The sequence below is a fragment of the Varanus komodoensis genome, unplaced genomic scaffold, assembly GCF_004798865.1.
Source record: "Varanus komodoensis strain SLA01 unplaced genomic scaffold, ASM479886v1 scaffold7_1, whole genome shotgun sequence".
Classification (NCBI taxonomy): Eukaryota; Metazoa; Chordata; class Lepidosauria; order Squamata; family Varanidae; genus Varanus; species Varanus komodoensis.
The window spans coordinates 7,281,783-7,425,961 of record NW_025336479.1 but is presented as its reverse complement, the minus strand read 5'-3'; the positions used below and the strand labels follow the sequence as shown (position 1 = coordinate 7,425,961).

General features: G+C 45.9%; 1 protein-coding gene across 1 annotated transcript; it reads left to right on the top strand.

Annotated features, from left to right (window-relative positions):
• The first annotated feature begins 30,157 nt into the window (after window positions 1-30,157).
• On the top strand, window positions 30,158-103,540 carry LOC123035657 (heparan sulfate glucosamine 3-O-sulfotransferase 3A1-like). Its single transcript, XM_044454080.1, has 2 exons — window positions 30,158-30,555; window positions 102,922-103,540. The coding sequence occupies exons 1-2, from the start codon at window positions 30,158-30,160 to the stop codon at window positions 103,538-103,540; spliced, it is 1,017 nt and encodes a 338-aa protein (XP_044310015.1).
• Window positions 103,541-144,179: the final 40,639 nt, after the last annotated feature.

The following is a 144,179-nucleotide window of genomic DNA, read 5'->3' as shown; positions in this document are numbered from 1 at the left end:
TGCAGATGGGCAGGCTGAGACCCCAGACAAGAAATGTGAATATCTGGATTGTGGAATGAGTCAGTAGCAGAGCTGGAGGAAAGGAGTAAGATGGGGGGCGGGTGGGGAGTGAGTCTTTCTCCCTCCCCTCCAATTGGTGGATACATTTAAACATTTTCAATTATTCAATATTGCATGCTGATAATTATAGTTAAATATGGTACATTGCTATGTGTTTTCAGGCTGTCTCTCAGGATCTTTTGGAAGCTTGTTAGGGATTCCGTAGAGGCAGAATCTGTAATGTCTGTCAAACTCCCCTAAGAGGATGTTTTCCCGCTTCTTCTGGAGTGTCTCCTGTTTCCTGCAGTGATGTGATACGGAGCAATACCGGGTGTTGAAGGGCACTGTCACCGTGCAACACTGCGCAATATTGAGGCCCAGCACTGCCCTGTGTGAACCGAATGCCCAGATCCTCTTCAATGGGCAGGGCTGCCATGGTCCAGGTGCTGAGGCTTCCTTGGGCAAGGAAGTCACTGTGGAAAGCTTTTCATGGTAGTGGAAAGCTCAGAAACCGAAGTGATGGACATACGCGTAGTAAGGTTTGCAGTAGCTTTCTACTGAGGCAGAGCGTTCTTCCATCGGTATAGTCTTCTTGGACTGGGAACATCTCTCCTGGGTCTTGGCCAGGGCTTTTTCCTACCAACAGCTACCTGATCCTCTTAGCTGGAAGTCCTGGGATTGAAGAGGGACCTTCTGCAGCCAAACCACATCCTCCATCTCTGAATCACGGCTGTTTCTTTTACCAGCAGCTCATCTGCCAGCACTCTTTGGTCTGAAGCCGCACAGCATGTCAGCTGCAAACTGCAAGATATTGCATATCGCGGTCGCGTATCATCATGTTTCAGATAGCAGGCATTGGGAGAGAAATTCAAGCAATATTCAAATGTTTCCAGAATATCCGCAGAAAGGAATAGCTGATGTTTCTTTTTAGAAAAATTGGAAGAGAATCTTCAGTTCTATCTCATTTGCTTCATCTTTTCTTGTACTTTTATCAATAAAAGACCTATCTCTCTGTACCCAGTAGGGATGGGTTGATTTGTCACAGTTCGCATTGATTACTGAGGTTCCCATTTTTCCACTGCCGGTTTTGTTCTGAGTCTGGGGTCTCAGCTGGCCCATTTTTCCATATGGGAGTGTTGTCTTTGCCATACAGAAATTGGTACTTATTTTTGTGCAGATTTCCCTGCAAAACATGCATTTTTATATGCCTGCAATCATTACCTAAAGTACATTTATGCACATTTAAGAAATGTACGTAATTTTCTTTGTCCTTTTTTTTCAAATATAAGCCTGTTATTGGATCCTTTTTCTTTTCTTGGCTTCATGGAATGCAGCACAAGCTCCGGAAAATATGGATTAATTGCTTCCTGCTGAAGTTACTGCGGTTCCTTGACAGTTCTAAAACAAAATACCCTGAGAGGGCAGTTGAATGGGATGGAGTGAATGGAGCCCCAAGGGGGCAGGTGTAAGTACCATTCATGTGGAATCCCATTTGCTCCATCCTGTTCTGCCACCTGTAGCTGTTTGGAATAACTGTGCAGTTATTTGGAATTGGAAATTTACTGCAATGCTGGATCATTTACTGCAGGTCTGCAACAGTTCCCTTCATTTACTTCCCAGTCATCAAGTCTGCTTATATTTCTAAACATTATTAAAACTGTCAGGATCTGCAGTAGTTACAGAGGTAATTACTCCAAAAAGGAGCTAGGGAGTGGTGAGGGGAGCTACTCTCTCCCTTTTCTGGAGTGGCTCCAAACTTAGGGAAGTCTCAAAAAGAGGGAGGGTACAGAGAACTGTCACTTCAGGACTTAAAAGTGAGGTGATTCCGTTGCTAAGGGGGTGAAGCTGTCCTTCGCCTTTGGCTGCACTTACAGTGCTTTGCCCCATTTATTTATTTCATTTTTATACCATCCAATCGCTGAGGCTGCCTGGATGGTTAACTAAAGTTTAAAAAGCACAAACAAAAATTAACTTAAAACCACGAAACTGCAATAACAATTGCAATTGAGTCAGTATAGAAACATCGCAGTGATACAGAATAAAATGAAATTTAAAAACAAGGTTAAAAAGGCGAATGGTTAAGATGCTGGGAGAATAGAAAGGTCTTCACCTGGATACAAACATGCAAAGTTGGCACGAGCTTTGGGAACTCCATCCACAACTGGGGTGCCACAACCAAAAAGGTCCTCTTCCTGGTAGCCCCCTACCTCACTTCGTTTGCAAGTTGCTCCCAGAGAAGGACTCATGAGGATGGCCTCAGGACAGCTTGCGCTTGGTACTGGGTGCACTTACAAGTGCTTTCCTTTTCTACAGCTGAGCATTTGGTCCTTGGCAAATTTACCTATATGCAATCTCACCTTGTGTACCTATTCTTTTTTGTTATTGGTTTTGTCAGCTGAAGCAGACAATTGACTTGACTAGGCAAGACTATGCATATTAGACAGCTGGGAAGGGGCATTTGTACACTTCCAAAATCAAAAACGAACTTCCAAAAGGGCACATTTTCTCACCCACACCGCTTGAGTAAGTAGTTATATGAGATTACCGAGCTTAAGAATGTAAGAAAAGCAATAAGATGGAGGAGGAGAATGATGTAAGCTGCCTTGAGCCCTTTGTAGGAAAAAGGCAGGATATAAATTGGGGAAAAATGCTGAAATGACCAGTAGTCCATCTAGTCCAGCACTCCATACAATGCTGGCAAACTAGCTGCCCTCAGGATCCCTCAAACAGGATGGGTGTAAGACAACCTCTTCCCAAGCTCCTCAGCAACTAGGGCACGTCGCCTCTGGTGAAGGAGATAGCCCACACACAGCAAGGCTAGTAGCCACGGAGAGTCTCCTCCCTCTTGAATCTGCCCAATCCCCTTTTAAAGCCATCCAGGCTGGTAGCCAGCACCACTTCCTGCGGCAGTGAATTCCATAGTTCACTACGCGCTGTGTGAAGAAGTACTTCCTTTTATCTGTCCTAAACTTCCCACCTCCCGCCAATCAGCTTCATGGGATCAGCCATCTGAACAAGATTTTAATTGTGGGAGCACTGGGTGGACTGCTGGAGATGAGGGATAGTCTAAGATGGGAAAGGAAATTCCTCAGAATTCTCAGGAATAGGGCTGAGAACCATTTATTGGCTGGAAGGAATTTCCCACTGTTACTTGTAAAAGGAAGAAGTTTAGGAGGGGAAGCTTTTTCCATAGCAGAAAAATGTTTGGCATGTGCAGTTCATCTTTCACAAAGTTGTTAAAGATACCAACAAAATTGTAAACCATTCTAATTAGGCAACCCCTTTAAAAATGTTAAGCCAAAGACACCCAACCACTGGGCACGCCATTTTAAAAATATGAATTGGATTTAACTCATGTAAATGAATCTGAGTGCAGTTCTTTATGATTCAGACTGGGGGTTGACCAGGTCATAAAGATATATAACCTTGAACGTTTCATCAATCCATCCTGACATTCAAGTTTGGGTAGTGGCTGGAAGCATTATCGATCCACCCTCTGGTGAAAAGGCTGAGACCTTTGCTGTCCAGTGTGGGCCTGGCAACCACCAATCATGCTGCAGTTGTCAGGTCACAACCTGGACATGCATCAATCTTTAAAAAAGACCTTCCCTGCTGCAGGCAAGAAGTCAGCTGGGGCAGGTACTCTGTGCCACAACTGAAGGGTAGGTGACAGGACTGTGCTTGGGGGAACACGTTGCCTCTTCTCCCATGACCCTGGAATAGTTAAGATATATGCATGTTCCCTAGGTCCTGTCTGGGCAACCCTAAGGCATGCCTTCATAATCCCAATTCTTGGCTATGTAGCAGCTCACCTCTAGAGGGTAAGAGATTCATGGGGGCACAATATACCAGTGGCCTGGATGGATGGATGGATGGATGGATGGATGGATGGATGGATGGATGGATAGATAGACAGACAGACAGACAGACAGATAGACAGATAGACAGATAGACAGATAGACAGATAGACAGATATACACACAGGCTTCCAATGCCTGTTAGGCACAGAAAAACTCCGGTCTTGACATTTCTTATGGTCTTAGATGGATCAGCCAGTGCTTCCTTATGCTGCTGCGCTTGGCAGTTCTGCCACACAGTCTAGGCCTCACTTAGCCAAGCTCCAAAGCTCAGCCTTGTCTATAGGATGCCCTTTCTCATGTACAAGAGCAGTGCATTCTGGTTATGCTTCTGCCGTCTGGCACCAGGAATGCATTTGGTGACCAGGACGTGATGTTCATAGAAGGAATATACACAACCCTCCAAGAGGATCCCAAGGGAGTCCAGGCAGCATTATTATAGAGTTCTTCCAGCTGTGGCTTTGATGGCATCCTCATCCTGCTTCATTTACTCTGGTCCAAATCTTCTGCTCATGACCTTGCCATGTTTCCTTCCTAATTTATTTTTCCTTTATGCAGAAAGTCCGGTTAGGAGAAAAAGATCCTCTTTCTAGAAACCCTCCATCTGGAAGCACCCTTGGATCACACTTGTGAGGAAGCTGAAATGAGCATATTATGGCCTGTAAGCAGGCCATGTATCTCAATTCTGGAGCACCCATCCTGCCCTTCTTCCTCTTCCTTCCCGAAAACAAGCCCCTTTCCCTTAGGGCATGGAGGAGCAGTGGGGGGGGGGGTGTTTCGTCCCATAAACATGGGCACTGCTATCTTTTCCTTCCAGGTATCCTTCCTTTCACTGGCAAATGATGTGTGGCGTGACTGCTCCCAGCTGGGGATCCTGGGACTTGTATTCAGGATGCAGATCCCAGTGTGAAACGATCCACATCTTGATGAGCATGTCCATGCTGCCGGTGCCACATCTCTAGACATTTGTTTTCTCTTTCTGAAAGTGGAGCTGGTGCCAGAATGAGTGGCAAACGCTCCACTGAGCTTTTGGCGTGTTCAGGTGGAACACTCAACAGCTCTGAATACTTTTTTGGAGAAATATTCTGGAAGCAGGATGAGAGGGACTTGGGTGAAATCCCACTTCGTTTGGGGACTGTTTCATGGATAGTCTTGTTAAACAGTTTGTGGCTGAGCTGGACTATTGGCCGTGTTGTCCGGGGCTCATGCATCTTGTTGGGGAAGACTGGTCTATGCACCCTGCCCAGCTGCCCCTTTGTCAAGGGAAGAGGAGAGGACCGTGCCGTTGCTCAGAGAGGCTTGCGAGAGCCCTCCGGCTGTCACCGAGTTTTGTCCAAACACCTAGCTCCCGTCCTCAGGCAGCAAGGAGCACTCCGGAACCCATCTCCATGGCAGCTGCGTCCTCCAGGTACCTTTCAGCTGCGAGGATTTGTTTGCCTCCTCTCCTCACCGTAAGCGTGATGGTGTGAGCTGATGAGAGCATTGAAAGGGACAGTGTGCACTCTGCAGAGCATGTCGCTATTGCAAATATCACAAGCAAAACAGCAAACAGATGTCATCCAAGGGAGTTCATAAATTTTTGATGGTGAGCCATGAGCCATGCAGTGAAAGAAAGGCACCACAGTTGCCCACCAGAGCTACTCACTGTAGCTAATTGACTTGCTAGAAAACGTAATAGCATTACTGACAGTGGGACAGACTGCAGCCCCTAAAGCTGCAGTTGGTTTGCTTTGCTGCAACCTAATCTCTCCCTCCCTCCCTCTCTCTCTCTCTCTCTCCCCACACACATACCTCTGTGTGTGTGTGTTATATTACGATGGGCAGAGGAAAATGGATGGGCAATTTTCCTGCTTTCTCTTATTTGTTCAGAGCATTTATTTTAAAAATATTGATACTTTTTTCACATAGGCACTGGGGACTGGGGATTCTAGCAAACTGCATTTGCCAGCAACATATGAAAAGCCAGAATGTTTGATGGGAGTGCATTGTGTAGAATTGCCTTAGGTTGCTAATGATAGTGCAAGAAAGGGAGGTAGTCTATTTGTTTCATACTGAAATGTGATTGAGAAAAAGAGAAAGCCAAAACAGCTCATTTTTAGATTGCTGCTAAGAATTCTGTTCCAAAACAGGTCCATCAATAAATTGGTGTGGCATTTTGAGAACAGTTTTTCTCCTGCCTATTCATACTGTAATACCTCATGATGGTAACCCTTACCACCAGTTGTAGGAGTAAGCCATTCTGTAACCATCTAGGGATCTTCTCCAGAAGTGTTTGCCATTGGAGAACTGGTACATGGTGAACAGGAGAAGACTTCCTATTAATGGTGTTCTTTTCCTCGAAAGATCTCCCCAGAAACTTTGCCTAACAGCAAATCTCGTTGCTTTTATTGACCGAATGAATATTTATTATTATTATTATTATTATTATTATTATTATTATTAGCCCAGGTTTTTTTCATTCTGATGTTCATTTATATGTTGCTGTTGTTGCTTTTACATTTTTTTCTTTTTCTATAAATTGCTTGGGACTTTCATTGAACTGAAGAGCAAGATAACATTTTTAAAATCTATAAATACTGTGGAAATGGTTCGAGCCTCATAGGAGCTTTCTTAAAAGAGAAAACAAAGTAAAAACAGGACAATCAGAACACCTATGTGAGCTGCTGTCCTTTGTGCTCGTAACCACAGAAAGGAAAGCACCTATATTGCTCCTTTGGTAACTCCAGCTGGCCATGCAAATGAGAGGATGGGAGTGAATTGTACACACACACACACACACACACACACACACACACACACACACACACAGGGAAGAGCCTTAAAAGTTGTCACAGATCCAGTGAAAAATGTAAAATAATACATAGCAGTATGAAAGGATGAAGGTAAGTGAACATGTATGTATAAAAACAGGAGGTGGGAGGGCCCTGCTAGATCAGGCTAAGGAGCTCTGTAGTCCAGTGTTTGCACAGTGGCCAACCAGCTGCCTGTGCGAAATGGTTGCACAGGGCATGAGATCGACAGCACCGTTCCACCTGTGTTCCTTAGCAACTGGCATCCACAGTCACAGGGCCTCTGATCCTGAAGAGAGCCAGTAATCCTCAGAACACATAAACACCGACAGCCTCCTCCCCCATGAATTGGTCTAATCCCCATCCAGACTGGTGGTCCTCACTCCCATGGATGATCCCAGGTCTAGTATTATGCGAGCAGGAGCAAAATGTCCCCCTATCCTTTCTCCACATCAGGCATAATTTGGTAAACTTCTATCATGTCTCCCCCACTCGCCCTTTTTGCTGATTGAACCAGTTCCTAGCATTGTAACTTATACAGGAATTGCTCCAGCTGCTTGATCACTTTAGGGCACAAGTCCCTGCCACCCTTGCCCTCAGTTTATGTGAGCTCCACACTCAGAGGTGTATGTGCATCCAATGTACATAGCAAAGCATGTTGCCAGCTACTCCTTCCGCTCCACTGAATCGCAGAATCATAGAATAGTATTGTTGGAAGGGGCCATGAAGGCCATCAAGTCCAACCTGCGGCTGTTGCAGGACACCATGTTACCCCATCCCACTCAGGTGGCTGTCCAGTTTCTTTTTGAATGTCTCTAGTATGGGAGAACTGCTCCTCTCCAGGCTGCTGGTTCCACTGCTCTGACAGTGAGGAAGCTTTTCCTGATATCTCGCCTGAATCTGGGTTCTTGCAACTTGAACTGATTATTCCGTGTCCTACACTCTGGCATCAGCAAGAAGAGATCTTGACCTTCCTCTTTGTGACAGCCTTTGTGGTGCTTATAGAGGCTCCTTCATGACCTCTATAAGACACATTGGTGTCCCCCTCAGCCTTCTCTTCTCAAGGCTGAACATGCCCAGTTCTCTCAGTCTCTCCTCATAGGGTTTCCAAACCCTGGATCATTTTTGTTGCCCTCCCCTGGACCCTTTCTAATTGACCTGCATCTTTCTTAAATCTTGGTGCCCAAAACTGGACACAGTATTCCAGGTGAGGTCTGACTAGTGAGGAGTATAGGGGAACTACCACTTCTCATGATATGGAAGTAATACTTCTGTTAATGCATCCCAAAATAGCATTTTGGTGGCTTTTGGTGGCCAATTGTCCACAATTACTTCAAGATCTTTTTCTTTTTCAGTTCTGTCGAGCCACCTCGCGCCCTGTGATTCACGTAGATGGCAGGTTTGGGCCATCTAGAGGAGACGATGCAGATCACGGGGGAAGGAGTCTAGGTTGACATCCAGATATGGCAGAAGCAATCCCCAGCTTTCTCCCGTGCTTGCCCTCTTGGTGTACCCCTTCCCCTCCTCTCCGAGGTTGATTTGCAACCTTGGAGAGGCACAGTATTCCAAGTGTGTTCACATGATAGATTTGTATGAACGGGGTATGATCTTGGAAGATTTATTTTCAGTTCCTCCCCTAATGATTCCTAATATGCAATTATGTATATGGCTATTATTTCTGAAAGAGCTAGCTGATTGTTTGCCAGTAGATTCTGTTTCTAATCTGCTCTAGATTTCCTGCAACGCTCAGCTCTTGAAAAGCACAGAACCCTTTGACAAAGTTATGCACCGAAGTGGATGTGCCGTTTAATTTGTCACTGTTTGCTCAGTGCTTGGCTTAAAGGGAGCTTTCATCCATTAGCATATACCCCGGAAGAATGGTATCACTAATAATCCAGCTCTATTAGCACTGGATCATGTAGCATATGATGGTCTGTTTGCAGAGATCCCAAGAGGCCCCTGCTCCTTGTAAAGACGAGGGAGTGGTGCCCTTCCATCCATTCGGTAACTGAGCAGTGCTGTATTTAAATGTTTGTTTTTGAAAAGCACTTTCTTTTGTGCCAATTTAATAAGCTACATTTCTTTCCACAGCCCCCGCCCCTTTCTTTCTGCAGCTTGATTTTTGTCAGACAATCATTATCCTTCTGGTGGAGCCGATTAGCGGATTGCTATTGGGCTGCAATTTGAGTGTAATTAATTCTGCTTTGGGTCCCCGTTCAACAGTTCTAAATAGCAATCAGGCCCCTGCTTCAGAATTCTGCAGAGCCTGGTGGAAATGCAGCCTACAGCAAATTTTTTTTAGGCAGCAGATGTCAGTATAAGAGGGCCTGTCTCTCCCCAGTCTTTTGCTGAGGGTCCATACTGTGCCTATATAAATGTTCAGAAAAAAGGAAGGAGCTGAATTTTCTGTGGGATATTTCTGCTTCCCTCTATACTGTTTCTTCTAAGCAGGGCTGTGCTGGATTTCTATGACATTTGGCTTTTGCAGTAAAAATTCATTTGTTGCCCCCTCCAATAGCAAACTCAGCTGCTGAGAGCAAATGGAAGCCAACATTGGGCCATTCAGAAATAAGAGATGAAAACCATGAAGACAAGATCTGGACTATTGATCCCAGCGGCCCTGAAGAAAGGTTTAATGTCCCCTCCCTCTTCTTCCCTCTCCACTCCTTTTTCCTTGAGTGCTGTGTATTTTTCCATTTTTTCCTTTTCTTTTAGTTTGCTTTATGATAAGCCTGTGAATTTGGGCTGTCTTCTTGTATTGATTATTTGCAGTCCAAGCTGGGGGGCTTTTGGGTTGAGGATCTATGCCCAAATTGTAGGCCTCTTTCTAAGCTTGCATAAGATTGTGCCCTGAATAAATACATGAGAACCCACTGAAGGAAGAAGAGCATCAACTCCAAACTAGCCCAGGAGGTTTGGGAACCTTCCTGCCGGGATCCTCTTTCCAAATTAGGTTCTTGGCACATTAAACTGGGTAGGGTTCCTCACAGTTATAGCTGCTAGAGACATGTGGTGTATAATGTAATGTCAATTAGATTTGGTTCTGCTTTCTCAAGCTCAGTTGACTCTACGGGGATATCTGGATTTAAAAAATTGGTAAGAAATATTTTTGTGGAAGACTTGGATGGATAAGTTGATAATTTACCTTGGATAAATTACTGGGTGTGAATGATGACTTTTTGCATTTTTTGGCTTTATTTGACAAATACAATTTCAGCTGAAGGGCAAAACTCGCGATTGCAGTATTTGTTACAATCGAGGTTCGGCCCTGCCAGCTCAGCAGTTTCAAACTTTCTCTTTCTGTTGCAAGCAATTGTGAAGGCAGGTCAGCTATATTGACCCATGACCCATGTTTATAGAATGTCATTGTAAATAAAGAAATAGGGTATAAGGAGTCTTAAGCAGGATTGGAATCTGGTAATGGACAGCTCCATTTTGACTAATCTGTATATCTGTATCTGAAGCATCTATAAATCTCAGGTTATAGCTTATTCAACAAAAGTCCTTGTCTCTTGATAGGATTTTTCCCTATGTTAGCTAATTTCCAGAGGTGTGCCACAGCTGATGTTTATTTTAAGCATGTGTTCTGGCCCAGTAATGGCCTCTTTGCAAAAAAAAAAAAAAAAAAAAAGATAAACTTTGTACTGGAATACTTGCTAATATTTACCAATGTACAAGTCCTCTTGATTGTCTACCTGCTTTCCGGAAACTAATGTAAAGTCAGCACAAATGGATTTTCTGAGCCCTTTTGACAAGTAAAAGTTTAATATTATCACATTACAACCTCTTATACTGCAATAGATTGAGGAACTAAAGGCGTTTTCAAAATTTCAAGGGGCATATGTAGGCACCACTTACAAATGAATAAATATATACATATATGGATAATTGGTCCGTCTCTATTGATGTTTATGCATAATCCTTAGAAAGTTTTATACACATGCACACACTTCAGATGTATATATTCAAATCGACATAGTCACATTTTCCCCTTTATGGTTTTGCTGGAATTTTATAATAAAAATAATTTCTAAAAACCCAGCCCAGTAAGGACTGAGCATGCTCAGTCACCATGAGTCTGTTGAGGGGGGACTGAGAACTGGATAGGAGTGGGAGGAATGGAGCAGAACAGTTTTTTTTAAAACAAAAATAGTGGCATTCTAGGCTTCTTCCATGCTTTTGGACTACTTGAAAGAAGAAGTGGAAGAGTGGGATTTCTGGTTTGCAAGCAGGCCATCCTATGTATATCTGAAGTGTGTTCTTAGAGGATGCCATGTTTGGGTGGTAAAAAGCAAAGTGAAATGGAGATGTAAACAGAAGATTATGACCTCAGATGATTGTTTCTTCCAGCAAAAAGACTAAAAGGGAGTTTAGTAGCTCTTGCCAGTATCAACCCTTTGATCAGTTACTGTGCCAATCAACGAACACTCATAAGGACTAGACACACTGGGTGGAAATTGCAGGGAAGGAGGGGGAAGCTAAAATTCTTTAAATTTCAGAAGTAACCCTTTTTGTGCACTTCTGCTCTCAAAGGCCTGAATCAGTGGCAGCTATTTGGGAAAGATTAAAGAACAGAAAGACTGACTTTTGGGAGCAGGCACCTTGGCACACAGCTGGGCAGAGCATAAAGCCTGATGAAAGCTTGCTGTTGGTTTGTTTGTTTGTTTGTTTGTTTGATCAAAATTTCTTGCTTGCTTGATTGATTGAGGCTATATGTATTTGACAGGAGGATAAATAAAGGATGTAAAAAGAAGAAGAGAATAAACTTGGCAAATGATTCATAGGCTCAGCTTGTATCATGGTATCAGAATTGCAACTTCTATAAATCAATGGGAATGTGATAATGCTAAACGTAGAGAACATTATTACAATCAAGACTGATTCTATATTTCTCATTCCAGTGAGCTATAAAGGAAGTTCCTTTCATTTTGAGCCCATCTGCTACCAATTGTCTGCTTATTCTGGCAAAGTTCATCAGTGTTAGGGCTCTTGCTGTATGTGCCCTAACGATCTTTTGACTGATGGAACACCAGATATCTTCCAGTCTTGAATAATTTGGAGGGTTTTTCTTTCACTCCCCCCGCAAAGGAATAGATCCATAACTAGTGTGCATAAATATTACCACCAACAATGCCATTAAGGTAATATTATACAGGATAGGCGCAGGATCCATCAGCAATGTGATATATCCTGGTAATTATTGTGATAAGATGGGGCACAATCCAGCTAAAGTCTATCCATTTTACAGTCTATTTTCATGTCACCGTTTTTAAATCAAATATTTATTTTTCAACCATTCCTTTCCTTCCCATTTTTCTTCCAAAGCTTAACTTGGTCATTACAAACAGAGAAATAATTAGGGCTGAGAAAAATGCTCTGTGATGAACATTTTTCACAACAAACCTGGATGGGAAGGAATTGTGACATTTCTCAGGGACTCTCAAAATTTCTTCTTCCATGATGGGTTGCTGCCATTCACAGACTTGAGGTCCAAGCATTGGTAGAACACTGGTGCTGAAATCAACAAAATAGTAAGAATTCAAAAACCCTGCTTAAGACTACAGTCTTCTCATTACAAAACAAGAAAGACACAGTGCACTAGGTGAGACTTGCTTTGGAGTAAATAAACCTCAAAGACCCGAGCTGCATCTTTTGTTACAGGATGCTCCTAGACTGCTTTTATTGCCAAATTCTTAACCAGAAATCCTCACTTGTAAAGGACGAGCAGAACACACAGGGGTAGCACGGTGGCTACAAACCCCAAAGGCAGGAGTAGCTGGAGATCTGAGGGGGCACTGAGCAAAGTGCCACCCATTCCCTGGCTGGCACTCTGTCCTGGACCACGTTGGCACCCCAGCGATAGGCCTGCATGGCTATCTGGCATCTTTCTGGCATCACCATTTTCAACCCTCCACCATGCAGTGCCATGCCTATAGTGCAGCATGTGAAAGATGTAGAGTGAAGGCACTGAAGAATCAGGCTGTGCCGAAACAGAAGTGGGGGTGGACCGGGCTGCCTCTTCCGCTTGGCAAGATGAAACAACTGCCTCAGGGAGCAGGCACTGGCGGCCAGCAAAGAACTGGGAGGACAGGGCTGTGTGTAAATCTCAGTGTGTGTGTGTGTGTGTGTGCGCGTGTGCGCGTGCGTGTTGGGGTGGTGTGTCTGGATGTAGAATGCAAGGCTACTCTCCTGCCTTTGCCTCAGGCAGGAAAACTTCTTGGGCCAGCCCTGCAGTAGGCCGGGGGTTCTGCTACCAGGACCAGGACCCGGACCCAGGGGACCCTGGTGCCAGGTCAGAAGAAAGTCTCCTCCAGGACTCACAAGGGGACTTGGGCAAGCCCCTATTTTAATCTCCTTTTGCCATATGGGGCTATTAATGCCCACCTAAGGAATGTAGGAAAATATCCCCACCCTCTTTTCCCCAACTGCCAGTGGTTTTTGGCTTTTGTGCAGTTTTCCTTCCCATTCTGAAACATTCTCTGAAATGCATCTCCTAAGACTTTGTTACTGGCATTTTGGCTTCGTTCCCTTTGCCTTCAATCCTGCTCACCACTGGAATGTGGCCCTAGAGCACCCCTGGCATTAAAGTTGGCCCTCCAACTGCAGAAGGTATCCTGCTCTGTGAATCCTAACTATGATACTTTTTTGGAGTTATTATTATTATTATTGCTATCAAATTTTAAAGACAGATGATGGTTGAGGTCTGCATTCACCAAGCCTCCTTTTGTGTCTTGCACCTTTTCTTTCCTCTATTCTAGCTGTGATTTTCTTTAATCTTCTTTTTAATTTCATGTGACTGTTATTTTCAAAGCACCCTTCTTCCTCCGCAGTACCAAACTCACCACTGTTTTGATCTAAACTCAAAGGCACCGGGAATTGAAATGACCTCTGATGATTCATTAAGCAGGAGTTGTCTTCCTGTTAGCCCTTAAATGCATCATTGGATTGAATGCTAGAAGCAAGAGAGCCTGGATGCCTCTAGTGAAGGAAAGCCTTGATCTGGGAATTGGGGAGGGCAGCTGAAGAGAGCCCCCAAAATTTGATGGAAAAAGCTGGTTTGTATTAAACACACAAAAAGCAATTTGTTAAAGTTCTGGGTGCAGAGAGAGAGAGGGAGGGGGGAGAGAGAAAGCGCACTAAGAAAGCGCTACATCTGGCACAGGGAAGGGAAGCCTCTCCGAATTGGCTGCGATCTCCCATTCTCAGCCAGTGAGCTGTGGCTCATTGAAACACTGGCCATTGATTCTCATGCAAATGGAGGTGAGGATGTGAGCAGATGTGAAGCATTTGGTTCTGTTCTTGTTGGCTTGTAAAGAAATAATGCGGCGGGGGAGGGGGAGGTTGGCGCATCGCAACAATGATGGGCTCCCTTGGTGGCCCACAACAAGGAAGCCGCGGTGCCAGGCCGGGCCGCGCTCCTCGCGGGGCCGGTAGCGGCGGGATGGAGGTACTGCACGCGCGCCAGAGCTCTAAGCACGGAGAGGAGCGGGAGCCCCGCCGGGCCCAGAGGGGAATCATCCATCATTCCCTTCCTGTCCTAAGTTTACAAAGCACTTAAATAGTTTACTTCAGCGGCAGAGGAAAGGGCTTACCGCATGCTGCAAGTATGCTCGCCTTTGCGATGGTGCTCTGAAGGAGATTATGTCCCTCCCGCTTGTGCTCCCCAAAACCCCTGGAGGGTCCGTGCACAAATTAAAATCACACTTTACCCTTTGGTCCTCTTCCAAAAAGCAAGGGCAGCATTTAACTCTAGATAAATTTTTGTGGTGCTCTAGGCACTAATCTATTGCATGAATGAATGGAAGCATAATGTGTACTACTCCTATACTACTGCTAGGAGTACTAGTATTCCTAGTAGCGTTTATAAGAATGATCAACTCCATAAGTACAATTAATGCTGGTAGCACAGTTTGTGCTGAAGACCTCAAAGGAAATCTCCAAATACTTGAAATTCCAGAAATCCTCCAGAGTCTGCCAATACGGCTCTTTTGCTTTGCAGGGCAGATCAAAGTGAATAGCAATGAAACCCAGCATGGATGATATGATGGTACTGATGTGCATTAATGATATTTGGCCATGCTTTTCCTCTAGGGAGTAGCACAGATTTGGTGTTAACTGAGACCAGGAAGCACTAGAAACAATGTTCTGAGTTTAGAAAAACCCTTAGCCTACTTGGCCACTTTTGCAACCTTTGTATGCAGACAACAAGGTTAAGTAATACACCACTTGTTTTCTGTCCTTGTGTCCCTTTAGCATGAGAGCCCAAGTTTAATTCTCAGTATCTAAAAATGAAATAATTCAGGAAATTGGCTCAGATCCAGATAGACTTTTCCATGAAAGAAAGGGCTTCACTCCAATAGAGATCTATCAGAGTTCCCACTGGTAGAAAGAAGGTGGGGCAGATGAATTTTGCCAATTCGCCCTCCACTTTTCACCTCCCTGTGACCTCCCTGCGATGTTCAGCAGGGTCCCCAGAGGAGATTTTGAGAGGACACAAAGGAATATCAGCCAAGATCACCTCCTCATTCTTCCACCAGGGGAGGCATCTCGTGAGTGGAATTTCAGTGGAAGCATCTTAGAATCCAACCCACTCTGTCTCAGGACTGGGAAAGACCTGGAGTGGATGCTGGTCAGAGCAGACAAATCTAAGCAAGATGGACTAATGCTCTGGTCCAAGTAAGAGAGCTTTATACATAATCAGTTCCATGCATCTGTATGAGAAAATTCACAAAGGTTTAAGCAGCCCTTGCTTCCATCTCATTAAAAACTATATTGTCCAGAATGCTCATTCGCATGACAAATGTCTCCTCTTCCAAGCACCCTAGTCCATCATTTCCACAAATCAGAGCAGACTCGACTTTTTCAAGGGCCACACTTCCTTATGAGTAAGGGCCTGGGAGCAGCATGCCCAAAGTGTGCAGGGTCACACACACTGATTCCCCCAGGTGTCCCACCCCTAACTTCTACCTTCAGAAAATCCAATAGGTCATTTAAGAGTCACTATATGAAAGCAAAATAGTTGCTTTCATAAAATGAAATATTCCTTGCAACTCAGCCATCTTGCACGAGGTCATTTCCTCCTGGCTTTGAAACTCATGATCCCAAACTCCAGTGGAAAATCTGCACCCACTCCTAACAACATTTAAAACCAACTGAGAAAGGGAATCAAGTTGAATGATTCCCAAGTCTGGTGCCCTCCAGATGCATAGGATGGTGGTGATGATTATATTTCTTTATTACACTGCATGCTTGCTGGAGGATACTGGGAGCTGCAGGCCAACACATCTGGGCTGGCTTAGAGGAACATCTTTTAATAAGATTAACCTTAGCCATAGTTCAATGTGAATTTGGTGATCTTCCACATAATACTACTGCTTGAGAAGTAATGCTGTTGGCGTGCAAACATATACATCTCTACCAAGAAAAACACCTGATTGAATTCAGTGGGGATTAATTTTTGGGCAGCACATGTTTTTGATGGAAAGCAATCCTGGCTGGAGTTGGGCAGGGACAAAGTGATGGATTGATGCCCTGCCCTGTCCTGGCCAGAACAAAACATGAGGGGAAGATCTTTTAAGGGGTGGGGAGTAACGGTGGCTGGTTACTCCAAAGTCAATGGAGTATCCACTCCAGATTTCAGCCTGAACTTTAAGGGCACTATCCATGGTGCTAGGACTATTTGGGCTTGGGTTCAGCACCACGGTCAGTTCCTTAAGCATTCAGACTGAAGCCTGGAGTGGATACAGTGCCCCACTGACACTGGGGACACCAGCCTCCCCTGGTGAGAAGACAAATTAGCTAGAATACCTGGAGGTCATTGTAGGAGAAATGGAGCACCACTGGATGCAGCTGTTCAAAGCCAGCTCTGCCTCTCCCCAGGGAGGACCCATGTGGAGGCCTGTGCCACCTCCCCCTGGAGACATTCTGGACGGAAGTTGATTTTACCGATGGAGCTCTCTGCTGATGTATTGGTGGCCCCCACAGCAGTGGAGAAGCCATTTCAAGTATCTCCTCTGCACCCTCAGGAGCTGGTAGAGGGGCACTTCTCCTGAAGGCTAAACCCTCCCAGCTGTCAACATCAAGGTGACTGGTTTGCTCCGTGCATCTTCTTTAAGCGCCTTCGCATAGGTCGAAAAATGCTAGTAATGACCCTCTTCTGAAAGCCCAACATCTGAGAATGAGTTTTCAGAAGGAAAATAAAATGAGAGAAAAGGCGAGTAGAGAGAAGAGGAAAAGGTAGAAAAGCACATAAAGAAACTGGAAGCAGCTGGGAAAATCATTTGCCACCCATTCATTCAGATAAGCACTTGTCCATCCGTACAGACATATTACGATTATTGTGATTTTATTTTGCGAAACGTTAAGGGCCAGATTTTCAAAACATTCCAATGTGCAATTGACTGCACAAATCGACCAACTGAACACAAAGTCATGGGTGCTGCATATGCAAATCAGGCATGAAATTGCATCGACGTCTTGTTGCCCTAAACTGTTGAACCACCGGTCCCAGCTTTTTCACCAGGAGACACCCAGTCCCTGGAGAAGGCCACTTAGTCTCAGTTTCTCCTGCTCTCTGTAAAAGTGCATCCCTCTGTATGTGTGTGTTTGTGTTCTGCACTTGCAATCACAGAGCAATCTCACTGTATTCAGTAAAAAGACTCACAAATTAACAAGCAGAGAAAGGGAATGATATATATTGCATTTATCGTGTTATCGATGTGGTACTGTTTATGGTGTACGTCTTTTGCCAGTAAAACATCTGTATTTATAAAAATCGGTTCTTAATTCAAAAATATGGAGCAAGCAAACAAAAAAATACAAACCAGGATATCTGCAGTGCTGAATGCTTGCTGAACCCATGCTAGTTGGTAAGTAGAATAGCATAGCTCTGTACAGAGGCCCTTTTCTGCCACTGGGTGGATGAACAAAAACAAAAGCGAAAAATAAAAAAGCTTGTGTGGCTAATTTGCTTATTTTATTTTTAAACTCCTTATTCCACTCCATATTTCAAAATGGCAGCTTAGAAAAATAAAGCATGCACACACACACACCACATAAAAAAAAAACAATTCTGGTTGAACAGCATTATTATAACAAGTCAAGAACTCATGTAAATGGGAAGAAAAGCTATTTTTAAAAGCAATAAAAAAGGGGATTGTATTAACGAAAGAGCTAAAAGGAAAATATTCAGTCAAGGCTTCCTTGATCAGCCTTGTTTTGAACCAACAACAAGAAGCTTACAGTGCCAGGGCTCAACAGTCCTAACCTAGAGCAGCATTTCACCAGGTGAATGATGCTTCTGGAAAGGTTCCGCTCCCCGTAGCTCCTGCTGCACTTCGAATGCCCGAGGAATCCGGAGCAAGGCCACAGACACCATGCAGAACATGTGGAAGGAAGGTGGTCCCTGAAATACCCAGATCCCAAGCCTCGGAGCTTTAAAGGTTAAGGTACCCACAGCATCATTTGACAAACAGGTTTAATTAGCTGCTGGACAGGACAAGTACATGGGCTGCTACAGGCATTTGCAATCACTCAACCATAAACAAAAATAAATTGTTTGAGGGGGTATTCATCCACTTTTGGTGGGATCAATGATGATGGTGAGCATCGAAAATGTGATGGATGTCCGCTTCGCATGGCTGAGTATGGGGGGTATCACCTCTGCAATCGGTTTAGGGTAGGGAGAGCCTTGGAATATGTACGGACAAAAGACACCTGGAGATGTATGCACAGCTGAGCTGGCATTGCCACTCCACGCTATTGCGGGAGCGAAGGAGTTACCACATGACCTCTAGGGAGTGTCAGCTCTGGACTCTCGCTCCTTCATTAAAGTTTATTTCTTCCCTGTGAAACATGAAGGAGTGGATAAGGTGTCTAAAGCCCGAAGGGTCTATTTCTTGTCAAGGAGCAGTTTTGTACGAATCACGCTGTGAAGCTGCATCACCCATGAGAGATGCCCATGCCCTGCTTTTGTGAAGTACTTTCTCCCCTGAATATTTGATGACATGGAAGAACTTTGGCTCCCTCAGTACTTTCCAGAAAAGCACCCCCCCCACACACACACACACCCCTTGGGTACACTTCTGGTAACCAATGTTCTGTCACCGGCTGCTTAAGTGAAAAGGGGTCACAAAACTGAGTAACACAATCTGAGCATAAAACCATTAAAATGGCTATCATATTTAAAGGGTGCATTTGGATCTTTCTAGATATGCATTTTATTCTCTTTTCTCCCTGCTTAACATCCTAAGACTTCTAAGTAATTCACACACACACACACACACACACACACTTATGCACACAAATAATCTAGTATAAAACCAATATAGACACAATGAAAGAACAACAGCAGTGATACATGCTTAAAAACAACAGGACAATAATTGGTTATACTGATAGCCTGACTTTTTCTCCAAGGAACCCAAGGCAGCCCATATGATCTCGTCTTCTCTGTTTGTTCTTCATAACTTGGGGAGGTAGCTAGTGAATGACCCCAAAATACCCTCTGAGCTTCATAGCTGAGCAGGGACCCGGTGAAAAGGCACTCTTAAAAATTATTCAAAGGCAATGTGTCCCCTTCTCCAGCAATACAGTGCAGCGTGCCCTGATTCTTGTCCCTGCTATTTCCTTTCCTTTCAATATATGTGGCTGTATATCATAATATTGTTAGTCTCGGAATTAGGGGCACTGTGAGCTCTGGACTATGGGGACAGCCCTACTCAAACGTTTGTGGACAAAACTGAGGTCGATACGGTGTGGCTTATAAGCAGCCCCATACCTCAATTCTGATCGCATCCCTGGAGCACCCATCTGCCCCCTCTTCTCCCACTTCCTATGACAAAAAAACTGTCCCCTAGGGAAAGAAAGGAGGCGCTTTTGCCCCAAGACTCCGTCACTGCCACCTTCCTGCACCTGGTTCCCCTTTCAGAAGGGCAAGCTGGCGTTAGGCAGCACTCCACAGATTTCAACCAGAAGCGCTTCTTTTAAAAAGATAGAAGCAAGGAGGGCAAGAGAAACTTGTGGAAATTTGTGGAAAAGCTCATCTAATTCTGGGGAACGTTCACTGGTGCTCTTGCTAAACAAATCTGTCAATTACGCTTTCCATCTCTGCAACTATCGTTTAAAGCAGCCTTCCCCAGTTTGGCTTCTTCTTGATGATTTGGACTTCCACTGTCCTGACCATTAGTCATGCTGGCCAGTGCTTAAAGAAGCTGAAGTTCCAGTCGTCAGGATGGGCAAGGATTTTGTGTATGGCGTATCACAAAACTGGCTTAGAAATGGCTGGCCATTGCCATTCTCTCACTGCCACTCACCATGGACACAGGTCCCTGCAAGCCCTCCAGTGGGTCCCCAGTGAAGTGGGTGGACCTCACAAAGACCCGCTAGCTTTAAATACAAAATGCCTTGAGGGTAGACTTTTCAGCTGGACTGTGCCCGCTAATAAGATGTGTTGTAATGTATGTATGATGTAACAAGCATAAGCTGCAAGATTTTCTTTTCTTTTCCTTCCGATTGATATGCCGATTCTTGGACTTATATTGCCTTCATTAGAATTAGGGTTGGGTATTTCCCAACAAGGCTGCTGGCCTGGGAAAAAGGTAAGTTCGTATGTAAAGGAAACATGGTCTTCTGATGACTTCAGAAACATACAGGATATTGGCCTATAAATCTCCCTAGTTTATGTGTCAGAGGGAGTGATTTTCTTGTTGGGTGCAGTAGTTATTAGCACCATAAATTCTTGGTGCTGACTTGTTATGAGAAATTGGACAGGAAGATAGAAAAGTAATTGGTCAAAGTGTCCAAATGTTGCTGCTTAACACCGAGTGAAGTGCAAGATAAACAAATGCCAAAGAGCAGCCAGAACCGTCTCAGGACAGATGTTTCGAAAGAGAGGAGGTTCATTCCTGCCACTAATTCCAGCACCCTTCGGAGATCACCTTCCACAAATTCTAGCCCACACAGAGGCTGCGCACACTAGCCCTGCTGCCAGTCAGTGCCCCGCGTCTCTGAGCAAGAAGCTGGTGGTAATGCCGCAAAAAGCTATTAACCCAGGGAAGGCCCAGAGGAGAATAAGAACCTTACATGCTCATTGCTCCTCTTGCTAATCTCATCTGGCTCATAGTATGAGGTAGGATATTCTCTCTGCTCCCAAGCAGACCCTCTCCTGGCGATCACATACGCCTGTTGGCAGGGGCTGTGGCACTGTGGTGGAACACCTTGTTTGCTTGCAGAAGGTTCCTGTTTCAATCTCCAGCATCTCCAGGGAGGGCTGGAAACCCTGGAGAGCTGCTACCAGCCAATGGCTTGGTTTGCATGATCACCAGGGCCCACTGTGGCTCAAATAAACCATGGAGGGTTGCAGCATGTCCTAGCCAGCATTGCAGGCATTCCAGGCAGAGCAGGCAAGCCCCACAGTTTATCAGAGAGAGCCAGGGCACTGTGGTGGTGAGAGCACTGGACTGGAGAGTTAGGAGATCTGGGTTGTAACAGCAGAATGGAGGATCCATGAAGTGCTCAGAATAGGGCCAGAAGAATGAACACAGGCCCATGGTGAGGCATCACTGTGTTGAGGAGATGCCGCAATGTTTTTCTGCAGCTCCCATTTCTAGTGCAACAGGAATAGTAACCATTAGAATAAAACCCTTCCAAACCAACCAGAGGGCGCTAGGCTGCCAACCACAAAGAGAAGAAAAATCTGGAACTCTAACACCAGCAATGGCTTACAACTCCCCAGAATCAAATTCCGAATTAAAGTAATCTTCTTTTGGTTCTCATATTTATACTCTACATGACATTTAAATGCATTCATTTTCCAGACTGGGTAGACCCATTATACAACTATCTTTTGTGATGATTATAATTACCATACAAGAGCTTGGCTGTATGAAATGGTGATCGCTAGGGCTGTCATCTTCTGGTTAAAGATATCCTAGTTAATGAATGGTATGATTTTTAATAAATTACATCTCCATACATTTCTGGGGGAGGATCAGTCACTGTTCTTGATATTATGAGGAGGTGTCTCCTTCAGACATTTGCACATTTTAAAGGAGGTGTTCAGCCCTTGCAGGATGGAACCTACGCAAGAAGAGGCTGGGTTGAGCTTGACCAGAAGGAAACCAGGAGGTGAAGGTCCATTGCAGGCTGGAAGCACAATGCACCAAATAGAGAATTCTGCAAAAGCAGAAGCAAATTCTATAGCACCAAGGACAGCTCCTAACTAGCAGACAACTTGCACCATCAAGTTTCAGGGACAGAGGGTCAAAGCAAACATTACCCTGAATGTGTGTCTTGCAGTCATGTTTGTGATTGTTTTTCCATGCTGGAAGAGAAAAGCCCCTCTGCTTCCTTTCTCAGTGGAATAGATTACCTCTGTCCCTTCCCTGCTTGCCTGGGTGGAGAGTTCAAAGGACTCTCTTGTCTTTTGTCTGCTGAATGTCCAGTAATTGCTGATCCTCAGCTCTGAGATGGATGCTGGAAGGCTCTTAGTGTTCAGACACCTATGCACATCAGTCGATCAACATACATCAGTCATTAAGCATGCTCATTCCTTAAGGGACTAGTTCCCCACCACACACACACACACATTTAAGTTTATATATAAACAAGATATATATATACATATCTTGTATTTCTACAAATGTTGGCATGTCAAAACACCTGAAAATACTTCATTCTTATGCACCGTTGCTGCCATTTTGGCTACATAAAGAACGACATCTTGAACTATGGAAAAGGAGGCCTCTGTGCTGGCGGTTTGGGAGAGCAAGAGCTCTGTGCGACTGGTAAGGACCCTGTAGGCTTCCAGAAATACTTTGGTGGCAACCAACTGCCCAGTCACTGTTCAAGTGCCTTCTCTCGACGGCATGTTCATTAACCTCAGTCAATAAAAATGGTCCTAATACGAACTGTCCCTTGCTTAGTACAGAATCTGGTATCTGGTTTGTGGCCAGACAAGAAAGCACCTGTTCACGGAGCAGCGTATGCTGATTTATACAGTGGGGAGATAATCGAGCCTTCTCCTGGCTGCCATGGAAAAGGAAACTGTGAACAGTTGTTCCCTGTACTTATGGCAAACAATCCCGTTACGCATCTGAGAGCCCCCCTGGGATGAGGGGAGGGCAGCACGTCCCAACTGGCTAGTCCCAGTCCAGGAGCCACCTGGGAGGCGTCCACTGGCACAGCAGCAGCACCTGGGCATGAATCAATAAGAGAAGATGAGACGAGAAGGCAGAATGGGATGCACAGTCCTTTGCAGTTACGGACAACCGCTTTCCTGTCCCAGGAGACTTGACATAATGCACATGGAGTTTTATCCTGAACAGGCGCAACAACTGGGCAGCAGAAAGAACTGGGAACCGAAGAACCCCTAAACTGATTGGACTACCAGGAGTGCGGGGGGGGGGGGAAGCAGGGTGGGAGCAGTGTAGGAAGTCCCACCCCCTGAGGCAGAAGGCCTGTGCTGCCACTCTCCCAGGCCCCCCATTCTGCCCCCAGCCTCCCCTGCCTCTGTCTGAGGAAGGTAGCAGCTTCTGGTGGCTGCAGCGGGAGAGCAGGACTCGCAAAGTGGTGGCGGGCCTTCCTGGAAGGATCCCTCACTTCTCCCCTTCTGTGACCTGAAGGGTGTTCTTCACTCTGCGTAATGGGAGGGCTGCCCGTCAGCAGAGATCTGGCCCACAACTCTCTGCCATAAGAGGAACTACGTAGTCAAGTGACAAATGCAGCTAATGGTTAAGTATGTTTTTGAACTATAGGTGGTCGATTTCCTTTACACACAAGAGCTGATGCTGTGCAAAGGATTTGTCATTACAAAATGGAGACCTACTGGACCATTAAATTTTTATTATTTATTAAGGAAGGAATAGTGCTCAGATTGCAGGAAGGGAGCCTAGGGGCCCCAGCATCTTTTGTTTTTTCATAACGATTTTTATTAAGATTTTAAACTAAAAACTAAAAACATCAATCATCAAATACATCGGACGTGCTGGGTCAGCCCCCTACAACATATCTTTTTAACATTCTGTAATCATATTCAAATCGATTTATGAAAATTTGAAAACATCTTTAAATCTAAGCCAAGTCCTGTTTCTCCAGCCAGTCATAAAAAAGGTCCCAAGTTTGATAGAAGTGGGGCCCCAGCATCTTTTGGACGGGCCCCCTTAGTGACTTAGTGGCCAGACAAGTGGCTGTTTGCGGAAGGCTATGGCGGACATTATTTGCCCCCAAATTTGAGGGAGCGAGGGAGTGAGTTTGTGATGCTTATCAAGCACCAGCACTTATTCTCCTACAACTTAGGTAGTAAGAAGGAGGACAAGGAACCAAGAGACAAAAGGAACTGCTGAATTGGGCCTGAAAATGCCATATCAAGGCCTTGCCTAGAGTCCTTTAAGTCCAAACACCAGACAGCTCTGCAGCATGTTTATTTTATTTCTTTCATCACTGCATCCTAAACATATATTAAGAAGGTATTTATTTATTTAGAATTTTTGCATGCTGTCCCATCGCATGAGCCTCGGGACGGCTTACATACAATAAATAAACATAATACAATAAATAGTGCAAATAAAATCCAGATTCATCATTCATTTCTCCAGGTATGAGAGATATGTAGCCCATAAGAAAGCTCTGTACTATTAAATAAAGCTTTCTTTCTCAATTATTGCTGCTTTAACTAAAGGTGAAGAAATAGGTCTTTCAGGATTGCTTAATCGCCTGTACCGAAACAGTGAGTGAGACATATTATCTCAAACAAGGAGAGATATTCATAGCTTCAGAGACAGCATTGCCAAGCTCTTACCTCCTGTACTCACCAGCCTGACAAATCCTACCAGGAGCAACACCTTCAGGATCTTTGAACTGCTAGTAGAAGCATCACTCCTTGATGAACTTGTTGTGCATCTGATAATTGTAAAGAAGAAATATTTACATACATTTCAACTCTTGTGTGAGCAGTGGTAATACTCGCTGTGCTCTGATGGCAGGTCCCATCCTGACATTACTCCACTGAGGGTTCTGGTTTCCACATTGTGTTCTTGCACTGTTGCTAATTTTTTTTTAAAGACATAAAATGATATTTTTCCATGCATACACTGTGCATGCAAAAGAATGACAACCGTCTTTCCTAGCCACCATCAGCCCCTCTTGCTGCTTGGGCACTTTGAAGGGGCCGTCAGTGGCTGTCGAAACAGAGATCACAAAAGCTGGCTGTCAAGCTAGACTTGGCGATCTCAGGGGGGCAAAGTAGGGAGGGGAGTGGGGAAAAAACCCACAGTAAACTGAAAAAAGCTTATGATGTGTGGCAGGGAGGGGAAGTCGCCTCAGTCCTGCTGCAGTGTCCACCAGGATACTTGTGTGAGGAATGAGGAACAAGGAGGAGGCAGACAACCATGGGAGGTGCTTGAAGCCCCGTCGGTGAAGGTGTCCAAGGATAGGCTGGACATGCACATGGTGGGCACTTCATGAGTGGAGCTGACTGGAGCCGGGGGTCAGACTCGATGACCCAGGAGACCCCTTCTGACTTGCTCTGTTTCTATGTTTCTAACACATGGCAAAACCTATCATCTGTCCAGTGCCATTGGTTGTTCACAGGGAATCCCCCCCCTCCCCACAACACACACACACTGTGCCTTATTGCCAGGGTAAGTTAGCATTGTATCCAAATGAGCTCTTACTGTGAGTAAAACAATCTTCGTTAGGTATCTTCTGGGCAAAGGGCCCCTTATGCCTATTGGATCGAAAGGGCTGAATGGAAGAAGTCTCTCAAACCAAAAGAGGGAGAGTTTTGCAGGCGGCTCTTTCACACTGCCACTCTCAGCTCCTGAGTCTACACTTCTTGATCTGCTGCTGCTTCATCGCCCATGCCAACAGTTAGACTGGGACTAAGCAACCTGGTGTCCTCCAGGCGTTTTGACAACTCCCATGCCTGGCAGGGATTTATGGGAGTTGTAGTCCAAAACATCCGGAGGGCACCAAGTTCATCTTGGCAGTTTCCAGTCAAGCCAACACATTTGCCCACACACAGAAATAAGCCCAAAAGAGGCGGAGAACCTTGAACTTTCTGGTTGATTTAAGGGAGGAAATGCCCGGGAGATTACCCGGTCCAGTAGTGGATTTGGCTAAAACAGGAGCTCCTATTGACACTTGTCCTCAGGGCTCCCTGATATGGATGTTGTGCCTGGCTCCTCCTCCTCTGCTTCTATTGTCCCCATTCATGCTAAATGATGAAGGAGCTTTTGTTGCACAAACCCATTTGGGGTCAGATAGCCCCTTGCTTATCAATCTGCCTCTCTTTTCTCTCTGTAACCTCAGCTCTCCACCCCACCCCCTGCAAACAATGCGACGTTTTCTTCTGGTGCCGTTCTCAGAACAGGGGCGATTGCCTTTGGCTTTTGACCTTGTAATCAGTTGTAAGGATGTGTTAGCCTCAGCGCCCTCTCTCCCAAACTCCCCATTTAACCTCTAGACCTGTGGACGGGATGGGAGGCTCCACATGTAAAGCCCACAGAGCCTGCCAGTTTCCTGGGGAATGTGGAAGGGACTGGTCCATTTTCAGCAGCCTTCACTCCCCACTTGCCCAGATACTGGCCTAAAGAAAGCATGGCAGGACCCAAGCAGATAGTGGAGAAAGAAGTCAGGATCCTAGCTGACAACGATGCGGTCCTCAGTCTGGGACTGAATTATGACTAATGGCTTCCATGCCTCTGTTCTGCCTCTGTTAAAATCCCTGTTTTGGGGGAAGCAGGCGATGTCATCATTTATAAATATCATGTTGAATGACTAAAACTGCCTTCTTCCTAAAAAAGAAACCAAAATCAGAAAATGAGAAACTACTTTCGACTGAAGCTGATTTAGTACAGTGCTTTTAATAAACTGGACCCAGTGCAAGCAGTTCAGTCCGTACAGCAGACGGTAAATCATCTGGTAGTCATCATACATTCTGCCTTGTTGATACTGGATCCGTCAAGAGGTGTGCATTCAGAAGGCATATAGATCTTATGTGGGGAAATCAAAAATCCTCAAAATACACCCTCTCCCTGAGTCCACAATGAGAACACACTGCACATATTCCACGGTGTAGTGGTTTAGAGTGAGGCCTGGGACTCAGGAGACCTGGATTCTAGGCCCTGCTCAGCCATGGAGCCCACTGGGTAAATAGGACCAGTCACTGCCTCTCAGCTGAACCTACCTCACAGGGTTGTTGTTGTGAGGATAACATGAAGAGGACAACAACCTTGTAGGCTGCCTTGAGTAATTCATGAGGGAAGGAAAAGAGGAATATAAATGCAATGCAATAATCCTAACACTAATAATAATTAGAAATATGCACCTCAAGGTGCAGCACCTGCTATGTTCATCTGGGTTTGTCTTTCAGTTTTGATTTGCATTTTCAACTGGATGGCTGGGAACAAGCCAACCACACAAGCTTGATTCTTCTTCTTTCTGGTCAAGAATCAAGTGCAAACTGTCAGAGGTGGGCTAAGTGGGGGACGGGTGTGAGGATCTGTTGCCGTTCCAGACATGGCTCAAAGGAGGCGATGATCAGACCTCTCTACAAACCATACCATGTTGGGTGCCTTCCAGACAGTTTCTAATATCCTGTTCATAGGCAAGATGCTAAAGCTGTTGGTGGCATCCCAGCCCAATTCCTCCCCGAATTCCACAACTTCACTTGCCTGATAGCAGCAGCAGCAGAAGAGTTCTTCTGTGCCGGTGATGTTCAGCAGAACTAAATTTAAATGCTAAATAAACATGAGGAGATTGGAGTAAAATGTTTCATGAGCACCATTTGTCAACAATCGTAAAATCTATGAAAACCATTCCAAGTGAAAAGGACTTCCCTGCAGGCTATGAAATAATGAGGTCCTTACTATTGGGCATTCAAGGCTGAAATGCAGAGAAATTATCATGTATTATTTGTTCCCCAAAAAGAATAAGAAAGATGATAGAAATTAAAACATTGCATGCTTATATACAGATAAAGATAGGCTTCCCTCTCTAGGCATGGTGATCAGTATTTGGAAATAGGCCTTGTTAAATATACAATTCTTCTGAATCTGCATTAATTCATGCAAAAGATTGCAGGGGAAGAGATTCACCGTGGCCTCAACCCTGGTAAGTGCTGATCAACTGCGGCAGAAGTTAAGAGGCAGATCCCTGTGTGCACAATCAGTGTATGATATACCACTGTGAGAGAACATCTTTTTAACTAGGGCACATGGGTAATGTGCTGGAAATGGGCCCTGGAACCAGAAGCAAGGGTGGCAACTACAACTAGGTACAACTTCATTTAAGGGTTTCCCTCCCACTCTCTTGCGGTCTCTCTCTTTAACTACGCTGTGATTCTTTGCACTTATTCTACTTGTCAGATTAGAGTTTTCCCACACAGAGATTAATACTGCTACTGGCGAAATATGTAGTGGAAACTCACCCAGGTGCCTTTCTGCTAAAGGCACATGTCCAAAACAGAAAAAGAAAAGAAAAAAAAATAGCCTGATTTAAAGGATCAGAAAGTTCCTGTACCTTTAACCACAGGTTGAAAGAGGGGATTTGAGCAAGTTACAGTTTTCCTCCAACCTGAAAGGCAAGCTGGGGCTGCTGGTATTCCATCTTCCAAACAATGTCTGAAGGTAAAGAATTTGTGCTCACCTTTGCATTTGGTTGTCCTGTCCCACTCACCCAAGAAAGCACAGATGTTTAAATACTGCATCTGTCTTCCACACTGATGCTCGCACACTTGCCCTAACTTCTTCCAAACTTGGCAGAAGGCATTGCCAAGTGGACAGAGCATCAGGTGGCGTCTTGCATGGACTTTCTTTTGCTTTTTCCAGGCAAGCAAAGCAGAACACCAGACAGAGAACGAACTGAAATGCCTGTTTCCCATCTATAAAAGTGGGATCATTGATAACCTGCTCCATAGGGATGGCAAAATGATCTGAGTGAGGGTGTGTAGCAGGGTATACCTTCTGGATATCTTGGACTACAACTCCCGTCAACCTCAACCAGCATGGCCAGTGTGGTCCAGGATTTCGCGAACGGTTGTCCAAAACACCTGGGCAATTCAACCTTGCGAGCCCTCGGTGAAGGCTCTGTATGTGGGGGTATAAAATCCATAGCCCGCTAAGTGTTGTGCGGTTGTACAGAAAGACTCGGTGAATTGAGCAGGACCTGTATCTGATTGACTGTGAATAGGATCGGAGACTTTCTATGCGCGTCTGACATTAATTCGCAATCCTTATACCTTCGCGGTTTACATGGGGTGTAACAAAAGCGGCTCCCCGATCTAGGAGGCAGGGGGCGTGCCTCTCTCCGTTGTTTCCCCGCCTCCTTTCCTATTCCTCTCTGAAAAGACGTCCGCCCCCTTTCCCTTTCTCAGCCTCCCATTGGCTGCCGGGCACGCCGATCGAGCGCCGAGGTGCCTTTCGCCGAAGTTTTTGCTACAATCAAGAGCTCCACGTGTGGCAGCCGCTGGAGCAGCCGGGAAAAGAGAACCCCAGCGCAGGAAAGGTGAGAGGCGACTGGGATTGGGAAGGGCTTTCGCCTCCCTCCCCGCCACGCCACGGCGCGCCACGGCCAGCCATCCGTTCGTGCAAAGTGGGCGCAGAGCGACGGACCCGGTCCAGCAGGCAAAATCCGAGCAAGACCCAGAGAAACGCCGTCGCCGCCCGGGCCGCTTTCAAGCAAAGGCCGGTTCAAGGGGTCGCGACCGGTCGCTCTTTTTCTGTTGCGGGCCAGAAAGCCCCGCTGGCCCAGAGGCGGTCCCCGAGGTCTCCGATCTGCTCGGCAGGACAGAGGGCACACGGGCTGGGCTCCGGATCTCCGCCTCATCGGCACGGAGCCGGGCAAGCGGAGGAGGGCGAGCCATCGGAAGGGCTGCAGCGGCGGGCGCTTGCCTCGGCGAAGCGCGCCCATCCCACGCCCGCGCGGTCCTCACCGCTCACCCCTGGGATGCCCCTGAACTTCGCAGGATGCGCCCTCGCTCGTCCCCGTAGCACGAGCGCTTCGTTTGCCCGGAGGCGGCGGCGGGGCTGCACCGCTCGCTCGGGCGCGTGGCTCGCCGCTGCTGTGGCCGCGCTCGGATGCGCCAGCCGCTCGCCCCTGCCCGCCGGCCTCGGTGTTCGCACAGCGCGGCCGGCAGCCCTGCTGAAGTTGGAAGCCCACCCCCGCCCCGCGGCCGGTCTGCGCCGCTCCCCTCGCCTCCCCCAGGGCCTCGCTGAACCCGCGGCGGCCCGATGCCACCCATCCCCTTTCCGGTGAAGTAAGGGCGCTCCTTCAGTTTCGTGCGCCGGGATGACGCGCCGCTGAAGACCCGCGCGCCAGGAGCCGAGGTGCGGGAGAAGGGGGCAGCAAGCCGGTCTCTCCCCCGCAGCCTTTCGGACCCCCTCCGGCCGCCTCTGCATGGGGCTGCCCGCTCCCCGCCGGTGCTGAGCGGCTGCGCTCGGGGGGCGATGGCCCCGGCGCGGGGGGCCGCTTAGCATGGCCCGGGGAGGGGCGCCCCCCGCCTCGTCGCCAGGCCCGGAGCCCCTGCCCCGCCGCGCCTTGCGGAAGCTGCTGCTGCTGCTCGGCTCGCTCGTCATGTCCCTCTACGCCAGCTACTGCCTGGCCGGGGCGGCGCGCGTCCTCACCCGGGAGCCGGCCCCGATCCCGGCCGCACAAGGCGAGGAAGCGCCCGGCACGCCCCGGGATCCCTTACTGCAAGCTCAGCTGGGGAGCGAGGGCACCAAGCGGCTGCCCCAGGCGGTGATCATCGGCGTGAAGAAGGGCGGCACCCGGGCGCTGCTCGAGTTTCTGCGCGTGCATCCGGACGTGCGGGCGGCGGGCGCCGAGCCCCACTTCTTCGATCGCAACTACGGCAGGGGACTCTCCTGGTACAGGTATGTAGATGGCTCCGGTGCCCTTGGACCCTGACCTAGCTCCATCAGTGTGCCGGGCGTTGCGTGGGACTGTGAGGGGCCGTCTTCCCTTTCCCCTCCCCTCCGTGATGGGATGTGAAGGCGAGCTGACTAGGTGCTCTCTTCATGGAGCTAAAAGGATGGGTTCACTTACAGCCTGGCTCCCACACCCTCTACATACATAGCAAGCATACATCTGGGGGGGAAAGGCCCATTCAACACCGTTAGACGTGTACAAGGCAGCACCATTTCTTTTTTGTTCTTATTTAAAAGATGTTGGAGCACTCAGACTATAAACCATGAATGGAAACGGCCGTGGTTGTTGTCTAGTAGCAAGAAAAATACTTTGGGCATGTTCAGAGGCACTAATTTCTTTATTCACATATTCCAGGACTGAGTCAGGTAGCATTGGGGAAATGCTTCTGGTCCTTTGAGCAATGTACAGCATGGTTCTGTTGATGTTGACTGGGAATAAACAAACATTTGGGCATACTCTCAAGTAAGTGTGTATAAGATTGCCCATTAAAACTGTGCCCAGGAAGGGTCCTGAGACCCCAGCATGCTTTGCAAGCCCCTCACCTTGCTACTTTTCCAGGCTGTGAACCATTCTTTCCCACAGCTACCTCTCAGCCACAACTTCCCATCAGTCTTTGTTCTAGGATGCTCATTGACTGCATTCCCATTTCAGTCCCATCTCATCACTATGAAGTCTCCTTCCAACAAACCAAACCATGATGCCCAAGTCTTGCCAGGCCCCTTCTTAAACCCAAAGTGCTTGGCACAAACCAGCCACAAGCTTTTCCTCACTCACATCCACAGTTTCCCCTCCTAGTTATCTCACCTCTGGTGGTAGCTCAACCTCACTCTGACTTCCTGATCAGAATTGTTGTGTAGCCATCATTATTTTTAGCCCCAGTACTCATCAGTTTGAAGCCAGAGGTGGGCAACCTGTGGTCCCCCAGATGTCATTGGATTCCTATTCCCATCAGCCTGAGCCAGCATGGCCAAGGGACTTGGGCAATGGGAGCTGGTGCTGAAGAACATCTGCCCCCTTCCAAGCTTCTGCCCAGCATTCACTCTGCCTTTCTGTTCAGTCCTTTACAAGATGGGGAGGGGATTCCATACAGCTTCCTTTCCACAAGCCCGTTTCCACACAGAGGTAGCCACAATGTTCCAGTGAGGGGGAAAGAGGGAAGCTTATTTGCTTCAGTTAATTAGCAGTGCACATACATAAAGCACTCTCCCCACCTTTTAAAGTTCACAGTTTCCCAATGAGCTCTCCTTAATCAACGTAATCCTCTGTGCCTCTGGTGTACACAATATGACAAGGCTTTCTGCATAAGCCAAGACTGAGCCACAGAGATCTCTCAGAGCCATCCCTAAAAGTGCCTCTAGTACTCAGTGTTCCTGTATAAAAACAGCACCAGCCCCTTCTCGGGTTACCATACTGGCTGCTTCCTTTGCAAGCTGTCTTTACACCTAGATCTGAAGTCCATATTTCTGGAAGTGAAGCAAACCCTATGGATTCCAGCAGAATGGACCGAGAAAGTATTGCAGGATTGTAGCATTAAAAGGTTCAAATGCCTCTTCCAGACTTTGTCTTAGTCTCGAGCACTTTCATGGGCTCTCATCCTCCCCTAGAAAAATTGCAAAGAAACCTGATTGAATTCCAGTCTTGCCCTCTCCCTGTGAATACATCCTTAATTAAGCTCACACCTTCCATGAACCCGTGTCTCCCTCCCCTCCCCTCCGCTCTGCGCTCACCCTATTCTTCATATCTGACCTCAGCCTTGGAAGTGACCTCGCTCAGTATCTAGCCTGAACCCCTTCACCCCTCGCTTCAGGGTCAAAAATGAGATATGTGAGAGAGCATGATTGGCAAAACCCGGTTAATCAAGATTCCCACTGGTTGTGGGGAGGCATGGGTAGAAGCGGGGAGAGGCACTGCGCCAATGCCAGTTTGGGTCAATTGCATGAGTGATTTGTTGATGAAATTCATGTGTGATCGAGTAAAAGGAGGTTTTGCATTGAATGTGTGTTCAAGACAATGGAGGGTTTATAAATATATGCATTTCAGATATCAGAAAAGCTGAAAGTCAATTTGTCCTATGTTAAAGCAGTGTAAAAGGTGATCTTGGCTGTAAGAGAACAGGAAGTCAGCTCCAGAAGTAGCCTCGAAGGAAAGTTTCTGCTCCTAGTAACTTATTTGTTCCTCCTTCCCTCCCTCCCTCTTCGCCTTCCCTTGGATGGCCATTACTACTAGCTGTTAAATTAAGGCAAACGGCAAGAGTAATAATTTGCCTTCTTTTGTTAAAGGGACATGCACAGCAAACATGTGTAGGCTGTAATTTTTACTGATGCATTTAGAAATCTAAAGTAGGTATCAGTATGTTCTGAGGAGGCAGAGTTAAGAAATTAGTCAGTCGATCTTTTTGTGTACATGTGCTCCGATCTTCTTTCTTGAAGTGCTTGACAACTTTCTTGTACTGCATTAATTGTGGGAAATTAGTGCAATTAACCGCCTCTCTGTTCCTGTAAATACGTTCTTGCACTTCATTTATTTGGTCATGACCACGTCGTATGCACTTAGAAACATTTGTGGAGCTGGAGCCTTGGACAGAGACATTTTGATGCTGCTTGAATGTCCCTTCTTCAGACTAGGGCATGGATGGCTTCAGGACCTGACATCCTGGAGAGGATGTTTTCCGTATGGAAGCTCCCTCTGCTCTGCCCATCTTCCGTCCCCTCTATACCACAGCTCACCTCATCTAGCAAGATCTTCTGACTCTTTGTGTAGCATTTTTGGGGATCAGAGGGGCTGCCGTGGGAAGGAGAGGACAGTGAAGTCCACTTATCAACTGCCAGTGTAATTGATCCAACCTATAACTTGGTCCAAATTCATAGGCCCAATTCAGCAGAAGTCAGTTGTGTTTAGGTCTCAGCTGTATCAGTGGGAATTAAGTTTGTGATCTCAGTGGGATTTAAATATCATTAACATTTCTTGAACTGGGGCATATGGCTTAAATCAATAAATAGGGAGTTATTGTTTGGGGTTTTGTGGGGGGAAAGACAGATGTCTTAGGGACATAGCAAGGCAGACCATCGGTCTCTTTTCTGACTGACAACAGCTCTCCAGGGCTTCCGATGAGCATGTTTTCTCGCCTTACCTGGAGAAGGATTGAATCTGTCCTTTTTGGCATGTGAAACCAGGGAGCAGCAGTCCAGTCAGGCACTATGTGGTCCCTGATAGGCTGTTCTGGGAAGGGTTATTAAATGAACCAGAGGAGATGCAATAATTTGAATAGTAACAATGGAGCAAGAGCAGCAGCAGGTGGGAAAATGGCAGTGAGCAAGATTTGAAAGTGTCCCCCTTCCCCAAGAAATAGTTATACACACAAATGAAAAATAGCACAACTTTCAACACGGAAATGGATCAACATTTGGCTCAGCATAGATTCATATAGGCGTCGGGGCATGTTGCATGGGTATGTATGCACCTACTGCGTTTCATCACATGCCCATAATCCCCATAAATTATGGTGAGTGTGTAAAGTGGTATTGTATTGGCATGCATTTTGAAATAACCTCCTCAGATTTCTATTAGGAGGTTATTACTATAGCAATATGCACCAGCATAGGCTGGGGAGAGTGACCATGACTCACTGAACTTACATGCTCGTCACCAGGTAACCGCTGTGCCTTGGAGCCAGCTTTGAGCGGATTCTTCTGCCTCCACAGAGGCAGGCTGGGCATGCTGCTGGTATACTGGCCACCCTGCTGCCTGACATCCCCCCTGATGAATGTGGCAGAGGTGGGCTCAGTGTGGTACTGGAGGAGCCCAGGATGACATCTCTGGATGACTCCAGTTTCTATGCTGAGGCTGCCTCTGGAGCCCCAGCTTGGGACTTCATGGTCTCCATGACATCTATGGGGTTGTCTTAGTTTGTCATCAGCCTAAGACATGAAGTGGGGCATACTCTTGATTTGGTCTTTGCTTCAGGTCATGAAATGAGCATTCTGTGAGTGCGGGGAGGGGTCCAAACAACCCATTGTCATGGTCAGACAATTCCCATTGAGGCTTGGGATCACAATATGACTCCCTTCTTGCAGGGCTGAGGAGCCCATTCCTGGGTCCACCCAGGAGACTGATGGAATCCAATGGATTTCTGGACGTTCCTGGGGATTTTCCAGTGGCCATCTGAGGCCCTACTTGCACTGTAGAGTGGTGAGCTGTAGAGGACCATGGGTTAGATAGTGCCTAAGTGCCTTTGCCTGTGCTGTATAGACTGGACTGATCCTTTGCGTACTAGGGAGTTGATGAATCAGGCTGAACACTGGCTAGGGCATAAATGGACGGAGGCTTGAAGTGAAGATGACCAAACATGCTCTAGAGCGTGGCAATGCGGGTATCAAAGGAGGTTGTTTTGTTGGTTCCATTGTCCCCTCAAGTAGTTGTCCAGCAGCTCTCCTCTGGTGGCCTGCCTGTTAACTGCCTCTCCAGTGAATGGGGCCCCAGCCCCCTCAAAGACCCAAAGTGACCTTTTTACATCACACTTTGAGGACAGAATTGCTGGTCTCTGCAGTGAACTTGACACTGCTACTAATGCAGCTCCAGGCTAAGTGTCCAGCACCACCATCTGCCCACACCTGTGGGATCAGATTCAGTTATTTTGACTTGATGACATGTCCAAATAACAGCAGGGCCCCCAACTGTGTGCTCTCTTGATCCCTGCCCTTCCTGGCTGGTGCAAGCTAGCCAAGGGGGTGTAACTGGGTGAGTCCAGGGAGTGGTAAACACATCTTTGCATGAAGGGCTGGTTCTTGCTGTCTTGCTTTTCAGGGAGGTATTTGAGAAGGTGGTAGCACAGCCATGGCAGAGACGCTTGGGGAACAATGATTATTTAGACCCATTTCATTCTGGGGTTTGACCTGGTAATGATGCTGAATCAGACTGAGTCGCCCTGATGAATGAGAAAGACGCGTGGCCCTCCTACCTGTATCTGCTCTCTCATCTGCTTTTGACACCATCGACCATGAAATACCCCCGGATGAACTCGGAGGGCTACGCAGAGCAGCTGCATCGCAGTGGTCCCGGTCTTACCTGCAGGCTTGATCCCTGAAAGTAACATTGGGTGAGTGTTCCTCAAACCCCCAGCAACGGAGCTATGGGGCTCACAGAGTACCATCCTGTCCCCAGTGTTGCTTAACGACTATAGGAAGCTTGTGGAAGGGGTCATTAGGGGTTTGGCGCCAAGTGGCATCAGTATGCGGGTGAGACACAGCTCCATCTCCTGGGGGCAAGTGAATCAAGAGAGGCTGTGCAAGTCCTAGGTCAGTGCCTGGACTCAGTGATGGCTGGGCAAGACCAATCGCCTGACAAGACCACACTCCCAAGTCCAGGAGGTCGGGTTATTACCTGACCTGTGTGGTGATGCCCTCCCCTGAAAGAGCAGGTCCGCCATCGGGTGCTACTCCTAGATCCATCACCGCCACAGCAGTCCCAAGTGGCTGCAGTGGCTCAGGCACCTTTCACCATCTCAGATTGCTTTGCAGCTATAGCCTCTCCTGGACAGGAGGAGTTTGGCCACCGTGAGACAGCAGCATTTCCGTAGAATTCTCCATTGCAGGAGATCAGGCAGGCACCAACACTGTTCTGCTTTTGGCACCTGGTAAAGACAACTTCTGCCCAAGGACTGATTTCCATTCCTCTGTGTAGGGTCTGTTCATTCTAAGTCCATTTGTATTTGTATTCCATGGACCCAATAGCCCAAGTTTTCTGGATCATTCACAAAATTCAGAACCTTTTAGGTAACTATGTGTCCTTTTACAGAGGCTGGTCTGCTGTTTGAAGGCTTGTCAGAGGACCGTCTCTGTTCTGAAACCATCCTTATTATGGTGGCCTGAGTTTGTAAGGATGCTCAGACTGCCTAACTTTAAAATATCCTGGGTCCATTTTGAAGATAGGGCACCATAGAAGGGAGAGCACAGTGGCTTTGAATCTGTCCCCCAACCACACCTGGACAGCAGAATGAGCAAAGCACATAGCAGTTCACCTGGTGGCCTTTTCAGACTATGTATTACTGTTCGAACTAAAAGAATGAGATTTGCATCCAGTCTCCACCAGATCACTGCAGGTCACTGAGAGGTCTTGGACCAGTTGCTGAGAGTCAGCCTGACCTACCTTAAAGGGTTGTTATGAGAGCAAGATGATGAGAAGGTGAAGGATCATTTAGACTGCTTTGGGATCCTTGGAGGAGAGGCATAGTAGTAGTAGTAGTAGTAGTAGTAGTAGTAGTAGTAGTAATAGTAATGATAATAAACTGTAAGGCAATTCCAGTGTCATTCTAATATAAGCAGGGGGAGCAATTGCTGGGTGTCCCTTTCAGCCCTTGTAAAACAGGAAAGGGGTTTTCCTTTCCCGTGCAGGGAGACTTCAGTAGCAGTGGCTCCCGCTAGGGTGACGAGAGGCTGCTCCTCCCCGTGCCTTTGGAGTTAGGCAAGGCAAACACGTTCAGAAGCACGTGGCCAGCCATGACAGTGGTTTGGGTGAAACGCTCGGCCTTTCCTAACAGTGCAGTATGGGAACAAGAACCTTTCCTGAGTGTGGCAGGCATTGTCCCATGCTGCCGAAATGGGGCAGGATGGGGGGTGAGAGCAGTGCTGGTCAAGCAAGACCTGGTATTTGCCTATGGCAAAGTGGGGAGGCATGGAGGGCAATCCCATCATTTCTGCTCAGGAGCAGGGCTGCTCCTCTCATGACTAGCCTGGGCCTGGTGCTCTGTCTTGGAACCCCAGCTGTCGGCCTGGTGTTTGAGGTTGGCTCTTTGTGCCTGGCGCTCCAGGTGACCTACCCATTACACTTCTATTAGCAGAGCGCTCAGGGCCCTGTAAGACAGTCTTCCTTGACCTGGTGGCCTTCAGAGGCATTTGGACTGCAACACCCAGAATTCCCATCCAGCAGGGCCACTGACTGGGAACTCTGGGTGTTGCAGTCCAAACCTGTCTGGAAGGCACAAGCTTGGGGAAGGCTGCTGTAAGAGATTTGTGCAGAGAGCTCCCCTCTGGGGCAGAGTGACCTCCCTCTCTGCTTTGCTTCTCATCAGAGTCCCCACTCCCCATGAGTGCAGGGCATGTGCCCCACACAGGGCTGGGGGGGAGTTACGCCCATGCCGTACGTCCTGTCATGTGAATGAGGGTCTCGCCATGTCTGGGGTTTCCCACTGTTGGTGCCTTGCTGTGATGAGGGGTGGAATTAGTCGCATGACAACGCAGGTGGGCCGGTGGCCCATGCTGGGGCAGTGCGTTTGACTGTCTCCCTCCCCTGAGGCCACCCAATGCCTTGTGCCAAGTTTGGTGCTGATGCCAGCGTGTGCTGCCGATGAGGTAGTGGCTGGGGCCGGAGGAGAGAGGATTTGGTGTACGGTGTGCTCCTCCCAGGTGACTCCCCTCCATTTCAGCCGCTTCACTGACGTAGCTGCCACAATGGCCGCGTGTCTGGAGTTCTGCTAGCACGGCTCAGCTTGCAGCAAAGCCTACCCTCCTGCAGCCAGGGGCTCTTCGGTGCGGGGACAGGATTGCTCTACGCCATGTGGCTGGAGGCTGAAGAAGGTCTGCTGTGCCAAGCCCCTTTCTTTCATTTAAATTAGCCTCTTTCTCAACAGGAGAATTTTAAGAAATCTAATAAATTCAAGTTATAGGAGGGACCTGCAAAGACGGCTTTAATCAAGTCCAATCAAATATTTTTAATGGAATACTTTTTTCATTTGTTGGGAATGGGACAAAAAAAACGGCAAATGAATGAGGCCACAACAATGTGAAAATAAACATGAAAGCCAAAGGGCAGTTGTCTGATATGCAATTTGTATTGTTTAGATGCTTCTCTCACGTGCTTCTGTCATTTAAAGTTAATAAAGTTGTGTCCTCTGGCAAGTGAATATGAAAATAGCTTGTTGGCTCAGCAAGCAATTTGTTGCACAACAGAAATGCTTTGCTCCCCATCAAGTACAAAGGAGTGAAACAAAGGGCTCTCAGGCTGCAACTGGTGCGCACTGAGCAATGAAGCATTAGTCTGGGCTATCATCACTCATTTTTTATATTAGATTAAAGGATCTCGACTGGAGGATAAGGCTGTGGTCGCCAGCCAACTTGCTAGGGAATGGAACTCAATGGAACTTACTTTTGACTAGGAATGGAGACATCTCCCCATTGCGCTTTTTTCAACAACCCCTTTGTTAAATCGGCATCTCATTTTTAATGAAGACATTTGCAAATTTTGGCATGTTCTTATTAACCCCCCACCCCCACGCCAAGCAACCCAAATAACATTCCTTTTCATCTGTGCCAGCCAAATTCAGGACATACAGATATTCCCAGCATGGAGAGGGCCATGTCGTACCTGGCTGCCATATAACTTTTCAAAATGAGGAGCATGTCAGAAAAAAGAGGTGGCAACCTTAAATTCAGCAGCACAAACACAGCTGAGTGTACAAGAATTCTGCACCACACTTTTAGAACGTCTGTTCTTGTCAAGATCTTTCTGTCCTGTTTATGAAGACAGGTATGGATTGTGGTGCATTCTTGTTAAAAAGAAACCCAACCCAACCAAATTCTCACCCATCTCTACTTCTGAGTAAGCATACCAAGGATTGTGCTGCACATCATATTCTTACCGTGCTATTGATGCGCTGCCCCCTGTAACCTGATTAAAACAGTAGAGGCGATAGCAACATCAGACTAAGTTGACTGCAGTGCAAGCTGGTGTAGGTCTACAAGGAAGTGAGTTGTGCTAAATTTAGAGAAACTTACTCCCAGGTAAGCATTTGTGCAGGATTGCAGCCTCAGGCATTCTAACTGGAGCTGAAAGAGTGTTTCTTAACAGGCAAATGGAGGGCAACCTATATCTCAATGGCAGCACATCCACCTTAATATCATAAGCCAGCCTTTTGCAAACTGATGCTCCCAAGAAGCATTGCACTACAACTACCATCATTCCCAATTGGGCTGGCTGAGGTGATGAGAATTGCAATCCAATGCCTCCCAAGGGCAGTTTGGGGATAGGTATGATGGATTTAATAGCATATAGATGTCTTTTTCTTGAGAATAAAGACTTTCTGTTCCTGAAACCTGAAGCTGTTTATAAAAGGGTATTTTGTAACTGTGCAGTTATCCAGTTCTTCGTGTCTTGAAAGAAGATCAGAAAAGAAACATTAAGACACCGAAGGTTTTTTGCATATATTTTAAAGCTCATTTTTCTTGACTTTTGAGGGACGATGCGTGGTCATAATGGCTGGCTCGCATTCAGGGAAACCGTTTACCTTTGGTTGTGACCCTAAAGAGGCACAGGCATAAATTCCATTGCTATCAAGAAGATGTCTTAGAGAGGAAGTGTTAGTGCATGCAGCCCCTGAAAGTCTGCCACTGCGGCAGCGAAAATTGCAGAACCAGCCACATGCATGGCCGCACAAGAGATTTCTTGAAGTAATCATGGCTTTCACATCGATGCCGTCGGTCTTGGGAGTATTTGTTTTGTGCTGTTACATTGCCTCCATCATAGAACACTAGCTTCATTTCTTGGGAGCCGGAGTCCAGCATAGCCAGAGCAGCACAGGTTTCTCACCATAATATAATTCATTGCTAAAACCACCTTACATTTGAGTGTACACAAACCTCAAAGGGAACCCATTTCAGGTTTCAGTGAGATGCAAAGGCCTACTCTGAATATGAGAGTAAACTGGAAGAAGGGTCTTTTTCACGAGTTCTCTTTGCAGCTTAAACATTCACTGCTTTCCTCCCCGCCACATTTTTGAGCAACGAGACATTTGTTTATGATTTATAGGATTTATATTTGATCATAGCAACTTAGACTCAAGGCGACTTACAATATGTGCAAGAAAAGCAAACAATGGCAGAGAGGGCATGAGCCTAGCCTCCTGCAGCAAGGAGTTCCACACCGATCGAGCAGCTAACTGAGAAGGACTGATTATAGCTAGGAAGTACACAGGTGGTATATAATCATCCCTCAAATGATTCAGATCCAACAAATCCCATGTGCCTCTCTTTAAGACTCACAGAAGAAAGTAATTCAAGCCCAGTTTCACCTGAAGTACCCTATTACCGTGGAGTAAGATTTCAGGCCCCTTTCCACTCCAGTTTAACATTACTAGTGTCATAGTACATGTACTCAGAAGAAAGGCCTGCAGTTTCTGCTGTGATCAGGGCAAAAGAGGACAGGACTCCCACCCTAGGAATACGTGGTAGAAGAGAGAAGTTCTTTAGATGCCTATTTTTTTTTGCTGCAGAAGAGTAACAGCTACTTGTCTGGAGAAGGTTACAGTGGGTGCCTACAGCTATTTTGTGTGTGTGTTTGTAGAATAGAAGTTTCATCTCTAATGAAGCTCCAAGCAATTAAACTAGACTAATGCAGTGTGTGGATGTTTATGCTAAAATATATTGGTGGAGCACAATGTTTGGACTATGAAATGAGAAGAAGACCATGGCTTTAACATTAGCCTCTCAAGTTGTTCTGGGATAGTTTCCTATTTACTATTACCAGAGGACAACAGTGACCCCTACAGTTGGAAAAATACTAACAGTTACTAGAAATACGGAGTAAAGAAACGATGGGAGACCATTTTTTAAGGTCTAGAAAGAGTTTCATGTTGCTTTTCTAATGGGAAATTAAAAGTTTAGTAACATTGTGGCCAGAAGCTGAGTAAATCTGATTAAGCCGTTTTCTTGCAAAAAATTCAACACAGTGATTTTGATGACTATAGGAAAGCAGTGTGTGTGCTTCTAGCAAATCTCTCTGTTAGCCAATTAAAGTCCCTCTGCTTGCTTATGGATCAGAATAGGAAATGAAACATATCGAAAGTGTGGCATGTTGACTCAAGGGGAACAAAATATCTCCCCTCCTGCCCCCCTACCCCTCACCTAGAGTGCGTTTCTTGTGTTGGAAAGGCAGGTTACCTGGAGAGAGGCTGATTTAAACACGATCTCAGGGCTTCAGTTTGGGGGCTATGACAGCTATGCAGATGGATCCATGTGGATTGAATATTGAGGGGAATTTGAGTGCCTGCAGCGGTGCACTCTTGCTCGCTCATCTATAAGCTGCTAGGTTCACAAGGGAGAAGTTTGGCGTGAGGGGGTGGGAAGTGAACCACAATGGCCTCATTGATTTAAAATCTGAGGAATCGCTGAACAAGTCTATTGAGCAGGCAGAGTTCAATAGCAGGTGAAGTGTCTCCCACCCCGGTTAGTTCCTTATATGCAATGTGGCTTTATAAAGCTTGAGGGAGAAGAAAAACTTTTGTGGGTTGTTTGCAGGAGGAACCCAGTTCAGTTACAGTGGAGGAGAAAGGGGAGGCAAAGGAACCATCGGTATCAAGCCCATTCAGGTGAAGGGTTGTTTCGAAAGGTGCTGCTTTGCTCGCAGATCCTTTGCTCTCAGATCCTTTTGTTCATCCAGTCATGGATTTGGTTGCACACAGAAATTCCACGATCCTGTCAGTCAAACTGAAAATGGCAGTTTTGTAGCTTTTAATTTTGCCTGCCTTTGTAAAGCCACGACTGGGTTGGCTGGAGGAAAGAATGCCACTATTATAGGCAGCGGGCTGCAAAGCAATGGAAGATCATTGCATGGACTCTTCTTTCAAGGCAGGCACTCTCTCTCTCTCTCTGGATGTAGGTTATCACATGCCTCAGATATGGAACTTGTGTGTCTCCTCATGGATACGACATCCTTCCTCCCTGCCCCTCACCTCAAATGGGAATCAAAGGGAGGTTTCCATCCCTCTCAAGGGCTGGGCAAGAAGCCTGTTCTAGCAGCTGAAGACAGCTGTGGTGCACTCCTTTTGTGTGGCCTCCATCCACAGAGTGTTACTTCCTGACAGAAAGTAAAACCGACTCTGTGCCCTTTAGACTCAGTGTCCAGCTGCCATTGTGGCGGGATGCAGGGAATGCACTGGAACAAGCTGCAGGGTCCACGGGAGCAGAACTGCGGCCGTTACAGCTCTAGGAGAAGCTGTAGCTGTGTGCATTTAGAGCTTAAGATGGGGATGGTGAATGTCAGGTCTGTGTACCAAATCCAGCCCTCTGGGGTTGCTCAGATGGCCATGCGCCTTTACCCCAGCAGCAGCCTTTCTGGTGGTTTCCAAGCAGTTATCTGGGTTAGGGTTAGGGAATCTAACGCATCTGGAAGTCTGAAGCATTCAATGGCCCTTTAGTTGCCCTCTAGGGACCATAACATTGTTCTGATAGGCTAAGTTAGGTTGGCATTTTGGCCACATCCCTTTTGCATTTTTCACCCCATCCTCAAAAGCTTCTTCAGAACGGAATTTGGCCCTTTGGTTGAGAGAGTGCAACAGCTGAACTCTCCTACCTTAATAGGTCTGCTTGGATATTACATGCCCATCCACCTGTAACCCAACAGAACCCTGGTCGTACACACTCATCTTCCTGGTATTCGTATCAATGAGCAAAACATGTTGAATTTCTAGTGTCAGGGAAGTTCTCCATTTAGATAATGTGACACCTCTTGCTTACAGCCCTATGAATCCTATACATATGGTGGCTAACAATTACTTATTTAAAGAAAATGCAGTGCTAAGTTGTTATCCCTCATCCAAATAACTTTAAGTCCTTGAAACTAAAATTTTGAACTTCAGAGTTGAAAAATATCACTGCATTGATCTGTACATAAAAAAGGCATGTATTGCTTTAAAAAATAGATTTCCTTTTGGTTTTTGCCTCATCCCCTGATATTTTCCATCAATAATCCATCTAAAGCTTTGCTGATTTTTCTTGCATGCTGATAGGTATGAACTAACAGCCCCGTTGGTGAGCAAACTTAAGGTGTAAACCTATGCATGTTTAGACAAAGGGAAGGTATACAACTTCCAGCATGCCCCTGGCAGTGTGAATTATGATGGCAGTTGTAGGCCTTTTATATGTCTAAACATGCTTTGGACCATGCCTGCAGTAGCCTGGACCAGCCTTTTCCAACCTGGTGCACCCTAATAATTTAGACTAGAACTTTCAGCATTCCTGGCCATTGGCCATGTTGGCAGAGGCTCATAAGAACGATAGTCTAAAATGTTTGAAAGGCAGCAGATGAGGGATGGCTGTTCTAGAGACGACCGGGATATTATTTCTTGGAGTAAGAATAATTAACAAGCTTTAAACATATACTAACATTTTAAATATTTGCGTTCATCCATGGCAATGTCTTACGTTTTACCACTTTATTGTTTCTGCTCATCCTTTAACTCCCCAATCCACTCCATACTCTCTATACTCTTTAGGCGTATGTATCAACATACACATATCATTAAATTATTGTCAATACTATAATGTAGGCAAAGCTGGTTTCAGTTCATTTCTGAGCAGAATTCAGAACTGTTTTGACACGTTTGCATCTCCTGGAACCAAACATAGATTCAAATCCTATTTCAATCAAAGTTTATACATTTCTGAGCTTGTTATACTATGTGTGGATCAAAAAGTTGTGTTATAAAAATGTGCACACAGGATACACAAAGCTTTGTGCAAGCAGAAGAAGCAAAGCTCACCATTTCATATTGACAGGAATTGAGCCAGAAGGAGTTTTGAGGTGGGATTCAGAGAAGCGTTACTGCTTCACACATCTGAGTCCGTGGACTGCGCTGCATCCAACATATGGTGTTCTGGCAACTGTATCTAGGAATGCTGACTTCTCCCAACTAGGGCCGAGTTTATGTTAGTCTCTTCCCCAAAGGGAATCATAGTTGTTTCAGGGTGTGTTAAAATATCCTCCTTCGGCCAGATGGTGATGCTTGTGCGGGTCGCCCAGCTTCCAGCACAGAATCCTATAAACGCAGCTGTTGACTCCTTGATGAGCTTTTGAACGATGACCTGTGATTCCCGGGGTCGAGGTTTTCACAGGCCGGCCATTGAGATGGCAGCAGCTTTTAAGTCATACTGTACCCTATCTGTGCTGCAGCCACAAGGTGATGGTGGCGCGATGATGGCTAGATTACAGCAGTCACTTAATTAGTTTATGGCAAGAATGAAAGAGGGCCCTGACCAGCTGAATGTGACATCTGGGAACAAAGTGAAGCCAGGAAAATGAAGTCGGTCGGGAGTATGAAACGGCTACGTTCAGTTTCTGGTGGCCTCTCAACATTTGGGCTTTTTCTGATGCAGTTACACATGCTGTGTTCACTGAAGTCCTTGTTTATTTGTTTAAGCCATTTTTATCTTGTCCTACATCAGAAGTGGATCTCTAGATGGCTTATGAGTAAAACATAGTCTACAATATATAAAAATATACAGTAAAAGACCATTCAAATATTAAAATACTGGGTGAATAAAAAGGTTTTGGCCTGGTCCCGGTCCCGAAATGAGTAAAGTGTCGGCACCAGGCACACCTCTCTGGGGAACAGCTTAGGGGATCTCATGAAGGACTGCCATCCCTTCCAGTGAATGCGTGGAGCAGCCTTTTTCAATCAGGCATTCTTTGGATGTTTCGGGCAACAATGCCCATCACTTCCAGCAACCAGCTGTGTCAACACTGGTTGATGGGAGTTGTACTCCAAGGTCTCAGGAGGGTGCCAGGCGGTGGGTGGTGAACATTTGCTGCTCGTCCCTCCTCGACTTATCTGGTGACACGGTGACAAGAGCCGTGTGCTATGCCAGACAGTTGTGGCCTCTTCCTGTGTGGGCAAGGCATTCTGGTGGCTGCATGGGGGCATTTGGCCGCCTGCCTCCTGCTTTCTTCCTTCGTAGAGAGAGAGGCAAGCAGCCAGTCATGCTCTTTGTTTCTAACGCAGAATTATTGCCATCCGAAGATGCCCTTTGCAGACACATTATCGTGTATTACAAATGAAAACAAATCCACCCTTCTCTTTAATTTCCATGAGTTTGTCTGCAAAGAGGTGCTTATCGCAGGCTCAGTCACACTCGATGGACTGTGCACCTTAAATGGAAGCGAAAGCTGCTGCCGCCGCCGCACCGTAGTCTTCATTAGCCCTCCTGTCTAGGGCAGCCAGCGCAGGTTCGTGTCCTTTGCCGTTGCGCCATGTGAGGCGGACTGCCTGTACGTTTGGGGGAAACTTCCATCGATTGCCAACATGGGGAGAGCTGGAAAACTCATCTGGGATTTTACAACAAAGCCTACTTTTGAATGCAGCACACCGGGTACTTTTACATTTTGAACGGGATGTTTGCAGATGGACCCTGGCCTTAGGGTGGTTGCTCTATTTATTCGAAGTCTGTCTAGAAACAATAAACTGGTGCTTTCAATCTCTTGTTTCGTTCAGAGTGACATAGTTTCCAGTCCTCCCTACTCACATGCACATATCGTTAGAACCAATGCAGCAGTCATAATGAGTCTCATATGAAAATCCAGCTATGGTAGAAATTCTGCTACATGACCCCAGATTCCAGGAAAAAAAATCTGAGCTGAAATAACTGTTAAAACTCTTCTCTGGTATTCAGAGCAATCAGTCATTTATCTCTTATATTCCTGCCTTCAATAGGATTTCTCTTACAAAAAAGTATAGATGTGTGATTTTTAATTTTGGTTCTGGGATATGAATAAAAGTGGGTTCTCTTTGAATGGTATCAACAGAGAACAAGAGATAATTGTAATATCCTCGGCTTTCTCTCCTTCCTATCATTCCTAAAGGGTTCTTACAAGGCCATCCCATTAGGGCCAGGTGCCTGGTTTTGGATGCCATGACAGGACAACAAATTATTGTTTGAATTCTTTTCATACCTGTGTTGCCAGGAGTGAGGAGAAAGGCTTGTTGGACTTTCTGCCTGAGATGCCGCAATGACTTTGCTGCCTTGGGGCATGAGGCACCTTGACTGGCAGGATGGTGGTGGAACCAGTTGCTTCTGAATGGAGGGCGTCCCATTGAGTTTAACTAGGCCAGGGTGGTCCAATTTTTCAAAGTTCAAGAGCTGCATGAGGACTTCGGCACGGCACCCAGGGGCCACACAATGAAGTATGTTTCCATATCATAAATCAAAGTGTTTGCAATATTTTTATTTAATTTAATATACACAATTAATCTATTTTGTTGTTGTTTAGTCACAAAGTCATGCCCGCCCCATCACGACCCCATGGACAACATTCCTCCAGGCTCTCCTGTCCTCCACCATCCATCAGAATCCACCAACCCCACACCCACTGCCCCAATGACTCCATCCAGCCACCTCATCCTCTGCCATTCCCTTCTCCTTTTGCCATCAAACGTTCCCAGCATCAGGGTACCATTAAACGAGGCAGCAAACTGATACAAAGTCTCAGAGTTGGCAAGTCCTTCTCCGACTGCAGCCCAAGCACAATGATGGGGTGACACCTCTGGGGTGGCCCATCCCCTTCTTCCATGGAAACCCTCCCAGCCCCTCCTTGGAAGTGACAAAGCGGTCTGATCCTGAGTGCCTTTGCACTCATCAGCTGCAGTGGTGGGGGGCATGCTGGGGCAAGCTTTTGCGAGGCCGTCACTCTGATGCACCCTCTTCCTGAGCCTCAGGGAATGAGCAGGAGGGCCAGTGGCCTGAGAAGAGCTCGCTCGTGGCAGTCATGCCCATGCCACTGCTGGGATCTGTACTGTGGGGGTCTCCGAGCAGCAAGTGTGCTGCAGAACAAGGCCTCGGGGGCTGCATGTGGCCTGGGGGCTGCATGTTGGACCACCCCAGATTAGACTTACTCAAAGGTAATAGAACAAAGATAAGCGCTCTCTTCACATTGTGCTCAGGAAGAATGAGATGGAATAGATCCCTTCCAGCCAGGGTTATTCCTCTGCAGTTGCATGCAATGGAAGACAGTAGCTCAGCAGAATTTGTGACACTCAACTCCCTTAATTAAATAAGTCTTTTGATTTCTCCCAGGCCACTTTCTTGGGCTCTGGAACGTCCTTCCCCAGATGCCCTGCTGGGTGATGGTGCGGGCCCTCAAGCCTATTAGAAAAATGAAAACTCCCCTTATCTCCCTGACCTTCCATGAAACAACCCCATGCTTTAGATTTGCCCTTTCCAGACATTTAGGCTGCCCCCAGGTGGAGGGTTTCTTGCACAGCCGGACAAAAGGCCCTGTGGAACTATTCTAGCTTCCCCTCCATAACGGTTTCTTCTTCTTTTAGTAACTATTCCAAAGGATCCCACAAACGGAAGGGGACCATCAGAAATCCCTTCCAGGATAAAATTCCGTAAATAAGACAGGTCACCTGCACAATAAAGGCCTCACCAGGAAGCACCCTTAAAATATTACTTTTTTTTTAAAGTGGCCTTGCTAATGCAAAATCTGGACGTATCATGGCTGTTTGGTGATTGCTTTCCTAGTTCCCTGCTTCTCCCTCCTTGCGACACTGATGCAGATGGGAAATCAGAAACTATGGGCGATTAGTGCTATGGACAAAGTACTGCCCCTTTTGACAATCCTGTGGGATGGTCCTCCCTGCAGGGTTGGTTCCAGAGAGCGGCACAGGCAGATGGTGCCTCTGCCCACAAGCGATTAGGCGGTGGGGTGCTGCAGGACACAATCCTGTTGCCAATATTTGTAAACATCTATCTGAAGCCATTGTTGTGAGCCTCTCAGAGAACTTTGGCTATCGGGCAGTACAGAGATGAAATTAACACTGGGTGCAGTCATTCGCGGATTTGGCCAAGGTGTCGCCAATATGCAGATGACGCCCAGCTCCATTTCAGTGTTCTGTTGGGGCAAGGAACATCTCAGATCCCTGCTTTGGTGCCAGGGCAAGCTGGAGGAGGGCCAGCTAACTGAAATTGAATCCAGGCGAGGCAGAGGCACTGCGGATGGGTGGGTGCCAGGCCTGGGAGATGGTCATTTGTCTTTCTAGATCAGCTTGCCCTACCCTGCAGAGGCAGGTGAGTAGCTTGGGGGTGTTCTTGTTTTCATTCTGTCATTTGAAGCCCAAGAGGCCCCAGCAGCAAAGAAAACCTATTACCAGTTTAGGCTGAACAGGGATTAGGAACAGGAATCTGTCCGGGGATGGGAATGTGCCAGATTCCCTGGGCTTGACTCCCCAGGCTCGCGGCTGCTTTGCACCAGTCCAGAGTCTGAGTTCCTGGTGGGCTGGCCAGGAGTTGAGTCCCGTGTGCTACACAAGCAGCACCCCAGTCCAGCATCCACCGCCGCCCCTGCTGGGAATGGTTGGCAGGGAAAGGCTGACTGCTTGAGCTAAGACTATCAAGAACCCTTGATGACAGGTATCTTCAATGACATTTGTCATCAGATGCCTAGCAACTGAGTAACTGTCAGTTATCTCCTTTAATCCTTTCAGTAACAGAGTTAGAATGTCAAGAGGTCTCTCCTCCCCCCTCTGTGTGTGTGTGTGCGCGCATGTGTGATTTTTTTTCTTTTAAATCTTTTGCACAGACCATGGAGGTGTCTGAGGGAACCTTTGTTTGTTATGAGAAGTAAGAACTGTGCTAGGACAAGGATTAGGCATAGTAAGTCCACGCAGCCTAACATGGCTGCAGAGTTAAAACTAGGCACTGCCGCATGAGATCTGGCTGCTTCCTTGTGTTCAGAATTAGGCCCGTATTCTCCTTCACTGCCTCCAGCACATACACATTTCCCCCGTAGATGGCAGGAGCCACCGTACATGAAAGCAGCTTGCTTGGCATCGCTGGGCCCGTTCCTGCCACCCCTCTCGGGTGTGTGCTGGTGTAATTCCCCACATCTCTTGCTCAAAAATGAACCATGGCAGTTATGCCAGCGGCCTACCTAGCACCAGTTTATCTGGATGATTCCTTACTGCAAGGTAAATTGCCAGGATAATAGAAATCCTCCGTATGCCGGCACAAGTGGGATTGCCTTCCATTTAGATTGAATTCAGAAATGAAATTTGTTCAGTTCCACAATCTGAGATTTTCTTTGTTCAGCCAAGATTAACTATATTGTCATTTTAAATGCAGTTCTCAAGGCAGAGAAACCGACTCCTGGAAAAAACCTAGAGAACCTGCCTTTTGCTCCAAGATGGAAAAAAATGGGACAGTGTGGACACTCATGTGGCTAAATACAAATTAATTTCTTTGTTTCTCTGTGTAATTTGGCTGATTGTGCAATTCACCTCCATCATCTAGTGGTAAGAGGCAGGCTGCTGAGGGTGTATCACTTCTCTACCAACTTTCGTCTACTCCAACCTCAGGAAGGGAAGGGGGCTAAGCAGGAGCAGAACCAGTGGGCAACACAGTTCATTGCCTCTACATACATTTGTTTCTACATTAATACAACTGGTTGTATCTATGGCAATACAATCAGTGATTTAAAATCATTCATTCATTCATTCATTCATTCAGGAGGCTTCTATGCCGCCCCATTCACCGAAGCCTTGGGGCGGCTCACAATAATAAATAAATAAACACAATATAAAAACAATATAATTTGAGTCGACCTGGCCATGAGTAAAATAAATAAATAAATATTAACAATTAAAATAATGTTTGAATAAAAAGGTCTTCGCCTGGCACCAAAAAACAAATAACGACAGCGCCAGGCGGACCTCTCTGGGGAGCGCATTCCATAGATAGATTGGGCACCACCGCAGAGAAAGCCCTCCTCCGGGTACTCACCCTCCTAATGTCCTTCATGGATGGTTCCCGGAGAAGGGCCTCTCCCGCTGATCTCAAGGGGTGGGCGGGCGGGCATATATGGACGTAAGCGCTCCTTCACGTAAGCGCTCCTTCATTTACCATACTAAGCAGAAGCGAATCCTGTTGAGCTCACTGCAGCTTACTGCCTGGTAAACGGATAAAGAAGCTCAGCATTAGGCTGCTCTAATGAACCACAACCTCTTTGTCAAAAGTAGGAATGGGAGAATCCACAGGGTTCAAACTCATCTAAGTTCTTTGAATTTTGACTTGAAGCCTGGTCCACCTCAGACCCGCATAAAGCTCACCAAGCTGTCATTCCTGTTCAGATGGGAAGAGTCCATATCAGATGAGCATTTTTAAGTGTGCTCCGAATGTGTCCTTTTCTCCCATTGGCTAAAGCATAACAATACACATTTGGGGAAAAGATGTGCACATTTAAAATGTACGTTTTTCTAGAAGCCACATTTTATGATCACACATTTAGGAATGTGCAGACCTTACCTGAAGAATGTGTTCATGATCAAGGGTGAGAGCAAATTCTGATGCTTAAAGAACAGGAAAGAAATTCTATTTCCCTGTTCATAAGCAGAGTGCAGACTGGCACTGTCCACCACACTTCCCAGGAAACACCAGGCTCCGTTCCTTAGCATGAGATTTATCAGACTCAGCCAGTTTTTTGCAGCTTAAGGGCCTCGGATCCCCACAAAATTTTCTGCCAAGTGAGAGGCGATGTCACCTCTAAAGCAGAGCACCTCACTGGCTTTTGTGTGGCACAGTTGTGTGTACTGAGACTGGAGGAGATGGGACAAAGCAGACCCAAACGGCAGCTGCTGCAGCACGGCAAAGACTAATCCCAGCCTCACAGCATATTGTGTTGTCACCTTGCTTAGGACCCCTGAAGCCAGCTAGTTTCAGCTGCTTGGTTGGAATGGGTGGCAGAAATGCAGTGGGATCTTCCTGAAATTCTCCACAGTTCCAGCAAGCCAAGAGGAATAATGCAGGCTAGCTATAGGATTAATGGCTACTCACATTTTGGCTGTGTGCAATCTGCATTACTGTTCCTGCATCCGCCAGTTGCTGAAGAGCTTGTGTGGGTATGGGTGGAGGTCTCGCGGCCACCCTGCATGAGGGATCCTGCGGCTGGCTAGTTATTTATTTATTTAAAACATTTATATCCTGTCTTATATCCACTCAGGATCTCTACATGGCTTACATAAAATAGAATAAGACACTGGAATAAAACATAACCTCCAATATATTAAAATATGCAATAAATTATTCTAACCATTAAAATAAAAAGTTCTTGGTCTGGCACTGAAATTAATAAAGAGTCTGCACCAGGTGCACCTCTCTGGGGAGCGAATTCCATAGTTGGGGTGCTACCCCTGAGAAGTCCCTTCCCTGAGTAGCCATTTTTCTAGCATCTTTCAAAGAATGCTTGTGGACAAGGACCTCGGCAGATGATCTTAAGTTTCAGGCAGGCGTATTTGGAAGGAGATGTTTCTTCTGGTACGGAGGCCCTAAACTGTTTAGGGCTTTATATGTCAACATTAACCTCTTAAATCAGGCCCAGACTGCATTCTGTAAGCAATGTAGATGGTAAAGGACTGGCATTACATGATCTTGTGTGCCAGTCCTAGTTGGCAACCTAGCTGCTCTACTGAAGTATCTGGACCATTTTCAAGGGTAGCCCCATGCAGAACATGTTACAATAGTCCAGGCGTGAGGTTACTGGAGTGTAGATTACTGTTGCTAGGCCCTGTCTGTTCAGGTAAGGACATAGTTTGCCACCATGTGAACACCGTGTGGTCCTGGACGGACCACTGCTCTGATCCAGCATGGCTCTTCTTCTGTTCAGTCCTCCTGGGCCAGCTTTGGGCAAGGTCCCCAGGCTTATGCGGAAACAGCCGAGCCTAGCCTAATTTCTGTACAGCGGTGCAGAACCTCTGGAGGGGGAAGCTGGGGGCCAAATTCCATTTTGAGGAAGCTTTGGAGGTGGGACTGAAAGCAAAAGGGACAGGCCAAAGCCCCCAGCATATTAAGCTTAAGGCTGTTACTGCTAGTAACTAAGCCTTGAGCAGGGCATTTTGACCTTTTAGAATGGGGAAAACAGTCACAGTAGCCAAGGAAAGGGGCTGGACTATCTGGAAAACACCAGGTGCAGAGGAAACAAGAACCTTAGGAGGGCCAGCTTTTCCTCCTGTGCCTGAGGTTCTGAACCCCTGCTACTGGGCTTTGTGATGATACCAGCCACCTGCGGAAACTCTGGTCAGATCTTTGAGAATCATTTGGCTGTGTGTTTCCCAAATGGTTCCCCTGGGGAACGACTCACTAGGGATTCTAGCATTCTCTGGTTCCCACTCTGTGTGTAGAAATAACCAAGCTATTAGGAACCCAAATGTCTCCTTTGATTAGAAGCCCTGTACATAATTCTCCCACCCTCCCGTTGGCCTTTGGTGTTTCCTAATGGCCTGCCTGTTTGGATGTGGTTCATATCTTGGTCTACACTGGACTTTAGCAAGGTAGGGTGCATGTATTTGTGTGGGGGTGGGCAGGGATTCCCACCTGGCAATCTCACAGTCCAGTTGCAGGCAGATGCGTGTGCTGGGGCAGCGGTTTTTGTGGTATTCGGAGTACCTTAGCAGTATGCTCAGGCATGGGGTGCCTCAGGTCTGGGTGCCAAGGCGAACCCTGGGGTCACACATGCTCCTGTATTGTGAGTACAAAGAATAGCTGGGAACGCAAGTGACAGGCTGGGAAGATTCTCAAGGGAGCAACGCCGGGAAAGCATCTCACACTCTGACCTAAATACATGGCACAAGCGTTTAATTGAGTCTGAAGGGTCTGAATACCCTGAGTCAGACATGGCCTTGCCGTTTGCCAGAGCAACTCTGAAACAGTTTATTGAATTAATAGGACAGCAACTCTCACCCAACACCCATCAAAGATGTTCGCTCCTTATGAAGAGGACCCTTCCAGCGCCTGTTTTCATTTCATGCCCGCAGTGCTGCTTACCCCAAGCAGCCGGATAATGACCAGAAGCCGTGTGCTGCGGGGCCTGCGATAAAGCAGGAGGTGTGCGCAGCATCCCAAAGCCAAGATGCTGTATGGAAATTTCAACACGCTCCCTTTCTCTCTGTTTTATGGAGTCATCTGTTCATGGGATCCTAATTGCAAATGATTAGGAGAAATTTGGCAGGCTGACAACTAAACTTCCAGTTCCTGGCTCCTCCCTTGTGTGCTCGCTCGCTCGCTCTCTCTCTCTGTGGTTGGTGTGTGTGTATGTGTGTGTGTTCCCAGTCCTGCCTCAGTGATCTGTGCTACATAGACATTCAAGTGCTTTTAGCCCTGGACAGGGCTTTTTCCCCCCACTCTAAACCTCATATTAAAATTCTGAATTCTCTGCCCAGAGACAATTATCACCTTTTTTTTTAATGCTCTTCTAGTAAATCTGAAAGAGGGAAGCTGCCTGCTTATCAAAAGCAAGGCCAGGGCAAACGTCCACAAATCTCCATCCACAACTGCAGCCCAGCCCAGGGGGAAGCTGAGAGCTGGCCTCTGAGGAATTGTAAAGAATTAACCAGCACCGGAATGCCAGAGCGTGGCAGCAAGATCTCCAGCAGATGGTTTCCTGCTGGCACTGAAAGTGGAAGCGTTTGGGGTGAATTGTAACTGTTTTGACCTGGCAGCACATTTGCAGCAGAGGGAAGGCTGCATCTTCTTTCTCAGTTGCTCTTCAAGTTCTGCCATGAATACTAATTATCTGATGGTAGGGCATGTCTTTGTAATCTTACTAAGAGTGGAATATCTAATTTTTCTGAGCTGAATGGGATATGGGCTGAAGAACAATCATGGCCTAGAAAAAGGTTTTAGATATCCAGTACTGTAATTATTCCATGAAATGTCATTTCTCTTTTCTTCCTCTAGTATAGTATTAGATGTCTTTGTCCAAAGGCTTGCAGTTTTAAAGAGTGCAAGTTTATAGTCCTCATGGCTGTGAAAAATACAGGGAAAATTTCATAGCTAGTCTCTTTCTGAAGGCTTGAGAACGAGCTACAGGTTTTGCAGCAGGGATTTTTAATTTTAGATGAGTTTCCTGTTGATATTTTCTGTTTCTTTTAGCAATAACAATTAGAAAGAGAGAAATATTGGTTTTCTTAAAAAGTATTATTTTTAAACCTTAAATTTCAAATAATTAAAAATCTTTGAAATGCAAAAAATAAAAATGCACGATCTGTTCTGGTGGTACCAAATTATCCAGAAAAAGTAGTTCCTAATAATTTAATTGGATCCTTGCTGTTAGCTATTTGGAGGAGAGATGACAGTTGTCAGAGGCAGAAATTCTGCTCTAATGAGGCCCTTTGTCATGTCCCTACTTACTGTTTACTAGCTTCCAATCTATCACCTCCTGTGATAAGAATACATTACGAGAATAGTGTGGTTTTGTAAATGTGTGCAGCTCAGCCTAATTACCAGTAGAATTGTGGAGTATTTTGGCACACACAGTTCCACACAGCTCTCAACAATACCTGCGAGTGAAAATGTGAGAACCCGTGATTTTCCAGGTCATCTAATTTCTCAGAAGACTCCCTTCAAGTTCATCTGGCTTGCCCCCAGTTTTGTTTTGTTTTGTTTTGTTTTTCCCCCCAAGTTGTTTGAATGGGAAAGGTGTGCATTTTTGTGCATATTTTTCAAAAGTGTGCACTTTTGCCCCACTGGCTAAAGTGTGACAATGTGCATGTGTTTTAAATGAACATTTCAAAGTGTGCATTTTTTAAAAAAACCCACAGGTTTTGAATGCAGTAGCAAATTCAGGCATATGTGAGCTTTTCTTGGGGGATGGAAAAACACTCTTTCTCATGTGCACAGCTGGGATTGTGAACGGGACATGATTTGCAAACAGAAACAAAAACCTCTTATTGTGAGTCGGGTCCTCATTGCTTATTCCCTGTGGCTGTTGCCTGGAGTGTCTTCCTCCAGGCAAGTCTAACAATGTGGACTAGAATCTTCCTGCTGCTGGGAATCCAGTGCTCCTGAACAGCCAGTTGTCTTCCTCTGCAGCTTCCCAGTCTGGCTGCCTCCTCACTAAGGGAAGCTACTTGGTTCTTCCTCTACGCTTCCTGCCTGCCAGTTGCCTATGTCAGCTTTCTCTAACCTTCCTATCTTTTGGACTGCAGCTTCTACTTGATCCCAGCAAGGTAGGCCAGTGTTCGGAGTCTTGGTCCAAAACAACTGGGGAAGACTGGCCTATACGTTGTCCCATCAGCTCCAGGTATCTGCTGCCTTTCATTGAAGACAAGGGACTGAATGTTTTCCAGACTCAGGCTGATTGCTGGCAAAAGTGAGAAGAAAGAGAGAGGTGTTGAGAGCAAGGCATAATTACATGTAACACCAAGTTTATTTCTGAACTTTCAGCTGGTAAAGCATGTACGAGATATTTTTTCTTTGCATCCCAGTGAATGGGGGTCAGCTTGCACACAGTGATATTATGAGATTGCTTCCCCACCAACCCAGCCCTTACATTTTAACCCACTTTTTGCCGGGTTGCAGTGCTGTGACACAAAGTTTCTTTTATTGCATTGCAAATTGCATCAGTTTTCTGTTGCTGTTTTCTTTACTCCAGCAACCTTATGGAATACCTAGCAGATGAGTTGTTGTTATTGTTATGGCTTGTTACTTTTTTAAAAACTATGAAATCCCTCTTGCAATTCTCTGAAGTTTGCTAAATACCTATTCATCAGTAAGCCCTTTCTTTCAATAAGCTAACATTTTTTTAAAGAAGAGGGACAAGCTAAAGTAAATATAAGTAGAAGGAGAATGGTTGAAAATGGTGTCTTAAGTATAGAAGGGTTTTGTATGTGTTTGGCTCACTGCATTTTCCCCCTGGTGTTTTTCCATCAGTACAAAATATTTAAACTTCCAGCCTATAAATTCAAGATCTTGGCCATCGGGGAGTTACAGGGGGTTAGGGTGGAAGGGAGGAAGTAGAAGTCAAAGACAGAGCGCTTTGAGTACCTTAAAGGTCTCACATCAGGATTGTGTTTCTCCATCTTTTGAATCTGCCTTTCACACTGGACATTTTTATAGAGCCATTCAATCCCAGGATGTAAGAGAGATGACAGGAGGTGTGGAGGGGCTATAATGTTGGGAATCAGATCAGATTTCTCTCCCTTCCCTCCTCCTGTGTCGTTGCAGGCAGTCACACTTGGTGACAGGATGCACTGCGCCTAACAGAGTACTTCAGCTGGCCTTAATGGACAAAACTGTTTCGAGTCCTGCTGTGCTTTGTGGAAGCAGATAGCCTGCATCTCCCAAGGATACAGGAGAGGGTGGGAGCACTGGTCAAGCTGGGGCTAATGCCGTGGCATTTTATCCCCTTGTGTAGGTCATACTCCTTTGCGATGAGAAGTTTTCTTTCTTTCACTTCCTTCCATCGCTGTTTCCAAAACAATTCCTGGAGACTTTCCCTTCCCTCCCATCCAATAGGATTACTGTCAGCTGCTGCGAGGTCTGATGCTGGAAGCTACCTATATCCCATCCATTTATTATTGTATCTGGGTTTCTGTGGGAAAAATGCCCATGCCTGTGAATGTGCTTACTGGTATGTATACTGTAAGACAGCTTCTAAAAGGAAGGAATCATTTATCTCGACAATTGATATCTAGCCCCTTCTTTCCCTTGAGTATTTGTATACTCCTGAATCCTCTAATTGCAACAATTTGAACTGGAAAATGAGACAGACTGTGCATTTAAAGTTCTCATAAATTGGCTGCATATGTTACCCATCTACTATGCTAAAATGTGTTTTATATTTGGGGTAATAACACATTGGGTTAGCCCAGAATGCCTACACTATGATTAAGAATTAGCTGCCAACTCAAAAGTGAAACTATATATTGGAAATGGGTTTGGAAACCATGGTTTGCATTAACCAGTGCTAAGTGTTGTATTGGCCTTTGGATAACCAGGACTAAGGTAGCATCCCTGACTGAACTAGACCCGTTAGCTAAAAACTACATCAATTTGCTGAGACACAAAGCTAAGGCACAGCAGGAAAAGCATAGAAAATGGATTAAAACTCTCTACTCTTACAGGTCAAGTATAATTGACAGAGAACTGGACAATTTGGCTCTACTGGGTGCAAATAAGATGCCTGTGCATATACCCAGAGAGTTTTCTGCTTGTGCTAGGGCTTCTAATGGCAGAAGAGGCACCTTGCTGCATCAGATGCCACTTCCGGGTACCCCCTAACTTTGGGGATTGGATTTTGGACTATGAATGGCCTGTAGGAATGCCAGTATGTGTCTCTCAAAAGCTCCTGTACATGGAAAATCATTCTCTATGCAGCCATGTGAATCCTAGGTAACATTTTCTTCGAAGTTAAATTATCATTCTGTCCCTTTACAGTGGTTCACACAGATAAGGATTTATAACATTGATCTGCATGAAATATAGTTGAACTCAAGCAGATTTGTTGAGCTGGTTGCTGAACATTTTTAGAGGAAGTGGCTAAACATAAATGCAACTGCAGAGTTAAGAAATATTGATGAACTTGAAACCCATCGGAATTTGTGATGGTTTGACTTCCTTTATGTAGTTAAAGAAAGCTGAAGCAGATGCTGAACAAACTGGTGGAGGTGAATTTTGTTCACATGTTCAAGCACCTAGAAAAGCGAGGAGGTCTCAGGCTGGTGTGGAAGTTGCCTTTGCAATGCTCTGTTTTGCTGCATTGGACACATGTGGATGAGCAACTTAGGTGTGGTTATTTTCTTGCCATACAGTATTTCTCTCAGGGGGATGTTGGTTGGAATGCCCCTTCTGCACCCCTGGCATACTGGGGCAACTGCTAGGGCCCATGCACTCTGGCAGCACCCCCTGGGCTGATACCTGCCCTGCTGCTGCCCCCATTGGCCACCTGGAGCTGCCACCGCCCTCCTTTCACCCTTTCTCCTGGATGTGCTCACCTGGCAGGCAGAGCTGTTGGATTCCAGGATGGAGGATGGTGAGCACAGGTTGGACCCAGGCAGTGGCTTGTCTCCCATCCAGAGGGACCTGATGTGGTGAGGGTGGAGCATGGCTGGGTGGGGGTGGAGCCCAGCCTCGTGCTGACGGGCACTGGAAGCGCATGCCAGAGTCCCATTCAAGACTGGCACCAATGCTCATTATGATGAATATTTGTTCGTGACCAATCCTGGGTCACACCTTGGTTTGCACTCACTAGCATTACCATATAGTTAGATCAGATTGTCTGTGATACCTTATTACAGGATCACTATCGGGCAATGAAAAGAGTGAGAAAATATCCTGATTACATTTAAAAATGGCACCAAAGCAGAAGGAGATTTGGGAACATAACAATTGTAGACAGTCACAAAAAAGCTCAAAAGTGGAACAGTTGAAAAGTGGGAAACAGAAGGCTTTGTTCCTTCCACATCTATCAAAACCACACTTTGCCTTGAAATTGGAGCCAAAAATTGACACTGCTAAGAAAATCAAGAGAAAGGCTTTTGGTGCTTTTGGTGGTTATTATTATTCCTTTGAATAGAATTGTCATTCTTGCCCAGTGAAAGGGGCTTCTAGTCCTTGCATTGTGTGTCTTAGAGCAACAGTGCTTAAACAAGAGAAGTGGAGGCCAGGAGGCATCAGGCGCCGTGAACCAAGAATACAGTGCAGAGGGTCAGCATGACCTGCCAATGGAGAGTCTGATCCGGTGGCTGCCTTGTTGTTGAAATGCCCTACAAAAACTACATGGCCTTCACAGGCAGCAAGTTGGTGCAGGACACCCATTCGTGCTGAAAAATAACCATGAGTCTAAACTTAGATGTCCAGATAATTTAGGAAGAAAATCAAAAATAGGATGGGAGAGAACTTCCATTCGCAACTTCAGTGCACTCTTTGAATCCGTGTATTCTGTCATGAGGTTCTTGATCTTAACAAACTTGATCTTAAGTTAGGAAAATTGGCTTTCTATTAGCCACAGCTCAGTAATTGGACTGCATACTGGCGTAATCCTACTGATCAAGTAAAAAAAGTTGCCCTTCAATGTCAGTTCAGACATGAATTCCGTGGATAGCCTTAGGCTGTCTCGTTACTATGGTTAATAACCCCGGCCTGTCCTGCAGGGATGCTGCAAGGATTACTGGGAAGATGCATCAAACATTTAGAAACATGGTATAGAAATACTAGGTTTTAGGATCTACATCACTATGTGAGGGATGGGCAACTTGTAGCTCTCCAGATGTTGCAGGGTGGCTGTCCATGGGCATGGTTGATGGGAGCTCTAGGCCAAAGCATCTGGAGAGCCATCAGCAGTGATGCACTGGTACATTTCAAAGTGCCGGCACTGCTCATTTTCTGTAGCCGTGCCTGTAGGAAGAGTCCAGCGACGCAGGCAGCTGTGCAGAACCATGTGAGAAACGGGCCCTAGCACCTGTTTTGCCTCCACCAGAAGCAGGTCTTTGTAAAGCTCATGGGACCTAGTGGACCACTCATTTCCAAGACACTCCCAAATACTTTGCTCTGCACAAGGGTAGCTCAGTTGCTAGCATAATCCCTCCCTCCAAGACCACAAACATCCCACTATGAGGACCACAGCAAAGCTCAGAGGACTCCAGGGAGTCCTTTCTGAGAGCAGGGGACCCTAAAGGTAAGGCATGCCAAATGTACAGAGCCGAATGTAGGGGGACAAGCAAAATAGCCAGATACTCACAAGATGGCTTTGTGGGATGTGGACAAGTTTCCATTGCAAGGAGGGGAATGTAAAAAGCCCCTTTTGATCCCTCCACAGCCCTTACCTTTGCTATTTTCCACCCTTACCATTTTGCTCTGCTGCTTAGGAACTAGGAAGTCCATGAAAAACTGTTCTTCTTCTTTTCTTATGGTTATTCTTTTCTTTTCTTCTTCTTTTCTTATGGTTATTGATAATTCCTTGCCTTTAAATTGGGCAAAGGGTCTCTTCTCAATATTGCAGGTGCTTTCACAGACTATGCCTTCTGCATACATTTTGATCTGATTTTGCTTAACAAGCTGAATTCTTACTGGCGTGGCTGTTTATCCTAACTCAGTATGCTTTCAAACCGGGCCCAGAATAGAATTGTGACAGAACCCTTAGTTGCTTTTGCTTTTCCTTCTCCCCACTTGAAGTAAACTTCTCAAAATGGGAGTAACCCTTTAAAGTGATTGTATGAAAGTTTTTCAGTGACAAAATAGCAACACAACCCACATTTTACACACTTGTTTCAAACACAACCACCTATTTTCACTTAGTTATTTCTTTTCAGAATTACAAGGGAGCAGATTCATTGAAAGTATTCATTGAAAGAGCCCCCCTGGTTTATATCAATAAAAATGTTTGACATTTTCACCTGGAAATTAGGATATAATGATTTTGTTCAATCAATTCCATCTGTGTTTCAATGATTGCCAGTGTCCACTCACTGAAGGAATCAGATTTTTGTTCCCTTTTGGAAAACTATGCCAAAAAAAAAAAAAAAAGAAGAAAAAGTCAGCCACAGCATATGAAACGTTCATTGGCACAGACTATTTGCATACTTTCCTTAGCTCATCATGCAGTCAATGAACGGAGTGTACAAAGAAAGATTGCTACACAGCAGAGTCTGATGAGAGGTCAGAGGTATATAAAAAGTTGCTGCTGCTTTTAAACTGCATATATATTAGCATATTTTCCAATATTGTTTGTTTCTCATATGTTTAAATTTGCGTACAATTCAAGAGAGTTTTTTTTAAAAGGATTTGCAAGCCTGTGGAATCTGCATGAATCAGGACATGTTGGCATTCTGTGGGATCTGTGAGCGGAATTCATAAAAACCTGAAACAATTTGAATCTATTTCCAGTCTGAATCCACTGAAATTTTCAAATTCAGTGGCTTCCCAACCAAACTGTAAGCAGGTTCAAGAGGAGTTATATACTATGTTGCATTTCCTCCTTGTATCAGACTGAATTTGGACAGAAACATGAAATACAGTATGTCAAGATATTCCTCTTCCAACTTATGGAATACTCCTTACCAGGTTTGATGAGTAGACAAGAAAAAGACCTACGGTGGTGGGTGCAGTATCTGATTATTTGCAAACATACAAACGAAGCATAAAGGACCAGCAGGCATCCAGGGCAGATGTTAAAGGACCATCAGTTCTGCCGAAAGTAAACTTTAGAGCTCCTTGGCCAGCTGCAAAAGGTCCTGCTTCAGTTTCCTGTGTTGCCCACATTCCATCTCCGAAGCAGGTGCCTCTCCTTTGTCCAAGGCAGTGGGGTGGCCACTAGCTGGCAGTCCGCAGCTGACAAGGTCACTGAGTAAGCACTGTGTACAGCAACCTCCTCAAACCGGTGCTCCTGGATGTTTCAGACTTCTCAGCCCCAACCAGCATGGCCAGTGGTCAGGGATGCTGAGAGGTGCAGCCCGAACACCTAGACAGCACTGGAAGCCTAGTTGCATTGGTGACCACTGTGGAACTGTCTTTAGCAAAATCCTAGAAACGTTGCTCTCTTCCTCATTTATTTTTGGCATATGGAAGGCTATTTGCACTGTGCTTTGCTGCTTTATATCCTCCCTTACCCCTTACAGAAATAATTATTTGAGTAAACAATAGCCAGCTTCATTCCGTGTTGGGTTTATGTAGATGAGAGTTTCACTTGAACCATCTTTCCATTTTCCAGACCAGGAAGTAGATTGGAGTTCTTTGGAACCTGTCTCCATGCGGTTCCTCACTTGATTTTATCCTGTTAATGTCAGTGTTGCTAACTGATGCTTGCCCAAGGCAGCAGGAGTGAAGCATCCACCTATAGAAAACATGTAGTCAAATGCATATAAGGTTAGTTTTAGCTTTTAAATGTAGCATGAAATGCCTCTCCCCTCCATTTTGAAGGGAGAATGCTTGTGCACCCATGCGAATTTCCCTCGCTGGTTCCATAGCTATTTCTGGGTTACTCAGGCAATCCACTCATTACACGGAAAGCTGATCCATATTGGGCCAGTTAGTTACATACACTCTGAACTTTTTTCATTTAAATATATTACAGAGATATCAGCAGGAGCCAGGACGCGCTGCTGTCAAATGTCAGCTTTGTCATGACTCTATCTTTCCAAACTGAGCAAATTCTTCACTCCTGCGGTGCAAGCTTTAATTTCTCATTATTGTTCCTGTAATAAGACCGATACTTACTGTACGTTGCTCATTTGCAACTTAGACTGGAACCATTAGAGCAGTAACTGCCAATTACCTCCCAAGCAGTACAGCATGCAAATACTTCTGCTCATCTCTCTGAAGCAGAGGTACAGGGGAAAGTTGCACTGGAGCTGCAATCGAAGCGAACAGGGGTGGACAGCTGTTCCCGGCCTCTGGGCTTGGTGGCCACTATCTGTCTGTGGGGGGTTGGAGCCAGTCACACTCCAGGATACTTATGTCAGGAATAGATGACTGAACCACTGGGTGGCCAGGTGGCCTCTTTTGCGAAGGACGGTCCTCCATTTGAGGGGCTTCCATGTTGAAAGATAATGAACTGTTGCCCCACAACACTTAGATGCAAAGGTCACCTAGTCACAGTTACCCTCCGCATGGTAGAATGTAATGTATTTCTATTTAATTGGTTCTAAATTTGGAGCTATATGCACAAATCAGCATGTACAAATGATACTGCATCTCCGTGTCTTCCTTTTGGCGAGCCTCTGGAACTGATGGAGGAATGCAGACGTTCTCACCAGAATATGAAGGAGCAGCCTGTACCTACAAGGACGAGACAGTTCCAGCCCATGGGATGTGATGTCCGTGGGATTCAGATCAAGATGTGATGTAAATAAATGCAAGGACGGGGTTGTATCCGCTGGCCCTGCACTAGCGCTCTGTATCTCTGCCTTGGTTCTCATAAGTGTTGAGGGCCCAAGCACTCATTAGATGGATGTATGGAAAGTGTGCGCACCTGCCGCTAAATCCTACTCTCTTTGTAAACAAGTATGCCTTGCTTAGGTAAATAGATGCCAAGAAGGTAAGCAAGCCTCTTTACACACACACACACACACACACACATTTTAAAGTTTTAAACTAACACTAATAAAAACATCAAATATCACATACATCGGATTCACTGGGTCAACCCCCTACTACACACACACACACACACACACATTTTTTAAACATTCTAAAATCAAATTCAAATTACGCCAAGTCCCGTTTCTCCAGCCAATTATAGAAAGAGTCCCAAGTTCGATAGAAGTCAGTATCCTCTTTCTCCTTCAATGATAAAGTCAATCTATCCATTTCTGTGCAGTCCAAGATCTTTCTTACAATCAGTTCATCAGTGGGTAGCTCCTCATTTTTCCAATATTGAGCAAATGCAATCCTCGTCGCTGTGATTAAGTGCAACATCAAGTACATTTCCTGTCTGTTGACGTCTTCCAGTATAATGCCTAACAAAACTTCAGGTTTAAAAGCACAGGGTTTCTGTAATATTTCCTCCATCCATCTATGTATTTTAATCCAATACTTTTTCACATTATCACAAGTCCACCACATATGATAGAAAGTACCCACTTCATGTTTACATTTCCAACATCTATTTGACATATTTGGAAACATCTTAGCTAATCAGCTTGGTGACAAATACCATCTATAGAACATTTTATAAAAAATTTTCTTTATACGAAGTTGCTAATGTTATCTTGATGTTTCTTTCCCATAATTTTTGCCACTTTTCTAATTCAACATTAAATCCAAAGTTTTGTGCCCATATTATCATAGTTTCCTTAACCTGTTCCCCTTCCATTTTCCTGTCAAGTAAAAAATCATATAGACTTTTAATAATTTTCTCCTCTGTTTTAAGCATCACTTGATCAAACTCTGTTAGGTCTTTATAAAACCCCCATGTTTTACAATCTTTAGCATACCTTGATTGCATCTCTACCTTATACCACCAGGAAATATTAAGTCCCTGTTCTTGTATTTCTTGCTCCAGTTTCAAGCCACCATCCTTATCCAAAATATCGTCATATCTTATGATCTTTTCAAAGTTCAATACATTTGGATATACCAAAGCTTCCATAGGTGAAAGCCATCTTAGTAATTTGTTATACACTTTTGGCTTTAGTTTTTCCCACACTGACATTAGAGATCTTCTAATAAAATGACTCAGAAAAGACCCAGGTGACTTAGCTTTTTCATACCACAGAAGGTAAGCAAGCCTTTTCATTCCAGTGGCCACTTGCTGATTAAAGCAAGCCAAAGCAGCCAGGGAGGCAGTGAGTGTTCTTGCATCCCGCCTCTGGGAAGGGAGCTGTGCTGTGCATGGTTGTGTCTAAATTTGTGTGTCCACAGAGAGGGAGAGGCTTCCCTGCAGGAGCAGATGGCTGGGAGTGAGGAAGAGCTGGTTTTAGAAAGCGCTTTGGTGAGCCATTCTCACTTGGCTCCCTCTTTCAATAAAGGTACAGACCTATGCCTGTTTTGAAGTATCGGGAGAACCAAAATTAAGCTATCACTTTAAGTTTGAGGATCTCTGACTTTTCACAATGGAGCTCTCCAATTTAAGATCTGCAAATATGCCATGGAGAATATTAGGGAAAATAATATTCAGAATGCATTGCATAATATTCAGAAGTGCATTGTGCTCTAATTGCTTTTGATGTCTAATTTTTAATATGCTTTTCCACCAACCAGAAAGCTTCAGTTACTGCATTTTGAAAAGACAACAATAAATACGATAAAGTTGCTTGCAATGAAGGCATAAATTAGGTGAAAATGCATACAGACATGCATGCATTGGGATGATGTGTACAGCAGTTCTTACGCGTTCTATGCAAACTTTTAAAAATCTCAGTGTCTAGGACAAATTGAATTCAAAAGTGAAAAAAAGTCTTAATGTTCAAGACAACCTGAATTAATGTTTGAAAGAAACCAAAATGGACAGATCCATCCATCTGTGCATCCATCCTTAGTTCAGCAAGGGAGTTGCAGGCAGTTCAAGCTGGGCTGCTAATGCAGACCAAAATCCTGGTCCTGGAAACCAGGTAGACACAGAGAGCCAGTCTCTCTGTATAGGGGCATGGTCTATTATATAGACCGGAGGTCTGCTTCACTTCTTAGCCCTCTTTGCATCGGGACTGTTATTGCTTACATACTTGCCTGCCTCTCCAGCTGGGGCCTGACCTTGCCAACACTTAGACCTGGTTGATGGACAGTCAACAGTGTGTTCTGACACCCCACACAAGCAAATGCCTCCGAGAATGAGTTCCAGAGTGTGGAATTAATCTACGATCCACATATTCCAGGTGTGGTGGGGAGACGGTAAGGCCTTCCCCGACTGCCACTTTCCAGAGTTGTGGAATCACCAAGATCTCTTTCTAATGGAGAAGCTACCAAGGGGTCATCTGGCTGGGTAACAGCCGTGCATTTATCGAGAGGGTTAATGGCTGTGTGAAAGGGCCAGGTCCCCAGCCCAAAGCAGGATATGATATTGCTGCAGGCTTTGGGAGCCCGAACACCAGAGCAAATCGTCCCAAGATTATGCCCCACTTGCAGGCTCCTGGCCTGTAAATCGTGATGCAACAGACAGAGCCTGCCTGGATAATGAGAAGGTGCTGGGTGTTCGGGGAGAAGCCTTCCCTGCAGGGCAAGCCCTCCCATGACAGCTTTGGTGCCTGCCTTCATTATGCACGTCCTTTTCTTATAGCCTTCATTACTCGCCTGCTATCTCATGTCATTAAGATATCAAGTTCATTTAGGTACATCCACATTGGCAGTTTAATTATGTCTGAGTATCAGTCCGTATTTTATTCATGGGCTAACACAGGGCAGTTGTCAGACACGGGGCCCAGGAGATAAAGGCGGAGTGGCTGCAGAATGCTAATGCCCTGCCGCATCCTGCCTGTGAAACAGGCATCCCGGTTATTATTACCCACCTGATTATTTCATTCATTAACACCACATACATCAGCTCTCTTCACCCCGGATTATTGTGTACATTCATCTTTCCGTAAACAATTACCTGACAAGGTTGAGACAGGAGGGGCAGGGAAAATGAATGCCCCGATGGGATTTTCCTGGTTTGGGCCAGTAACACAGTGCCGAGCACAGAATACCCTGTTGACACAATTGCTTTATTAATCAAATTAGGGACAGTGGCGCATCACATGTGCTGCATGTTCCTAAACAATGCTAGAGCGGGTTTTATTGTCCTGGGCTGGTGGCTTGGTCGTGATAGAGGCCTGTTTGCAGTTTGTTGACATTTGAAACAAGCCGAGCGATCCCAGCGGTGAATCTTCAGAAAGCCTTCACTTTAGGGGCACTGGGAAAAGAGGCGTGTTCCCCCACCCCACACACACTCTCTATCGCACACTTCCTTTTGAGAGAATTCTGCATGGAAGGAGAGGGCTTGCTTTGGCTTTCTTCGTTTTTGCACTGTTCTACTCTTTCAGGGCTCTTTAGACAGCAAGGCAGGGAGGAGTCCAGCAATGCCTCTGCTCTGCTTGTAAGTCTCACGGCACAGCTGCATTATCTGGTGGGTTCCGGAAGCACAGGGGGCCATCGCAGTCTCCACTTGGCTTCTCTTGCGGTAACATCCCAGGATGCTAGCTGTGGTATCCCGTTGCAGGCAGAGGGGAACGTCGGGGCCTTCATCTTTCAGGGACTGGGCCATGTACATGGCCAGTCCCACAGGTGGCCATAAATCCAGCCCTGCTTTTGTCATACCTGCACCCTGCCAGACTGCGAAATGGTGATCTCAGAAAAATCCATCTCTATTCCGTACTGTTTCTCATTAGTGGCTGAGAGATGCCCTGTGCTGACTCTTTCCCTTAAAGCTATGTTTGAGTACCTTGCGTTAATCCTGGTCCTGCAGGATTTCTTCTCAAAAGCGCTGAAATATACTGAAAATAGATACGTACCCCCTGGCATTGGACTAGGCGGAGACACTGTTCCTGATATGAGAATGGAACACTTGTGGAAAGATGATTGTGTGTGGCAACAGGACTTTTAACTCCTGACCTTTGTAAATGTGGCTGTAATCCATTAAGTTGGCTGGAAACTGATGAGGCCTAAGTTAAATTACTCTCTGCTCTGTCCTTTCTTTTCCATGGATCCTATTCGAAAGCTACCTCTGCAGAGTCTTACTTGCTTTTTTGGATGCTTTTGCCCCCTTGACCCAAGGGAGCCTTTTTCTTGCCATAAAAATTACATTTAACAAAAGGGGACTAATAGAGGAATAGAGCTATGACAAATGGCTTCAGCCATCTGTGAGTGTTTTTCCATATATTTGAGATTGTAGCCCAAGGTCAGCAGCTCTAATACAGATAAAGTTTGTTTGTTTGTTTGGCCTTGCAGTGCTACGAAATATACAGCAATCTATAAAGGAACTGTATCTTGGAATAATTTAAGAAACTTTATTCTCTAAGGGGGTCTCTTGTGCCATAAACCTGTCTTTGGATGAGTCCAAGGATTGAGATGACAAATATCTGACAGTAAAAAACAACAACAACAACAAAAAGCTTATTTTGGTTTTTAAAAAAAGGAACAGTGTGAAAAGGGGATGTTTTATTTTGGGTGGTCTGAGTTGGGAAGCTCTAGAGAGGATAAATGAGGTAATACCACTGAAGCACTCTGTGTACTAACAGATTGGATCGAGGATAAACGAATCGTAACCGGTGGCTTCTCTTCCATGTGACGGGAGCAGCACAGCAAGTCCAAGCCCACCCAGAGCCAACTGGCAGCGTTTCTATGTCCTACAGCACATAAAAACCCTGTGGCTGGTACCACAATAGAGTGACTGGAATGTCTTGAACATATTAGAGCCATCAGGACTCAACCACGGATGCAGTATTGCAGTCGCATGTGTAGATAAGGGTTTATTTCGCTAGTGCCTACAGAAATCACGCTATTCACCATCTTGGAGACCAAGAGTCCCATTTGGAGGGGTGGAGGGATGAGCAACATGAGATGCTGGAAGAAAGAAGGCCCACTTTGTTGAATAAGTGCTGGGACTCTCCCTCTACAATCCAGCGTGCTTTGAAGAGGCTCACGCAGGACTCTCCAAATCACCATCTCAAGTCCTTGCTTAGATCCTTCTGTGGGGGATTGAAAGAAGTTCCTTTTGAGCCTGCTGATACTTTAGATCAGCCTTGAATTTTTCCTCTGCAGACGATATCTGCAAGTTCCAGGAAGGCCCCAGTTGTCTTTAGCACCCAGAGGAAAAATCGAAGGGAAAGCTTCAATTATGAGCATGAAAAATGACTTGCCTAAGAGGAGGTCCTTCTATCAGCCAGTGGTGCTTGTTTTAAAAACTGAATTATAGAGAAGGCTCCATGCTCCCCCACCCACCCCACCTACCCCTTCCTTCAAGAGACAAATGCATTAATTTTTCTCAAAATAGACAAGAGGGAAGCAGAGGGAAAATAAGATAATAAGAGTTTCTGTGGTGATTTATATGCCTTTGTGAAAAAATAATGTGGATTAGGGCAGCCAGCATACCAGTGGCTGGCTAGGGAAGTGGGGGGGAGATTAAAGGAGAGGCTGCCAATATCTGAATGATTTTGTTCTCCATCTTACAGGATCACTTTGGATTGCTTGCGAGTTTGCAAAAATGTGTAGGCACGTATGTAAATATAGGCTTGCACTACGCTTAGGGATGAGATGCACGCTATGCTTGCCACATGCTAGAAGAAGCCCCTGCACGACTGCTGCTCCAAGTTGTACGATCGACAGTGGCTCATGCCGTTATTGGAACCAGGCCAGTGCTAAAAGCATCCAGGAATGTGCAACATTCCATATAGTTGACAGAGCAGAATTCTCTGGATTCAGACAAACTTTAGCACTGGAAAGGTGTTGCGATGTGTCTGCATGCTTGCAGGAAGTGGGGGAGAGGACTGTGATTATGTGTGCTTATATCGCCCTGCTGGGCAAGAAGTTCCCATGATCTCAAGGAAATGAAGATGCCACCTTCCAGGTTTATTTCAAGGAGATACTTTATTGTTGCAACAAAATACAAGCATTCCCATGTGCTTTAGCAGCAAGTCACGTGTACCGTGCATGCAGGGACAAGCCTGCATGCTAGGACAGCTCCAATCAGCTGGAATGGACAGTCAGTGGAGCCCCCTCGGTGTCAGTCCAAACAAAAGCACGTGGACATGGCTAGCTTGTATAGGTTACATGTGTACAGCAAAGCGCAGCCTACGGCAAGCAGACAGCAGAGTATACGGGGGAGACAGGAGTACAGTGAGAGATGGGGCAGTACAGACACCGCTTTGCACAGGTGCCAGAAAACGATGAGGGGCAGGGAGCCAGAGAGAAGCACAATGAGGAGGAGGGGCCCGGCCAGGCTGGACGAGGTTCCCAGGGTGTGGGTCCCACCTCCTCCGAGGGGGCCACGACAGTGAGGGGTAGCCTGAGCTGGCTAGCCAGCAAAGCATATGCTCACCCACAGCCGCCGAGGTGAGGGCAGAAGGGGATTCGCAGGGCAGATGAGAGCTGGTTCAAGCAGGCACACGCAGCAGCCTGGTCGTCCTTTGGCCCATCTGTCAGGCCAAGAGGGGGTCTCCCTACTGGAAAGGCACTCTGGTGAGCCAGGAAGAGATGACTAGGTGCTACATTTTAATCAAACAGACCAGGCAGCTTGAGTTCCTCCAGGCCAAACACGGCCTACTTTTGTAGGAGCCAGAGACCCAGTCCTGAGTTTGGGGTGCAGGCCTGCCACAGAACTGTACCTCCTTTCCACCCTCCATGCAACCAACTGATTGCTTGTATGGGGCCTTCGGGTACGATGTTGAAGTTGCACATTGCATTGTTCAAGTGACTTGGCTTATTCTGCCTCCCAGGATCAGAAATGAGGGGAATATATATGGTGGAGTGCATTCCACCAAAGAGATGGTTGTAATCACCATCTAAAGCTGTTTTAAGCAGCAGCCCTCACCATATCACGGGACCCATTCTTTCCCATGAGTGAGGCATTGTCTGTTTGTTTGCCTTTCCTGCTATGCATTGATCTCTTTGGGTTACTCTGAGTTTGGATACTGTGTCTATATCCACTATTCTGTACATCATTGATATATCATTTCCTCTTTTTCTAAACTAAAAACCTGCCAATGATTTACCTTTCCTTGTTGGGAAAGTGCCATGACTCCACAATCCATTTGGTTCCCCTTTCCTGTCCCATCTCCGTTTTGTGATTGGGGGATCTTGCCAGTGTTCCAGATGGAGCAGCATCACTGCATGTTTCTATAAATTCATAACCAAGCCAGCAAACCAGAACTTGCTGGATTTGGCTTGTTCCATTCATTTGCTTTTAACTGTTGAAAAATTAATGCAGCATGATAAAATATAAGGATCACTAATTAGTTTCGCTAGTAAATGCATTGAGATAGCCATGCTTAAATAATCACATTAATTCAGCAAATAAACAAAAGGGTGTCTTAATTTTCCCTGTCATCATGAGAAATACAATAATGCCAGGCTCACAAGTTTAATGTGAGGGGAAGAGATGAGGGCAGGAGAAGGAAGACATCGGCAACCCTGCCCAAAGCAATGCCCTCAGGGTGTGCTGGATCAGCCACCATAAAGTTCAGCCAAGAGGTCTGGAGGGCCCCAACTTGGGGAGGGCTGATGCAGGCACTATCAGCTTTTGATCTAGTTCCTGACTAAGATGGTCTGATTTGCTTGGAAGAACAGACCCTCTTCCACAAAATTAAAATGTTTTTAATTGTGCCCAAACATCTTTCACTTGCAGTATCTATTCAAATCATGGTTGAACAAATGTGAATATGGCAGAAACTCGAACCCAATGGAGGGAGTGGAATCTGGTGTTTAAGCACTACCTGGCATGGGAGTAAGAACTGGGCTGGATGTTTCAGCCTGAGTCCAAGTTATTTTGCCACCTGAAGCAAGAACGCATTACTCCTCAAACTAGAGTTGTGATGAAGCTCAGCAGAATCCATCCCTTTAGCATTCATGGACCTCCTTTTGTGCTCAGCCCAGTTATACTACTTGTGCAACACATGGGGCTCAAATCTGGTGAGTGCCCTGTGAATGCTGGGTGTGCTCACCAGGAACTCACACGCAGGGTTGCAACAAAGTGGACCAGAATCCAGGAAGTCAAGCCCAGAGAATCTGATGGTTTCCCATTCCCCAAACATACTCTTCACATTTCCTTCCTTCCTTCCTTCCTTCCTTCCTTCCTTCCTTCCTTCCTAGCTGAGGGAAGCTCGCAGGAGAGCTTGCACAAACTCTTGCAAGATTGTTCCCTCACAAAAGTTTGGGCAGGTCTCATAGGAGTTTGGGTACATGGAAGGTTTAGGTGCAGGCCAGCCTCTCCTTGGACTCAGTCACGGCTGCAATGTGGGGGAGCGGAGGCTTGGCAGGTACATGATGGGAGGGCAGGCAGCGGCTCCTGAGAGCCCTGCCACCCTCTCTTTCACTGCGGCAAGTGCCACAACAGGAGAGAAGCTGGCAAGGCTGTCCAGAGCACCTGGCAGAGGTAGCAGGGTGGCGGCAGCAGGTCCTCCTGTGGGGGGGACAGGGGTGGCCCATTTGGTGTCACCTGATGTAGGCGCAGCAGCCTGCCTCATGGTCGGGCCTGCCCTGAATGTTCTGACACGCACTGAGATCATGCTTATTGGAACTTAAAACAATGGTGAATCACTGTCCTCACTCTCCTGACACGCCAGATATGAGATAAAAATGATTTGTGAGGTTAACATATGAGCCGAAGCTCTCTGTAGGGTCCCACACGCAGCTCTGCACACATCCAAAAGCTATTTCCTTCCATTAATCAGGAGGTGTTCAGCAAACTACGAGGAAAGTCCATTATGAGAATTCTGTGAAAATCTTTGACTGGTGATGTGGGCCTGTGCATAACTTACCCTGAAGCAAATCCCACTCATGTTCAATGAAGCTTCTTCGCAGGGAAGTACACTGAGCAAATGTCATGGAAGACAGTGGGTCGGGTTTCTGTCTGGGTAAGCATTCACAGGGTTCTGGCTGTTTTTCCCCGTGACATTCCCCAGAGCCTCTTGACTTCTCTCATACCATTTGTGCCACAGGTGCATTTTATTAATGCAGGCGCAATGCTGTGGAAAGCACATCACGTTTATATTCAGGCCTTTGTAGGATTTAGGATTTGTGTTATAGAGCAACGTAAGTGTAGAGCGTGAAAATGGTCAAAAAGGCAAAGAATTCAGCTACCTGCCTCACATCGGGGTTGGTGAATGGCAAGGCATAGTCTGAAATAAAGCTGATGGCAAGGAGCAAATATGTCTATATTTTTAAGCACAGCAGGGTTGAATCTGTCCCCGTACGGATAGCCTCCCACCAAGAGTGCTGGAGGTGGCAAGTTCGTGTGTTATCGTTAATCTCCGCAGTCCGTTCCAAGCCTAATTTCATTTGGTCCTTCCTTTCTTCATCAGGCCTGCATGGCAAAATGCCCCTGCCAGAGCAGCTCACTTAAACAGTTTGTCAAATGCTGACTCATCGGGCTGCTGAACGGGGAAGTGTCTGATTGAGCCGGGCAACTTCCTGAGTGGACATAATTGAAGCCTAAGGAGATTTTTTTCCTCACAGAATCATGGGTTTTCAAAAGCAGAAATTTGCATATTAATAAGAGGCTGTTCAGACTGATTGGCTTAATGTGTTTGGGGTAAGTATAATTAAATGTCAAGGGAGATATATTATGAAGTAATGAAGCTGGAGGTAATTTATCAGAACCTGAGTCTAGAGAAAGGCATTTCAAATAATAAACATTTTTTAACCTTCCTTTTTTAAGGTAATTTGCTTACTCTGTACTAAGACATACTGATTATTATTATTATTATCATCATCATCATCATCATTACAGAGCCAAATAAACAGCAGTGTTTTGGGTGGTTTTTAATTTCCAGGAAGGTTTTTTTTAAATAGATCTTCGTAAGAATGACCAGTACAGTTCGTCTGCTCTAAGAATCAAAGGGAATCCAGCACGCATCCGTGATTGCTGCCTCCTGATGCAGTTTAAAAGTGGTTTAGTATCCAAAAGCCACCAAAGTGGAATGGAACCTCCAGTCTGAGATCTGGTTCTTTTCTATTCCATTCTCTGGATAGTTTTAGTTATTTTAAGTCTGTTTTAGGTTTTCTTCTTAAAGTTATTTTAACAGCAAGGAGCATAGAAGGGCTTCTTGTGATTAAATAATGTACTGTTATTTCTTAACAGTATTTCTGTATCATCTTTCAACTCGTGGGATTGGGTCTGGCTTTTCCTTCACCAGTGCAAGCAAACGGTATGCAGAGTTTCCTTTAGAAGGCCCCTGTCAGTGGGAAAGGCGGGAAGTGAGCTTTGCCATTTTATCCCCTTTCTACCACCCTCAGAGCATCCTTCTCAACTGTCTGGACACAGAAAAGCTAGAAAGGGTACAGAGCAGCACGACAAGGGTGATTTAGGGACTGGAGGCAAAGCTCTATAAGGAGAACTGGGCATGTTCAGCCTCAGGAAGAGAAGACTGAGGGGTTATGTGAAAGCATCTACAAGTACTGGAAAGGCTGTCTCAAAGAGGAAGGACAAGCTCTCTTCTCATCCATTCCAGAGTACAGGACATGGAATAACAGATTTAACTTAGAAGAAACCAGATTTCGACTAGACACCAGGAAGAATTCCCTGAGTGTCAGAGTAGTGCGACAATGGAACCTATTACCTGGGGAATTTGTGGGCTCTCCCTTGCTTGGAGACATTTGGACAGTCATCTAAATGGGCTGGTGCACCTTAGTGTCTTGCAATAGGAGGGGGTTGGATCCAATGGTCTTCCAATTCCACTGTTCTATGTTCTGGAGGATTCCTCAACTTACAAAAAAACGCTTCCATGTGACACAGGGGAGGGGAGAATCAAAAACAGGACTTACCCAGCTTCCATCAAGTGTCTCCTGTGACCAGAAAGAACCCTTCCACCCGAGGCAAGCCCATGCTGGATGCAACACAATGCTGGCAAGGTGGTTGTCGAAATAAAGCCAGTTGCAACGTTCTTAAAATTTAAAGTCAGCAAAACAACCATCTAGTCCTCGACATATCTGTGAATCTGGTTCCTAAAGGAGACCAAGGACAACTATTAGCAGAAGTTCCCATGGGAGTAAAGTTCACTGTTCTAGAGCCGTGCAGCTATTTCTCCACATTATGTACATAATAATAATATACACATGTTTTCATTGCTTCTTCTCAAAGAAAGCAAACAAGTTCTGTGAATTCAACCCAAGACTCACCTGCAAGAACATCCTAAGGCTTCCATTTATATCCACTTTTATATTTTCAGTTTCTGTTCTACCTTAGCACTTCTAAAGAGGCTTACACATGATCATCATCTTCCCATAAACAGATGGGTAACTTTTTTTTTTTTTTGCCTAGGGGCTACATTGCCAACTTTTAATTAGCCAAAATACTTAACCCACAAATGAACAGGTGCATTTACTCAAACAAGTACCCCCAACCTCATAATCACGCACAGTGTAAGATTAGATGAATGTATTGTAAAAAGTGAAATTAAAATCATGCATAAGCCTATTGTGTGCTTGTTTATAAAATATATTGAAAAGTAGCATATAATAAAACATTTGCAATAAACCATATAAAATAAGTAAAGGCAACCCTAAAACCTACACATCAGCATAAGATGAAAAATGAATTGACCTGAAAATCTTCCCCCACTCACCCACACACAAAAGCTGCAGATCAAGCCTATTTCAAATACATTTTAATCAGTCTCCCAAAACATTGGGAAGAAGATCTCTATTGTTATTGTTATAACAGGCTCGTTAAGGCAAATTGCAAAGCAGGGGCTCACACTGTCTGTGAGGAGCCCATTGTGGTGTCTCTGTTTATAGATGCTTGTCATCACCATGGGTTCACCAGGAGGTGAGGAGCAACTTTAACCCACAAACCAAGAGGGGTGCAGTGGGTTGCTGAGTGCAGAATACACCCTTGGGGGTCCTTGCAGTACGCAAGCATTCCCTCCCTCCCTCCCTCCCTCCCTCCCTCCCTCGCACGCACGCGCACACACACACACACACACACACACACAGACCATCCTCCAGAATGTCAGGCATTTTCCTAGCATCTAGCTACATATCCCCAAGGTCATAGCAGAGACAACAACACCCTTTTTTCATTTAGTTTCTGTTTTGCCCTCCTTAATCTTAAGTGGGAATTCCAAGACATGCATGAGGCCGTGAAGCACCAGAGGCAATCCTGTGACAGGAAGCTCTTCCGTTGTGAGAGACTCCCAGCTGGAGCAAAGTGTGCAAGGTGATCCCTAGAGATATTTGGGAAAGAAAAGTTGCTGTACATCAGTTTTCATTAGGAAGGGCCCGAGTTAACTGGAAACGAGTGCAACTTGGATTAATCTAAGCAGGTCCATTAAGGAAATAGGAAATCCCTTCTAATCTGGGAGTTGCAACAGTGACATAGGGTGATTGGCTGGGTTCATTGTCTATAACAGGTTCTTTCCCTGGAGCACTAGCAAAGTACTTTAGTCTTGGTCTCAAGTCAAATGACCATAGCTTAGATGTAGAAGTCAGCCTACATCGAATTTTTAGTAGATGGATTGCCCACTGTACAAGACCTGTGTGACTGTTGTGACTCATGGCCACTCTTTCCCTTTGTTCAGATCTGCTTTCCACCTGCCTCCCTGCCTGCCCATCTCAGAGGGAGTGCAATTTCAGAAAAGCTCTCAGAAGGTACACTCCAGTAGTGGGAGGAACCAAACTACCAACACCGCCAGCATATTTCAATTTACAGCTCTTACTTGCTTTAACTAAAGCTTAGGAAAGGTATTTGACTCTGTTTGAATGGGAGGAAACCACACAAAAGCCCAGAAACCACACAACAGTCTGGGGAAGGGGGATGCTTCCAGGGGAAGGAGTGTGGCCTTCTGGGAACACACCTGAGCTTTGGCCCACACACTTGAGGTTCTGCATGCCTGGTCCATCTGATTTCTGAGTGTGGCGGATCACAGCCTGAATGCACGGTGGAGCATTCCAACCCTCTGTTCCAGTATGTCAGCATTGCATATTTGGCTTTGTCTTGTCAAAGGGAAAGCTCAGATGAACAGTCCCTCCTTTTCTAGGTGCTGAGGCTGGTAAGCTGAATGTACAATCACAGCGAATCAGGCAGGGCATCACTGACTTCTTTTCACAGCAGAGATACAGGATGCCAGAATGGCAGCGCTTGCCTGCATTCTGAGATAATCCGGGTCAAGGTGAAGTGTGGTTGGGCCCTTCTGTCTCCTGATGAACTCGGGGGTCAGCCGGGGTACACCAGCCAGCAGGCTGCAGGTCCTTCTTCCAGGCAGCAGTGCCCAGGCACTGGCAGTGCCCAGAGCTGCGGATGAGAGCAGTGTTGAGGCAGCAGCTGCTTTGAGGCTTGCAGGGTCCTAGCATGAGCTTCACATGTTGCTGATGACCAGTGACTGCTATAAATACACTTCTTGAAGGCGTGGCCACATTTTGTGCAACTTCAACTATCTCAGTGGGATGACACTGAGCCCAGTGAAGGACTAGCACAGAGGAAGTACAATACCCATATTCTTTTAGACTTTCCAAGGACAGTGTAAATTCCTTGCAGAACTGAGCTCAGTAAACTCAGGGAGAAGTCAGAGTCAACATTAGGAGTACCCAGATTTATTGTAAAGACCAAGGATTCGGAAAGGCAAACCAGTCGGCTTCTGGCAAGCTTGAGGAATGCACATTTGTGCCAGTTGAGATGCACAATGGCAAGTGCAGAAATGTAGAGGAGGTGGAAAGAGCTAAAGAGCTGATGAGCCGAGCATTTGGGTTGTATAAACTGTAATGATTTCCTTGTTAAAACGAAGAAAATCAATGAGGTGCACAGCTAATGGCATCAAAGGGATCTTTCTTGTCGATAACACTTAAGGAACTGACTGCCTGCAGGAAGGTTGCAGATGCACTTCTCAGAATAGCCTCCATCTGGGATGCTCAAAGGTATGGCAATGCAAGAGCGCAGTAGGATTCCAGTCCCTCCTTCTCTGGCAGCCAGTGTTAATTCCCTAATTATATGGCCCGAAGAAAGAGAAAGAGAGAGATTATGGAGAGCCTTCTTAGGCCTGGAGCTCTTGGCTTACCTGACGTCCTAAAAAGGAAAGCTTTTCCCCCCATCAATAATTAATTGGAGCAATTAGGAGAGGGATTGTAATCTACAATTAGCTGTGATCTGTGGTGGTTCCATACACCCCTTTGCCCTGCCGGCCAGCTGGTCCCCTGGAGTTCAGGCCCAATGGCTCACAAGACCAGCTGACAGTCACTAAGAATCTGAGAAGTTACTGGGTGTGAGAAGTAGGAAACGCCAAGGGAACACAGCTCTTTTATTTTCCCTGCAAAGCCCTGAAAGTTCAGGTGCCCCCAGCCTACCTAGATTGCTACCCATTTAAGGCATATATGAAATGAAGATGATACCAGACTTTGCTGATACTAGAGATGGACAAAAACTTTATAGGATTCTATATGTGTGTGCGTAAGAACTGTCAGAATCCCGGAATCTCAATTTGAGAAGAGGGAATAAAACTCGGGTTTGTGGGAAAGACCAAGCGTCCAGACCATCTGAGGCTTTATTGTTTTACCCCCAAGTTTCCTGCGGTACTCATGATAATGCATGCATTACTGGGCAGGCAGAGGTGAACTCTGCTGCAAAGCTTCAGTACCATGACAGGGCATTTATAGGTACACAGGTACAGGGCAATTGATGACAGGATGCAGAGATTACAATAAGATTCTGAGGTCACCACATACAGAACAGATAAAGAAATGTCAGTCAATCACACAGTAACAATGAGATTACAATATTTCTACTTGCCTGTATGGACACTTTAGTTCAGTAGCTTGAAACCATCTCCAGGTCTGCTTAGACATGTAAATTCAAGCTACTGAGAAACTATGCATGAACTCAAGATTCTTATCTAGACTCTAAACATTCTGAATTGACCAGGGCACATGGAGCCTCTGGGCTAGGAAGATACTTCCTTGAATGCCAACAATGATTATTTAATCATTGTGAAGGTATACAATGCAATTTTGGACTAAATGGCTTGTGTACTGTAGCTTACAGCTAAAGGTGAGAGAAAGGAGCGGGGGATGTAGGCCATTTTAAACAGTGACAGCTTGGTTTTGAGAAGGAAGACAGGATTTGATCCCACAATGCAAAGGCACACAGAAGTAATGCTTTTCAGACAGGATTTATCCAAATTTTCCCAACAGAACCTACCCCCATTTACAGATTTCTTCATAAACATATTGGAAGAACTTGAGATTTTAACATTCAGCTGGGGAAGAAAGCAGAGCTGGTGTTCATCCAACCAGGCAGAGATCGTTGAGTGCTTACCTCTCAGAAATTTGTTTTTCGGTCCTGAAAGACACATGGTATATTCAGCCATGTGTGTGGTGGGTACAGGTAGTCCCTGGGATAAGAACAAGTTCCATTCCTGTGAACATCCTTAAGTCAAATTTGTATATAAGTTGAATCGCATGAATAAGCCAAATGTTTGTCTTAGTACATGTATATATTTTACCTTTCTATGCATAGAAAATACTTAAGAAACACCTCCATAGTCACCAACACATCTTAAACACAATACAGCATTGTAATAATGATGATAATGCAGGAATAATAAAGTAATAATTATGGCATCTCACCTTTCTCCACTCACTTTATTCTTTTCACTCTGGTTTCCATCATGACTGTTTTCCTTTTCTTCGATGCATCATCTGCACCTGGATGAGATTTGTGCTTTGAAGGCATGGTTACAAAGGCAAATGCTAAAGAAAAACTAAAGGGGAACTACATGTCCTACAGATGTCCCAAAACACACTGGCTTAGGTATGCTTGAACCAGTGCTGTGAAACAAAAAGCCATGAACACTGTATTTCTAGGGAATGATGCAGCTTCTGAATATCTCTCGTGAATACTTATCCCTAGTGAAAAGCAAACTACAAACATGTTGTATAGTTCCCTAGAGATAATCATGAGTTTTTCCAGAGATATTCATAGAGGGTGTATGGCAGTCTATGCATGCATAAGTACAGGTCGTTCGTTACCCAGATGTTCATAACCCAGGGCTGAATTAGGGGTTGCCATATTCCCCACAACCATTGGGTTTTCCTTCTTTAACAGCTACATGGCAGGCAGGTGCAACGTGATCCCCTCCGTATTGAAAACAGTGCAGAGATGTTTCATTTAGCCAGTGCTGAAGGCCAAATAGCTGTGCTGGAAAAGAAATGATACCAGATTTGATGAGGTCAAGTGAATGTGTTAACACAACTAACATTATGCTGACATTAGTTGTTCTGGTGTAGCATGTTTCCTGTGAACTAAAGATGTCTTTGAAGATCATAATTATTTGGTTCAAAGGGTGGATTTGTTCAGCTAATAATACTTATCTGTATTACAAATTGAGCATGATTTCTTCTCTGGTTTGAAATGTGAAACAAGGTTTTGCATATGCATGGTCAGTGCTCAGGCCGAATTGTCTGCATTGCAGGAGCATGCACGAATATTCAGGGACTCTCAGTGAAACTCTTGTTGATGACTGAGCAATAGGATCAGGTCGCCCAACCAAGCAGCCTTTTGTTTGACTTCTGTTGTCTATCTTTGGGTCCATCCCCTCAACTGTTACTCTTCTTTTTAATGAAATTGTCATTCCACACACACACACACCACCCCCAGTCCAGATCATCTCTTTTTCCTGAATATGTTTGTTTGGCAGTATTGGGGTTGGGTCCCCAAATGGACCAATTGCAGATATTGCTAGGAAATACAGTCCCCAGGACGGAATTATAAGGCATGCATCCACAGCGCTTATCAGCAAGTATCCACCCACATTATAGGCTGGGGGAGAACCCTCAGGAACAGACAAGCATCTGAAATCTCAGCTCATAAATGTAGAATATATGGACCATTCTGGGTCAGCTGAAGAGCAGCTGCAGTGAATAGTGCAGCACCGGGAATCCTGTGAATTGCAATTCATGTGTTGCCTGGTTTTGTGTTTGTTTATGCTAGGTTTTGATACCTGGGTATCAAAAATAGACGCTCTTCACCGTACTCATGAGTAGCAGATGCTTATTTAGATTATTTTGCTGATCAGAGCTAGGGAAAAGATGAGGATCTCATTTCTATCTATTTTATAAGAAAAATTATTGTTGAAACATGTGCACACCATTCGCAATGTTATCAGTACCCAAAATGCTGTAGAAAGCAACCTTAACAGTATTCCTATTTCTTCTGGCATGGAAGTTTTGACAGCTTGCTGAAAAGATGCCGCATCTACTTTCCCCTGGCATCTTCCGTCTTCCTGCAGCTTTATAGCATATCACAGACATGATGGGTGCTTCTGCACATGTGTCAATAAACCCTGACTTTTCAGTTAAGATGAGAAGCTCTTGATACATTGCATAGATTATCGTTTCCCATGTAACACCTGTCCTTAAACTCTAGGAGCTGAAGTTGCATCAGCCTCCCACACCTACAGGATGAGCAGTTTGTGTGACCGAGTCTGTTGGACCAGGTGATTTTTAAGTAAGGCGAGGACTGGAAGTTCCAGCAGTAGAAAACCTAGTGAGGCTAGCAAACCCAGCCTGTTGTTTGGTCTGCGTTTGGGGAGAACACATCCAGCATATCTGTTTGGACAATACTCCTGAAGTGCGAGAGTCCGTAGCCAATCCGGAGTGAATCTCAGGTGCATGCCTATTGTGACAGTAATTTGGAGAGTTTCAGCCGTAGAGCAACTCATAAACAGAAGTGACAGCAGTAGTAATACTGTTGTGTGAAAGGCCAAGAACTGTCCCAGTTACCAATCAAAGGCCAATGGGATCTTGCGCTAGTACATGAATGCCAACTCTCCTGTGAGGGAGGTTTCAGGGCCTGCTGAAAGTGGGCCACTCCCTTCATCCATTCCTTCATCTGTGCCAAACAGCAAGATGCAGGTGCAGCAGAGAGAGCCCCATTCATGGTATGAAGGTCACATCAGGATCTACTTTAGCCATTATCATTGCCTTACATTAGGACCAACCCGCACATAGCTTCTTGGTCTATAGCAGTGGTGGCGAACCTATGGCCCGCGTGCCGCAGCGGGCACACAGAGCCCTCTCTGTCGGCACGCGAGCCAAGTCGCCCCAGCGTCGCCCCAGCAGCCGAGCATCGGATAACAGTGCACACAGGGGCCACACGCACGCTCAGAAAGGAGTAGCGGCACCAGGTGATGGTGTCAGGAACCGCGATTCATTAGCCATGACTCATCCGAGCATTCGCATGGCTGGTCAGTGCACTGCCAAGGATATATATATATACACATCTGCTTGGACTGGCTGTGAGTTTTAATACATTTGTTTTTATTAACACAAGATGTTAGCTTTGAGTTTTCTTATGAAAAATTGAAACAAAGTATGAGCCAAGGTTTGACAAATTATCAGCATGCATACAACAGCACATTGATTGTTTAATTAATTAATCAATCACATTAATTGTGCAAAAGCATGCCAAATGCAAATTTTTATCTTTCAATGAAAAGCTGTTTGCATCATTGAAAGCTCTGTTACTGTGTTTTTCTTTTAAGACAAAAGATGTTAATGTATGAGTTGTTTTCCCTAAACTAAAACCTCAGTATTCAGGTTTTATTGCGGTGTTGGCACTTTGCAATAAATAAGTGGGTTTTGGGTTGCAGTTTGGGCACTCGGTCTCTTACAGGGTCGCCATCACTGGTCTCTGCACTCTGACCAGTGTTGATGCGCATACCCATCAGAGGTGGCTTTTGGTTAGTAGCTTGGATGGGGATGACAAGAGGACAGAGGGAAGGCTTTCCATGAAAAACGCCTCCAACTTACCTGCTTTTTCTGAGGCAGTTCCTGCCATTTTAGTTGAATGCCAAAGCACAGGACTGAGAGTGCAGGACGATGCTCCTAAAAAGAAGGCATCCCCAGCTCTGTTGCAGTGGAAACTTCAGCGGGGTTTGCCAGAAGGTGAGAGTCACGGGGCAGCAAGGCCACGAAGAGCCTGAAAGCAATTTGAAGTAAATACCTTCTGATGAATAAGAGCCGCTGAAGGCTGCTTGGAAAGCAAATCACCAGGGCAAGACATATAATCAGCCGTGCATAAGCGGTGGGCCCGGGTGGGTGGGGCACGAGTCCCTTTCCTGCCCACTCATGCAGCCTCCTTTGGAGCACTTTTTAGAGCAGAGGATGTCGACTCGCACCAGAAGCGAAACAGCCTGCTATTAACAGACCAAAGCAATTGGGCTTCCCGTTCTGCCCTTGAGCGACAACTCTCCTAGAGCCTTGTCAATTTAACTCTAAATAAAGTTTTCCTGTGATTGAGTTACAGGAAATACACTAGTGTGGGAGCTGCACTCCATCGTTCGACTGTCTGCCTACGGGGCGGAAGGTGGAGGTGTGTGCGGTGCAGATTTGCTCCCTGGAAGCCAAGGTGGCTAACTCAGATGTGCTGCGAGAGGCAAAAAACTGTGCAGATGAAGCTGGCAGGCTGGTATCTGGCAAGGAGGGACCCCGGGTTGTCCAGGGGAGGAAACATGGTGAGCAGCAGGGCAGCACTCTGTGGGGAAGACCCTTTCCAGCACTGCCAGATTACCCGAGTTGCTCAGCAGAAGAGCTGCAGTGGTAGTGAAAGGCAGGGCTTGCAGGAGTGGGGATCTGCAGAGAGGGGTTAGGGATCTACAGAGATGGGCTGATTCGGCTGATTCCTGGTCTTCTGTCTTCCTGATGCAGATAGTAGAAATTAGGTTGATCCACATTTTCACGGGGATGTACCTAATTTCACACGTACCTACCAAAATGCAACTCCAAACTCGGTAATCCTTTGAAATTTATTCTGTACCAAATTTTGCACTGGATTTCTCAAATCCAGATGTGTACAAAATGCAGATTTATTTATTTATTTATCTATTTATTTATTTATTCAAACAACTTATATGCCGCCCCATCGCATGAGCATCGGGGCGGCTTACAATCATAAAATCCCGCATAAAATACAAAAAAAAAAAATCATCGAATAAATAAAATACATAAAATAAAATAGTGAACACAGCCTGGTCAATTTAAAATCAACAAATAAAACATTAACAGTTAAAATAGCATTTAAATAAAAAGATCTCGGCCTTAATGAGAGAAAGAGCATGCAAAATACATGAATTAGTGAACATAGCATTCAAAATTCATTTTACTGGGAATACTGATTAAATGCATTTGTATGTTAGGCAATACTGCATACAGACTTCATGTGTACAAAATGCATATGAATTTTAACGTGAACTTTTAACCCATACGTACTTGAGAGCTTGGAACAAGCTGAACTTAACACTGAGAACCATCTAAAAGTGACACCACTGTCCATCCAGTGGGAAGTCAGCAGACACAGTGCGTGTTAGCACCAGTGATACAGTCGCTGAAAACAAAATGTAGGTTTGTGGATGAAAGGTTGTGCCTCTAGTGCTGTTGGAAGTGCTGCCTGGCCAGACAGCTAGAAAGGCATCAAGGCCTGCATGACAGTGCGGTGCAGGGAGGAAGGATTTAAAATTGTTAAGCGGTGAGGAACCTTTTGGGACATGCCGAGCCTAAACAAAAAGGACAGGCTTTACTAGGACCAAAAAGAGAACCAGATTGCTGGTTCTAAGTGAATGTCTGTAGGGTCACAGGGCAGCTTTTAAGTGACCTCTGGGGAAAGCTGACTGAAGATGAGAAACTTGCAGTTCAGGGCAAATCATCCCGAAGGGATAAGGGTGTAAATGTCCCAGGTCATCCAACTGGGGATTAGGTAGAATTTAACAATGAGGATGCCCTAGCAACAAGGCCCATGGGCCGCTGGGCAAATCCAGGTATTAACATCATCTGGAGGAGGCACCTTGTGCAGGCATCTCGGTGCTAATGCGAGATGCCTGATGCTCTGAGCCAGATGGAGTTGTTGAAGTGCTTGGTAGCAAGCAAGAGCCTGGGTACAGCAGCCATCACTTAAACCAGGTAGCACAGCTAGCCATTTCCCCTTGATAGAAACCTTATAAAAAGGACAGGAAACTGCTGTGTTAGTTTTCTAAGTGAGTTCCCACAACATGGCATTTATCAGCCATGGGCATTTATAAATCATGTTGGTTCAGTGTGTTGTCTGAACCTGACACCTTCCCCACAGGGTGGATTATAAACCACCCGACTAATTATGGTTTGCAGTAGAATTTGATAAACCCGCTGTAAGTTATTGTCTTGTCCAAACCCAGGCAACAAAATAAGCTGTGATCAAGTCAGGAAACCAGAGAGCTCCTTGGCAAAAGCTGCAGAAAGGCCTGCTAGTGGGAGACGGCCTTTCCCAGGCACCTCCGAATGCGGAAGCAGCTCTTGGAGAATGCTCAGAAAGGCTTCTCCTGCGATGCTAGTGGTGGAGCGAGGCAGGCTGGACCCTTTAAAACACAAGCGTCACATGTCCCCTCTCAGGTTTTCCCCACGTTTTGCCACTTTCCAAGATACTATCCACTCGGGGCAAACTGCAGAACTGAGGTAACAGCTGGGGATCCCTAGCACCCACAAACACCCATGGGGACCCTGCTTGGGTTGGGGAGGGTAATTATGGGGGTATCTCTCCAAACACTCTCTCTTTGGAGTTTGGAGGTGGCGGGAGGGAAGGGGCTTTGTGCCTCTGTGATATCCGTGCTTGGGAGAGTAAGGTCCATCCAGGGCACCCCCACCCCAAAACTTTGAGGATTCTACCAGAGAAGGCGCTGTCCATACATTTCCTTCACCTCTAAAAAAGATAAATCAGTTAGCAATGGGATCGAAAGTTGCTGTGTCGATGCAGGCAAGCACCCACACCAAAGTGCAACTGCGCAGTCCTCAGATAACTTACTTGGGGGGGGGGTCTTGCTGGGGTCCCGGGGGGTCCTCCCTTTCCCACGTGTGGATACCATAAGGAGCTTCTCTGGAAAGCCATGCCATGGTCAGCTGTAATGGCTTGCCGGGACTGGGGGCCCCCAGGATCCTGCAAGAGGGCTGAGGGCAGAAGAGGAGAGACCAAGTGCCGGATAGTCTGTCCAGCACAGAGAAATTTGAACTCCCCTGCATGGTGGAAGTTCCCAAGGGGTATAAAAGAAGGTGCAGAGTCCCGTGTGCAAGGAAACATAAAAGCAGACATCTCCAGAGTGTCACTGTTGTGCTAGTCTTTTATTCCATGGCAGCATATTTTTAAAAATAGGAATTATGCATTAGATTTGTCCAAATGATTTGAGCTAATTTGGACAGATTCAGGAGACATCTGGATCAAAGCAGAGCTCCTCCGAAGCAGATCATATTCAAATCTGGACCTTCCCAAAGTTTTACGCAGAGGGACACAGAGATATTTTGTGTATGTGTGTGCATGCACGTCCAAAAATAGATACAGTTCTCTTCCAGGGACACGCTTCTCCTCAGGGATGGAGAGGAAGGAAGGAGAGGAGGATGCCTTGTTTTGGGACTGGCAGCTCCGGCTTCTACTCAGATTGGATGTTTTAAGAGGGGGAGAAATCAGGGAGGACAGATTTAATGTTTAGTGCTGTTTGCTCAGTTTCTCTCCCAGAAGCAAGATGTTTGGGTGGGGTGTAGCATGGGAGCTTGCTTTTAAAATCCTGGCTGTCCTAGTCCTCCTTGCTCTGCCACTGAGTACTTCCCATCCGTCAACCACCTCTTGCATTTCTGGTAACTTTCCTGCCATCCGCTTACATGGAGGTTGCTTTTTAATCGTTGTGCCTGGGAAGTGGATCTTCTGGAAGCAAATGGGAGGGAAGGTTTAATCTTCCTCTCCTAGTCTGCAGAGGTAGCAATCCAAATTGTGGCTGCATGCGTTTACTCTAGAGTAGATAAGCTTCAGCCATATGCTATGCAGCTTACATAATGGCTGGGTTCACATGTCACTGCATGGTTGCCACAGGGCAAGGGCGCTTAACCTCGCCATACCTGGCAGACAGACACTGGGCTCATGGTGGCAAGCCTCCTCCTTCCTCTTAGTCCTCTGAGAGGTACCCCAGGAGACACCAGAGGGGAAAAGAGGCTCTCTAATCGTTGCGGCTGCGATCTGGGTTCATCTCACCACACCTGTCCAGTGGTTCCTGTTGTGCAAACAGGACTCATGCCCTGAAGCACGGTAGAGAAGCCAAGGTAGCTGATCATGCAGCCTCCCCCGCTACTCCAGAGGTCCAGCAAGCAGGGGTTCAATCTGCTGGTCAGCACTGCAGGAAGAGCAGCGTTGCTCCGTTGATTCCCCTGCACATTTGTTTCTTTCTTTCTTTAATTTTTATGCTGCTCAATAACTGAGGCTCTCTGGGAGGTTCACGAAAGTTAAAAACACACAAACAACAAAAATTAACATAATGCAACGACATCTCTGTAATTGCACTGAATCAGCATAGAAGCAGCACAGGATAAAATGCAATGTTAGAACTAAAGTTTAAAAGTTAAACTGTTTAAACGCTGGGAAAATGAAAAGGTTTTCAACTAGTTCTGAGAAATAAGTAGGTGCCAAGCACACCTCTTTGAAGAGCTCGTTCCACAGCTGAGGCGCCGCAACCAAAAAGGCCCTTCTCTGGGTAGCCACCCACCTCACTTCCTTTGGAGAAGGACCCGCAAAGATGACCTCAGTGTCCAGGAAGGTACATATGGGACAAGGCATTCCCTCCGATAACATGCACCCCCCTCCAAAGCCCCTCATGCACAGGAGGGGCACGAATCAGCTTTGTAGCAGAGCCCAGTTGGTGGCGGACTACTCAGCTGATCCCCCCCCCCACTGCCCCTTCATAGGCACCAGGCTGGAGAAGCCTCCTTGCAAGTGGGCGTGAGAAAGGGGGAGCAGCTTGAGCATCTGTTGAGCCATGTTGCTCCTTTCTGCAGCCCAGCTGATCCTTTGCTCCAGCCCTGAAGGTGGACTTTAGGGCAGGAGGTGGGTGGTCCAAGGGTGCTCTCACTGACACACAAACTGGCAGCTGACAGTGGCACTCTCTGGCTAGCTGCTTGGCAAGAGCAGCAACAGCTCTCCAGTTTTGGCAGCCTTCATGCCACAGTGGGTTGTGTTTTCTCAGACTGGATAACACAACAAGCCTTCCTGGTAAACAGAAAACATAGAACATGCTGCTGTTTCTGTCTGTGGTTTCTAAAACAAGGCAGAACACAGTGGTTGAGTGTGGTGGTCAACACAGTGGTCAACACAGTGGTTACCATGGCTTGTTAGACAGAGAAACCCCACCCACTGTGCAACTTGCCCATCTTACTTGGTTAGCTTTGACTAGGCCTTTATGAAGCTGTACCAGCCACTTTAATTCTTTGGGCTCTGGTGGGCTGACCTGGGGATTCCAGGAAAAAAAAAAGGCAAAGTACAAAGTCCCAGTTCTGCCCATCTTTGCTGTAGGGTAGAGATGGACAACTTGTGGCCTTCCAGATGTTCCGGCCTACAACTTCCATGCTCCCTCCCAACTCCCTTTGCTTGCCAGAGCTGATGGGAGATGCAGACCATCACATCTGGCAGGCTGTTTCCCACCCCTGCTAGAGGAGATGGGATTCTGCATTATCTGCTTCCACTGTTTTTTTAATTGTTAGTATTTTATTTATCCCGAGTCACCTCCCTAAGCAGACAGTCGAGAGGATGTCAGGGGTTTTGGTTGCATGTCTTTGGTTGTAATGTGTCATCCCGCCATTAAGGAAGCCGTGCCGTCAGCCTGATATACCAGAGTGCTAGGTTCTCTTTCCACCTTTGATAATTACTTAATGCACCACAGACTCCTCAAGTTACTTTCTTTAGAGAACTAGATTGTTTATTCCATTGTGCGCCTGTTCCTTCCTAAAGAGATTTGGGCAAAACCTCAGTGGAGTCAGAAGTGACTTCAGGTACCCCGTTTCATGATCATCCAGTTTCTCACCTACGTTCTGGTCAGTTCTCTCTTCCCACAATTGCATTTTGTGTTCCACACTTCTCAACTTTCTCATGGAAGCAAAAGAGGGCCTTTGATTTCAGTTTGGCAGCGATACACGTGATGGCAGAAACTAGCCTTCTCAGCAGGTATTTCCAAATCATCTACTGCTCATCTACCTATTGTCTGCGCGTGTGCGCATGAGCTTGTGCATGTGTGCATGCACATCAGCTAAGCTTGTTAGGTGCTTCTGCCATCCCAGAGGGTATGTAACAGTCAGTAAACGCCAGCATTATGTCATTATTCTGAAAGTTTGACTTGCCGAATTGAGCACGCTGCTCTGAGGTGCATGGCAGCTCTAAGTGCTTAAAAAAAGAAGGAAAAGCCTTTCCTTTCCAGACTGACTGCTTAGCCTTGTCTGTATCCTACTCTTATTTTAAAAGAGCTTAGAATAAGCATCAGGTTACTTATCAGTAAGGTAAAAGGAGAGGCAGGAATGCAGTGGAGAGAAAAAGAGAGCTTCTCTGATAAGATGCAGCTTGACAGATATAGCATGGAAACAGATGCCACAGGCTGCAGATGTAATGAGATACATAAATACGGAGGCCTGCTTGAATAAATGGAGGCATCCTCTTCCATAAAGATGTCTGCCGGAACCCCAGACATCTGTACCTGACTGTGTATTTCAGCACCGGCAGTCAGATCGGTTTGATTTCAGAGACAGAAAAAGATGTTTTGCTTTGGGATTTGAATCAGCAGGTTTCATTTTCCAGCATACAAAGTGGCATCTCACCTTTTAACAAGCATTTGAGATGCTCGTTCACTGATGGAACAGCTACATTGCTCAGAGGAGATAACACTTGCAAGGGATTCTGCCTGCCCTGTACAGCAGCAATGCCTAATCCAGCAAGTTCAGGCAACAAAAGCATTCCTCTGTCCCCCCTGTGTCCTTACCAAAAGGGCGTTCGGTTACCATATGGCCCTCGTAGTTGTGCGCCTTATGATGACTCTACTGAGCCTGGAAAACGACACTTCAGCATTTGCTCCACCCAGTCAGTCCAATTTTTTTGAGAAGCCATAGATATAATTACCAGCGTGGGCTGGTGAGGTCCAGGCTGCAGGGCAAAAATCAATGCAGGGGTGAGGGAGCAGTCACAGCCCCCAAGAGTTTTGCCCCTCTGTACTTTGGCTGCTGGTCATTCAGGTAACATGACTGCCCCAAATTGCAAAAGTAGAATAACATAAAATAACATCCCAAGCTATCTGGAAATATGTAAACAGCATCTGTGAAAAGAAATCCCTATGTGGGACTTCTAAAAGCATCTTTCTTCCACCTTCTCGGTGTAAGTCGGCCACCTCTTGCCTACGCCCTGCAAAGGTGTGGATAGTTGAGGGTTCATGGAAGGTCTGCACATGGGCCATGCAACTTATTACGCAGGGGTGCAAAAGCTTGGGCGGACCAGACCTGGCAAGAAGCATTTGTGATATTAAGCTAATAATTCCAGAAGAAACCTTTTTGTCAAATGCCCTTCCCAAACTATGTTCAACTGATACGTTGTATTGCTTCATCAGCATGTATATTTGGGAGTTAATTCCACTGAACACAGTGGGGCTTAGTTCCAATTAGATGTATCTAAAATTACACCGTTAAGTTGCAGTCCTGTGCACATTTACTTGGGAATTATTTTTCAGCAAATGTGCACAGGATTCATAGATGCATCAAACAGTAGGGTAGGAAGGGGCCAAGTAGTCCATCTGCTGGTGCAGGATGCCAGGTTACACCATCCCACTCAGATGACTGTCCAGGATTCCACTGTTAATCTCTGTTTGACTTCTCCTTCCCAAACATACGTATTAATCTTTTGGATCTGCTCTTGTATAAAGCATCTCTGGGGGTTTTCTTCTTATTTTTTATTTCAATATGATGTTGAACAATGGATGAACTGAAAAAGCCATGTGGATATAGGTAAAATGAATTGGAAATTATCACTGACAAATTGGCTTTCTTTATTGCTGGTCACATGCAGCTCATCCTTTAATAATCTATAGTTTTATTCCAGGGTATATCCTGCCCATCCGAGGTGGTTTATGATACACTGAAACAATTTAGTAGCTATATGAGTCTTTGTTTGGTGCCTTTCATTTTCACTGGTTCACCAGTGTAGCATGGTGGTTCGACTGTTGGACTGAGATTCAGGAGATCCCAATTGCTGTGAAGAGAAAGTAGGTTTGTTAGCCAAACTGGGTTTCTTGCAAGAGGAAAAAAGGCAAGATATATACGTAGCAAAATATAATAGAATGGCTTATAAAGGACTGTACTTTTAGCACTTCAGGTCCAGGGAACACAACTGTTCTTCCCAGGTTTTCAGCCTAGTCTTCCTGGTGGCCACTGATCCCTTGCTGGTTTTGTGCAGTTCCTCCTCCTAGTCTACAAGGTTGAAATGCTTCTCCTAAGGCTAAGCTACTGCAGTAAGAGCTTTAAGCTTTAATGTGCACATTGGTTGGTTTTCAAATATATTTTGGTCTGCCGCCCTTTGCCTTGTCCCTTTTCCACTTAAGGACTTTGGTCCCCAGGAGCTTCTTTGGAATGGATTTTGGCCTGCAGACTGGATGAGGCTCACCACCCCCAATTTATAAAATGAGGAAAGTCAGAATGCTCGCTGAACTGTACCCTGTCAGGCTGAAGGTGTCTGTGTGGGGAAGGAAGTGTTTATGAACATTCTGTCCGTGCTGGAGACTTCTTGCACTCAGATAAACAACTTGTCAGAAGTAGACCGACCTGTTCTCCATGGCGTGCTCCTTTAAAAAAAAAAAAAAAAACAGGGAAGGAGTTTATTTTCTAGGAGAGTATCCAAATATTTGAATCCCTCCTTTAGCCTGACTTGGTAAATAAAGACCAAACAAAGCTGGGATTCTTCTGCTTGTGCAAACTGGCATTCAAGAGACATCCGCTGCAAGGTTCAGTGTGCACTGAACTCCTAGCAAAGGGCAGCTTGTCATGGCGCAAGTTCAGGATGAAAGGATGAACCTGCTCCTAAAAACGATAATGACTTCAGAGTACAATCCAGGGTGGTTACCCGTAGCAACTTCTGCAGAGCCAATGAAGAGGCAATTCATGTTAATTTTATTGGGAGGTGTTAGGCTTTCTGGACAAGCATAGTTTCATAGGAAGGGAGGGCTGGATTCTCATTCTGCTGAGGACATGCTCAAGGCCTGGGTCAGAAAGATACTTTCATGTGGGTGCAGGGGCAGGACGTTGCTCCTTGAGCTGTTGGGAGCATGTTTGGGTTTACCTGCGATGTTCTGCTTTCCACTGAGTGCAAACCATTGTTCAGGTCCCACACAGTCCCCACCTTGAAGTTCAGTTTGTCATAGCATTATTTAGAATGGAAGCTGCTTTTGTCATCACACCGTTATTTTACACGCTCTCAAGTACTGAACAAAGGTTTCTGCATCAAATAAATCAACATTTTTCTCCCAGCTCTCTCTTGTTAATATGTGTGCACATATGTGTACACACATTAGCAAAAGAGGTATGGAAAAAATGTTGATTTGTTAGATGCAGAACTCTTTGTTCCTTGTTTCTACCCTGTTATGTCAGAATCTTAACGTAGACTAGTGGATAAAAGTCTGAGTATTAAGCAAAGTACCTCTGGTCACTAGCTGGCATGCGGTAAGCCTGCAAATTTGGCTCTGTTCATGGGCACACCACTGGCCGCTTGTGCATTGCCAAAACAGAAGCTAATTTATGCATGGTGATGTATACGTAAAGATGCATTTTTAAAAATGCTAGACCTTAAATAAAATAGAATGCATCTCACTATGGAGGGGAAGACTGTGAGCCCTGGATTCTCTGGATAATTCTGGACGGGCAACTGCAGGGCCCCTCCCCGCTTTCCCTTCTTATGGTTCTTGATCTTTAACCAAACTTGGACTGGACAACCCTGCAAAAATAGAGCAGTGCCAGCAGAGAGTCCTATATATCCATGACTGGCCTTTGCACTGTGAAGTAGGGCACACACGTACCCGACAACCACACTCTTCAGGAAGCATCGCAGTCAACGCGCTGCCCACCCGTGCATGTTCTGCATCCATCACTCACGTGACTCGCGTACCAGGGTTATTGAGAGAACGGAAGTGAAGTATTTTGAACTCTGTAAGTTGGAGTGGGTAAGTTATGGCCCTTCAAATGTTTTATCCTCCAAATCCAGTCAGCCTTGGGAGTAGCAGCAGGAAACATCTGGAGGGTCCAAGTTGCTTTCCCCTGCCCTTAGGTGCTACATTGAACATAAAAACGGAGATGGGTAAGAGAGTTCTTAAATTTCTTCCTATTTAGGAGAGGAAAATGTGAGATTTTTTTTTTAAAACGTAGCAAGGTAGCCAAAATGGTAGACTTGCCAATCCCTACCTAACAATGGCTACTAAGTCCACCCTGGACTTCCAGCAGTCATGAGCCCTTCTTGTCCAGATTTATCTCCACACACATTTTTGTCAGTCAGTGCCTGCCTCCCTCCTCTGTAGTCCAAGCCCAGCTTGGATAAAATACCCCTGTGTGCCAGTTACTTGGAACCAAGTCCTGGATGCAAACAGAACAACTTGTTCGCAAGTTGAAATGTAAATTCAGATCCTGTTTGTGCTTTACCAGGGCTTAGAATAACGCTGTTAAAGAACTCCTGTTGACAAGCTCCCAGCAATGAAGCCTCTGGACACATTACAAAGTCATGCAACATGTGAAAACCTCCCCGGCTGCAAACCGCAGGCATTCCATGCAGTTGTGAGCAAGCCTAAAGAAACAGCAGCATTCATTACCAGCAGCTTCTTTCATGAGAGGGAAAAATACTGTTGCGTCTGTTCGGTGCTGCCTGCGCCGGCAAAACAAGCCTCCACGGAGCTTGAAAGACCTTCCGCTGCACAAGGGAAAGAGTTCAGGGCAAACCATTTATGCCACCTTCTTTCTGGGTAAATTTGGGCAACTATGCACAAAAGAATTGCCCAGTGAGCGAGATCAGACTTCTTCCATTTTTGGCTCTGCAAAGATGCTACAGGGGCAGCTTTCCTAGGAGGTGGTCAGATGTAGTCTTGCCAGATTTGCATGTCAGCTCATTCAGCTCACCAGTCACCACATCAAACAGATCATCCGGTGGCAGCTTAACCGCATCACTCACCCCCTCAGATGTTCATCTGAATTGTCTCCCTGTTCCTGCAGGGTGGACACCTGTAGTATTTGTGGCACCGAAATGGGTGCTGCTCCACATGCTTTGTCAGACTGAAGACGACACAATTCACTGGAAGGTTTCCCCCAACACACTCCCCCGTGCTGCTTTTCTGCAGCTCCCACTCTTTTCAGTAGGACTTGCACAGGAGAAGATCTCGACACTGTATAGCCATAATTTATGTCTTTCTTTATTCGATTTCTATCCTGGTTTTTTCTTATAGCAAACTCAAAGTGGCTTGCATAATCCTCCATCAAGGTGGAAGTTTATTTTTAGTGGGGCTTAAAAGCAAGAATGTCTAGTCACTGATCACTCTTCTAACTGGGGACTGCTTCTTTGTTTAGGTGGCTTGGACTTCCTCAGCTGGTGTTAGGGCCAGATGCATGCTAAGTATTTTGGCCCCCTGTGCCCCAGGCCAGCCAGAAATGGCCCTATCAACTGCAGATGTACAGATTTTACTAATTCCGTTCCATCTTGTTGCCACAGTTTGTCAGGATCCATTTATTCCTTTGTCTAAATATGGACAGAATGGGATTGTTTAGGGATCTAATCAACACATGAAGAGGGCACCAGGTGGGTGGAGCCTGTGCTACACAATTAGCATAACACATTGCCTAGACTGTCACGTGCCTGTGCAAAGATGGTTCTGATCCGACTGCTGAGATGCGTGAGTGCAGTACAGTGGCTGGCTGTGTTGTGCATCAGCACAAAGAGGCCACAGTCTCTTCCAACCAGTGGGGCCCTCAACAAGGGCAGGACTGCAGTGTAAAAAGGGATATTTTAAACAGCTTCCTATTGCTCAGCTTACACACCTCCAGCCATATTGCGGGAATCTTTGGGTCTTCTTGCAGACAGTGGTCTCCCTGTCTGTTTAGCAGCTGAAAAGCCCCTTGATTCATTCCTCCAGAAAGAGCAACAGCATCTTGGCACTTCTGCCTGTTGCCTGAAATGTAAATAAAACACCAAGCGAACAAATGCCGGAGGCAGCAAACACTGTGAAGTTGCCGGAAAGAGTGTCAGGATGCTGTGATCCCCAGGTGGATTGACGCATTCATCAAAATGTCCTCCTCCCCACTCCTCCACCACCGCCACTGCACTTTCCCCCTTTCTTGCAAAGCCCGGTATGTTGTTGACTCACAATGCCAGTGGGAAGGGGTTTTGTTTTATCTCCTCCTGCTCACATATGCTAAAAGCTGATAACTTGGCAGTAACAAGCAGCTTTCCAGTTTAACCACACTGTCCTCTGAACGGCAGAGCCTTGCCTTGAGAAACCGTCCCAATCCTGACGGACGTCCTGTGCCACATTTCCGAAATTAACTCTGACCCATGATATTTATGCCGTGCATTTTCTTGCAGCTAGAAGAAGAAAGCAGAGTTGGGGAAGACCAGAGGCGTCTCTGGGCCGGTGGTGGCCAACATTAACAGAAAATGCCACTAGTCATGAACACAGCAGAGTGCAGCTCCCCTTGCGCCTGTAGTCAGAGGCAGCATCGAGGCATGGCGTGGCCAGGATCCTGCCAGGGGTCAGCGGGGGTCCAGTAACAGGAGCTCCCTGGAGCTGCCTCTTCTCTTTACCACTGCTGCCGGCCTGCTTTCCAAACTCTCATTCTGGCCCTGGTAACAGTAGGGTAAGGAGGAGGACCAGGAGATGCCGCTGCCTGCTTGCTCACTGGCTCTGTGTCTACGAAGCAAGCGAGTGCAATCAGAACTGGGAAAGGGGTGGAGGAGGAAGAGCAGGTCCCCGTGGCTGAGAGATGCCAGACCGGCTGAGGGTAGGGCCCCATGGAGGCTGACCTGCCCAGGTTTCCTCCAAGACCTGGAGCTGGCACTGAGCGGGAAATCCTTGCTGACGTCTTCTGTGGGTGTAGTTTTGCCTTTGCTTTGCCCGGCTGAGGCGTGGCAGTTGTGCAACCTGGCTCTGTGCCTGGCCAGGCCACAGACAAGCCCAGCCACTCGCTGTGCCCCTGGCAGCATCTCTGCTGTGGTTTGGTCATCCCTTCGGTGTACAGGAGCATCCATGGCCACAGCATCTCAAGCGGCCAGCCTGCGTGATGTGAGGTGGCGGGTAGAGTCGCATGAGAAACTGGTTTTAGTTCGTTTTAGAGCAGGATTTACCTAGGCTGTACCTTCCAGACCAAAGACAGACTTGGATTCAATCCGTGGTTAAAGTCTGAACATTTCCAAGCTTGCATTGTGATTCACAGACCCCACCAAAATGTGATCCGCATGAGCACATTTGAAGAATGAACATGGGAGAATGCATACTTTTGAAAAATGTGTAAAGATGTGCACACATAATGCATTTGTTGTTATGTGTCATCAAGTCGTCCCCTACGCATGGCAACCCCATGAATGAAAGCCCCCCAGAGTGTCCTGTCCTTCACAGCCCTGCTCAGTTTACAGGTAATGTATACATTTGAGGAAATGAACCTGAACAAATGCATGGATTTTCATACAAAAATGTAAGAAGCAAAACAAAGCTTGCACTCTGACTTAGACTCGAGTCAGAGGGATCTCCAACATCATGTGCACACGACTTCAGTGCACTAGAGTTTTGCTTATTCAAGCCACACAAGTGAGAAAGCAACAGGAAGGTGGATGTGTACCGTCCAAGTAAGTTGAGGCTTGCTGTCAGCACGCAAACTCTTCCTGACCAAAGGGGGATCCTGGAACATGTGCTTCTGCATACCTTCAGTCTCTCCCTGCTCAAAGCGAGGCTTCCTCACCACAGCATTGACCTTGCCAAAGAATAATAGCAGGAGAAATGTGCTCCAAAGATGACCACAGACTTTTGTGTCAGAGCCTTAAAACAAGGAAAGGAAGGCATGGAAGAACATTAAAAGAACAGGGGGAACGGCATGGTCATCAGCTTGCTGTGTGGCTCAGGCATGGCGACTGAAAGAGGGGACCTCGGACTTGCAACCTTCTTTAAGGTCATCTAAAGCGTTTCTAAACTTGCAGCGATGGGGTGAGCTGGCTCACATGACGCAACAGCCCACTGTGCCCTGCCTGGGACCCAGCAGAACGTGACAGTTCCCCATGGGTAGATGGAGCCACAGTGGGCTCAGTTCATGTCCTGTGGGCCGGGGGACTGTGCCTGGTCTGTTTATGAAGCCCAGTGGCCTCTCCTCAGGGGGGCAAGCAGTCTGCGAGGGGGCAATTTGGAGTGGCAGCTGGATGTGGTGCTTAACCCTTTCTGCACCTCCCTGTTTCCGCACTGTAACCCTTCATCCCAAGTAATCTTCCTCTCCCTCAAAGGACTCCAAAGGCAGGCTAGAACAACCGAATAGGAGAGGTTCTGGGGAGGGAAAGTTGTCAATTGATAAATGGTAAATGGGGAAAGAGCTCACCTGTTCAAGCCCTTCCCCAACTGATGAAAGGGCTGCTGTGGTTGGGTATGTATCTTTTCATATTACTGTGGTTGGGTATGTATCTTTTCATATTAAGGTGGGCTTTGAACATCCCTCAGCCAGATGACCAAATTCTGTCAGTGGGAAGGGCCAAAAACAAAAGGGGTGAAGTGGGGGGGGGGGAACGGGACAGCGTGTTTTGCTTTAAAACTTTTATTGCCAGTAACTAGCCTTACAAAAGGTATTTCAGTCCTTTAGAATGGGTAAAAAAACTACACAAAAGTAAGGAAAACACCAAAAAAATTGGTGGTTGTGAGGAAGGGGTTAGGTTCAGGGAAAGGAAGACTCAATGGGCCAGAGTTCCCCTCATCCCAGGCCTGTAGTTCCTCACCCCTTATATAAAGGGTGGTTTGTGGTTTAGAAAAATCGTAGGCAAGATGGTAATGTTTGTGTGCTATTAAGTGCAGCATGTTTTGTTCGAAATCTGACTCCTCACCCAGAGGCTCAATAGCACCCCCAAGATGCTCCTGGGAATGTGACGTGGGTGCTTTCCTGTCACGGCATTGCTGTCTTAGGCATGATGATGCTGTTGGCCAACAAGAGCTGCCTTACAGGCCCACAGTATGGTGCTTGTATCAGAGGCACCTCCTAAGCTGTTGCTGTCGGGAAGCTTTACAGAGTTTCTTGTGTGGGAATACTGGAATGACATCATGTCTTTGGAAGTGTTGGGTCAAATCAGGGCTTAAACTCAAACTATTCTAACTAAGCTGAAGGAGTTCGATGCATCGTGCAGACAGCAAGAAGACCTTCTCAGTTCCCTTTTCCTTTGTGGAATGGCTGCTTTCAGGAGATGCAAAAGCCACAGTGTCTTACACAGGAATATTTGTGCTACGCTGCTGGGCACCACAAGCGCCTCAATGCCCCATGCAGTGCCCATATCAGCGGAGGGAGAGAACCCTTCCCATACGGGTTAAGTAATCCCCAAGTTGAATGCACGTGTTTGGACCCTCATCATGGGAGTGTTTCCAACTCCCAAGTACAAGCAGAACTTTTTAACTGGTCCAGGTAAAGGCCTATCAAGGCAAATTGATCCACATCCCCTCCTCCAGGCAGCTAGACTATAGAAACACCAAGATGTGTTTCTACAGAAATGCCAAGATGCACAGAGAGGTTTTCATATGGTTTTTCATATGTTTTGCTTCTGCTATAAGACTTTCCAACAGCCTTCTGGAAGCTCGTGTGGAGAACCGTGTGGACCAATTACTCAGTGGGCTGGGCCTCATACCAGGCTCATCTTTGTACAATTGTGTTTCTTTCTCCTGGAGTTTTGGCTTCTGTTTCTTCCCCGTTGTTTCCCTGGCAGATATTCCATGGCCCCGCTACCCTTTGGGAGCCAGGGCCTGGTCAATGGTAACAAAAGCAAAGATAAGGATAAATGATTTTGTCAGTGTGTGAGAGTGCTCAGGGATGGCTCTGTCGCAAGGCCGTGTATTCTGTGATATGCCACGCTTTGTTCCCTGCACCCAAAGGCACCTGCATAGAAACTGTATCCGCGCGGCTTACTAGCTTGCTTGCCGCTGCTCTTTTCTTCCTCGCTTGGCATTCTCGGCCTGTCTCGTTCGAGACACAATTGCCCATTCAGGAAATCGTCCTCAGCCATTGCGGACCGAGGAGCAGAATGCCGGAGGGCACTGGGGGGTTTCGGGAGAGGGAGGTGTGCGGCCATGTGGCGTGGTGGATCTGAAACACAGTCAACTGTGGCAAATTTCCATTGATCACTCTGGAAATACATGAAGTAAAGTCTGGAGATGAGTGAACAAGCCAAGATTATCTGAACGCCACCTTGAAGCTTGGCTCAGCTCATTTCCCATGCTTGAGTTCACTATTTTGATTTTGTTCAAATGGGAAAACTGCACATTTTGCCTGGAGGAAATGTGTATTTTTCAAAGGTACGCACCTGAATACATACTTAACCCTGTGCGATAACTTGTGAAAAATATGGATTTTTTAAAAATGCATGTTTTCAACTGAGAAAAGGATTTCTGGAAAATTCAGGAATTCTCCCTCCCCTGCAAAAATTGCTCCCACTCCCATTTGCATTTGTGGATGAAACTTGTTTGCATGATTTGCAAGTATAACAAAATTTGGACACATCCCCTGGGAAGCCACATAAGGGTGGGCATGGTGTGTACTGCAACTGCTGGAGGGAGAGGGCAGAAGTGGATGCGTCCATGGATGCCTGAGGGGGGGCACGTACTCTCGGACAGGTGCAGCCTGAATGCTGGCGTGCCAGCAGCCCTCGCAAAACCTCTGAACAGCAGCAGCCGAGAGCAATTCGCTGTCATTTATGTCCAGGCTAAAAGGCTGAAGATGGAGCAAAGGGAAGCCAGTAGTGGGGCTCTTATGTCCATCCTCAAGGGCATACACATGCTCTGGGGCACAGACCCACTGGGACCAGCCCCACTGGGCAAGCTGTGCACACATCAGGATCACACAGGTGCGCCACAGCAGAGGTGCATCTTTTACCAGGAGACCCTCCTTCAGCATCAGGCTGACAGAAGGCTTGTATGAAAGCTGGTTCGCCACTGTGCCAGCAGAAGGATGAATTAGAGGGGACCCTGCTGTGATCTCGCAAGGCTCTTTTATGTGCCTGTGAAACATGAGATCATCTCATTTTCTTCATTACGTACAGGAATGCATTTTTCATAAGGCTTTGTTGTGAACTGCTTTGAGCATGCTGCATGGAAAGACAGTTTGCAAAGGAAGTGATTGATCGCTGAAAGCTCAGTAGAATAGAGGCATGTGATCAGCAGAGCAGGTAAACAACACAAGACATGGTGCAGTAGCGAGCACATTGGCGTGGGACTGGGGAGACCTGGGTTCAAGTCCATGAAGCTCAGTGGGTTACTTTGGGCCATTCACAGACTCTCAGCCTAGCCTCCCTCACCGAGCTGTTGTGAGACTAAACTGGAGAGGTGGAGAAGCATGGGAGGCACCTTGGATTCCTTGCAAGAGGAACAAGGACAAGCTGTAAATGGAGTGGCAAAGTAAATAAAGTTAAAGCTCTGGACGGATGTGATGTTCGGGCGGTATATTCTGTACCTTCCCATGCTGCACAAAATGCTGACATTCACACAGTTCTGTTTTTGTTTCTTGACAAATGTGCATACTCCTCAGGATGAGGAATAATTAAAAGATAATGGTGCATAGTTCTCAAATTGCAATGCGTCAATTTAGGCCCTGGCTTTTAATGTGCACTAATATACTCAGAGCATGGCTCTGGAGTCAGGGGCATTGGATGCAGAAAGGAGGCCGCGCCAGGCTCTGGATTTCCTTTGTGCAACTCAGCACCACTCTCGGAGAAATCATCTCCTTCGATTAAGGAATTATACAGAGACACCCGCACCAAAGGCCCTCTAAAAGTGAAATTACAGGAGTGCATTTATTTTGGCTAAAGTCATTTCGAAATGGTGTTTGGCAACATGTTTCTGTGGCTCTGATCTTTTCTGGTGGTTCCTTTTCAATAACATCCAGATGCCACCCTCCAACAGACCCAACAGGCGGCTGTTGTGTATGGCCATGAAAGATGCCTTTGTCATTAACTAATCTTCCCAAAGATGTGGCAGGACATTCCTCGTGGCTCCCAACAGCACGCAGTCAGTGGTTTCAGCCTGCCAATACAAGCAGGAAAAAGATTGTATCCATCTCCTCACTCTGAAGAACACGATTGTGCCACAAGATGCCACCTAAAAAGATCAGTTCTCTCCGTAAATCCACATCTAAATGCAAGCCCCCTTCTGTGTTTGCTTTCTTGGGGTAATATTTCAGTTGTTCTTCTGATTCATAAGGGTAGATCATTGATATTAGACATGGCTACATCTGGCCCTATCTGGGGGAATCCTTGTTTGCTTTTTTTGGGACTGGATTTTGGCTGACCTTTTCTGTAAGCATCATTCTTAAGCTTTAAAATGAGATGATCCTAGAATGCCCCATTGTCTCCTGATAATTATATTAGCTGCTCTCACGTGCTTAAACCATAAAGAAGAGTTGCTTCTGGGGCATGTGCAGATGCTGTGTGTAAAAAGGATCTGGTGCAGGCCTCTGCCCATATAATTGCACATGAAAAGCACCATCCTCTTTCTGTTGAAAACTGCCCAGGTTGTGCCTTAAGGTGGGGTGGCTTTAAAATGCGAAAGCTACTCAGAGGGAGCCGTCTGAGCAGGTGCAACTGCCCAGGGTCCAACTTCGCAAATACACAGAACAGTGCAGCCAAAACAGAATAATTTTCACGCATGTTCACAAGCACAGCTTCTGCAATGAAATGTGGAAAGACAGAAGACTGCTGCCTTCTGGAAACATGCAGCACTTGCAAATGGAAGCAGTGGCACTTGATGTGGCCATTGGCGTCCTTGCTGGCAGGCAGGCTAAAGGTTCAAGGGAGCTGGAATCTGGAAGGCATATGACAAGCACTGTTCCCGTGGTGTCTTCATGCATTTCTTTTATCCCACACTTGTCTCCAGTCAAACTGTGTCGCAGGTAACTGTGCTCTGGCCTGGGCTGAGGCTCACAGCTTTGGTGTTCGGAAACGTGTCTGTCCCAACTCCTTTCCCGAACCCACACCACATTTTATCAGCTTACCTGCGGCAGGATGTTTCTTGCTGAATTACTTTGGTTTTTAAGATTCCCACCTACTCATTCATGTTTATCCTAAAACTACCATTGTTCGGCTTCTCCTCTCTGATGTTCCCTTGGATGCTTGAAGACTACACAAATGGCTTCCCCACCCACCCACCCTCCCACCCACATACACAACAATTAATGTGATGAAGCAGCTCCAGTGTTAGGCTCAGGAAGGAAAACCCAGTCTTCAAATGCCCATTCTGTGTCACTCTGAAGGAATACGTTTGACACCCTTGGCCTTTCTTTATGGACAAGGCAACTGACTTTGTGGGGAGGAAACAGGAGTCTGTTCCCAGCTTGCTGAACGTCGCTGGCCAGGCTGGACGATCAGCCATTTCATGTTTTCCAGTACTTGTGATGTGCGCCTACACAGCTCCACAAACAACAGCACATTTTTCAAATCAATTAGCAACACAAATGGCCCTGCAGGGGGGTGTACAACAGGATCTCTTTTCGGCCACCCAAGGACAGCTTTGCTGTGAACTTAACTGGAGATAGATGTGGGTGAAGTATGATGCCATCGTCACTGTGGGTTGGTGTATGCCGGGGGGGGGCAGTTTTGGGGGTTCAAAGATTGCATAGCCCTTTGCAGACTCCAGCAAGCGCTCAAGAGGGTGGAGCTGGTGGAGGGTGGGCCCAGGGCATATGCATTGCATACCTATGCACTGTCTAACACATACATACACATTCAGACAGCAGGAGGGATTCCTGTTTTCCTTCTGGTAATTGCTGCAAGGAAAGGGTGATCTCGATCAGGAGTGCTCATGGGGGTGAGGTTTTAATTTCTCTTCCCCCTCTCCCAACCACAACAGTGATCCTCATCAAGATTCCACATACCAGAGGGCAAGTGACCATCTGTTCGCTACCCAGCTGATGGCTGAGCAGCTGAAAGCCAGGAACAGTGGGGGAGGCTCCAGGGCAGGCAGCCTGTGCGGAGGGTGGCCAAGGTCCACCTGCAGCCTGCCCTGTTCACAGGTTGCCTGTAAACACACAGGTTGCATTTGTAGCAAAGACATCACATAAAGCATACCCGGTAACTACAACGCACTGACAATACCATCAGCCTATACAGTCAGCATCTGCGGTGTGCTAAGATGGTTGTGCCAGCTGGCCTTCATCTCAAGAGACCTTGACAAAAGGATTCCTGTGGGTACCTTCCCATGACTGTTGGCACAGCAATCTACTGCACTGGTTTATTAGTTGGGTATTATCTTCAGAACGGAATCGTACTCATAGATTACTGATGAGTAATATATGTGATGCATTATCTAGCATTTTTACATACATGTGCATACACACACACCCTGTTTAAAAAGACTGAGAGCTTGTGGATTGTGGGGAACTTGAGGAGCATGAAATACAGAGGGTATGCTTGTAATGCTGCTGAAAACTGTGAACATAGTTTAATACCAGGGGCTACAGAAGAACCCAGTGCTCGCATTTTTCTGTCTCCCCTGTAACTGGGATCTCATTTATGAGAACTATCTTATGTGGCTGAAATGTTTTCCATTGTACAAAATGCCAAATTCCTGAAAGCCAAGTCTATGAAACTTCCTGAAGTTAGGTGCATGCAGATATGCTGTTAAATTCTGCGAAAGTAATTTTTGGCTTCTCTGTCTTCTGCACTAGAGAATTGATGCCAAGAACTCTGGATGGGCAGATCACCATGGAGAAGACTCCCAGCTACTTTGTCACCAAGGAAGCCCCGGCTCGGATCTCTGCCATGTCGAAGGGCACCAAGCTCATTGTGGTGGTGAGGGACCCGGTCACCAGAGCCATCTCGGACTACACGCAGACGCTGTCCAAGAAGCCGGACATCCCCACCTTCGAGAGCCTGACCTTCAAAAACAGGACTACAGGCCTGATTGACACCTCCTGGAGCGCCATCCAGATCGGCATTTACGCCAAGCACCTGGAGAACTGGCTCCTGTACTTCCCCATCGGGCAGATCCTGTTCGTCAGCGGCGAGAGGCTCATCAGCGACCCCGCCGGGGAGCTGGGCCGCGTGCAGGACTTCCTGGGCCTCAAGCGGATCATCACGGACAAGCACTTCTACTTCAACAAGACCAAGGGCTTCCCCTGCCTGAAGAAGGCCGAGGGCAGCAGCAAGCCCCACTGCCTGGGCAAAACGAAGGGGCGGACCCATCCCAACATCGACCAGAGGGTGGTGCAGCGGCTGCGCGAGTTCTACCGGCCCTTCAACATGAAGTTCTACCAGATGACTGGGCACGACTTCGGCTGGGATTGAGGCTGATGTTGGGGTGGGAGGGGAAATAATTTAAACAAATACAAAAGAAAAATATATTTTTGTACATACAATAGAGAGGGGAAATTAATATTTGTGCTAATGTCTGGTGGTTCAATTAATATTTTCATTTTGATGCAAACATCATGGTTTTCTTTTTGACTGGCTTTATTGATCCAAATTTTATAATATCCTATTGCCCAAATAGAGAAGACTGTCTTTGGGGTGTGACGAGTGAGTCCGGTCTCTTGATAGGCATCGTTCAAGTTTTCTGTGTGGTACCTTTATGTTCTCACGAAGCCATCCGTCTTTAATACCAGTACCTGTGCTCAGATTTTTCTTTTGCTTTAATGGCATGAGTTGGTCCTGTTGGCAACCAAAACGATCAAGACTGAATGGTATTTTTCCATTTCTACCTGTACTTCCATGGCATATCATACAAGAGTTAGATGCAGACCTCTGCATTCCTACAGTGACTCCAAAGGATGGATTTATTGCGAGAGCGGCTAGAGTTTTATTATGCAAAGTCGGTCAATGCTTTGCAAGCAGGTCCAAGCTATAAAGGTCTGCACTGGCTTGATCCCCACATGTCTCAATAAAGATGCCACAGTGGCACGAGCCCGGACAGTCGGGAAGGAGAGGTGTTTCTCTGCCTCGCTGCCGCGTTTTCATTTCCGAAGGTGTAGCAGCACTTCTCTGTTTGTACTACTAAAGCTCAAGCACACTCCTGGGAACAGGTCATTAGGCATTTACTGAAGAGTGGTGTGAGGCCTTGTCCAAACATAGGACTCTGAACCTAGATGTTTTCTCAACGAAGATCCAATATCCAAACTAATTAAGATAAAGTATCTTCATTATAGTTTGAAAGGCTTTTCAAAGCTTTATTCCTCCGCCCACAGCTCATCCACCTGTCGTCTCTGTAAAGCCTTATATTAGCTCGAGTTTCTCAAGTGACAGCTGGACTGAGTTGAAGAGTCAACAGTAGGCAGAGCGAAAATGAAGTCATTTTCTCTGTCATCTCCCCCACTTAAGCTCAAGAGGTCACAGGGTCACCACTCACTACCTTCCACCAATCCACTCAGCCTGCTGCCTCAACCCAGAAGCTCCCATCTCTAGCCTTAAGCCCTTTTCTGGCAGTGTCTTGTGCCATAAAACATCTGGATAAATATGCTATAATCACCCAAAGAAATGAAAGCAGCTAAGAGGTCACTTGAGATCGGAACATATGACAAAGCAGGTTGGCTGCAGCTCGCAGAAGCTCTTCTCTCTGAAGTCGTTCGGTAAGCTGAATTCAGCCTAAATACCGTGACCACCTATTTGGAAGGGCTGCTCTTTCTGTGACTCGCAGTCTCTCAATATTGTTCATCCCCCACTTCCAGCAGAACAAACAAACAAATGCTAAAGGAATGAATTCTCATCTCCTTGCTCCCTCCCCTGCTTGAAAGAAAAACCGATTTAAAAAATAAAGATATTTAAGAATATATGGAGAGGTGCACTAGACCGGCCAAAGGCCTATGTCGTCCACTCCTCTGTTTCTACAGACACCTATGGGAGGTCCACAGGAAGGACATGTGTGCAACTGTGCCTCCTGCTTCAGCCGCCCAGCAGCTGGCCTGGAGATGCACGCAAGCCATCCTCCCACTGAGGGCCTTGCTCTCTCCGAACGGGAAAGGCCATCTCCCCTTCTCACCAGCTAAGAGGAACTGACATGGGTGAGAATTTAAGCCAATTGTTCCTGCACGTATTTTCAGTAAGCCATAGCGCTGGGAAAGTGGCAGCTTGATCCTCATCAGCTTGTGCAGCCTTGCAGTTTGTGAAAAGCATGACCCGTGCTGCAAGCATGATGTCTTCCCAGGCAACCTGTGCAAGCTGTGCCCCTCCCATGCAGCTATTTGCTGGAAAACCCTATGAGGCCCACACTGCAGTGGCAGACAAAGGGCAGCCTTCCCAACCTGGTGCCCTCTAGATGTTCCGCGCTACAACTGCCCACATTCCTGGCCACTGACGGAGCTGAACTCCCAAACACCGGGCTTGCTCCAGGTGAGCAAAAGCAGGCCCAGAGCAAGCATCAGCCTTGGTCTCACAGCTACACCACAGGCCCCGGTGGAGACCCACTGGCTGCCATTCCGTGTCCTTCTGATCACACCCTCAGTTCTAAGGGCCAAACTAGTCATGGAACATTTTGGCTCACATTTCTGTGAACAAAGTAAGAAGTGAGTTTTTTACTTGAGCAATAAAAGGAGCACATGCGAGAGGGACAGTAAGCCCTCCCAATTCCACTTCTCCGTCTTTCCACAGCCTGTTGGCCTTCTCCAATTATCCCACTAAGAGTTTTAAGTCCACGGTGGAAGGCAGGAAAGGGTGGCAGGATGCGAGATGGAAGCTTGCCTTTTCACAGGTCCTCCTTACCGTTCAAGTAAGACTCACCACACGCGTGGTAGGACCATCCCTTCATGTCCAGTTTGACCATAAGCTGTTCTCATCAGATTTTTTAAAAAGTCATCCTAAAGTCTTCAATGAATATTAAAGTAGTATAAAGTATATATATTAATCAAGCGTATATAGATTTTTGTTTCTCATTTGCATACTATATCCCGGCAAAAGAATTCGCTCTTGCAACGAGAGTCATAGAGAAGGATTCTGTTTCTGACAGCGAATGACTCCCTCTGTCCTCTCAGAGCCTGGGAGGGATCAGTTTCACAATGACCTAATCACTGGCTGGCTGGGCTGGCTTCCTTTCTATGGGCCTCCTGGGCTTTGCTTCAGGTTTCCGGAGTTAAACATGAAGACCTTGGATTGAGACACCTTGGAGAAAGGCGATCTCCTCCACAAAGAAATGGTGTGGAGCCGGTAGGTGCTAAAACAGCCGAACTTGCTTCTACTGACCCTCTTTGACCCCTGTGCTTTATATAGCTGATGGAGGGGAAGTGGGGCCAAAGAATGGTCTGCAGGCCCTGTAGGCAGTGTTGGGCAACGGGCACAACGGGCAGCTGGAGAAACTGCCCGCATGGGAGGGGTGGCGAAGGACAAGCAGCCTGCCCCGAAGACTCGGGTACCAGGCAGAGGTGGGAGCTGAGTCCCAGCACACCAAACAATGGCTTTCTACCCACAACTTTCACAGCACCACCATAAAAGTGGTTCACAGCAATCGCAGCTCTCCGTTAGAAAATGTGTTGATTAAAAGTAATGATAATAACAACAAGCAGGAAAATTAGGGTTCCTTGCTGGGTGCCCAGAAAGGTGTTCTAGGGCACGTTTGGGCCCATGGGCACTGTGTTACCTACCCCTGTCCTATAATATAGGGGGATACTCCCCCCAGTGTGTGTGTGTGTTAGGGGAAATCATGTTTTCCTGGGACAGTTGCAACTGGCATATAGTTCTAAACAAGTCAAAGCCAAAAACTGGCTCTCAGTTTGTGGATCACTTTATAGCTGCCCTTTCTGTAATGCAGGACTGAACCAGGACCTTGATATGGGGCTTACTGTGAACCCCCTGCAGTGGTGCATCAGGAAAAAATGGCACGATTTGTTTTGTGTTAAGTATATACTATAAAATGTTTATGCTGAAAAGCTAAAGGATGCAACCTTTCAACACTGCTCTAAAGATGTTTGGGTGGGAATTTTTGCTTTGCTTTTGTGCTCTCTCTCTCTCTCTCTCTCGCTCGCTCTCGCTCTCGCTCTCGCTCTCTGGCAAGGGGAACATTCATAACATACAATAAACTCACAAACCTGTTGCTAAATAAGATTAAAAGCCAGAGCGTGAAGAGGCCCTGCTGGATGAGACACTTACCATTTAGTACAACTGGTATAATAAATACAAATGGGCAAAAGACTGTCTATTTTGTGAATTCTATGGCTTCTATTCAGTTCAAGAGCATACCTTCTCAATTTTATTTATTTTAAATACTTATTACTTTAGCTTGCCTCTTCTGTCCAGTATATAAGCTATACCATATAAGGCCTCCCAAAAGGGATACCCATCCCATTTTTATTAACGGGGAAAAAAGTCTTCTTTCCTTTGTACATACTATTTTATGTTTTTGTGTGTGTGGTAATCCTCTCATTTCCTCACTTTGATGCTATTTCTGTAAGAGCTGAAATACTTTTTAATTTAATTTAAGGCTGAAGAAGCACATATTTTAATAAAGTTTACGGGTACTGAGAGCTTGTCCCGTCTTTTTGCTTTTACACAAAGAGGTGGGGGGAAGCTTCAGGGCTATTCCATACACATCACTGCTGTAATGACATGTTCTAATTTTTATATAAGTAATAAATATGAAGGACCATTTAAGGAGAGGAAGGCAATGTGAGAAACTGCAGGGGTCCTGAAGTTTTTTGGGTAAGTAGCACATTTGGAATTTTGAGAGTTTCATGCGTGCTCTCATGAAATGGCCATCAAAGTTGGGGCTTGCCCTTCCCTTAAATGGCTGTCGTGATGGCCAATCAGAGAACACTCATTTCCCAGAAGGCAAATGGGGGAGACTAAAGGGAAAGCAACACAACCAACATGGCAGTCGAGGGGCCTCACTTCCAAAATTCTCAAAAACCCTCTTTGGGACCAAAATAGAGAGCAGCACTTGCTCTACTTCAAAATAGCCTGAGGAGGAGGAGGAAGAGGATACTTCTAAAAAACCAAATTTAAGGAATAAAAGCAAATCAGGAGGGTCAAGAAGCCTGGCATGAACACTGGAGGCCACAGTTTTACTAGTATGAGTAGCAGCATGATTACCATGTTATGGAAAAAAGACCCAATGAGACTAGAAGAGTGTTTACTAAACAGCATTTCCCGAATGAGATCCAGTCTGGTGCAGTGGCCAGACTGTCAGGCTAAAGCCAGAAAGTCGGGACTTAGTTTCCTGCCTATATGACAAGGCTGGTCACGCTCTTTCTGCCTAGCCTACTTCACCTCTCCGGGTGCTCTCCCCCATGCTGTTTGCCGGAGGGGGAAAGTGAGGGGCCCAGGGCCCTCCGCGGCTGCCACTGGGTGGCACCACAGCCGAAGCTCCTGCCTGCCTTGCTCTTCCACTGTGGCAAGTTATGTGGCTTCTGGGCTGAAAATCACCCCTTGGCAACACTCACTTCTGCCATGATCCTAAATCAAAGCTTTGTGACACCTGTCTTACAACTGGAATGCACTGTGAGCTTCAGAGCAAGCACAGCTGCCATTTCTGAGCATGTGCTAAGTTGGTGGCCGAGCCCCTGAATGGTCCAGAGCATCCACTGCCGCTGTCCTTGTCTGTGGTAGTTGCTGCTCTGGCTCAGGAAGGAGGCGGAGGAGGAGGAAGACTCCGTGGGTGCCTCTTCCTCTTGGCGCCACATAAACAACTGAGCACACAGGCAGGTCGCATGAAGACGGCCGGCCAGGAAAGCAGCACATAATCCGGTGGCACATGGCATCATGCAGCCCCGTGCAGTTCCACACCACACCTTCCAAGATGCACTTGGTCTTGCACCGCACCAGCACGCGTGCGCATGGAGCAAGGTCTTGTGTTAAGGGAGAACTCCCATCCACTCCCATGGACGAATCCGTTACTTTCCAGGGAAATGCCAGATTCACTCAGGGTGAGTTCAGCCTTCACCGTCTCACACTGAGCTACGGCTTTCTTCTCTTACCTTGAGAAAGCAGATGATCCCAATTTGGGAATGTCTCAGCGCGCAACATATCCAGTGGCTCGGCAGTGGAATGCCCCAATTTCTGTGCAGCAAGGTAAAATGAGATTTCTGTTTATTTTCTTCCATGCACAAATAGATTGAGCTCTATGAAAACACACTCCTGGACCTCAGGATATTCTATTAAATTTCTGCTATTTAACATAAATCTTTAAGCTTGAACAGAAAAATGACCTATTCCTTTCCTGAGCTTTTAATTCATCCCCTCCCCACCACTTTTAATTATGGCTATCTGGAGTTAATAATGTGGGTTCAGCATTCTTCCCAGGTAATATTTAACCAGATTCTGACTGAAAGACTTTCATTTATAATACAAACATACAAAATCCACACTAAGGCTTGGGAACTTGTCAGGATCATACAACCCAAAGAAAGGCTTTCAGTTAGGTGTTCAAGAATCCTCCCCTCTTTCTCCCTCCACCAAGCCCATATGATCATATCAATATAAAAGGAATTAAATCTGTGGATAGGAAACGTGTTTTTGAACCTCCCTCAAATAGGGAGCTGAATGCTTTCAAGCTTATTCAGACAAGACGTGCCTCACTTCAGATCAGGGGAAGAACCTCGCTTTGGTTTTGCAATGCTTTAGATGTCTCCTCATAACAATGATGGGGAAATCAACAAACAGCTATGATTTGGTTTGAGGGAGGTTGGGGGAATGAATTCTTGGATGCAATTTTCAGGCCCTTTATCACAGAAGGAAGCCAGGCAAGTTCCAGTCAAAAAGGTGTATGTGGTTTTGTACAAGAAGCAGAAAACGAGAGCGAGAGAGAGCACACAGCTATATGGGCTGGCATATAGGCAATGACCTACAATGGGGTGGGCAGAGACTTCTTGAGTAGCTAACACTCAAGGCAAATAATAATCAACTAGCATCCAGAATATATATGAATGGGGATGCAAGGGACTGAATTTTAGGAAAGGGTTTTAGCAATGGATTTGTCTGGAGTGGAACAAGCAGGTCATTCTTATGACTCACAGCCCCCACGAATTCCACAATTGTAAAAGCCACTTGCCAAAGTGAAAACACTGGGACCACTTCTGATATGTTGCTTCACTGTCCCTCCTCGGGGCACTCTGATTGCCGAGGTGTGGAAAAGTCATTACCTATCTGGGGATGGGATGTTATAAAAACACACACACACACACACCTCTCACTCCCTTTCCCCGGTCTGGCATTCTTTTATGGGGAACTTAGAATAGGCTCAGAAATTTATCAATTGGTCAGGGGGAAGGGAACCCGTAAAAACACCCTTCCAAGCTCCAGGTGCAGCCCACTTCACTGTGAGTGGCTTTAAACAGGACCTACTTCATTTTGGAGAAGACCAAAGCTTTGGTCTGGTATTCAGGCTTCGTTGAAATGGATGCACCCTGGGACTTGTCCTCCAGCTCAATTTGAACATGCAAATGACCCAAATTATTTTCAGGATAGATTTTGCTCCTAGTATTTGTTATAATTGCACTGCATTCCCTGCTCCCCACAAATAGAACAAGGTCAAGAGGACCTTGTTTTTGTTTATACCAAACATGCACGCACTGTCTCCAACTAAAAAGATTCACACACAACACTGGCATTCTCTGTACTTACTATTTTCTGGATGAGAAACTACAGGCCTAAATCTGATGTGCAAATCCAAATCTAGATGCTGTTCATCCATCCGTCCGTCCGTCCATCCATCCATGCATTTGTTCATTCATCCATACATTTCTATATGAAGCTCTCCAGGCAGTTACAAGGATTAAAAGCACATGATATGTGGCATATAAACTGGTTACACAGAAATGTACAGCATGGCACATAGACATGCCATTTCAAATGATCAAAACTAGGACTGAAGGCCTCATTAAGACTCTATCATATGTTGCCAACGCCTGACATTAGAGGAAGCTCTGAACCTTGAGCAACGTGAGCACCGGGAGGAGCGCAAAATGTCCCCAGGTTTCAATGTGGAGCTCATGTGGTGGTGGAGAGAGGCAGCACTGAGAAGACCCTCCTTGATGCAGGCATCCAAACCCACGTCAGAGGAGGGTCTGGGAGGAGGGGCCCAGGAGGAATGAGTATGTCCAAGCCAGGGAGGTGCTCTGTTACTCTCCTTTGCTTTCCATGACATGTGCAGCTGGATGTATATTCAAACCCCCATCCTGATGTGGGCAGGGAGGCATATTTGGGTGTGCGGCAGAGTGCGCCTCCCGTTTCAGCAGTGCCATACAGACAGACAACATCTGCTCTTGGTGTGCCTGAGGGGTGGGGAGGGCACTGGGCACAGAGATCTCCCTCCCTCAAAGGAGCAATTCACAAACGCCACCTTTTCTGGGTCTCTGACTAAAGAGAAGCAAGAAGCAAGCTGCATCTGCTTGGCTGGATGTAGGCACAGAATGCTAGACAGAGACACTCAATGATGCACTAAAACCGACTTCTTTTACCCAACAGAATTCTTTTTTCTATTTGCTCATTGGCTGATTTCTTCTGCAGGGAAGAAGGAAATATCAGGCCCATTCTGGTGCGTTGATCACATCTCTTTCTAAGCTGCTGTGCTGACTGTCTGGAGATAGGGGTAGGTGGAGTAGGTCATGGATGGAGCTGCCAGGTCCTAGGGATTCTTCCCATCATTTAAGAGCTCTGAGGAAGCCGCAAGTGAGAATCTTGCAGCCACACCTCTCGGTCTGCCATTCCTCCTCCTCCTCCTCCTCCTGACCTCTACAGAGTGCAGTTCACATCTTGCTTGCTGCAGCTGGATGGAAAGAATGCCGGGAGAGCTGATTATTGGTGGAGGGGAGCAGGGAATGCAATTGCCATGTACTCTCTGCTAAGGAGACCGGTGGAGCCTTTTGGCTGGGCATAGGGCAGACCGCTCTGTGGATGGTGCTGATGATGCAGGCCCATGTGGGCAAGTCTTATATGGGGCCGGGCCATACGATACTGCCCAAATCCCAGGCCCCCACCCCGAGATATCCTGACAGGCAGCCCCGGCATCTTTGCTCCTCCAAGCCCTGAGCACAGCAGCACAGTGCATTGCTATTCCTTGGCCAAAGCTTCAGGAAACCGTCAGGCTTGCGGTTTCGTATGAGAAATTCCTCTGGGCGATTCACATTTCCCAACATCTCAAAGTTATGTTTTACATGAAATGTAGTGACTCCCCTGCCTTTCTTATTGGGAAAGATGTGCAAGAACCCCAAACCGTCTTGCAAAAATTTCTGAGCCTTATAATCCCTGAATTACCCATCTACCTTTTTATTTCCTTCCAATTTGCTATCATAAACCCCATCTGTTTCCCTTGGCAGCTCCTTGACAACATAAAAACACAGCCCTGCGGTGCCCCTGCTTCTGGTTCCAAAGCCAGGATCTTAAAGGAGAAAGGAGAGGAGAGCACATTAAAGATTCTTTCTGAGAAAAGATTATGGAAACTTTGTTTGATGAGGTGAGTAAAAATAGTTGGAGGATCTACCCAGCACAACAAGGAGCTGCTCTTCTGTGTATTGAGTATTATGTGGTGCTTTCAAGATTATCTCTTTGACACATGCACAAGCTATAGCCAGACGTCAAACACAAATATTTGTGCTCGGGAAGGGAATGCTGTCAGTGACACAGAATGGGGAGGCGAAAACCTGTGCAGTGCCACGTGTCAAGGTCTCATTGTCCCCCATCTCATCAAGTACACCCCAACTGCTGTGTGTACAGGGGGAATCGGGGTGTGGGAGGGAAGAGTTAACCCCTACTTGTCAGTCCCCCTCTTTCTGTATTTCTATCTTCTCATTTTTCTCCTCCCACCTTTCTCCCCAGTTCTCTTTCCTTGCCTCTCTCTCCTGTTCAGATTTTCCCCTTTTTCTGCCCCATCCTTTCCTCTTCTCCCCCTTTCTGCCCTTTTCTCCTTGGCTCTGCACTTCACCACCACAGAAATAAGACTTTGAAAGAGCACCTCTCTTGGCAACTAGGACTACACAAGGGCAGCTTCTTTGAGGAGGAAGGAGGTAGCTGAGAAGGGAAAAGTTACACACTGGGCAAGTTCACACGATCATTTTCAGCCACAGTGGCTTAAATAGGACGTAGGTTACAGGCAGCCTTTCTGTCATGCAACCCCCGCTGGAAGGCCGTTGTGTCATCAAACCCCAGTGAGGGCGGGTTGTCGGGATCTGCAGCCCTAAAACAACCCGTGTTTTCCGGGTGGTTTGCTGACCACACCAATAACCGCCCCTCATTCTGTTCTGAGGCATGACCACATGCAAGGGGCGAAGGTGGGACCAGCATGTGATGCAAAGCCCAGTGCAACACGCCTGAGGAGCTGATGCAAATCCAACTGCTCATATTTGTGTCTACTGCAAAATTGAAGCTGTTTCTTCCAGACACTTTCCTCCAGAGAGTCCCAGCCACGGCCCAGAGAGTCCTGGATGAGCTTTTACAAATCAAATAAATAAATACTCAGTGGTGCACCAGATGACACACTCCCCAAACCTATGTCCTAACAGTATTTCTGCTCGTATATCCAGATTTCTTCAGATCAGTTGCATGTTGTGTTTTTTCTGCTGTATATATTTGGCAAGTGCTGCAGTGGGACAAGGAGCAGTTGCTTCAGCAGTGGCTAGGAACAACTGCTGACATACATATCCATTCAGAATTAAATCACATCGCCTTCAACAGTGCCTGTGGCTGTGAAAGTCAGAATGGAGATGACGGGGAGATGAGAATGGTAGGTAGGGAAAAGGCAGAATGGGCAGTGAAACGCTTGGGGATTCAGGAAGAACCTATGTTTAAAAAAAAATGTCCTTCATGCAGAGAATGTGCACAAAACAGATCTTAAATAAACAAGTGAAACTGAAAGAGCCATGTCCTTGCAACATCCACTTTCTCACACCTCCTACTTCTCCAGGAATTGCGTCAGTGTGTGACACAAGATCACATTTTTAACATGGTGGAAACTACACTCTATTCATTAGCATGAGCTGCGAAGTGGTAAATGTATTTTGAATAAAGAACGCAACTCTCTGATTCACAGAAAGGGCTCTAGTGTAGATCCCCCACTTCTTTGGTCAAGCTGAGTTTTGTGGCTTGCCTCCTAAAGAGACAGAACACAACACATTCTTCTTGACATCATGGCAAAAGTCCTGGCCATTTTTCCTACTAAAACGGAAGTTAAAATGAACTACAGGAGGGACAGTTGGGTTAAGCTAAATGCAATGTTATTTGTGCAATTGCTAATTGTGCGGTTATAAGAAAAATTGAATAGCCCAAAAGGGCAGGAATCTAGATCAGAACCCTGCCAAAGGCAAATGGTTAAAGATTCAGGAAAGGCGGGGGACAGGTAGTGAATCAATCTCCCCAGGCCAGGAGTAACAGGTAAACAGATCTCTGGCAATCTACGTCTGCTGAAGTCTGTAGTACCAAATACATGGACAAGAGAGCACATGGGAAATTTTATGAAGAATTACAAGGAACCCAGAACAACCAGCACCACTACCTCAGACCTCCACCTTCAAGGAGGAGGGGAGACTTCTCTCTGTGGCCTTCCACATGGCCACTTGACTGCTTTTCAGATGGGGTGCTCCACTTCCATCAGAAAGAAACATTTCTATATGTGTTGGATCCCCATAACGCAGTCCATGGCAGACCTGTCATAAAAACGTACCACGAGCAGAGTCATGTTGGATCTAGCCCACCAGATTCCACAGGAGCCAACCGTAAGCAGGACACTCTTGCAATAGCTGCCTCCCAGTGCTGTTTCTCCATGGCAATATTCAGATGATCGCTGATCCTAGAGGCTGTGACTGGGTCCACATGTCAGGGCAAGTCACCTCGCATGGTTTCCACAGAGTTCATGTGTTGCCTGGCTGTGCCTGCAAGACAATCAAGCGGTTTCTGTGCTAGTGAGCCTTCCACTCTTCTCAGTCCTTCTGCTGGAAGCATGTATCCCATCAGCCACCATGCCTGGGATTCAACCCCACCCCAGAGGGATGGAGCAACTCCTGCAGCTGCCGCGCTTTCCGAGGTATCCTGTGGCAGCCACGATGCCCTGGAGAGTTCTTGAGAAGAACGAGACACAGCAGTGCCAGGAGTGTTGCTTGCCTCCTAGGACTCACAAATCATGCTGCAGCCAGGACTTGGGCCTGGCTTACACATGGCCTGCAACTTGCCAAGTTGAGCATAGCTCAGCAGTCATGTATACCAGCACCCCCTCCCCTGTTTTTTACTGCTTACCTTTCATTGAACAAAAAGAGGGGCTTCTCAAACAAACAGTAACCCACAATAGGAGCTGATGAGCTCTTTTCAGTGGCTGAGCAACTGTGCAGACCGTTTCAGGCCATGGGGCTTCAATAGCAGTGGTGTTCTTGGGGAGCTGGGTGAATTTATCTGCTCTTATAATGGTAGGCAGTTTGACCTGCATTGCAGCTGAATTTGGGAAACCGTAATGAAATATATCCTACACTTAAGTCTGCAAAGAAGATGCTAAGCAGCTTATTAAAGTCATGAATATAGGAGGCTTGTAAAAGAAGGGAAGAGTAGGAATCAGATTGAAAATACCAATATACATCAGCCTTGGATGCACCAAAAAGCAGGCTAGGACACACACAGGACAAACTTAACACAGCACTGGCACCAAATCATCGAACAGAAAGCTAATTCTAATAGCAGTAGCTGAGGCTGGACTTCGAATGTGCAGTGGCCAGTGGAGTCAGAGAATTAAGCTTTCATTTCTGACCATATCCAATCCATTCTGCTCTTTTTAATGATAGGCTGCAGTTTCAAGCCACTGGCCGAGGAAGGTGTTGAGAGAAGGAAACAGGATCCAAAGTCATGTGGGAAATGTTCCCCACTTCAAGAGCTTCATTGCAGACTAATTTGCAGCATCTGACCTTCCACATAGTGCAAACATGATATCATGGTCAGTAGGGCAAGAAGGTAGGTTCTCCGTACACTGAACTGTGCACACACGTTTTCCCGAGTATCTGCCAAGCTAGTGGAAGAAATCTGAAAGCCCCCATTGTCCCTTTCAAGCCACTTCGATGTACAAGTCAGGAAAACCCTTCAGAAAAAATTGGGCATGGGATCTGCCACTCCCCAGCTCCCTCCGGTGACACGGGGAGACATTCTCCAGGCTCTTTGGTCTCTGTGTTTAGACTCGCTTCACCCTGAAATGTGCCGACAAGGAACAGCAGTGTCAGGAGGCCATGAATAAAAGCTTTCATCAGCTGTCACTTCCCATTACAGTGGGCATGACATAGAAATGCACTCGCCATGGCCTTGGTGGTTTGGGAATTCTATCTGGGCCCCACAAAGGGGACTCTTCCATTGCCTTCCAAGAAACAACGTAATTGGCTCTCATTTTCCTCTTCCTTTTGCTCCATCGATCCTTTCAACCAATCATATTGGCTCACGGGAGGTCAACATTTCTGCCACGAACTAACTTGGACTTCTACCTCTGTCCTGCCGCACAGGGAAATTTGCTGCTGAGATGGGTGGAAGCATGCAGAAGCCGAGAGCTGTCATAAATGAGACAGCTCCACAGAAGTAGGTCCCAGTAGGTATCCAAAGCTTCCTAGGCAGCATACTACACAGTTCTGTGCACAGATCTTCCACAGGCCATGTGGAGAGCTGAGGTCTGGTCCATTTCATATGAACGTGAAAGACTCCCTTTTGTCTAGCCTGCAGTCTTCTAAAGGCACTTTGTTCAAAGATTTTTTCAAGACACCAATTGTCCACCTGGATACAAGGCCCAGCCCGCTCAAGGCTTTCTTGATGGGCTCTTCTAAAAAGAGAGCTTAGAAAGACTTCAGAAGGAAGGTTATATGACCAGCTAGTTTTGTTCTTCTGTTTTTTGCACGCGCGCGTGCGCGTGCGCGCGCACACACACACACACACACTTCACAGAAAGACTCTATCCCATACACAGTCAGTACTTGCCTTTATAATTTAGTTGCATATGTAAATCATCTTTGCACAGCTGGTGGTTTGGGGTGTGGAGAAAGAGGAGGGACAAATGAATTGCTAGACTATGATGATGACCAGATAGACACATATATTAATTCACAAATTCTACAATGCAAAGAATCAGCTCACATTTTGGGGACACTCTATCATTTAGATGAAGTAGCAACCACAAAATCAGGGTTACAATTCAGGGTGTTCGCAAGGAAAAATTATTATTGCAGCCTTTGTCATGTCTACAACCACATAATAAAGATTGATTGAACTGAAATAATTACAGCCAACATTTGGGTGTGCACTAGTCAACCTCCACCTACAGCTTGATTTGCCATCCTTGCTGGGGACATGGTAACAGGTTTATTTGGTTCCTGGTTGTCACCTGACACCTCCGCAAACACGTGTCACTTCAACATAAATATGGCGCAGCGCATTGGAGGCAGAACTGGAGTGCAGCATGTGTCGCTTCACCACTTTTGTGCCTGCTGATTCTTTGCTAGAAACAAGGAAGTGGCTTTGTTGTTGCAGCACAGCTGGGGCAAAGAACTTCTCTGAGCCAGTGGGCCTTTATAGGAGAGAATCAGTAAATGGGGGAAAACACAGAATTCTTCCACCCTCTTGCCAGTTCTCCCCTGAAAAAGCCCCCACCCGAGGGAAAGACAACATTTGGGAACCCTGGCTTGGGTCCAAAACTATTGACGTGCAAGATCCCCACTGTTAGATACGCTCTTCCTCCTGCTGCAGTCCTCTGTACCACTTGCCCTTCCATTCCAGAGAATTCCCAACCCTCAGCAGCAGATTTCCAAGCAATGCAGCAGGGAAAGGGAGGTAGCTCTGCTCTATTACCAGAACAGATGTTTAGGACTCTATGTTTCCTTTCTAATGAATGCCACCCCTCCATGTTCACATCAAAGAGTTGTGTGGCACCTTAAAAACCAACAAATTTAGTTTGCCTCATGAGACCAGAAGCATCACATGCATTCCATTTTGCTCCTCCAAACCAGCCTGGCTCGCTACATCTCTATTACTGTATTTGTGAACCTGTGACCATTTGCTGAAGGCAGTTTCACCGGATACCTAAATAACGGTTCAATTCTAGTGTCTGATTTTTCTGGTTGTGAAAATTAGCAAGTGCGTTCTCAGCACATACAGTTGCTCCCAGTCGCATTTCCCAACCATGACTAATGGAATTCATCAGACATTCATATACAGAGAACCCAAAGCATCATCACAATGCTAGCTATTATTGTGTGGAAGAGTGAGGTTTCACTGGGTGCCACTTGTTATGCAGACGTGAGAAGAAAAGCTGAAATTTGATCTTCTGTCAGAGGTTCAAAAACCGTGTCTTTTTCATCTGGTTCTAGTAAACCTGAGGTTCAGTTTCTAGAAGGGCAGCACAAACAATAGAGTCTTGTGGTATCTTTGAGACCGAGAGATTTGTTCTGGCATAAGCTTTTGTGGACTCCAGGCCACTATGGCTGCATGAAGTGCTATCAGAATGTGCGTGGGGCAGGGGGCGGGCGGGCGGAGAGAGCAGAAAGAAACGGAATGCAGAAAGCACAGAAGTAAATCATCAATATTAACGCAAACATCCTTGCATTGGTGAGCTAACAAACATCAGGAGTATGATTAAAGACGTCTGCACACATCTGCATGACTTTGTCCTCATTCAAGCCAAAGGAGACAGCTTTAAACTGCTTGCTGAATGACCCCTTCGCATGGAAGTTTGCCTTTGCTACCCCTTTGCTCAAGAATGGCCAGTATAAGGGCAGCGACAGGCTGCCCTGGGAGGATGAAGTATTTCCAGCACTGCTTCTTGCATGCTACAGTTTCTGAGATCAGGGCCGTTTCCTTTTCTGTGTGCCGCTTGCCCCAGGGGGGATGCCGAAGTGCCTTGCAATTTGTCCTCGGCATCCGTGCTGTCAGCATCATATTACATTTATGCCTTGCCTTTCTTCCTTTTCTAAAGGAACTTGCGAGGTTCTCCTCCTCTCTGTGTGAGCCTCACAACAACCACAGCCAGCCTTTGGGGAGCGTTCGGCTGGAAGCCTGTGAGTGGCCCCAAAGCAGCCGGGAACATCATGACGGCGCAGGAACCAGGCCCTGCCCCTCCCTCAGAGGGCTGACCTCTCACCACTGTGGGCACCAGCTGCCCTTTCCCGTGGCTGCCTCCATGTGCCTGGCAGGCAGAGCCTCTGGGAGCAAACTGGCGGCAGCACCTCCCGCTCCCTGTCACAACCACTCTTCTCGCCCAGAGAGAGAGGTAGCGAGACAAACTCACGGCAATGGGCAAGGCCAGGAGCAACCCCGGGGGGCCTCGTCCCCGAGCCCCTGCTGTGGCGTGGGTCTTCGGCAGGCCCCCAGCCATGCCTGCCCAGGAGGTCAGCCCTGCTGCCATCAAGGTCTGTGAGACAGAACGGACTCTGGCCACAAGTGAGCCTGATGTTCAAGGTGGCGACAATGAACGTTGCAGCTGGAAGGGTTTTAGCGGCAGTGCCCCTTTTCCAGCACAAACATCCTTTTATCCGCATCACAAGCTTCTGAAAACATTAATAACAGCAGTTTGAGGAACAATATAATTAAGTTACAAGCCTGTTAATGAGAAGTATATTAGACAGCTGCCTCATGCATGCCTGCACACACGCACAGCCTGTGCCTAAGCACCAAGTGGCCCTAAATAAATAACCAACAAGGTCTTAGAAAGCCGGATGCAGCGTCGCTGTTTTGCCTCAGAACTAAAAGGAGAGGCCCTTTCTCTGCTCATGCTATTCCTACAACAGCTTGCACAGGATGGTTCCTCTGAGCCCAACGACAGAGCCAGAGCTTCACCACTTCAGCTGTCTGCTTCTGTGGACACCTCTGTGGTGAAATATACCTTTCTAATGTGGATGGGGTTGGGGGTAAGAAATAAAAACACCGTGCGTTCTCCTCTAATGGCAATGGGCTTCTACTGGGGAATGTGGATGCTCCTGGCAGAACAGAATAGCCTAGCGTGTTTGTGTTGCCTGCACACGCTTCGATCACATGTTACAACATCAGAGGGTGATTTGCCCTTTGAACAAAGGCCTGTGTTCGTCGATCAAACTGGCCATGCTGCAACCTACTAAAGAAAAACGTTGCTGCCGCTGTTTTTCCTCAGGGCTAGGCATCAGCGTTCTCTCCGCAGGAAAGCGTGCTGCTCTGTATGTACCCGCCATTTGGGAGAAAAAATGAGAGCAGCAACAGGGTGAAACAAAGTGGAATGGAGCAAAATGAAAGCAGAGCAGAAATTGCAGTCCATTGTTGCAAGGCACCTCCACAACTTATGCGTACACATGTGCATCGGAGTGAAACCAGTGTTTCCCACAGCAAATATCCAACAGGGGATAGTCTGCTCAGGTGCTGCTTGTGGGATGCCACAGGTCGGCAAAACAGCACATACTGTATGTCATCCTCATTTGTTGTGTTTGCTGAGGAAGACACTCATGTGGTAAAGGTAAAGGTTTCCCCTTGATGTGAAGTCCAGTCATGCCTGACTCTAGGGGGCGGTGCTCATCTCCGTTTCCTAGCCGAGGGAGCCAGCGTTTGTCCACAGACGATCTCCGTGGTCATGTGGCCGGCATGACGAAACACCAAGGTGCACGGAACGCTGTTACCTGCCCACCAAAGTGGTACCTTTTCATCTACTTGCGTTTGCATGCTTTCGAACTGCAAGGTTGGCAGGAGCTGGGACGGAGCAACAGGAACTCACTCCATTGTGCAGATTCGAACCGGCAACCTTTCGATCAACCAGCCCAGCAGCACAGCGGTTTAAACCACTGCACCACCTGCAGCCCCTCATGTGGATGTCCAGCAATCAAATCTGCCAGTTAAACTGGGGAGCTGCTCCACAGGCGACACGAATTCAGGAAATGTTGACTGCAATGTACATATAAAAGGATGATGAGGTTGCATTCACACAGACTTCATCCATATTATACTACCCAGCCAGGGCAGTGCAGTTGAATCACAGCCATGCACCAGCCACAAGATTTGACTCAATATAGTGATTTGGAAAATGCCTCAATTAGGCTCAGACCGGTTTGGTATGACCACTTCAATTTCGGTACCAAATCCAAGTTAAGATGGGAACTCGAACAACGGTCGTGACTTATTTTGTCTTTGTTGGTATTGGATGAAATTTGCAGGCATGGTAACACCATATTAATTTACTGAATGCAGGAACAGTGCCCTATAGTGTGTGTGTGTGTGTGTGTGTGTGTGTGTGTGTGTGTGTGTGTGTGTGCAAGAAATAATCAGAAAAAGCTGCTGACTTCATGCTTTCCATGCAAGCTTCCTATATGCTTCGGGTTGTCCACTGTTTGAAGTCAAATGCTGTACTAAACAAATAGGCTACAGTTCCAGTAACACATGCCTTTTCTAAGGTTTTAAAAACGAACTTCCAGAATGCAGTCCATGAATGCCCAGATTCCCAGTTTGCTTAACCCTTGTTTTTTGTGGGTAATGGATATGCAGTAATTTGCTCCAGCTGAAAATTAGGCACTGTGTATTTTCCCACAATCTCCCACAATGTGTAAGCCAAAATATGGACATAGTGACTTTGAGAACTTTGGAATCACCTTGTACAATCTGTTTCATAGGCTGGCATTTTGAGAAAATAGCACAAGAAACCACAAATCCAAATGACTGTGGTCATCTGTCCATGGTTCAAAGGCTAAAAAGTATGTATACTTAATTCTAAATACTTAGGAGAGTTGCAAAAGATTTGGGCCTGCAGGCTTCATAAGTTCAGATCTCTGTCTATGATCTGTAGCATAGCAGCTGCGTCTCTTTTGCCACTCTTTAGTTATTGTGAATAAAACCTCAAAAATGTAAACTACGGGTGCATACAGATGGTATCAGAGAGGTGGAAATGCTCTGTCCTCTTTGTTGCATATGATGACTACTGTTAGAATCTGGCAGAAAAGATTAGCTTTGGAGGCTTGGTGAATATGTCAATAGGATTTTTTGAGATCCCAAACTTTTCCATCCAAAGAGCAGATGTGTGTGTCTATCTGTGTGTGTGTAAACAGGTAGACAGACATACTCATACATTTTATCATGGGCAGGCACTGGCTGGGCCGCAGGATCGGAGAAGCCCCCAGTCTGCTCCCTTCATTCCTATGCAATCACTTTTCTAAAGCTGCATGTGGGGGAAATTCTTTAGGAATGGTAAAAACCGTAAGTTCTTACCCACAAAAGCACTGATGTAGGTTTCTGCCTCTATCCGTGTTCAGCACTTTAAGGACCTTGTTTGACTCCCCCCCGACACCTGTGCATTTCCTTTGTCTACCATCTGAGTGCACGTTATTCATATTATTTGAAGGGAGCAAACCATTTTTTCACCACTGTAAGACAATCTCTGCTTCGATAAGTCCCCTGCCCGCCCGCCCGCCCTGCGTGTGCAGTTGGCACACTGGCTTTATAGGATTAGGGTTCAGTGACCATTTTGTCCAGCAACACTGAATGCACACACCTGGCTTGTCAGATCCAAGGTGTTTCACATAAGGTCAGTCTTGCAAGGACACGATTACCATGAGTGGGTGCCAGAATGGGTCGGCTGGATGTGATGCACAGAACTGAAGAGGTCAGAGCCCAAAGGCCTCTCGATGGCAGGCTTGCTTGGGGCCCTCTGCTTTTCAGTAGTTTGCCAATTTGGCAACCAGTGAGCTAAACACTGGCCACTCCCCTGCAGCAGCTGGACAAGCCCTGCAGCATTCTGCCAAGACTTTTCTTCCAGTAATGGGAAGATCAGTATTCCATGCTTTCTTTCCTCTTTGGAAGCTTGCTATTGTCTCTTGCAAAGCTTGAGGCCAGTGGGAGGGAAGCAGGGCCTTGCCAGGCAATCCACTTAGAGTGCCATGAATGGACAGTGGCTGTTCATTCGTTGCGTGGAAGCACACTCATTTCTGGCATGAAATCAAAACCTCTTCCCCCTAGCAAGGACTTCATGGCCACAAAATCGATCTGTCAATCAGATCATAGCCTATTGTTTCATGGGAATTGCCACTTCTGCCCTCCCTCACCCCACAAATTGGCAAAACCGCTGTGATCTTGTGTATTTTCTGAATTGGGCCAGTCTCAAAGGCTCTTACTGGACAGTCTATGGCTGAAGTAACACTGCCATGCCTGTGCCCATCACGCCAGGACTGGTGATTCTTGCACAGGAGCAGAAAGTGACTGGTCTAGAGTTCAAAAGATGGACTAAAGTCTTGCCCTCCCCTAAACCTAAAAGATTAAAATAGGGAAAGACCACACTGGGCTAACCACGCAACAAGCCTTCAGATAATCCCAGTGGTGCAACTTTCAGATCTTTGAATGGATCACGTTTCCCCCTTGACTGAGAATCACTTTGACAGAAGACAGAATTCATCATTGCTCATGTAAATCTGGCTTCAAGCTATTCTCTCTAAATCGGGGTGTTTCATCTCAGGCCGCCCCGATATCCCAGACCAGTTGCCCAGATAGTCACACCCCCTTCCCCTGGCCATGGGTTCCCCATGGCTTGTGCCTTTCCCTCTTCTTCTTTCTAAATGGTTGACGTGGTAGCAAGAGCTTTAGGCTAAAATGTACCAGACTTTTTGGTATTTTGTCCCCAGACCATTCCTGCAATGTGACCCCCAAGACTGTCTCTGAGTTGGAATTTGGGTCTGAAAGAACTTCAGCACTCCCACTATATACAAGCCTGCTTTTCATCCCTAGTACCGTTCTGCAGAATGCTCGCTTCAGTCCTTTGAGGAGACCTTTACAATCCAAATAAATAAAAATAAATATAAATACAAATAAAAATGCAAACCTGTTCTCTGGCTACTCTTCAGAGGAATAGCAGCCACTGGAGAAATTAATCCTAGTTTGAGTCATTATTTATTTGGCCCCTTCCTGACTGTGCTGCACCACTAAGCGTTCTACAGGACAAGCAGCGCCGCTGCCCGCCCAACACGGGCTCCCACTCGGTCCTCTTGGCTCAGCACCGCCTGCGGGCACCATCCCTCGCTCTGCCGGGATCTTGCATTTCACAGGCTCCTTGCAGATGCTGTTTGTCCAAAGATTCATTCAGAGCAGGCCTCGCTTTGATGCAGTTGTTTATACTCCCCGGCTCTTTTTTCAGTGTACTTCTTCGCCAGCGAGTCTGCCTCTATTTACCTAGCGAGACGCTGCTGCACATTTGACTCAGGGCTCATCTCTTTCATCTCTATTTACACATAAAGTCATGATTATGAAGTCTAAAATACGGGCTTGTGTGACAATGTTATCTTGGAATTGAAACAGCAGATATAGACACTGATGAAAGAGAGGTGACTGAGTTATTGCCGGGTGCTCAAAAGAGTGATAGTCAAATCAACGTCCTTTGAAAAGGATTTGCCTAAAGATGCTGCTTTCACTTGGAATACCCTTGTAGTGTGTGTGTGTAATCATGAGAACTTGAAAAGGGCTGTGCTGGATCAGACCAAAGGTTTATTTGGTCCAATACTCCATCCCCACAGTGACTAACCAGACACCTATGAGAAGACCCTAAGCAAGACATGAACTCACTGGTGCTACCCTTTCTTATTTTGTCTTCATCCTCTGAAGGAGAAATGCAGAAATCTTGGCATGTGTGGGTGGGATGTGGAAAACTGGCCAGGATATTTTTTCAAAACCAAATGCATCATTATTTTTCAGAGATTTTCTTGGAAGAAAGTGGAGTGATTTTTTGTTTCTTGATTTTAAAAAGAAACCTACATTCTAACCTGCACTGCTTTTATTTCTAGGACAGCTGATGTGGAATAATAACAGGTTAAAAGGCATTTCTTTTCTAGCACATGACATTACTTTGATCCAGCAAATTCTTCTGTCTAAAAATATACTTTACTTTCGAGAATTTAAAATATGAAGAATATGAAGTTAATTCCACTTCCACTTCTTGTATTACTGTTTTCAGTGGTGAAAGTGATTGGCATATCGCAGTTGTATAGCAGTCTTATAATTTTCATGACTATAAATATGAAAATATCAATTTCACATATGCAATACTCCTGTTAAACATACTTTTTCCATTGTTTACCCAAGGGATTACTCTCATTATATTAATAGCCCCCCCTCCCCCAATCCTGTGAGCATGTGATCAGCACAATTCAGTGTGGTTGCCCATAATGCTCTATCCTGGGAAGATTGTAGGCATCCTACTTGGAGTGACAGGACTGCTGAGATTCTGGACTTCTCTGCGTGATTTGTGCATTCATGATTCCTCACTCAGGTTAGCTGCCGGGGCCTTAGATGATGTTGTCATTCTCCAGGGCATCTCCTGTGTTTTTTTAGCATTCTCACAGCCCTTGCTTGCTTGCTTGCTTTTTAAGAGTGAGGAAAGCATAGTGTGATCTGGCAATGGCAGAAAGAACTAGAATGAGCAATTCCTGTATTTTCAGAATTCTGCTACACTGCAGCATCACCTTGTGGTTGTGTAATGGAACATATCGGAAGGAAGGAAACCCCAAAACAGACATATGTAAAGAAGTTGATCTTAATCCTGCAAGAATCTAAAAGCAGAAGCCTCAGTAAAATGGTAGATGGAAAGACTTATGTCACTGATACCATTGAATTCCCCCTGCTAGCATAACCGTTTCAGGAAAAAGCTCTTCCCCAGGACTTAAGCCACTTTTTCAAAGATAGACTACAGGTGGCATTTAGAAGGTGAGCGCATTCAGTGTGTCCAAGGTATTTTGGATTATCTGTTGTTTGTAAATAACCACTTGTAGTGGACACACAGCACACCCAGAGAGACTTTTAGTCCTTGCTCTAGCTCCAGTCCTGATAAAAAATTGCCCCTCACAGGCATTGAAGGAAGGTTTCATGACCTCCACTGCACATCCCCCCCAGAAATTAGTGGCCCCCTGTTTCAAGGAAGGTACCTGGATTCATCACATGTTACTCACTGTGGAGAAGGCATGGAAACTTTCCAGAGACACTTAGCCTATCAGCAGATGCAAATATTCTTGACTTCAGTGCAGGTTTGGGGAGCTCCTAGTTAGCCCCAAGTTGCCCATGAGTTTTCCTAGCCAAGATGGAACAAGTGGAAGGGCAAACCATGATGGACTGCCACCATAAGAAATCATTCTTTCCACAAGTCACAATCATTTTATCTGACAGATTTTTCTAAAAGTGAAATATTATTTCAACAGACTAGAATATTACTTGCAGTTACAGGGGAGAGACAGGGTGCTAATTAGCAGGTGACAAATATAAATGAGAAAAAGCCATTAAGTATAACCATGTGAGAGATGCTCCTTTTCACAGTTTCGAGCAGGGAGAAGTGTTCAATATAGCATCCCTAAAGACTTCTGCACAAGGCTCCCCTGCCCCCCGTACTGGGGTCTAGATTGGCGACAGAATGGGGCACAGAACCAGCGCCAGTCTGCAGATTTGACTACCATGATGTGCATATATTTCCTTGGATATGATGGATGTAGACTATGCCTGATGGGAATCTTGTCTGGTGTTGTTTGTCCCATTTGCCATGTAAGAATCACTGTGGCTGCCCTTAGGAGCTCTGGAGATGATCAGTCACCCGTGAATGATGTCTACTCAGACTTGTTGAATATCCAGCCATGAGAAGATGGCACTCAGAAAGACATGTCCTTTGCCTGTGAGGAGAGGAAAAGAGGCGAACGTGGTCAGAGTTTTAACAAATCATACCTCACAGGCAGCATCTGGTGGTTAAGTAGAATGCACTGGATGTGATTTTGCTAATGACTGGATCAATAAGCAACCACACAGGCAAATTTGTATTCACATGATGCTCTCCAAATATTCCAAAATAATGATTCATGTTTCTTCTCTGAAGGTACAGCCCTCACATTTTGGCAGCGATTTCCACAAAGGCAGCTTTCTTAAGTATTGTGATTACAGGAGTCATGTCCAAGAAACAGTGGCTATAATGATGGAGATCCTAGTCACATAAGGATCTCTCTCTCTCTCTGTGTTTGTGTGTGAGTGAGAGAGAGAGAGAGAGAGAGCGCATTATTATGAACAGAATGTCTGCCTTCATAACACTCACAAGGAGAACAGCACAGGAGAGGAAAAACGGGCAATGTGACCAGCCTGTAATGCACCACTTAGGAATCCACTTCTCAGTACTGTGACCTGGCAGAAGAAGCTGAAGCTCTGAAAACACAATAAATGTGCTTCAAGGCATATTTTTAGAACAGTGTAGTTCCAAGATGTTTTGTGCAGAGCCAAGCTGGGCACAGCACACAGGATCATTCCGTCAGGATCTGCCAGGTTTGGTTGGATTGTTATCTTTGTGTGTGTGTGTGTTTTAGTAAACAGCAGGCAAAGATGGCTGCTCTGAAAATCAGAGGAATGGTACTGCGGGTGTTCAACCTTTTCCCCATGCCCTTTCTCCAGTCTCAATCATTTTCCCTCCCTCTCACTGTTAGTTTCATGTGGGGAAGTACCCATATTTTCCCTGACTGAGCTACTAAGGAGGGAATTAGTTTTGGAAAATAGTGGAATAGGGAAAGGACTGAGCACTTCTACCCCCCCCCCCGCACCCCAATACCACTTTCCTGACCTTCAGAGCAGCCACCTGGGGCTGCCAATGATCACATGAGACTCACCTGTCTGGTCTGAGGTTCAGGTAAAGTGGGGGGGGGCACCATGGGGCAGCCATGATGCTCGTCCAAAGGCTGAGCAGCCCAGGCGTTGCTGCTGCTTCCGCTGCTGTACTTCAGAATTCCACTGCCTGAGATGTTGCCAAAGCCAATAGCATAAGGGGCCTGAAACAGGATGAGAGAAAAGTGCGGAGGAGAGGACTGTCAAAGGTGATCGCTCATTGAGAAGCAATCTGATGTTCAAGAATACTGCTGTGCCAGAAGGTGAGAGTAAATTATAGAGGATGGGTGCCAGAACGATTCTGTGTTTCTTGTGCAGCTCCTCCTGCAGCATCTGGCAGTGGCTGCACTGGTGCCAGGCGAGGCTACGAGAACGGCGTCTCTCGGCCAATTGCCGCTTCCCTACGTCCATTTTGCCTACCCCACTTGTCTTTCTTGGTTGGGTTATCTAGGAACCACTGAGCGGGATATGGCAGTTTATTTTAATAACACATAAAACCAAACACACAATCCCCCGTGAAAAGCAATCAGTGCACTCTGCATTCAGGTGGAAACGTGATCTTCCCGTTGGGTTGCTACCAAGTTCTGGAGAGAGTGGATCCAGCTAATAGGTTCCTAATGTTAGTTTGTGGAATTGGAGATGTTTATCAAATGACTACTTGACTGCTCCATCAACTTATGTTCTCAGCCTCAGCTCCAGATTCCACAGATGCCCTTAGTTTGAAATCAAGCCCTTTCCCATCAGCCACAGAATTTCCCCAGGGCTCTTCAATACCTTGCTTAAATCTTTCTAACTGATGGTAATTTTGACCTGCAAGGAAACAGGAAGTGCCCTCCAAATTCCTTTTTGGCCCTCGTACAATCTATTAAGGTGCTTAAGCTGCTCTTTCACTCGTAAAACATTTTTTTTTTTAGTCAAACACAAACTTTGGAGCTGGAAAAAAATCCCAACATGATTAATTATCCCAAAATAGGCCATTTATAGCCTGAACTCCATAAAATGGAATGCATGATTTAAGGCACTCTCCAAGAATGTCCTGTTTTTCATTCCTTCGCAATCAGAATTTAAATCTTTGTCATTTTCCTCCCATGAACAAGATGGAAATGGTTTAATATTATGCTGTGCTTTAAATTATGCACATCACATTTATAGTGGGACATAGTCCATTTTGTTGCCAAAGCCTGCTCAGCTCAATCATCTATTAAAGTGTATTTATTTTTATGACAAACAAGAAAAATGACAAAATAGCTACTGAGTTCTTGTTAATGAAGACCAAATGCGTCCCTGGGCACCATTCATATCACACTCATTTGTACAGTAGCGAACCTAACTTCCGCTTTTTTAGGAGTAGCCCGACAGCGATGATGACCTAAGCAAAGCCATCTGGATTTCACACCGGGACTCATGAAAGGGTCAGACCGCTGGACCATCTAGCCCAGTCCTGGTGGACAAGCCTCTCCAGGAGCTCAGGCAGGACACTTTCCTGGACCCTGCTGCTTGAGGAGCTTTCAACAGAGCATGGCTGGAACCAAATCGGGGACCTTCTCCAGGCAGCGCATGGACCCTGTGGCTGAGCTGCTGCTGCTGCTGCTCCAGTGTAGCACTGAACAACTAATCTGATTCCTTGCTTTCGCGTGTTTGCTTGCTTAGCACCCCGCTGTTCAGGAAGCTGACTGTCGAGCACAGTGTTGGAAGGAATCTCTGAGGTCATCCAGTCTAACCCCCTACTCAGTGCTCTGCACTGCAGGATTTGGCTGCAGCATACCTGCTACATGGCCACTGAACTCTGCTATAATACACCCAGCAAATAGCTGCCGCCTCCACCCAAGCCAGTCTCTTTTACCATCATGCTTTCATCTAATATTTAGCCAAAATCTGCCCTGCTGCAACTTCCACCCATTGGTTCTAATTTTGCCATCTGCAACTCTGTTCCCTGTTCTACATGGCAGCCTTTCAGCTATTTGAAAACCACATCAGATTTTTTTTTCCAGACTACCCTCCATGCTTCTTAGGGCATGGTCCAGATTATCAATGTCCTTCTTAAAGCATGGCACCCGGAAATGGATGTGGTGCTCCCAGGGCAACATGACCAGCCAAGAACAGAATGGAACAACTACTTTCTATAAGCTGCGCAATATGATTTGGCTTATGCAGCCTTTTAAAAAAGTTATGACAATACCCTTCCCCTCCTTTTCTGTTGGGTCTATTCCTTTTGAACAAGTTACATACTTCCATTGCTACATTTCTGCTAACAAGTCTCATCCCACCAAATCTTGGTGATACCTATCAGACTGAAATTACCAACTTGCACTAGGATTTCAAGCTCATCCTGTCTGTTGCTCATGCACTGTGCACTGGGGCATAGATATCTAAACCCATAAAAGTTGCACCTTCCAGTTTCCCTGCTGCATGTACCTGTAGATGACTAGACGTACTTCTACGGACTTGTCTCCTGCTTTGGTTCTCATATTCTTGCCCTAATTCCTAGTTCAGTCAACCTGGACCTTGGCCACCCTCCCTCACAGGAGTTCAATTCAGGCTTTCTTCCTGGCTATTGCAGGAAGAAATCTGAGCACCGAGTGCTCAAAAGAATATCACGGAAGGTTTGAGTCTTCCTGGGGAAAGCATTCCAAAGACAAGGTCCTAGAACTGAGAAGGCCTTCACCCCAGTTGCCACATGCCTTCTCTCAACTGGGAGGAGTGACTCTGTAGATCAACTAAGTGATATGGGGAGCAGCCATTCCATCAAGTACCAAGGTTCCAGGGCAGGTAGAACTCTGCAGGTACCAACTTGAACGAGTAATTGGGCTTACAAATTGATAGGAGCTGGTGTTCTTTAATCACTAGTAGCATACATTCCTAATGAGTCAGTCTAGTTAGTAAAATTGCAGCCATATTGCAGCAGCTGCAGTGTGGCAGCTGCAGGTTCTGAAGGATCTTTAAAGGCATCCTCATTTATAAGACAGGGAAGTACTTTAGACTGGGGATTACCACAGCATGGATCTCTGAAGCCAGACTTTATCAGGAGAGAGAAGGCTGCCACTGTTACATAAGCCTCAACAAAAAGAAGCTCTCCAGTTTTTCAAGAAGAGCACAGCCCTATCCAGCACAAGTTTGATACTGCCAAAATAATGCCTCCATTTTGATGAGATTCAGTTTCTATTTGGTGGTTCCCATTCAGTCCAGTAGAGCTTTACTGATCCCAGACATTGGTTTCACACAGCCTTCCTCCACCTGCACCTTCCTCCAGATGCATTGGACTACAGGTGCTACCATTATTAGCCAGCATGGCTGAGAGCCATGCTGGCTGGGGTTGATGGGAGTTATAGTGCAACACCTCTGCAAGGCACTGGTTTGGGTGTTACATAACTTGAGATACATCACTTATCAATGTCATGCAGATGTTGAGGACAAATTGGATCCCTGATGGTTCCTGTTGTATAGGATCCATACAGCTGAACAGTAATCTCCTAGCAAAACTTTCTGGAGTTGGACTCCCACTGAAATACTCTCCTCCAGTCCTTAACATTGAAAGCCTTTCCAGAAGGAGATCACAACCTATGGGATCCAGAGCAGCTAAGAGACTCAGGAGAGCTCACAAGGTCACATTCCCCCACTCTGCACAGTCTTTGTTGGAAAAATTGCCTCCTAGAAACAAGTTAATGTGGTTGGATGGTATTTTCCCTTTCAGTGGTTTCACGGCTGAAGCTTATTTGTTATGCAAAGTGTGGAGATGAAACTGAGGAAGGAACAAAATATTCCAAATAGCTCTTCCTGAGTTACTTCAGTTTCTCATTGGCCCCTCCCTGGCTTTATGCAAAACAGGGAACCTCAGTGACTTATGATCATGTGTCTTAGTGTTTCAGCAAGTGGAGTTTAGGGACAAACAGATTTCCATGTGGGTAAGAAGCTTCATAACAAGGTGCAAGAGTCTGTTCCTGTAACTATTCAATATTAAATAACCCCAAAGAAGTGCACTTCAAGATTATTTACTGCAGCTCTGTTTTCTGTCTCATCATGATTATATGCTGCCTTTCACCAAAGTTCATTGCAGACCAGCTCACCAAATTAAATATCAAAACAGCAGTGACCCCAGAGGATGATGCAAATATGAATCAGCATTCTTGAAACAGATGTACTACTCTATGAATGAGAGTTGCAAATAAGAAGAGATTGTGGAGAGATCACCTAGGAAGGGGAAAGGAGACAAAACTGACTCAACAAACTGTGGAAGGTATACTCCTTGGCCAGTCCTGCTCAGGTCTCCATTTGCTACAATCACCGATTCTCACACTGAAACACCAACACCTCACAGATCCCTGTTTGGGATGGGATCACTCCCACATGGGTGGGCTAGGGAAAGGCAACTTGGCAGTTTCACTTTTGCTCACATTTGATTGTTCTAAATCATGGAATCATAGAACAGTGGAATTGGAAGGGGCCAGAAGGCCACTGGATCAAATCCCCTGATCAGTGCTGGACATCAAGTCTAACCGTCCCTCTCAGAGCGCTGTAGCTGCATCTTGAATGCCTCCAGGGTGAGAGATCCAACAACCTCCCAGGTAATTGGTTCCATTATCGTACTGCTCAGTCAGGAAGTTCTTCCTGATATTTATCCAGAATCTGGCTTCCTGTAAACTGAGCATGTTATTCCATGTTCTGTAATATGGGATGCTCAAGAAGAGATCCTGGCCTTCCTCTGAGTGACAGCCTTTCAAGTACTTGTAAGGGCTACCATACCTCCCTTCAGTCTTCTCTTCTCAAGGCTGAACATGCCCAGTTCTCACAATCCTCATGGTTCGGTTCTATTCTTGATCATCCTTGCTGCCCTCCTCTGAACTCTCTCCAGCTTTTCTGCATCTTTCTTAAACTGTGGTGCCCAGAACCAGACACAGTACTCTAGAGGAAGCCTAACCAGTGCTGCTTAAAGAAGACCTAATATTTCATGGGATTTGGAAGTGACATTTCTATTAATGTTTATATTTGACATTAATGTTCTATTAACTATTCATCTAAAATAGCATTTGCCCTTCTTGCAGCCACATCACATTGTTGGCTCAAGCTTGCGATCTACAGCAATTCCAACAGCCTTCTCACTTGCAGTATTGTTGAGCCAAGTATTCCCCACCTTGTAACGATGCAATTGGTTTGATTTCCTAGGTACAAAACATGACATTTGTCCCTATTAAATTTCATTCTGTTTTTTTCAACCCAACCTATCAACATCACCTTGAATCTTCTTTCTGTCTCCAAGGGTATTAGCCATCCCACCAATTTTGCGTCATCTGCTGAAAAATGGACAATGGTTCCCTGCACTTCCTCATCCAAATCATGAATAAAAATTTTGACAAGGACTGGGCCAGGACTGAACCCTGAGGTGCTCCACTTGTTACCACTCCCCAGTTTGAGCAAGTATCACTGCTGAGCACAATTTGAGTCTGCAGCCAGCTGTGGACCCACCTGACAGTTGTCATCTAGCCCACTTTCAGCTAGTTTGTTAATCAGGATGTCATGGGGCACTTTGTCAAAAACTTTGCTAAAGTCAAGGTAGGTTATGTCCACAGCATCCCACAGTCCACCAGGGAGGTTATCTAATCAAAAAAGAAAAAAAAAAAAAAGAACCAGATTAGTCTGGCAGGATTTGTTCTTAAGAAATCCATGTTGTCTTCTCGTAATCACTGCATTGTTTTCAAGGTGCAATCACTGCATTGTTTGCAGACTGACTGCTTTATAATCTACTCCATAATTTTCCCAGGGATTGATGTTAGAATGACTGGTCTGTCATTCCCAGGTTCTTCTTTTTTCTCTTTCTTGAAGATAGGGCCAGTATTAGCCCTTCTCCAGTCATCTAGCGCTTCCCCTGTCCTGCATGATTTCTCAAAGACAATAGACCGCGGTTCTGAGAGTTCTTCTGCCAGCTCCTTTATGACTCTTGGGTAGAGTTCATCAATCCCTGGAGATTTGAACTCATTCAACCCAATTAGATGAACTTTGACCATTTGCCTATCAATCCTGAGCTGCCATCCTCCTCCTTCAGCTTGTACTTCCTCTTCCTGAAGAAGGTCACAGATCTTCTTTGGAGAGAAGACTGAGCCACAGTGGGAATTGAGCACTTCTGCCTTTTCTTTGTCATCTGTTATCATTCTGTCATCCACACTGAGTAGCTGAACCCCCATTTCTTTCCACTGTGTTTTGCTTTGGACATATGTGAAGAAGGCTATTTTGTCGCCTTAGCATCCCTTGCTAACCTCAGTTCATTCCTGGCTTTAGCTTTCCTGACACATTCTGTGCAATTTCATGCTATGTGCTTGTAACCTTCCTTTATATGTAGTCTGGCATTCCTTCCACTTCCTATACATCTCCTTTTTTGTTTTCAGATCATCTCTAAGCTTTTTATGAAGCCACATGGGTTTCTACTGCTGTCTCCTACCCTTTTTCCTTGTTGTAATTGTTTGTAATTGTGCCTTTAGAATTTCCTTTTTAAAACATTCCTGCCCATCTTGGACTCCTTTTCTCTTTAGATACACTTGCCCTGGGACTTTACTTATCATTGTTCTGAGTATATTAAAATCAGCTTTCTTAAAATGTTGGGTACCTGTTTGGCTATGCTTGGCTTTTCCTTCCTTCAGAATCAAGAATTCAAGTATGACATGGTCACTTTCCTCAGAGTTACTATAACTGCTACTTTGTCCACAACAGGTCTTCCCTGTTGGTTAGCATCAAGACAAGGATAACCATTTCTCTTGTTTCTTCCTCCAAGTTCTGTAGGAGAAAGTTTTCAGCAACACATATTGGAACTTGGAGGGGCCATGTTTGGAAGAATTTGTCTTCCAACAGATATCAGGGAAATCAAAGTCCCCCCTAACAGTGACGTTGTGCCACCAGAAACAATGGCAATTTGCTTTCCAAAAGTTTCATCCTTGTCTTCACCCTGACAGAATGGTAGGTTATAGACTTCAGTCACTGTGTTCTTTGTATTCCTTTCCCCATTTAGATTTATCCAGATGCTCTTGATGGGGCTACTAAGTGCATTTTTCTGTATTTTTGTGCAGAGATATACATCCTTAACATATTGTGTGGCTCTGCCTCCCTTGCTGTTCCTTCTGTTCTTCTTGAACAGGTTATTGAATTCAGTTGCTGAATTCCAGTCATGGCAGTCATCCCACCAAGTTTCAATCACACCTATCAGGTTGTATTCACCTTCCTTTATTAAGAGTTCAAGTTCATTCTGTTGTTTTCCCACACTCTGGGCATTAGTATATAGACACTGAAGACCATGTGCTTTATACTCTAGCTTTCTTCCTAAATTTTCAGGAAGACTATTACTGGGCACTGTTAGAGATGCTCTCTCCACTGTGGTGCAAAAGCCTTTGTCTGTTGTTATGCTTAGGTGTACTTCCCCCTCCCCTGTAGGATTCAGTCTAAAGTCTTCCTGATTAGCTTAATACTGTTACCAAACATATTTTTGCAATTCTTGTAAGGTGCTACCCATCCCCTGCCAGCAGTCCATCTTCCAGGAAGTGTAGCCCATAGTCCCAGAATCCAGATCTCACATCAGCACCACCTTCATAGCCAGGCATTCACTTGGACAATTTCTCTTTCCCTGTCTATTCCTCTTCTACAAACTGGAAGGACTGAAGAGAAAACTACCCATCTGGCCCCAAAGTTCTTGACTTTCCTCCCTAAAGCTCCAAAGGCTGAGGTGATTCTTCAAAGCTCCACTTGGCAGTGTCATTTGTTCCCACCTGTATAAGAAGGAAGGGATGCGTGTCAGGGGCTGTATGAGCCTTGGCAGTCTTTCAGTTACCTCGTTAATCTGCCCTCCAGGGAGACAGCATGCCTGATGAGTCCATGGGTCATCCTGACATGCATGTGTTTCCATCCCACAAGGAGCCTCTCACAACTAACACTCTCCTCCTCTTGTTCTTGCAAGCCTTGATATCGTTGCTACTACTTGGTTGGCCATAGCAGGCTGCCCCCCAGTGTCATCCTCAAGTAAATGAAAGCATACGGGGAGTTCCACTGCTTCCACTGGTGCAGAGTGTCTCCTAGGCCTAGTTCTTCTTCATCAAACTGTCACCCTTTTCCAGGGAGTCTCTTCCTCATTTTCCTTTCCCTCAAGATCCCCCTCTTCTGTCTCAGCTTGCTATTGTACTTCTAGCTTCTGTATTACTTTTAGCTGTTGCATTTCCACCACTCTGCCTAAAAACTCTTCATCTTCCTTCATTACCTTGAGAGTGGACACTTGCTGCTCCAGAACTCTCTCCTTCTCTTTCAACAGGGCTACCAGCTTGCATTCGTTGCACATGTAGGCCATGTTGACCTCAGACAGGAAAAGAAATGTAGCACAGATATTGCAAGTCACCACCACTGGGGGATCTTTCTGGTCCACTCTTTCTGCTACCTTGATTCTGCCTTGTTAGGCCTGTTGTAACAACCAGTGCTTTCTCCTGTCTTCACTAAAGGTTAACAACACGGTCCTACCAGTAAATGGGAGTGTGTCGTAAGGAAGAAAACAAAGGGAGGGGAAACTACAGGGGAAGAAGAAAGAAACACAAGGGACCTGCCCCTTGACCAAACTCCACCACCAAGCATGGACTTGGTTGCCCTGGTCTCTTGCTCCCTGGGAGCTTGGCTGCTTGAGTCCCTAGACCAGCTGGGGCAGCATCCTCTAATCTGCTCAGCTAGGAGTCAGGAATCAGAACAAATCTCAATTTCTTTCTCTCCCAGATTGTTTGCAAAGCTTTGAAACTTTATGACTCTTGGTAACTTCACATAAAAATGAACTGGACTAAAAGTGTTACCCATCTCCACCAGAAAATTCAAAAGATACAGCTTTTCCTAGAGGGAAGAGGACCTTATTTTGTGAAATGCTTGCCTGCCGCAAAATAAGGAGGCTGTCTGGTTGAAAAAGGTAGCAACTCTAATTTAAGCTATAGCACAGTTCAATGCACAGGGCTCCCAATCCACACTTTTGAAAAAGAAAGCATGGAGAGCTCTGGGCCTTGATGGATAAATCTGTCAGTTCATTTTCTCCCATATTTGAATGTCTTTAATCTCAAGTTTACATAGGTAACTTTGTGAATTTGGGCATATTCTATCAAAGCTGGACTGACTTGAAATGCCCAGCTCCTGAACCCAGTGCACTACAGTGCCTCAGCAGAGAGCCTTTGAGAATCCTTTGGCATGTGTCATGTGGCTCCAATTGACTAGTGTTACTTGTGACACCATTATTATAGTGCAGCTTCCATAAACTACCCCTTGCACTTTGAACTGATGTGTAGATGATTTTGAACTGTATTGCTTGGGGAAATGTTAACCTCTGCCCTAACTTTACCAAAAAACTAACCCCAGGAAATTAAAACATGCACACAAACATTTCAGAAGATAACTTTGCCACAGATCAAAGAAAATTCTGTGGTATTTTTGACTGACTTTCAGATATAAACAGATTAAATTAAGCTTCAAACTGTATCTTGGTGAGGTACTAATCCTAGCCAATGAAGGAAGAGTTTTGTTGTTATTAGGAAGAATGAAATAAATAAAATTAAATGGGAGCAGTCAAAGAACATCTCTATCACTGCATGGGCTGCGATTATGTTCTTTCTTTCTTTCTTTCTTTCTTTCTTTCTTTCTTTCTTTCTTTCTTTCAAGGCCTATTTCTCACTGAGTAGAAAGCCTGTGTCTGGACAGTTCCAGTTCAGACTTCAGATGGAGATTTGAATGACTGATGATTCCTCAATGCAAAGCAATTCTGTGCCTATAAAAATCTAGAGGTCAAGGAGAAGTCAGGCTGGAAGCCTTAAAGAGTCCTTCATATGCTGTCTCAGGAGACTGACTAGGAATCCCCCACTGAGGTCACAGCGAGAGCTCACCCTTTGGAGGGAAGGTCTGATTTCAGATTCCATCTCTTGAGCACCCCCACCCCCCCCAGCCACTGCAGAGCTTCACGTAGTGGCCCCATGTTCTGACATTGGTGGAGATGAGCCATGTGGTGGTGGTGGTGGGGGGGCATGAATAGAAATAGACAGCACAGATCTACAGGATCCACCCCCCCCCACACACACACACACACTTAGTCCTCAGCTATGCCTCCAACATGGAGGGAAATTTAGGCAATGCCTAAGGCTCCACTGCAATCATAGAGTTGGAAGGAACCATTCAGGTCATCAAGCCCTGCCCCCTGCTCAGGGCAGGGATCTAGGTTAAAGCACCCCCACAAGATGGCTGCTCAGTTTCTGCTCGAATGCTTCCAGTGATGGAGAGATTGCTTTGCCCACTTCCTAGGCACTCGCTTCCATTATTTGCCTACTCTGAGCATTTGGAAATTTCTCTTCATGTTGAACCAAAATTTGCTTGCCTGTAACATGAGCCCATTAAATCATGTTCTACACCCTTGGTTGATAGGTTTGTGGTGCTTTTTTGTGTGAAAAGTGCTTCCCAGCTTCCCTCCTGTGTATTCCTGGGAAGGATGGTTCCGTAAAGATTTTTTTAACCATCATGGAAGAGAGGAAAAACAAACTAACAAACAAAATATTTCTGCTGTTTCTACCCTTTCACCCTGCTTTCCAGCCAGTAGGGCTTTGGATACATTAGCTTCTCTAAGATGGGAGCGCTCAATCTAATGCTGTTAGAGCACAGTCCAGTGTGAGGCTGGCAGGAGAATGCTTAGATTTGCTTTTTTGTCTAACGATGCATAGGATTGCAGCTTAGTCTTGTACCGGCTAGGTTCTCTGGAATCATTTGGAACAGGAAGCATTCGATGGCATGGCCCTCACTCACAGCCTTCACTTGCAGATCCCAGGTGCATGTTTACCAATGTGTCAGAAGCACGCTAAGCAGAATCTTGTGAAATGTGCAGAAAAAGGTTCTGTGTCTTGGCACTACATATATTAAGAATGATTTGCAAAGTGACTTTAGGAAATAGGAAAAACACTCATGTAGTTTGTAACCTATTATGCTTGTCCATGTATTTGCATATGCATAGAGATAATTATTCACACACCCATAAACAGAACCTCAGGCCCAGGAATGATTCTTGTATGCTAAAAAAAAAAAAAAAAAGTGTGTGAGCAGAACTTCCATCTCTCTTGAATTCAGATCTTGCCAGGGCTATTCTCCGTAATATGATTGGGCAGGGGAGGAAAAGAGAATGAAAGTGAGCATCATTTCTCCATATTTATTGATTTATTTACTGTGTTTTTCACACACCCTTTATTCTAGGATACTGTGACAGTATGTGAGAGGCATAATCACATAATGTGCCACTCTATCATACAGTGCAATAAGTACACCAGCTCTCTTGGTGGAGAAGAGGGTATTGCTGGACAGACACACATTCTGGGCCATGCATTTGGCAGCAGCAAGAACAGGGAGTGCTGGGCACTGGGAGACAAGCAGAGGTTACACAGTAGAAGGATGCCTTTTAAAAATCTGGAATAGAGTTCGGCAGAAAAGTTATCTTTGCACAATAGACAAATTGAAAGAGTACTTCAACAAGATTGATTTTTTTCTTTATTGTCAAACATAAATAAAAGTCACAAAGAAATGCATCCTCCTGAAAATTTGTTTTTGGAAGGGATTTATCACCTGCAAAAAATAAAACAAGTATACATCAATTATTACCTTTTTGAAATCGGAAAAATACATCTTTGGTTTTAGACTATGCATAATGTGTGTTGCTTTCTATTGCAATGTTGTTATTGTATATTATTTAAACATGAATAAAAAAAGTCTTTAAAGGAGAGGCCTAAACATGAGGAATGGCAGTGGTCTGTAAGACGGGCATTGCTGGAAATCGGCACGGCACAGCACCAGGAGACGACAGCAGCAGAAGCTGCTCCCTGCCTCCCGCAAGTCAGTTTCGCATTTCCTTGCCCTCCTTTTCCCAATACAACAGTTTGCCTCTTTCTCATGTGAAAACACTTTCTCCTCACAGGATTTCACATTCTGAAGTTGGTTTTATATAATGTCGAATTTACATAATTATAGAGGTGAACCTCGACAGCCTTTAATGCAACCAAAAGCTTTAATGTGGTATACAAAGAAGGAGGTTGACTTTGAGATATCTCCAAAAAGCCAGAGTTATGCAAAGTCGGAAACAATCCCCTCTCGCTCCTCTCAAAAATAAACAGAAGAAATGAAAAGCCTGAAATCGAGTATCTTCCAAGCAGTCCATATTTGTCTTCAGTGTTTGTCTTCAGTGATAGTGCCTGACATTTGACATGTGGGCTCCCCCATCTGCCTCGTGTGGCGAGGGGTGCGGGATTTGCCAAACCTTAGAGGCACAACAGCACGGGGACACTGGCAGTTCTACGTTTTGCAGCTCTTTAATACCAAAACTGCAAGTACGTGCAGACATACAAATTATTCCCTCCCCTTCCCAGTGATTTTACCTAGGTCACCTTGGAAAACTGGAGGCAACTGAAGGAGGATTTGTTTAAGATGGCTGCTTCTATTTAAAATGGCTGCTTCTCACTTAAGGGGTGCCCTTTTCCAGAGCAACAACAATCGTGTATCCGATTACCAGCAAGGTAGGATTAGTCAGTTGCCAGGAGGGGCCAGGTAAGTTCCCAGAAGAATTCTGGTCAAATTATGTGAGATTTTTCACTGCTCAGTTGGAGAGTGGGTTAGCTTTGTCCATGTAATACTTCCCTGCCTACTCTACAAGAGAGACTAATTTTGCAACAAGGTGAATTTGAATACCATCTTGAACTGTTTGGGGGGAAAGTTGGGTAGAAATGCAACAAATATATACAATATTTGAACAATTTATTGCATCCTGTATTCGACATGCCAAAAGATTATTCAGTACTGATACCAGTGCTTTCTCTCCCTGGAATAATTTAAGATAGGAGATGAAGCAAATATCTGGATTTAAAATTAACCCCATGTTGGTTTTAGTTGGTTTTAGTTTAAATTGTTTTATTTAGTATTTTATATTCTATTTCAATTCACTATATCTTTATATTTGGATTGCTTTGTTAATATGCTTTGAATATGTTGATTTAATGTTATTGATTCCAGAATGTTATGTTTTACATTGTAAACCACACAGAAAGCCTAGTTATGTATAGGATAGGGTACAAACGTTTTAAACAAATGAACAAACAAACATTAAACAAATAAATACAAAAGCAACAGCAACAATCCATGGATGGTTGTCTTTCTCCCCCTCCTTGATTTTTCAAGAAGATGCCAACACAAAGTTAAAAGCTAAAGGTTCAGTTGCCTTAATTCTGGAGAAAAACGGGAAGCAATAAATAGAATGTCTCTGTAGTCAGTGTCTTAACACATTAGTTTGATTTCTTGTTTCTATTTCTGCTTCTTCTACTGATATAAAGTATTTAAAATACCTCAGTAAAATATTAATGAAAAATCAGGCTGCCATCAATTGGATCCCATATTTAAGGCAAGCTCCCTTCCCATTTTCACTTATTGTTCCATTATCAGGGAACAAAGAAAAGAGGCAGCTTAATAAAACTCAGAAATGCCTGGAGAGCTATAAATACTTCATGCACGGGTGACATGTCCAGGTTATAGTCAACTTGAATTAAACCATTTTGGATATCATCTTTCTTAAAGGCATTATAGCATATATCAATGATTTTAAATCCTGGATGTCTTCATGAAAGTCCATAGCACTGATTTGTCCTTGGTCAAATCATAAACGTATTATTTGCCTGGCAGGCCTCACGGAGGGAAGAGCGAGAGAGCAAACAGCAGGTATTACTGATATGTATTTTCTCCTCCCTCCGTTATCCTAAGGGGACCACAGGCTAGAATAAGACAGACTAGTTGGTTCCACTGAAAAGAAAAAGTATGGAACAAAAACAAAAAACACTCGTTGCCACTGCCAACGTTCCATTTTGCCCTGGTCAGAGGACATGCCAAATGTGTGCAGGCTTCAGCGATGCACAATGTCTGTTGGGCTGGATGGGAGACCCATTAAGAACCAAATATCCTGCCTCCGAGGCCTGATGGATCCAGCTGGCTTCCCGGGTGCTCCAGAGGATTTGTCAACCAGCTTGGGTGGCTTTTCTGGTCTTTGGTTTGGCAGCTGTGTGCAATCAATATATTTCCAAGGCGACGTGTTCCTAAATGTCCTCTTACCAGGCAGCATATGACTTCTCTTGGTTTAATGAAGAACTATGAGTAATACAGTTGCACGGGAGCTGATGAAAGGGTAGAAGGCAGAAAAACTCAGGCCGACTGAGGGCACACTCGAAGATCTCCAGTCTGCCATTGGTGGTGACAAATGGTTCCTCTCCATCACCGTTGCTTCTCCACAGTTCAAACAAGAAGAGCTCCTTCATATGCCAAGGGGCCACTTGCATGGCTACCCAATGAGGTGGGTGGCCTGTGGAACCCACGGTGACCAATCTGCAAAGTATGTCATGGAGAAACTCATTTGCATCCTTGGACTTGGATGCTGCTGTCAGAACAAGTCCTCCATTTTAAGCTGGCCCAGATTGAAAGAAATGCTCCATTTTGTTCTTTCTCACTTTCTCATTTTACTAATCTTATATTCAGTTCATCCCAAAATTTGAGGATTTTTCCAATTTAAAATCTGGGATCATTCTTTAAAAGTTTCCTTGAACGTTTGTACACATTTGAATGCCTGCTCGATGCAGGCCGTCACTTTGTCTACAGGGACTGCCCTTGAAATAAGTTCTAGAAATGGCAACCAGTGCAGAAGGATGCATCCTACATTTCAACTGGGGTGGCTTGCAAAGAATTAAATGCACCTATTTCAGATGGTCACTCCTGCCAATTAGATTACAAACCCAAACATGTGACACTGGCTTTTAACTGCAAATGCCTAGACTGCCTAGCTGTTGCATTCATCTGCTTTCTTTCATTCCAGCCATCCATTCTGCTTGGTGCCTTTTGTCAGCTTCCCTCTTTTAGGGAGCTTAGATTGGTGGGGGCTTTGCTATCTCTCTTGAACTCCCTGCCCAAAGGAGGATAATAGAAGGGACCATGAGATTGTGCAGAAGAGATACAAGCAGACAAAGAGGAAACATTTTGAGGAGCGAATAGCAAGCAACATCAAGGGCAACAACGGTGTTTTTTTAAATAAACCAAAAGTAGGAAAGCAGGTAGAGAAGCAGTTGGACCATTGTACAGTAATGGGATTAAAGGACCAATAAGCAGGGAGAAGGAGACTGCAGAGAAGCCGAATGAATTCTTCTTACGAGGTTTTCAAGAGGAGTATGCAGGGCATATTTCTTTCCTTGAACTTATGAGTTCTGGAACGGAGTCTAAGAAATTAAGTACAGTTGAACTGTGGAATTCACTGCCGCAGGATGGCCACCAATGTGGATGGCTTTAAAGAGGGATTGGATGGATTCATGAGCGAGGAGGCTCGCACTGGCTCTAGCCGTGCCAGCCATGGGCTACCAGAGGTGGCACGGCTGCATGCACCAGTTGCTGAGGAGCTCAGGTAGGTGGAGGTCTTGCACCCATCCTGCTTGAGTGGTCCCATGGGCAGCTGCTTTCCCACCATGTGCACAGAGTGCTGGACTAGATGGACCCTTGCCCTGATCCAGCAGGGCTTTCTTGTCCTCTTGTGTCTTGCCCACCTAGCCACCTCATTCTGAGAAGAGATGGCTCATGAAGAGGGCTTTTTGTTGTGCCAGGGGCCATGAGAGCCCCCTTTTATTTCTCCCTGACAAGTGGCCTCCAAGGACAATCTTCTGGAATTCAGCGGACTCTATGAAGTACCTATTCAGAAATCTAGCCACTTCTAGCAACCGTAGTGTCATTTACGTTATTTTGTGTGTATGTGGGCAAACCAAGCAGGCTTTTAAGACCTAGGAAATCGGAATATAAAAGCAAAGCAATGATGTAAATATATTTCCTTTCGTACAATATTGTATTGATTTTCAACATTCAGAACAGGATTCATGTGTGGGTAGCCTTTTTTTGTGCCACACTGAACAGGCTTTCTGTTATAAATACAATTGGACTAATTTGAATATGATGTTACTCTCTGAAGCCTCTTGGATTCGAGCTTTGAATACGGTAGTTCCCCCCAGGGGACAGAATGAAAGCCTGGATTGAAACTGTTTTCTGTAATACCAGTTCCATTGTATTACTTTTTTATAGCACAGAGAGCCTCTTCTGTGGCCTTAATGGTATGTCATAGTATGAATTTTGATTTCTGATAGCATCCTTTTTTCCAGAAGTTTAATAAAATATTTTTTTTAAAGGGGAATTAGATGCCTGCAGCTTTATCCTAGGCTTGTGCATTCAGAAGGAAATCCCACTGAGCTCAGTGGGACTTACTCCCAGGTAAGTGTGTACAGCAGCGGTGGGGGTCCTTCCGGATGTTTTAGCCTATACCACCCCTTAGCCGACATAGCCAGGGGTGCTAGAGCGTAGGACCTGTAGGCCCCAGCATCCGGAGGAGCACAAATGGTCCATGTCCCCTTCCTATACTCCCCCA

Excerpts from the sequence above, each read along its gene's own strand:
- LOC123035657 (XM_044454080.1), top strand. The coding sequence starts at position 30,158 with ATGGCCCGGGGAGGGGCGCCCCCCGCCTCGTCGCCAGGCCCGGAGCCC. Across the intron at positions 30,556-102,921 it reads AGGGGACTCTCCTGGTACAG|AGAATTGATGCCAAGAACTC; the intron begins GTATGTAGATGG and ends CTTCTGCACTAG.